At 40.0% G+C, this 144179-nt stretch overlaps 1 protein-coding gene and 1 long non-coding RNA gene across 3 annotated transcripts in view; one reads left to right on the top strand and one right to left on the bottom strand.

Moving 5' to 3' along the window:
- Window positions 1-29263: 29263 nt before the first annotated feature.
- On the top strand, window positions 29264-104236 carry LOC127542890 (uncharacterized). Of its 2 annotated transcripts, none has more exons than XR_007948911.1 (3): window positions 29264-29792; window positions 35302-35369; window positions 96272-104236. It is a non-coding gene; the product is annotated as an uncharacterized LOC127542890 (long non-coding RNA). The 2 variants fall into 2 exon arrangements; XR_007948910.1 differs by lacking the exon at window positions 29264-29792 and adding an exon at window positions 30482-30645.
- A 39174-nt stretch (window positions 104237-143410) lies between these two features.
- LOC127542886 (casein kinase I-like) overlaps window positions 143411-144179 on the bottom strand; it is a 2135-nt gene continuing 1366 nt past the window's right edge. Inside the window, exon 1 of the mRNA XM_051968779.1 lies at window positions 143411-144179. This exon is cut by the window's right edge and continues 1366 nt beyond it. The gene's annotated coding sequence lies outside the window, so the exon portion shown is untranslated.

Raw genomic sequence — 144179 nt, 5'->3', positions numbered from 1 at the left:
GTCAAATAATAAACCATAGGAACAATCAATGATTTCATTAAAGAGAATGACAATAAGACAACATACCAAAATCTATGGGATGCAGCCCAAGCAGTACTCAGAGGAAATTTTGTATCTCTAAAACAGTACATCAATAAAACAGAGAAAGTGCAGATCAATGAATTGGACAGGTAACGTTAAAAAACTAGAAAATAATACATTTTAAATGTCCAATTAAGCACCAAATTGGAAATCCTGAAAATCAAAGGAGGGATTAGCAAAATTCAAGGTAAGAAAACTACTGAACTAATAAAACAAGGAGCTGATTTTATGAAAACAAAACACAATACAACAAGCCATTAATTGATTTGATTTTTAAAAAGAAAACCAAATTAGCAAATTAAACAAATAGCAAAAAATGAAAAGGGTGAGTTCATCAACAATGAAGAAAAAATTAAAACAGTTATTAGGAACAATATTGACCAATTTTTTGTTGATCAAATGGACAATGTAAACTAAATGGATCAATTTTTATAAGAGCATAAATTGCCCAGTTTAATAAAAGAGGAAACAGAACACTTAAGTAATTCCTTAAAAACTGAACATACCACCAATGAATTTCTTAAGAAAAAATTCCCAGGGTCAGATAGATTCACAAGTGTATCTACTAAATGTTTGAAGAACATTTTTAAAAATTGGAAACAAGGGGGCAAGAGCCAAGATGATGGAAAGCAAACATGACTTTCTGTGACCTCCTCTGATCTTCTCTCAAACCAACAGCAGATTAAGTCTCTAAACTGGTTTTGGAGTCAAAGAACCCACAAATATCTGGAGTACAACACATTCCCAGAAGAAGATACCTTGGAAGAACTTTGGAACAGATCTGTTTCAATCGGGCAGGAGGACAGTCTGCTGAGCCCAGACCGTAGCACAGGGAGCCAGAGGCAAGGAGCTGGGGCAGAACGCCAGTGTTGCAGCATTTGTGCACAAGGAATCTTCTGTGAGCCTCTTAGACTACTCTGTCCTGATTGCAAGCAGGTGGTTTGGCAGATTTGCTACAAAACATGGAAGAACATGGGGCTACCACAGTAACCCAGCACCAGAAATCAATCAGCAGAACTGCCCCCAGGGAAAACTAAAGCAGCTGCCACTGTTTTTCATTAAGAGCAGACCAAAAGCCTTTAAAAAATAGGAAAAAAAAACAAAAAGAACTCTCACTATAGACAGCTTTTATGAAGAGACAGAAGAACAGACCTCAAATCCTGAGGTTCTTAAAGGCAAAGCAACTCCAGATGAAGCCCCAAAGAAAGACATGAGCTGGTCACGATTGCACTAGGCTTTCTTGGAAGATTGCATAAAGGATCTTAAAAGAGAGTTAGAAGAAAAATGGGGAAATGAAATGAGATTATTGCAAGAAGGGATGGAAAAAGCATATAATGTCCTACAAAATACATATGAAAAAGATACCAACTCATTGAAAAACAAAATTTGTGAAATGGAAAAAAAATTCAATGAACAAAACAATTCAAATACAAAAGGAGCTAAAAAAGGTAACTGACGAAAATAATACACTAAAAATCAGAATTTAACAAATGGAAGTGAATGACAATAAGACTTTGAGAATCGTCAAACAAAAACAAAAAAAAATGAAAAGATAGAAGAAAATATGAAATACCTCCTAAGAAAAACAACTGACCTGGAAAATATATATAGGAGAGACAATCTAAGGATTATTGGACTACCTGAAAGTAATAAAGGATCAAAGGGCCTGGAATCTGATATCCTGAAAGGCAAAGGAACTTGGATTATTGCCAAGTGTAATGCTTGGACTGGCTTTCTGGAGGTCCCTCAGATGGGCTTTGGGTCTTTAAGTAAAGAAGTGATGAAGGCAGGAGAGTTACCAGAAGGATGATCAAAAATGGAATGTCCCATTGCCAGTCCTTCTTAGCCCTAATATACCGTATTATAATTACATCATTATAGCATCCTGATTATGTGTGAACTAGAGAACCATTACATCACCATACTAAGTACTAAGTATATATGTGAACTTGAGAACCATCACCTCATCAATTCCACTGAGTTAACACTTTATTTCAAGTATACTTGTCCAGAATTCCGGCCCACTACAGCCAGGAATAAGCTATCCAGCTAAAATGAGCATTATCTTTCAGGAAAGAAGATGGACATTCAATGATATAGTTGAATTTTACCTATTTCTAATGAAAAGACCAGAATAAAACAAAAAATTTGATCTCCAAACACAGAGCTCACGAGAAACATAAAAAGGTAAAAAGGAAAGAACTCTTGAGAACTATATTTCTATTTTGGGCACACTTAGAGAATGTGGATATAATTTGATTTTATTTTGATAATACGAAAAAGAAACTAGAGGTGGAAAAAAAGTGTAGTGGAAAAAGAGAAAAAAGGAGGTGAAATAAGGCAAATTACACCTCATGAAGAGGCAAAATAAAACTATTATAATTGAGAGAAAGAAGGGAGAGGGGTGAACATTTTGTGAATCTTACCCTCAAGGGGAAAAGAAAGGGAAAGACTAATAGAAGGGAAACTAGAAGTATTAGGGGAAAGGTGTAAGAAAAAGGAGAAAAACTCTAAAGGAGGAGGGCTATTTGAGGAAGATGGTCATCAAAAGCAAAATACTGGGGAGGAGGGAAGGGAAAGTGTTAGAATTCTTACAAGTCACTGGAATTGATAAAGACAATAACAGTTCTCTACGTCACTAACGTATTTAGTACTTATTAGAGTTCTATAAGCTTCACACCTTTAAGAGAGCATATATAAGCTAGAAGCCTCAACCAGGATTCAGTCTGGGACACTCAGAAGTCAAAAAAGGACAAGCCCACTCTTGGAGGCAGAGACAAATTCATTCCATTTTCCACCCGTGCTGACTGGAGACATTCGGAGGGATCTAGAGGCAGAAGCTGGAAGAGACAAAGGACTAGCATCAAGAGCTCTCAGAACCAAGGGGAGAGAGAGAGAGGCCTCTAAAAAAGCTAACCAGACCCAAGGAAGGAGACAATACTTGAAAGAGAAAATAAAGGATTTGGACTTTAATCCCTGGCTGCATTTAGGGTGATTACTCTGAACTGAAACTAAGGCTGCCTCCAGAAGCCCCCTAAAAAACCTGCTCCCAGAGAACTTTATATTTTAGAGAAGAACATTACAGGAAAGGAAAGAGAAAAGCATAACTTAGGATAAATAAGATGGCAGGAAATACAGAATTAGTTATTCTAACTGAATGTGAATTGGATGAACTCTCCCATAAAACGGAAATGAATAGCAGACTGGGTTAAAAGCCAGAATCCTATAATATGTTGTTTACAAGAAACACATTTACATCATAATGATACATACAGAGCGAAGGTAACGGGTTGGAGCAGAATCTATTATGCTTTAGGTGAAGTTTAAAAAGCAGGGGGAGCCATGTTGATCTCAGATCAAGCAAAACCAAAAACTGATCTAATTAAAAGAGATAAGGAAGGAAAAGAGATAAGGAAGAAAAAGAGATAAGGAAGGAAACTATTTTACTAAAGGGTACTATATATAATGAAGCAATATCAAGACTAAACAAATATGCACCAACTGGCATAGCATCCAAATTCCTAGAGGAGAAATTAAGAGAGATGCAAGAAGAAATAGACATCTAACAAAATGTTAGAAAAGTTAGATATGATAGATCTTTGGAGAAAATTGAATGGAGACAGAAAGGATTTTGCTTTTTTCTCAGCTGTTCATGCAAGGTATACAAAATATATATTAAGGCATAAAAACCTCAAAATCAAATGTAGAAAGGCAGAAATAGTCAATGCGTTTTCAGATCATAGTGCAATAAAAACACATGCAATATAAGACCAGAAGAAAATAGACTAAAAATTAATTGGAAATTAAATAATCCAATCCTAAAGAATGAATGGGTGAAACAACAAATCATACACACAAGCAACAACTTCATCCAAGAGGATGACAATAGTGAGACAACGTGTCAATATTTGTGGGATGCAGCCAAAGCGGTTATAAGGGGAAATTTTATATCTCTAGATGCTTACTTGCATAAAATAGAGAAACAGAAGATCAATGAATTGGGCTTACAACTAAAAAAGCTAGAAAAAAAACGAATTAAAAACCCTCAATTAAATACCAAATTTGAAATTCTGAAAATAAAATGGGAGATTAATAAAATTGAAAATAAGAAAATTATTTAATTAATAAATAAAACTAAGAGTTGGTTTTATGAAAAAACCCCAACAAAATACATAAACATTTAGTTAATTCGATTAGAAAAAGGAAAGAAGAAAATCAAATTGCTAGTTTCAAAAAGGGAGAACTTTCCACTAATGAAGAGGAAATTGGAGCAATAATTAGGAATTATTTTGCCCAACTATATAACAATAAATTTAATAATATAAATGAAATGGAGGATTATCTACCAAAAATATAGATTGCCCGGGTTAACAGAAGAGGAAATAAATTATTTAAATAGAACCATTTTAGAAAAAAAAATAGAGCAAGCTACTAATCAACTCCCTTAGGAAAAAATCTTTGGGGCCAAATGGATTTACATGTGAATTCTACCAAACATTCAAAGAACAATTAATTCCAATACTATATGAAATATTTGAAAAAATAGGGAATGAAGGATTCCTACCAAATTCCTTTTATGACACAGACATGGTACTAATACCTAAACCAGATTAGGTAAAAACAGAGAAAGAAAATTATAGAACAATTTCCCTAATGAATACTGATGCAAAAATATTAAATAAAATATTAGCAATGAGATTATAGAAAGTCATCCCCAGAATAATACACTATTACCAAGAAGGATTTATACCAGGAATGCAGGGCTGGTTCAATATTAGGAAAACTATCAGCATAATCAATTATATCAATAACCAAACTAACAGAAAATATATGACTATCCAATAGATGCAGAAAAAGCATTTCACAAAATCCAACACCCATTCCTATTAAAAACATTAGAGAGTATAGGAATAAATGAACTTTTTGTTAAAATGATCAGTAATATCTACTCAAAACCATCAGCAAGCATCATATGAAATGGAGACAAACCAGAAAGAAAATCAGGGGTGAAACAGGATTGCCCTCTATCACCATTACTATTCAATATTATATTTGAATATTAGCTTTGGCAATAAGAGAAGAAAAAGAGATTAAATTAGAATTAGAATATTTAGAGTAGGTCATGAGGAAACCAAATTATCACTCTTTGCAAATGATATGATGGTATCCTTAGAGAACCCTAGAGAATCAACTAAAAGCCTATTAGAAACAACTCACAACTTAAGCAGTTATAAGATACAAAATAAATCCACATAAATCATCAGCATTTTTATACATCACCAACAACCCAACAGCAAGAGATAAAGAGAAATTCCCTTTAAAATAACTGTCGATAGTATAAAATATTTGGGAATTTATTTGCCAAGAGGAAGTCAGGAACAATAGGAATACAACTACAAAACACTTTCCACACAAATAAAGTCAGATCTGATCATTTGAAAAAACATCAAGTGCTCATGGGTAGGCCAAGCAAATATAATATAAAAGACAATAGCGCCTATATTAATCTACTTATTTAATGTCATACCAATCAAACTTCCAAAAATTATTTTACAGATCTAGAAAAAATAATAACAAAGTTCATCTGGAAGAAAACAAGATCAAGAATTTCAAGGGAATTAATGAAAAAAAATGCTAATGAGGGTGGCCTAGCTGTGCCAGACCTAAAACTATATTATAAAGCGGTGGTCATCAAAACCATTTGGTACTGGCTAAGAAAGAGAGTAGTTTATCAGTGGAATAGGCGAGGATCACAGAACAAAATAGTCAGTAACTATAGCAATCTAGTGTTTGATGAACCCCCAAACCCTAGCTTTTGGGATAAGAATTCACTATTTGACAAAAACTGCTGGGAAAATTGGAAACTAGTATAGAAGAAATCAGGCATTGACCCACCCATAACACCACATACCAAGATAAGATCTAAATGGGTTCGTGATTTAGTCATAAAGACTAATATTATTAGCAAATTAGAAGAACATAGGATAATTTACCTCTCAGATCTGTGGAGAAGGAAGGAATTTGTGTCCAAAGAAGAACTGGAATTCATAATTGAACATCAGATAGATAATTTTGATTATATTAAGTTAAAAAGTTTTTGTACAAACAAAACTAATGCAGACAAGATCAAAAGAGAAACAATAATTTGGGAAATCATTTTTACATTTAAGGGTTCTGATAAAGGCTTCATTTCTAATAGAGAATTGACTCAAATTTATAAGAATTTAAGCCCCTCTCCAATTGATAAATGGTCAAAGGATATGAACAGACAATTTTCAGATGAAGAAATTAAAACAATTTCTAATCATATGAGGTTTCTAATAGGGTTTTAGTTGATTCTCTAGGGTTCTCTAATGATTAGAGATCTCTAGTACATCACTACTGATCAGAGAAATGGAAATTAAGACAACTCTGAGATACTATACACACCTATCAGATTGCCTAAGATGACAGGAAAAGACAAGGACAAATGTTGGAGGGGATGTGGGAAAACTGGGACACTAATTGATGGTTGATGAAACCATTCTGGAGAGCAATTTGGAACTATGTTCAAAAAGTTATCAAACTGTGCATACCATTTGACCCAGCAGTGTTACTAATGGGCTTATATCCCAAAGAGATCTTAAAGAAGGGAAAGGGACCTATATGTGCCAAAATGTTTGTGGCAGCCCTGTTTGTAGTGGCTAGAAACTGGAAAATGAGTGGACGCCCATCAATTAGAGAATGGCTGAACAAATTATGGTATATGAATGCTATGGAATATTATCGTTCTATAAGAAATGACCAGCAGGATGATTTCAGAGAGACCTGGAGAGACTTACATGAACTGATGCTAAGTGAAATGAGCAGAACCATGGCAACAACAAGACTGTATGATGATCAATTCTGATACACGTGGCTCTTTCCAAGAACGAGATGACTAATGACAGAGCCAATGATCTTGTGATGAAAAGAGCCATCTAAACTCAGAGAGAGGGCTGAGGAAACTGAATATGGATCACAACATAACATTCTCATTCTTTTTGTTATTCACTTGCATTTTGTTTTCTTACTCATTTACTTTCTTTTTTATCTGATTTTTCTTATGCAGCAAGAGAATTGTATATGTTTACACATGTTGGATTTAACATATATTGGATTGCTTGCCATCTAGGAAAGGAGGTGTGGGGAAGGAGGAGAAAATTTGAAACACAAGGCTATGCAAGGGTCAATGCTGTCAAATTATCCTGCAAATGTTTTAAAAATAAAAAAGCTTTAAAAATTTAAAAAAAAATTAAAGAAATTATTGGGAAAATAGGTGAAGGAGTCCTACCAAATTCCTTTTATGAAACAAATATGTTATTGTTACTTAAACCAGGAAGAGAGAAAACAACCAAAATAGAAAACTATAATTTCTTTAATGAATATTGATAAAGAATTTTTAAATAAATTAAAAGCAAGGAGATTTCAGCAAAATGTCGTAAGGATCATACACTATGACCAGATGGGATTTATACCAGGAATGTAGCATTGGTTCAGTATTAGGGAAACTATCAACATAACTGACCATATCAATAATAAAACCAACAGAGAAGTCATTATTTCAATAGATGCAGAAAAAGCTTTCACCAAAATATAGCCATTCCAATTAAAAACACTAGAGAACACAGGAATAAATGGAACTTTAAATGAGAAGTAGTATCTATCTAAATCCATCAGCAAACATTTATCTGTAAGGGGGATAAGCTAGTAATTGTCACAAAAAGATCTGGTTTGTGAAGCAAGGATGCCCATTATCACCACAATTATTCAATATTGTACTAGTAAGATAAGGAAAAGAAATTGAGGGAACAAGACAGGCAATGAGGAAATTAAGTTATCATTCTTTGCAGATGGTATGATAGTATACTTGTGAGGATCCTGGAGAATATTAAAAAACTAGTTGAAATGTTAGCCAAATTGCAGGACATAAAATAAACCCTCATAAACCATCAATTTTTCTACATGTTACCGAAAGTGAAATTCTATTTAAAATTACTGCAGAGAAGTGAGACAAAGATGGTGGGGAGAAGTCAGGAAGCTGCCTCGGCTCTCCCCAGTTTCCCTTGGAAGCGACAGTAAATCAAGCCTACAAACGAATTCTGGAGGGATAGAACCCACAAACATTTGGAATGAAACAAGTTCCCAGTTTAAGATGTCTTGGAAGGATCGGAGCAAAGGTCTGTCCCATGCAGATAAACGGGAAGCACGACCCAATGCAGGCTCGGGTGGTGCGGGAAATGCAGCCACAGCTTTGCCCTGCTCCCAATACATAATTCAGGCCATAACAGGGAAGCCATCCAGAATCACAGTATAAGAATCTTACTCTCAGGAGAGGAAGGAACTTCCCTTTCAACAGAACCATTCCTTCATGCTGAAGTACTCACTTTCTGCTGAATCAACCCCCATCTCTGTGCTTCCCCATGCAGGCTCCCAGTCGATGTCAGAGTGTGACCCAGGTGTGTTCCTCTCTCTCCTTCCCCTTCTCCCCCACTGCTCACAGTTAGCTTGACTCCGAACTCAGAGCTCTTGTTTTACATGTCATTCTCAGAATAACTCATTAAGGGGTTGCTTCCCCTGATCTCTCTGGCCCATGGACCTCTCCTTATACATTAAAGGGGTCCCCAGACAAGGATTTACCTACTGACAACTGCACCTAAACCAGGGGAGTAGGGCACTGTGAACCCAGCTGTAGCAAACAAGGGTCAGTAGGAGAATTGCGGGTCTTCCCTGGAGGGACTCCCTTGAGCCAGAGGACTATCATAAAACAAATGGGACAACAAGCAGAGCCAAATCAAATTCCTGAACCTGATTCACAGGAGAACCCTATCAAAATTTAAAGCACATACACATACTTGACAAATGATTCTCAAAAATGGAGAAAGGAAGCACCTTACCAGAATCTTTTCATGAGACAAAGATAATCCTAATACCTAAACCAAGGAAAGATCAAACACAGAAAGAAAACTACAGGTCAATATCATTAACTGTGGTGTTCTTCTTTATAATATAATGGTTCTCTCTGGGAGTAGGTTTCTTGGGGAGGCTTTCTGGAGGCAGCCTTAGTTGAAGTTGAAAGTAATAATCACCTCAAAACGCAGCCAGGTGATAAAAATGCAAACGTTTATTTTCTCCTTCCAAAATAGCCCGATTAGTTGAGGCCTATCTCTCTGCTTGGTTCCAAGAGCTCCCTCCGAATGTCTCCAAATCCAAAGGTTTGTCCTTCAGCCCAGCCAACACAAAGGTGAATCTGTTTTGCCTCTGAGAGAGGTATTGTGGGCTTCCTCTCAGAGTTCTGCTCTCTGACCCCAGTCAATGTTCTGAAGTAACTCACTTGACTGGCTCCCTGAAGCTCTATTTATGCTCCTTCTCGAGAGTGGGATTGTGGGATGCGAGAGTGGGATTATGGGCTTCCTCCCAGAGTGCTCTCTGGCCCTAAGAGCTCCAAGGGAAGTGTGAATTCACAAAGTTACAAAGTTAACTTTGTGAATCTCCCATACTTGTGAACTCCAATGAGTAAAGTTGTGAACACAAGCATTGTTTCTCAGTTCCACTTAGTACCTTGTTTCTTCTGGCCCATAACATCTCCTTGTGGGATCAGATCAATCATACTGAACCATGTTAAATTAGATAATTATTGTCTCTATCAACTCTAATGACTTAACAGTTTGTTAAGATTCCAACAATTAACCATCACTGATTCAAAAACTTCTAACAAAATTCTATCAAAGAGACTGTAGCAATTTATTTTCAAAATCACTCATTATGACAAAATCGTATATTTGTAGTAGAAACGCAAGGTTGGGTCAACATTAGGAAAACAAAAAATATAATGAATCATAATAAAAGACAAAATACCCCAAACTACATGATCATATCCATGAGTGTGAAAAAGCCTCTGACAAAGTAAAACAGTATTTTATGCTAAACCCCTACAAAGTATTGGCATAGAGAGACCATTTACTATCATAAAAAGTATCTGCGGAAAAAAACCCAAGCATCCTATACAATGGGAATACACTAGAACCATTTCCAACAAATAGAGCAGTGAAGTAGAGATGTCTACTCTCCCAAGTATTTTATATACTTCTGGAAATGCTAACAGTAACAAAAAGACTAAAAATAATTAAAGGAATAAATATAATATAATTAATAAAATAGATAAAATATAATAAAAAGGAGATAGAACTATGCCATCAAAATGTGACAATATTATCAAAATTTGGTTATAATTTTAATGTGACATCAGTAGATTTCCAAGGGGACACTTTATCAAATTGGATTTTTTTTTAAATCACAATATTTAGAATGCCATGACAAATGATTGAAAAAAAGTTAGAAAGAAGAGGGAATATCATTTTCAGACCTCAAACTATATTATAAAACAGCAGTCATCAATATTCTGGAATTTTTTTAAAAAGATAGGTCATTGGAACAGATAGACAAGGGGAAATCAGGAATGAGAACTCAATCCAATGTTGGATAAAGTAGAAAACAAATGTTGCTTGGAGGAAAATTCCCTATGTGATTAAAATTGCTGGGGAATTACACTTAGAGCATCACCTTAGAATACAATCCACATTACATTCTAAATGGATACCTAACCTTATATTAAAGATCATAACATAGAGGCAGAGCCAAGATGGCCGAGCAAAAGCAGGGACTCTCTCAAGCTCTTCCCCGAACCCTCCAAATAGCTTTAAATATTGGCTCTAAGAAAATTTTTAGAGCATCAGAACCCAATTTTTTCAGCCAAAGGCTGCTTGGAAGTCTAGGATGTATCTGTGGCCTGAGGGGCATCTGGAGTCAGTGGCGGCATAGCCCAGAAAATCAGAGCAGGTAGGGGGGCCTCTGAATCTGTGTCAGGGGCAGAGATCTCTAGTCCTCCAACCCACAGACTCCAATGCGGGAGTTAAGTTTTGGCACACTGGGGAGTGAGGGGGATCCCAGAGAAGCAAGATCAAACTTGGGGAGCCCCTGAATCCACAGTGACATAGCAGCACCACAGCAGTGACAGTGACCACAATGAGACCAGGGGTCTCAGCCTCCATGTAGAGACAGGGGTGGAACAGCTGGTCAGAAGGAGATGGCAGAGGCCTCTTTACCTGCACCATGGAAGGACTCTGTGCTTTGCCCATATTCAGATCTGAGTAGTGATGCTGGCTCACAGTCCAGGTCCCTGGAAAGATCTCAGAAAACAGTCACACAAACCCCTGAAGCTTGGGACAGTGCACCAGTACACTGAAAACAGAGCCCTACCTTAACCTAGAGTTAAAAGCCCAGTAATAGGCTGGGTAAAGGAGCAGACAACAGGAAAAGATTCTGACCATCAAAAGGTACTATTTGACAAGGAGGATCAAAACACATACCCAGAAGAAGATAACAAAGTCAAACTCCTCCATCCAAAACCTCCAAGAAAATTAAGAATTGATCTAAGACCATGGAAGAGCTCAAAATGGATTTTGAAAATTGAGTAAGAGAGGTAGAGGGAAAATTGGAAAGAAAATTTAGAGTGAGGCAAAAGGAAATACAAAAATCAAATGAGGAGAAGAATGTCTTAAAAAGCAAAACTGGCCAAATGGGAAAGGAAGTACAAAAGCTCACCTTAAAAATTAGAATTGAGTAAATGGATGCTAATGGCTTTATGAGAAATCAAGATGCAACAAAATAAAATCAAGATATGATAAAACCAATGAAAAATAGAAACCAACATAAAAATGTCTCATTGGAAAAACAACTGACCTGGAAAATAGATTCAAGAGAGATAATTTTAAAATTATTGGTCTATCTGAAAGGCATGAACCAAAAAAAAAAAAAAAAAAAACATCCTGGACATTGTTTTTCAAGGAATTATCAAGGAAAACTATCCTGATAGCCTATAGAGAACTCCCAGAAAGCTAGAAACTTCATTAACTTCGATATTCCTCTCTTCCTAACATTAATCGAGGGTGCATTTAAGCTTGAAATCATGAGAAAACATAAAATCCTGGCACAATTTCTGGGGCATTGTGAACTATACATAAGATTGAATCCCTAGAAACTAACAACATGCTTCAGAGAGCTAGAACCTAGAAAACAGAAACCAAGGTTGGTCACAGAACAATACCTTTCATGGTAACATATGGGTTTAAGATATATAAGCAACATGATTTCTCTCAATAAACAGCTCTGTTGAATTATCAGCAACCCCATCTCCTTATTTTCAACTGCCACCAGACTATTTGTGTTGTGCTGGCCACAACAATTTTCTAGAATCAGAGGATAAAGTAGAAATTGAAAGAATCCACTGATGATCTCCTGAAAGAGATCCCAAGATGAAAATTCCCAGGAATATTATAGCCAAATTTCAGAACTCCCACATCAAGAAGAAAATATTGCAAGCATCCAGAAAGAAAAAATTCAAGTATGGTGAATAGTTTGACTATTCAAGTATAGTCAGGCTAACACAAGATTTAGCAGCTTCTATATTAAAGAATCAGAGAGCCTGAAATATGATATTCCACTGTAGAGGGCTGGAATTATGCACTGAGATCGGGTCTGCTGAGCGCTTGAGGCTAACTTCTGATTGGACAATACTCTATGGGAATATGCTTGGAAAATGGTCCTTTCCACTATCCGTACTGGCTCAATGATTGGTGAATAGAGGATTGTAGGAGGGACTAGGGGTTGGAGTAAAGCTAGCCAGGGACACACTCTCGATGGGGTAGAGGAGGGAGAAGGCACTTACAGAGATTCTCTTCCATCCCCTTCACTTATACCCCTAAAGACCAAGAATAAAGACAGACTTTTGCTTATCCTGACTCTAGCTGATTCTGAGATGTCCTGGGTGAGCGTGGTTGTTACATTCCACAGAGCAATAAAGCCAAGATTGCAACCAAAATCACCTACCCAGCAAAACTGACTATAATCCTTCACTATAAAAAGTGGACCTCAATAAAACATTCTTGATGAAAAAACCAGATCTGAATAGACAATCTGATTTTCAAATACAGGACTCAGAAGAAGCATGAAAGGGAAATCATAAGGGACTTAATAAGGGTTATTTGTTTACATTCCCACATGGGAGGATGATATTTGTAACTCTTAACAATTTTCTCATTATTATGGCAGTTAGAAGGACAGAGGGCACAGGTGTGAGTTGAATATGAAGGGAGGATACCTAAAATAATTAAATTAAATTAAGGTGTGAGAGAGAAATGTACTGGGAGAAGTGAAATAGTGTAAATTATCTGCCATAAAAGGGGAAAGAAAAAGCTTGTTTAGTAAAGAGAAAGAGGGGAAGGGGGGAGTGAGTGAACCTTATGCTCATCAGAATTGGCTCAAAGAGGAAATAACATACACACTCAATGTGGGTACACAAATCTCTTTTCCTGAAAGAAAGTAGGAAGAGAAGAGGATATGAGAAAGGGGGAAGGTAACAGAAGAGGTGGGAAGGAATTAGTCAGAAGCAAAATACTTCTGAGGAGATTCAAGATGAAAGGCAAGAGAGAATAGAATAAATAGGGGAGAAATACAATTAGCAATCGTTAATTGTGAAAAGAATTTTGAAGCCAAGTTTTTTCTAATAAAGGCCTCATTTCTCAAATGTATAGGGAACTGAATCAAAATTATATTTAAAAAGAGTGATTCCCCAATTGATAAATGACCAAAAGATATGAACTATGCCCAAAAGGCTATGAAATCATGGATGTTCTTTGACCTAACAATACCACTACTAGACATTAATCCAAAAAGAAATTAAAAGAAAAGGAAAATGACTACATGTGCAAAAATGTTTATAGCAGCTCTTTTCTCGGGGTAAAGAATTGGAAATTGGGGAGAGGCCCATCAACTGGGGAATGGCTGAATAAATTGTGCTATGTGATTATAGTGGAATGTTATTGTTCTATGTGAAATGATAAACGGGAATGTCCTCCATGAGATTAAGCAAAGTGAAATATAACAGTGTACATAATAATAGCAAAGTTGGGGGATGATCAGCTGTGAATGACTCTGCTCTCAACAATACAATGATCCAAAACTTCGCTGAAGAAATTATGATGAAAAAATGTTATCTATGCTCAGAGGAAGAGATGATTGTGTCTGAATATAGAAGGAAGCATATTTTTTAAATTTTATTTTTCTTGAGGGTTTTTTTTTGGCAGGGAGGGGGGACAAAGATCTATGTTTTCTTTTGCAACATGATTTTTATGGCAATGTTTTGTGTAATTTTACATAGGCTTTATCAATTGGGGTGGGAAAGAAGAGACTCTGGAACTCAAAGTTTTAAAATTAAATGTAAAAAAATTGTTTTATATATAACTGAGGAAAACGAAAATATTAAAACATGAAAAATAAAGGTCATAATATAACAAAATTAGAAGAGAAATAGATCATATACTTCTCACAACAATGAGTAGGAGAAGTGATTACAAAAGATTAGATAACATTGATTATTTGAAACTGAAAAGCTTTTGCACAAACAACATTAATCTAAGATAAGAAGGGAAGTAGTCAAATGGGGGAAAAACTTTCTATCCAATTTCTCTAATAACAGTTTGGTAGCCAAGTTATATATGCAATTAATAAATAAGACTAACAGACATTCACAGATAGGTATAACTGGCCAAAAGACGTAAACCAACAATGCTCAAAAGAACTTCAAAGTATTCGCAACAACATGAAAAAATGTTCCAAATCATTAAGAGAAATTAAAATCAAAACACACTGGAGGTTTCACCCTACAAATTGAAAAAGGAAAAAATGCTTCATGTTGGAGGGGTTATGGGAAAAGAGTCTCACTAATATACTGTTGGTGGAACTTTCCATTTTGCAAAGCTATTTGGAATCATGCTAATTAAGTGACTAAAGTGTTTACCCACTTTGCACTTAGGGACTCCATTGCTGGGATCATACCACAAAACACCCATCAATGAGAAAATAAAACAAAATAAACATGCATTCCCAAATATTCACAACACAAGTTTTTCTGATAGCTGATCATTGGAAGCAAAGTAGATGTCCATCAGCTGGGGAATGGCTAACTACCTTAGAGTACATGAATGTAATGGGAGATTCTGGAGCTGTAAGAAATGTGTAGGATAAATCTAAAGGAGCTTGGAAAGGTAGCAGAGACAAGAAAAGAAATCTACACAGTAACTACAACAATTCAAATGGAAAGAACGATTACACACCTAAAACCAAAAGTAAATGTAACAAAAGTCTAAGATCAAACAGGACCCAAAAAAGCAAGAGATGAGAAAGTGCACCCAATCTACCTCTTCCTTTGAGTGAGAGATCTACAGGTGTACACAGTGCACATGTTTTCAGACTTTTTCAGTGCCTCTTGATCATTCCTTCTCTCCTTCATCCCCTTTTTCCTCTCCAAAAAAAAAAAAAAAGTACTATTTGTCATGTGGGATGGCTCTCTGGAGTATATGTGGAAAAGAAGTACAAGAAAATGGTGATGTAACAGACAGAATCTATCAATATAAAAGAAAGCTACACAGAATAAAAATGAGGACCTGGGAAAAAATTTGCTATGTATTAAGTGAATCAAAAAAAGTAATACAGCAACCACACTATCAAAGTAAAAAAAAAAAAAAAAGGTAAAAAAAGATAAGCAGGGCAATTACATCATGCTGAAAGGAACCATAGAAATAAACAAATATCAATAATAAACTGATATGCTCCAAATCTTAACATCCAAATTTACGAAGGAAAAATCAACAGCTACAAGAAAACACAGAAATACAATAATGACAGCACATTTCATCGTCCCTCTCTGTTTACCCAGGGGGAACATCATAACCCTACACATATAGAAAAACAAAAACAAAAACAAACCCAAAAGTAATGAATTGTATGTAAATTTAGAAAATGAAAAAGTAAACACACAATCTTAAAATAAGCACAAAATAGGAGCCATTAGAAACCAGAGCAGAAGTAACTGGAGACAAACAAAAACCTCCTATGGAAACAGTCAGTAAAAGCTCTTTCTTTGCAAAGACAGTGACAACTTCCCACCGCCCTGGACACCAGCAGGCCCCAGGAAATCCCCCATCAGGACGCTCACAATCCAGGGAGACATTGGCTTTGGTACTCCCGCTGCCACAGCACCTTCTACCCCTCCGAGTGCAGGGCTACACTCGGAAAGTCTCCGAAATGGAAGGAATTCTTCCATTTCAAGATGGCTCCCAGGCCAATCCTCCCTTCCCACCAGCTTGCACTTCTCGACCAGCCTGGGTCCCTCCTTCCCCAGCTCCCCTGACCCCAGCCTCAGCTTTTCAGCTTCCTTCTCTCTGTTATTTTCTCCCAAGACCTTGTAAACTCTGAGGCCAGGTACCACCTCCTTTTATTCTTTCCACATCCTCAGCACTTAGCACAGGGCCTGTGGGTGCTTAATGAAACTTATTAGCTGACTGACGGATTGGATTAAAAAGAAAGGAAATCAAAGCAACAAAGTAGCCACGGAGCAAGGAAAAATCGCCAAAAGGAAGGAAAAGAATAGTCAGTTCCAAGTGTACGCTAAGAATGGCCACCACTGAGAATACAGAAGACAAAGGGGAACACTTTCAAAAATGTCAAATACCAAACCCACAGAGACCCAACAGAGAGGTCAAAAACCCCAGCTCAGAAAGAGAACTAGAACTGACCCTAAAGGAAGAGCCAAAACCCTGAGGGTCCTAGGGGCTTAACAGGAGAATTCCATCGACTATTGCAAAGAGCTATTGGGACCTGTCCTGCACAAAGTATTCTCAAAAGTCGAGAAAGCAAGCACTCCACAAGAATTCTTCCATGATCCTAACACCTAACCCATGGCAGGAGCATGTGCAGAAGAACTACCTGTCCACATCCTTCACAAAAACTGATTCCAAAGTGTTAAACACAACACTGTCAGACTTCAGCAACTCACCCAACAAGCCATTCATATTTTATACTAAGCATGCATGGAGGCTTCACATGAAGAAAACGCCCTAAATAGCTAATCATAATCAAAATCAACATTTATTCCCAGCGAATAAAAGAGTTACAAGAAAGGCAGGGTGCAGGAGCAGAAAGGGGGGCAGAGGTAAAAGAAAGCGGAGAGGAAAGTAAGTGGGGAGGGGGAAGGGGGATGGGAGAAGGAACAGAAAAGCAAGAAAGGAAGAAGAAAGGAGAAAGGGGAGGGAGAAGGAGAAAGTGAAAGAAAGGGCAGGGGAGGGGAGGCCAGAGAGAGGAGGAACAGGAGAGAAGGAGGGAGGGGGGAGGGAACGAGCAGGAAGAAGGAAAAGATGGGGGGGGCATGGAGAAGAAAAGGGGGGAAAGGGATGAGGGGTGAGAAAGGAGGAAGAAAAATGGGGGAGAGGGAAAAGGGGACTGAGGGGAGAGGGAAAAGGGGACTGAAGGGCGAGGGAAAGGAATGAGGGGTGAGAAAGGAGGAGGAGGCAGAAATGGGGGAAGGAAGAATGAAGAGGAAAAAGGGGATTGAGGGGGAGAGAAGTGAACAAGGAGTGCGAAAGGTGGAGGAGGAAAAGATAGGGGAGAATGGAGAGGAAAGGGGGGCCTGAGGGGTGAGAAAGGAAGGGAAGGGGAGGGGGGAAATGGAGAGGAAGAGGGAAGAGGAAGAAAAGGGAAGGGGCGAGGAAGCAGAGGAGCAAAGGGGAGAAGGAAGAGGAGAGGAGGAGGAGGAAGGGGAGGAGGTAGATCCCGGAACCCAGGCTCCGGCCCCTAGACTTGTGACTCACCAGGTGCCCATCATCTGGGACAGAGGCGCCCCAGTCCCATCCATCCGTCCCCTTTCTCCCGCCCCTTCTCTGCTCCCACCCTGGAGAGCATGCGCCTGCCCTGGGCGGGGGAGGGGGGGGGTTGACAGCATCTCCTAGGCAACCAGATTACAGAGCAGAGCGGAGAGGGTACAGGAGAGGGAGATGAAGGAACCAAAAGGGGGGGGAGGGATATAAGAAGGGAGCCAGATTAACAGACCCTCAGCCCAGAGACCCCACACTTCTCACTCACCAGAGTCAAAGGATCATGCAGGGGCACCTTCCCCCCCAGAGATCCCCTTTCTCCCGTGTCCGCTCTGTCCCCACCCTGGAGAGCATGCGCCCTGCAGCAGCCTGCCCAGCAGGGACTCATTCATCCACCAATCAGCACCACAAGCACGGCCTAACACCCACCCAGGGTGCGGGGAGGGGGGGGGGGCTTGACAGCATCTCCTAGGCAACCAGATTACAGAGAGGAGACCTTGCCTGGAGAGGGACAGACTGACAACAAGGACCACCCTTGCTGGGTCCAAGGCTGGTATCCCTGGTAGCCATGAAGCCTCGCAGCTGCCCCCTTCAGTAGGAACCACTGGCCTAGCTATCTGACTCATTTTACAGAAGACTGGGCCTCGAGACCCCTCCCCAAACGAGGACCCCTGGGGCTGGCACTGGAGCCTGGTCCTTCCTGCCTCTGCCCTCAGAAAGGAGGGACAGGGGGTGACTGTCGAAGCCCCAAGAGGTGCGACGGTCCACCTGGCACCGGGGGAAGGATTCGCTTTCGTGGGGAGTCCCGTGTGACACGGGCGGCAGAGGCCGAAGGCTGTGGGCACCGAGAAGCTCCGAGGAATCCAGCTGGCGTCCTCAGTGCCCTTGGTGGAGGGGAGGAGGGCTGGGCCTACAAGGGAGAGGGGGATGGTGGAGGCCAGAGCGTTGACTGCGGCCCGGGGGGCGGGGGGGGGTACGGGCAAGATAATGTTTGGAACAGCCGGGAAAAGGCATGCGCCCCTCGGGCCTCCCCACCCTCGGACTTGTGCTACCCTCTCCCCATGCCCCTCTCCTGTGATCCCTGCTCATGCCCTCCACACCCCGGCCAAGCTAGGCCTTCCCGGCCCCTCTGCGTGTAGGCTCCCTCCTTACAAAGCAGAAAAGGCACACAAAAAAGAGGGGTGTCCATGGTCTGCCCAAGGCACCCCGGGACACAAGCCAAGGAGCCCCATGCAGCCAACAATCTCTTCGGCCAGGGCGCAGCAGCAGAAACAAAGCGGGGCTCAGGCCCTCGTGGCCCAGGAGGCGCCGACCCCCGGTTTCCATATGGTCAACGTACAATTGCGGGGGGGGGGGGGGGAGTGACAGAGCATTTAGGATGAAGTCCCCGGTTCTCATTGGTAGAGGAGATCTGGAGACGCTCCAGGGAAGGGGGGCGTGGTCTTCTCGTGGGGGGGCGGGGGGGGGGAAGAGGGGGAATAAACCCCTGCCATCTCTGACGCCAGGAGACCCCAGTGGAGTGGAAACTGAACTTCCCATAACCGTGGTTAATAAAAGGGAGTTACTTAGGCTATTCTTACAAGGAGCAGAATACTTGGCTGAGCCCAGGTGGAGGGCCAAGGGCCCTGTCCACAGACCCTTCCCTTCCCTTTGCCTGGTGCTGCCTCTGGTTCTCCCGGAAAGGGGGGAGCCCCTCAGTTTCCGCATCTGTAAAATAGGGTAGGCAAGAAGGCCAGTACTTCCTACTTGACAGGGTGCTTGTGGGGTTTCCACGTGAGCAAAATCGATCGGGATTTTCACACTTATCTAGATGAACAGACTCATAATTTAGGCTTCTCACGGCGGCCTCTTCTGGCTTCGGAGCCAGAGCCTCACACGCAGCTGGAAAGGATCAATTCTTAGAGAGTTCTCCTGTGTCTGGTAAGGACAGTGACTCAAAGACTGTAGAGCCTGTCCATCACAGAACTCTGGTCCTGACTCCACCCCCTCCACCCCCACCCTCAGTAACGACCCCGGGGATTTGAACCGACCACTTACCAACTGTTCCCAGAGTTCTGAGAACACCCGCGTTGCCGGGCTCTCGTGGGCAGCCACTCAGGCCCCGCACCCGATTGTCTTGTAATCCACCTTCCCCTCCCTTGGCACTTAGGATTTGGGGATAAAACCTCTACCTTTCCTGCATCAGGAGCAGGCCCCTGCCCAAGAACTTCCAGGTGGTGGTCCTCACTGGGATTCAGTGTTTTAAGAAACCCTCTAACTGCTTCGTGCAGTCCCCGAGAGTTTAGAGACCAAGACAGCAAAAATTGCATCAACATGAGAGCAGGGATAAAAAAGACACCTTGACCAACCCCTGGAGCTCCCTAAGGGCCAGTGCTCGGGTTATGATCATCTTCAGTTTTTCCCTCCCTAGGCCTTTCCTCCTGCTGCCTACAGTCTCAAGTGCCCCCTGTTCTTATTAAAAAAAATTATAAAGCTTTTCCTTCTGCCCTGAACCTGCCAAATTCACAACAAACTTGTCTATGCCCCGAGGACTACTTTGGCAACAGCCAAGATCTCCTCTTCTCTTTGCAGTCTGGCTCTCATTTCTATGCCCCTCCTCAAACTGTTCTCTCCCAACCATCCCTGACCTCCCACAGGACAGAGCCAATGGCCTTTCCCTCTCGCAGCTTTCACCAGACAGGTGCTAAGTGCCTCCTGTACGGCCATGGCCAAGTCCTGCTTCAGTCTCTCTCCCGTCCCATCGCCAGTTCCCCAAGGCCAGTCCTCCAGTATGTTCCCTCACATAACACAATAAGGTCTGAACTACTGCCCAGAGTGCCCGATGACAGAACCTTCTGCCCTCATTCGAGCTCTCCTCTGGTCTCTCCTTCCCATCATTTCCAGAAGTAGGGTTACTTAGGCACTCCTTGGGTCACGGCACCGCTCTGCTCCAAGCTGTACAATGGCACCCCACTGCCTACCGAGTGAAGGTCCGAGCTTTGTGCCGGCCTCGGCTCCCCGCAGAACGGGGTCCTTCTCTTCTGGATCTCACACACACAGAGCCCACTCCATGTTCCAATCAGAAACAGTCCCTCTGGGCAGGAAGCTCTCTAGGCCTCCCTTCCGCCTTCACGACTGACTGCCCCTCCCTCCGGACCCTGGAACCATGTGCCATTTGCCACATTTCTATGCATCTTTTAAAGCCCAAGTGGAATTCCCCCTTGTTCAGAAGTCTCTCCCTGGCGGGCCACGGCCAAAGAGCCTTTGCCTCCTGGCATCTCACGGAGGACTTTGTGCCTGTCTCCCAGGCTTATCCTGTGGGGCTGTTGCCCTTCTTTCTGCCTGTCACATCTCCCCAGGAGGCCTGTGAGCTCCCTGAAGAAGGGACCAAAGCCCCTCTCCATCCTTTACCTCTCAGCTTCTCTGGCAAGCCTTAGAATCCTTAATGCATTTAGAAATACAGTAGGGTGCCCACCTCCTACTCCCGCCTCCTCCACTGGCATCTGCCCTGCTGCCCTAGGCTGTCACCAGAGGGAGGGAGGGAGACATGGAAGGCTTTGAAGCCAGAGGGTGACCTCCGCCGAGATGGCCCTGCCCACATGTGGCCCCCAGGTGTTGGGGGATCACTGGATCCCAGGTCTGACGCTGTGAGGGACCCCAGAGGCCAGCCATTGCGGTGCCTTCTTGTCACCGGGGCAAAGAAAGGTCCAGACAGACAGACAGCCAAAGTCCCCTGGGCAGGAAATGCCAGAGCGACGGATTTGGCCTCGAGTCCCGGTTAAAGCCAGACTCGACTCCCATGCGGAAACTTCCAGGAAACGGACATCGGGAAACTGAAGGGAACAAGAGCTTTACCATCATTCTGCGCTGTAAGCAGGCAAGAAAAGGCACCCGTGCGCACACACAGACAGGCCACACACAGTCACACCCAGACACAGTCGCACCACACACACAGCCACACACAGACACAGTCACGCCACACACACATACAGTCACACACACAGACACACACAGCCACACACAGACATACACACATACAGTCACACACACATACAGTCACACACACAGACACACACACATACAGTCACACACACAGACACACACAGCCACACACAGATACACACATACAGTCACACACACACAGACACACACAGTCACACACACATACAGTCACACACACAGACACACACAGCCACACACACATACATACACACAGCCACGCCACACAGTCACACACAGTCACACACACATACAGTCACACACACAGACACACACAGTCACACACACATACAGTCACACACACAGACACACACAGACACACACACATACATACACACAGACACGCCACACAGTCACACACAGACACACACAGACACAGTCACGCCACACACACATACATACACACAGACACGCCACACAGTCACACACAGACACACACAGTCACACACACATACAGTCACACACACAGACACACACAGCCACACACAGACACAGTCACGCCACACACACATACAGTCACACACACAGCCACACACAGACATACACACATACACAGTCACACCAGACACATACAGACAGACACCCCCCCCATAGTCACACCCAGACACACACAATCACAGACACACGCATAGACACACAGTCACACTACACACACAGTCACACACAGACACAGTCACAACACACACACACACACACACACGGTTACAGATGACCCCTTAGGAACCTTCTTTTTGTTCTAATACCCATCATCTCCTGCCTTCTCTTCCTGATATTCCTGCTTTGTAAGGAGCCACGCACCTCCCCCACCCAATAGCGCAGGCAGAATGCTCGTAGACATCCAGAATAAGAGCCCAGTGGGGGCTTGCTCGGACCGCTGTTGGGGCCACCCGGCTCCCCGGGTTGTTCCTCACCGCCCCAGCCAGGGGCCCTGCGAATGCAACCGGATTTTCATTACCGCAGACTAGTCTCCAAGTACGCCTGGGGAAGAAGAGACAGATGAAACGTTTTTGTTTCTCTCTCATTCACTTAGATGAATGCCGTTTGCCTGGCAATAAGTGTTCTTCGGGCTCCGTGTTTTAAATCCGTACTATTGTGAGAGTATTGCGCTCGATTTCTTTCCTTGCGATTTTGGAAAGTAACATATAAGAAATACTACGAGTTTGAGAGAATGTAACCTAGAGGGAAATGCCTTTCGTGGAGGCTGGCTCCTGTTTTGATCTGAAAGCTGTGATTACACCGCTGTCTTTCAAGGTTGTCTTTAATGTACAAAAGGGTATGCTCTGGTTTTGTACACTGGGGAAGATCTGTGAAATCTTTTATTTGGACGGCCAGGCTCTCCCCCTACCTCCATCGCGAAGTAACCTTTCTCCTTTAAGGCTAATGAAATTTCTCTCTACTTCCTAAGCAAAATCCTAGTGGCTATTGTCTACAGCCTCTCCTTCCTCCCCAACCAGGTAATTCCCCTTCCTCACTTCATTTCATTACCGGGTCCACAAGCTTACTCTCCTCCCCAGCTCCTAAACCCCTGCTCATACTAGGAGACTTTAACATAGACACATATGTGTGTATATGCATGAATATACGTATGTACATATATGTGTGTATATTTATGCAGGTATATGCAAGAATATATATGTGTGTATATATATGTATATTTATGTATCTGTATGTATATTTATATGTCCATCTCTCTATATATATCTATATATATACATATATCTATATCTATATATCTCTATCTATCTACACAGTGAAGTTCAAAGCACCAAAAGAGAATACCAGATTGACTATAAATTACAATGTCTACAGCAGTAGCCTCATTTACTATCTGACATTGAATCCTGCAGTATTAAAAAAAAATTAAGCTTAATAATTTTTATAATACTCAGTCAAGACTTTCAGTGTCTTCCTCATTAAACCTCAAAGTGAATTAAGATAATTAGTCAGAAACAATTCGATTTCTTCTCTTTCCAATAGGAACCTGAAGAGTTTTTGAGCCTATTGATTCACTTCAAATTATAGAATTGTTGTTTGAGGAGATAAGACATGGGGCGAGGGGGGAGATGGGAAGTTTTCCCCAATGTTTCTTATACTTGTGAAAAGTATTGAGGAAAAGACATTCAGTGAATACAATTTACTTGGAATAAATGACATAGTGAAAGTGTTGATCCAAAGCCTTGTTTTAAAAAAAGCTAACTTATGGAAATAAATACTTAAAACCTGAGTCTTCATGTTTTATAACCAAGTTCCAGAGAGTCACTTGTCAATATTAAACCAAATCATAACTGCTTTGATGTGCCTTGGAAGTTTGTTTATGTGGTTGGTGTCCTTTTTTTTTTTTCATTCTTTGCTCTCTTTCTTTTAAGACCGGCAGACAAGAGGTGTTTTCTTTTGTTTTGTGTTAGCTTCCACCTCAGTAGCATTCTGATCATTTAGCCTTCAAGGAAGGATGCTGAACTCCTCAAGTAAAATGTATTTGTATGATCCATCTCCCCATCACTAGAACATATGTTTAGGAACGAAATTTAATAGACTGAAAAGTGTATGATATAATTTTTGTTAGAATTCATAAAAAAAAATCAAGTGGTTGGGGCAAGAGGAAGCTGTATGGAAAGAGGCACTTAATATATTCTGCAAGTCGAGATAAAATGTATGGCTAGATAATAAAAATGACGATTCGTCAATATATGCTCATAGCATCTCATAACAAAAGGGGCTGTCGATCAGCCTGTCAAATGAGGCTCCCGAAGTTAGGTGAAATCCCAGAAACATCTTTTGGACAATGCTTTCCTTTTCATGCCTAAAGTGGAGATCCAGGTACCAACCATGCCTCTTAAATGCCAGTAAAGTTTGTAAACTGAAAACAAGAACACAAGCTAAATTGAAATTAGTCAAAGATAGAATCATTCACCTAAGGCTAAGTTACTAAAATATTTTGCCAGGATCCATCATTTTATTTTACTGAATGACTGTTGAATTTAATAGAAATAAAATTTCTCTATTCTACCTTAAAGCAACCAAAAAACCAAACAAACCAAGTTTCAAACTTTGTTGACAAATTATTCTAAATTCTAAAGAAATTTTGAGTTTTCTAATAAATTCAGCATGAGAAAATGACCAATATAAATTACTAGATTGTACAAAAAATTATTTAGGAAAAGATGAGAAAAAATTATGAAAAATCCAGAAATATTCTTATATTGAGTGATCATTCCCTAAATGTTTAACCTTAACCACTATTAATTGATGTAATGTGAACAATTCTCTCTTTGATCTTGATGGCTGACTGGGTTATTAGTTATATGTGTACTGCATTTATATAAATATGTGTATTTTCATCATTGTTGTCTTCCTGAATTTTACAAAAGGAAATAGACATTGTGGGTTAAGGTATTTACATTTTATTTTATAATAACTTTTTATTGACAGAACCCATGCCAGGGTAATTTTTTTACAACATTATCCCTTGCACTCACTTCTGTTCAGATTTTTCCCCTCCCTTCTTCCACCCCCTCCCCTAGATGGCAAGCAGTCCTATATATGTTAAATATGTTGCAGTATATCCTAGATACAATATATGTTTGCAGAACCAGACAGTTCTCTTGTTGCACAGGGAGAATTGGATTTAAAAGGTAAAAAATAATCCGGGAAGAAAAACAAAAATGCAAATAGTTTGCATTCATTTTCCAGTGTTCTTTCTTTGGGTGTAGCTGATTCTGTCCATCATTTATCAGTTGAAACGGAGTTAGGTCTCTTTGTCAAAGAAATCCACTTCCATCAAAATACATGCTCATACAATATCTTTGTCGAAGTGTATAATGATCTCCTGGTTCTGCTTATTTCACTTAGCATCAGTTCAATGTAAGTCTCTCCAAGCCTCTCTGTATTCATCCTGCTGTTCATTTCTTACAGAACAATAATATTCCATAACATTCATATACCACAATTTACCTAGCCATTTTCCAATTGATGGGTATCCATTCATTTTCCAGTTTCTAGCCACTACAAACAGGGCTGCCACAAACATTTTGGCACATACAGGTCCCTTTCCCTTCTTTAGTATTTCTTTGTGATATAATCCCAGAAGTAACACTGCTGGGTCAAAGGATATGCACAGTTTGATAACTTTTTGGACATAATTCTAGATTGCTCTCCAGAATGGTCAGATTCATCCACAACTCCACCAACAATGCATCAGTGTCCCAGTTTTCCCGCATCCCCTCCAACATTCATCATTATTTTTTCCTGTCATCTTAGCCAATCTGACAGGTGTATAGTGGTATCTCAGAGTTGTCTTAATTTGCATTTCTCTAATCAATAGTGATTTGAAGGTACTTACATTTTAAAGCCATTTAATGTTTGTATGAAGCAGTGTTTTATTGTATTGAATCTTGAACTTATTAACTAGGTATTGGTTTTATGTTTTAGTTAAAAGTATGTAGGTTTTTTTCTTCCTTAGTTGTTATGGGCCAGAATTCTGAAACAAGGATTCTTACAAGGTGCTAAGTCAGTGGAATTGATGAGGCAATGGCTGTCTAGTTTAGCGTGGTGATTAATAGTTCTCTAAGTTCAGTATGATTGATTTAATCTTACAACAAATAATGGTTTCCTAGTGATATAATGATTGGTTTATACTCAGTGTAGAGCATGTAAGCTGGGACTCAGAGCCAGAGAAGACAAGAGGACTGGAGGCTGGAGCTCAAGCTTTCTGAACTAAGGAGAGAGATTCATTCCATCTTTATCAGCCTCATGGTGGCTGGCCTGTCTTACACTTCCCTCACTGAGACCAAGGCCAGTCTGAAAGGTTCTCCAGAAAGCTGGCCCGGGCCCCAGGCAAGAAAACTAGATTGTCAAGGAGACAATAAAGAATTTGGACTTTGGACTTTAATACGTGGCAATTCTTGTGGTGATTACTGAATTAAAATGAAGGCTGGTCCAGAGACCTCCAGAAAACCAAATACTTAGTAAATGGTTCACACAATAAATAAACTTAGCAACAATTAGTTAAAAATGATAAAAATGATCAGCCAAATTCCTTGTATTTATTTTTCCAAGATTTATTCCCATAGATAGGTAAGAGGTACATCATAGAAAGAAACCAGCTCAATACTATCTCCAATAATACTGAACCTACTCCTGTATCAGATGAGCTTTGATAGGGATAACAAATGTAACTGGCGATTTTAATAGAGATGATTTAGTCTGAATTCACATTCAGACTCTCTTCACTTCATTCATGGCACATTTGTAGGCATTAGGGAAGGTGCCATTGACAGAGAGTGGCTGAAGATAAGGGATAGAGAGGGTGCAAACTGTTGGAGGAGCTGGAATGGTAGGTCGGGAGAAGGTAGAAGGTTAGCCTTGGCAAGGCTGGGGTGAAGTAGGAGATAATAGCAGAAGGAGACTGTATAATAGGAGATGGGTAAGAGGAGAATGTGGAGCTCATGGAAAATGGCTTCTATTTTTTTTCCTGTAAAATATGAAGCAAGGATTTGTGTGTGTGTGGGGGGGGGTGGTAAGCCATGGTAAGTTTGAGGGGAGCTTCTTTGGAAGAGATACTGTGGAAGGAGGAGAACGAGTTATTAAGGAAGGTGTCAGAGGATCCCCTAACAGCAGTGAGGGCTTGGTTGAAGTTGGGTGACTTAAATTTGTAGCAGACCCAGTCAAAACAATTTCACGATTTTGTCCACCTTCTTTCAGCAACGCTGGATGATGGGAATGATCAGGGTTGATCAGGGATAGGGATTCAAGGAAAGAGGACAGAGTTGAAGTGGCTCACCAAAGAGTCAAGAGGAGCAGATAGTGGCTAGTGCAGGGAAATGGTCTGGGAGAGAACTGAGGAATTAAAGGTCATGCTGTGAAACGAGAGTAAAGTTTTGTAAGAGAAGGCAAAGGGGGAGGTGAAAGATAAGGAGATTTCAGAATTCTTGCACGTGGAGGTGTGCATTTGTGGCCGATGCAAGATTAAGAGTGTGATCATCTTGGTCTATGGCTGAGATGGGGTGGAGGAGGTAGATCTTCAGAAGTGAGAAGGAAGGAACTGAGTGGTTGGGATGTTTAAGAGAAATGTGTGAGTGTGTGTGTGTATACACTTACACATATACATTCATACACACAAATACATAAATATACACACATATATATTCTTGCATATACCTGTAGAAATAGACACACATATATGTACATACGTATATTCATGCATATACACACATATGTGTCTATGTTAAAGTCTCCTAGTATGAGCAGGGGTTTAGGAGCTGGGGAGGAGAGTAAGCTTGTGGACCCGGTAATGAAATGAAGTGAGGAAGGGGAATTACCTGGTTGGGGAGGAAGGAGAGGCTGTAGACAATAGCCACTAGGATTTTGCTTAGGAAGTAGAGAGAAATTTCATTAGCCTTAAAGGAGGAAAGGTTACTTCGCGATGGAGGTAGGGGGAGAGCCTGGCCGTCCAAATAAAAGATTTCACAGATCTTCCCCAGTGTACAAAACCAGAGCATACCCTTTTGTACATTAAAGACAACCTTGAAAGACAGCGGTGTAATCACAGCTTTCAGATCAAAACAGGAGCCAGCCTCCACGAAAGGCATTTCCCTCTAGGTTACATTCTCTCAAACTCGTAGTATTTCTTATATGATACTTTCCAAAATCGCAAGGAAAGAAATCGAGCGCAATACTCTCACAATAGTACGGATTTAAAACACGGAGCCCGAAGAACACTTATTGCCAGGCAAACGGCATTCATCTAAGTGAATGAGAGAGAAACAAAAACGTTTCATCCGTCTCTTCTTCCCCAGGAGTACTTGGAGACTAGTCTGCGGTAATGAAAATCCGGTTGCATTCGCAGGGCCCCTGGCTGGGGCGGTGAGGAACAACCCGGGGAGCCGGGTGGCCCCAACAGCGGTCCGAGCAAGCCCCCACTGGGCTCTTATTCTGGATGTCTACGAGCATTCTGCCTGCGCTATTGGGTGGGGGAGGTGCGTGGCTCCTTACAAAGCAGGAATATCAGGAAGAGAAGGCAGGAGATGATGGGTATTAGAACAAAAAGAGGGTCAGTTACAGAGAAGGGGCGAGTGCTTGCTGGCCCAGGCTCTTAGGCTGCCCTTCTTTATCCGTCTCTATTCGGCTAGGATAAAGAGAAGGGGAAGAGCTTTTCTAAGTCCTCTAGAGCCCTCCAACCCGGCTCGTCTCAGCTTACGACTTCCAGACCTGGCACGGATGGGGGGCGATGCCTCTATGGACCTCTGGAAGCAACGCAACACCTTATCTTCCCGCCTCCCCTGACCGGTCCTTGTAGGGAAGCCCAGGGTACCTGGGCGGGCTGTGGACTGGCCAGGACCGGCTCTCTCCTGCCGTTGACTGGCAGCAGCGGGCGGCCAGGGCATCCCTCGGGCACCCACTGCTGCAGAGAGCGCGCCTGCCACGCCTTCCCCGCGCGCTTTCAGATTCGGGGGGGGGGAAGGGAGGCGGGCCCCGACAATTTCAGTTCAGCTCTCAGTCTGGCGCTGAAGCCGACCGGCCCCGGAAGACTTCGAAAGGGCTCGCGGAGAAGCCCTGCCTGCGGACTTCTCCAGCCCCCTGAGCCTGGGAACAGCCGACCTGCTGCATTTCGGGGGCCGCGGGGCTCCCCAAGCTGCGAGCTCTTCTCACAGAAGAGTCCGTCTCTATGGAGACTCGGCTGCTACAAGTTTGCGGGGCTCCACTGAGTTCTCAGTGGCTGAGCGGGTCTCTCCCTCCCCTCGCACCCCTGCTGCCTACCTCCTGTCCCTCGTCCCTTGCCCCCCCCCCCCCCGCCGTTGCCATAGCGACCACCTGCGGTGGAGGGATTGGCGAATTCGGCGTTCCAGAAGCCGGCGCAGACAAAAGGCAGGATTCTGCTCGGCTCGCAGGCCCGTCCCCGTCGCCATGGTTACCACCACGGAGCTTTGTCTGCCCCGTCTCTGCAGATTTCGGTCCCAAGGCTTTTCCCCGCCCCAGGAAGGAAAGTTCTCGGATTTGCTGTCGAGTCCGGTAGGTCGGACTAATGGCCAGGTAGCTGCCAGCCCCCTCCCACTGCCCAGGTCGTCCGCGTCACCTGCGGAGGCTTTGCTCCTGTTTCAGAGTGGGCAGTTCGGGCCCCTCTTCTCCACCCCTTTGTGGGCCGGGACTCCCCTCTCCGCTTGCTCGGACCGCTGTTGGGGCCACCCGGCTCCCCGGGTTGTTCCTCACCTCCCCGTTCCTCTGCCCTTAGGCTCGAATCTAATTCGGGCCCCACAGGAGGGAAGTAGAGTCCCAGCTGAGGAGGGAGCCCCGACGGGCGGAGGGGGTACCTACGGCCCTAACCCTGGCCTGCCTGCCTGCCTGAGGCAGTGTGTGACTGTCATCCTGGGGACCCAGGGGCCGAAGAGGATGGCGGGAGGGTGCAGCTTCAGCAGAGCTCCTTCGCAGACGGAGCCTCCTTCCCCCTCCCCCAACCTGGAAATGAGGAGAAGTCCTTAGTGGAAATCTTGCCCTTAGCCAGGGGTTCGCGCACTTAGGGGGTACAAGGCCAGGGAGGGGCTAGTCAGGGCTGAAGATGGTGCTCAGGCCAGTCCGGGCTGGGGGCGGTGCTTCTGTCAGTCTGGGCTGGGGGCGGTGCTTCTGTCAGTCCCCGCTGGAGGCGGTGCTCAGGCCTGGGCCTTCCGGGCTGGGGGCGGTGCTTAGGCCAGGCCTGGGCTGGGGCGGTGCCAAGGGTGCCTAGGAGGACTACCTCCCTGGCGAGAGCGCATTTTGCCTTCTCTGCTGCGGCATTTCTAGCCTTGCCCTCGATGCCTGCTGAGGTGTGGGGGTGACACACCCTGGGAAGGACGTGGGAAGGACCCGAGCCCCCAGCGTCGGGATCAAGGTCTCGGCCTTGGCGCCATCGGTCTCTGGGTTAGGCGGTATCTCTCCCCGGGCCCTGCCTGCTGGGAAGGGATGGGCGGGGTGGGACAGCGGGCGGGGGTCTGCGTGTCAGACATTCTGGTCGTGATCGGGGTGGGGGGGGGGGGGGGGGGGGAAATCTGTCGCCACCCAGTTTCCCTGGCAACGTTTCAGCCCGAAATCCTCAGGTGAATCCATTAGCCAATTCTTGCGGGTGAAATGGTCCTTCTGAGCCCAGGGAGCGGAGGGTAGGGGGTAGGGGGGCCGGTAAGGCTGGGGGAGGAGCATGGAGGAGGAGGGGAAAATAAGGGAGAGGAGTGGGGAGCGGGAGAAAGGGGGTGTATTGCAGTAAGCCAGAGTTCGAAAGCCAGGCCTCTGAGATGACGTCACTTGGGCCTGGAGCAGAGAAGGGTCCCAAGCTGGGAGCTGATGGCAGGAGAGAGCTCTGGCTCTGTGGAGAAGGATCAAGCCTGCTGTGGGTTTGGGGGCAAGATAGGAAGGTCTCCTGCCCCAGCCTCGGGTGGGACAGACCAGAGAACTGCGTGAGACTCAAGATGTGATTGGGCCTGTAGTATGTGTGTGTGTGTATGTTGTCTTTGTGTGTGTGTGTGTGGCATGTCTGTGTGTGTATGTATGTGTGTGTGTCTGGGTGTGACTGTGTGTGGTGCGAATGTGTCTGTGTGTGTCTGTGACTGGGTGTGTGTGTCTGTGTGTGGCATGACTGTGTCTGGGTGTGACTGTGTGTGTGTCTGTGTGTATGTATGTGTGTGTGACTGTGTGTGTCTGTGTGTGACTGTGTGGCGTGTCTGTGTGTATGTATGTGTGTGTGGCTGTGTGTGTCTGTGTGTGTGACTGTATGTGTGTGTGACTGTATGTGTGTATGTCTGTGTGTGGCTGTGTGTGTCTGTGTGTGTGACTGTATGTGTGTATGTCTGTGTGTGGCTGTGTGTGTCTGTGTGTGTGACTGTATGTGTGTGTGACTGTGTGTGTCTGTGTGTGACTGTGTGGCGTGTCTGTGTGTATGTATGTGTGTGTGGCGTGACTGTGTCTGTGTGTGTGACTGTATGTGTGTGTGACTGTGTGTGTCTGTGTGTGTGTGACTGTATGTGTGTATGTCTGTGTGTGGCTGTGTGTGTGACTGTGTGTGTCTGTGTGTGTGACTGTATGTGTGTATGTCTGTGTGTGGCTGTGTGTGTGACTGTGTGTGTCTGTGTGTGTGACTGTATGTGTGTATGTCTGTGTGTGGCTGTGTGTGTCTGTGTGTGTGTGACTGTATGTGTGTATGTCTGTGTGTGACTTTGTGGCGTGTCTGTGTGTATGTATGTGTGTGTGACTGTGTGTGTCTGTGTGTGTGTGACTGTATGTGTGTATGTCTGTGTGTGGCTGTGTGTGTGACTGTATGTGTGTATGTCTGTGTGTGACTGTGTGTGTCTGTGTGTGTGTGACTGTATGTGTGTATGTCTGTGTGTGGCTGTGTGTGTCTGTGTGTGTGACTGTATGTGTGTGTGGCGTGACTGTGTCTGTGTGTGGCTGTGTGTGTGGTGCGACTGTGTCTGGGTGTGACTGTGTGTGGCCTGTCTGTGTGTGCGCACGGGTGCCTTTTCTTGCCTGCTTACAGCGCAGAATGATGGTAAAGCTCTTGTTCCCTTCAGTTTCCCGAATGTCCGTTTCCTGGAAGTTTCCGCATGGGAGTCGAGTCTGGCTTTAACCGGGACTCGAGGCCAAATCCGTCGCTCTGGCATTTCCTGCCCAGGGGACTTTGGCTGTCTGTCTGTCTGGACCTTTCTTTGCCCCGGTGACAAGAAGGCACCGCAATGGCTGGCCTCTGGGGTCCCTCACAGCGTCAGACCTGGGATCCAGTGATCCCCCAACACCTGGGGGCCACATGTGGGCAGGGCCATCTCGGCGGAGGTCACCCTCTGGCTTCAAAGCCTTCCATGTCTCCCTCCCTCCCTCTGGTGACAGCCTAGGGCAGCAGGGCAGATGCCAGTGGAGGAGGCGGGAGTAGGAGGTGGGCACCCTACTGTATTTCTAAATGCATTAAGGATTCTAAGGCTTGCCAGAGAAGCTGAGAGGTAAAGGATGGAGAGGGGCTTTGGTCCCTTCTTCAGGGAGCTCACAGGCCTCCTGGGGAGATGTGACAGGCAGAAAGAAGGGCAACAGCCCCACAGGATAAGCCTGGGAGACAGGCACAAAGTCCTCCGTGAGATGCCAGGAGGCAAAGGCTCTTTGGCCGTGGCCCGCCAGGGAGAGACTTCTGAACAAGGGGGAATTCCACTTGGGCTTTAAAAGATGCATAGAAATGTGGCAAATGGCACATGGTTCCAGGGTCCGGAGGGAGGGGCAGTCAGTCGTGAAGGCGGAAGGGAGGCCTAGAGAGCTTCCTGCCCAGAGGGACTGTTTCTGATTGGAACATGGAGTGGGCTCTGTGTGTGTGAGATCCAGAAGAGAAGGACCCCGTTCTGCGGGGAGCCGAGGCCGGGCACAAAGCTCGGACCTTCACTCGGTAGGCAGTGGGGTGCCATTGTACAGCTTGGAGCAGAGCGGTGCCGTGACCCAAGGAGTGCCTAAGTAACCCTACTTCTGGAAATGATGGGAAGGAGAGACCAGAGGAGAGCTCGAATGAGGGCAGAAGGTTCTGTCATCGGGCACTCTGGGCAGTAGTTCAGACCTTATTGTGTTATGTGAGGGAACATACTGGAGGACTGGCCTTGGGGAACTGGCGATGGGACGGGAGAGAGACTGAAGCAGGACTTGGCCATGGCCGTACAGGAGGCACTTAGCACCTGTCTGGTGAAAGCTGCGAGAGGGAAAGGCCATTGGCTCTGTCCTGTGGGAGGTCAGGGATGGTTGGGAGAGAACAGTTTGAGGAGGGGCATAGAAATGAGAGCCAGACTGCAAAGAGAAGAGGAGATCTTGGCTGTTGCCAAAGTAGTCCTCGGGGCATAGACAAGTTTGTTGTGAATTTGGCAGGTTCAGGGCAGAAGGAAAAGCTTTATAATTTTTTTTTTAATAAGAACAGGGGGCACTTGAGACTGTAGGCAGCAGGAGGAAAGGCCTAGGGAGGGAAAAACTGAAGATGATCATAACCCCGAGCACTGGCCCTTAGGGAGCTCCAGGGGTTGGTCAAGGTGTCTTTTTTATCCCTGCTCTCATGTTGATGCAATTTTTGCTGTCTTGGTCTCTAAACTCTCGGGGACTGCACGAAGCAGTTAGAGGGTTTCTTAAAACACTGAATCCCAGTGAGGACCACCACCTGGAAGTTCTTGGGCAGGGGCCTGCTCCTGATGCAGGAAAGGTAGAGGTTTTATCCCCAAATCCTAAGTGCCAAGGGAGGGGAAGGTGGATTACAAGACAATCGGGTGCGGGGCCTGAGTGGCTGCCCACGAGAGCCCGGCAACGCGGGTGTTCTCAGAACTCTGGGAACAGTTGGTAAGTGGTCGGTTCAAATCCCCGGGGTCGTTACTGAGGGTGGGGGTGGAGGGGGTGGAGTCAGGACCAGAGTTCTGTGATGGACAGGCTCTACAGTCTTTGAGTCACTGTCCTTACCAGACACAGGAGAACTCTCTAAGAATTGATCCTTTCCAGCTGCGTGTGAGGCTCTGGCTCCGAAGCCAGAAGAGGCCGCTGTGAGAAGCCTAAATTATGAGTCTGTTCATCTAGATAAGTGTGAAAATCCCGATCGATTTTGCTCACGTGGAAACCCCACAAGCACCCTGTCAAGTAGGAAGTACTGGCCTTCTTGCCTACCCTATTTTACAGATGCGGAAACTGAGGGGCTCCCCCCTTTCCGGGAGAACCAGAGGCAGCACCAGGCAAAGGGAAGGGAAGGGTCTGTGGACAGGGCCCTTGGCCCTCCACCTGGGCTCAGCCAAGTATTCTGCTCCTTGTAAGAATAGCCTAAGTAACTCCCTTTTATTAACCATGGTTATGGGAAGTTCAGTTTCCACTCCACTGGGGTCTCCTGGCGTCAGAGATGGCAGGGGTTTATTCCCCCTCTTCCCCCCCCCCCCGCCCCCCCACGAGAAGACCACGCCCCCCTTCCCTGGAGCGTCTCCAGATCTCCTCTACCAATGAGAACCCGGGGACTTCATCCTAAATGCTCTGTCACTCCCCCGCCCCCCCCCCCCCCCCCCGCAATTGTACGTTGACCATATGGAAACCGGGGATCGGCGCCTCCTGGGCCATGAGGGCCTGAGCCCCGCTTTGTTTCTGCTGCTGCGCCCTGGCCGAAGAGATTGTTGGCTGCATGGGGCTCCTTGGCTTGTGTCCCGGGGTGCCTTGGGCAGACCATGGACACCCCTCTTTTTTGTGTGCCTTTTCTCTCCCTCCACTTTCTTTCTTCCACCCTTCTACTCTTCTTTCTCCCAGCCCATTCCTCCTCCTTCCCCCTTCCCCCCTTTTCTTTCCATTCCTGGGCTTCCTAGAATTCTGAGTTTCATCAAGGCTATGTCCCACATGAAGCTCTGGCTAGATACAGCTAGTAGTTGGATATCTGGGGAGCGGGTCAAGATAGTTTTGCAATCATCTTAAAGCTTCTCTCTCTGAAGGTATATTTAAAGCTCTTATTGGTTCCTGAAGGAACCTTGGAGGTAAGGAATATTGTGTGTTCACCCCATTATTTTCTGTATACTTCCAGATGTTCTTCAAGATAACTTTCTGGAATGGACTTGCATCTAGAGAGTAGTAGCCAGCAAGATGACTGGGGTGAGTGGTCAAAGTTAAAATCTCCATCAATCTGAGACCGTCCCTCTCCCTCCTTTCTCGCTATCTGATCTTGGCCTTGTGCAGCCCTTTCCGTGTCTAAAGAAGCAGTGTGTGGGAATGGACTTTGTGTAGGGAAGATCCAGGTTCCAGTCCCATTGCTGCCCCAATCCATGGCCAACTTTTGTCATGTTCCAGTCTTTTTCTGAAAAATTATTCTATCCTAATTAAATGCTTTAAATGTGAAGGCTCTTATAAGTCTTTAATTATCTTCATGGTAATGTCAATCCTTTTGGAGAAAAATTGTCTGTCACTTTGATGCAGGTCAATTCACAGCCTGAGAAATGTCTAAGACTTTCTGGTACCTTTTTAAAAGAATTCAACATATTATGAAGATGGCATGTTATAGACATGGTCTCCTCATTATGGTCATCAGCATGGGTTGATATTCAATTTGCGTGGGATCACATGACTAAATCTGAGCCTAAAAACACACACCCTGGCACCATGTAAGGTCATGAAAATATGGCCCCTCTTTTATCATCAACATTTTCCTCATCATCCCAGCTAGCACTTCTATTGTACTTACTATGTGCCAGGAACCATGCTAAGCACTTTATGGTTATCATCTCATTTGATCTTCACAACCACTCTGGGAGGTAGGTGCTGTTATTATCCTTATTCTACAGTTGAGGGAATGGTGGCAAATGGCATTAAGTGACTTGGCCAGGGTAACACAGTGAGGAAGTATCTGAGGTCAAATTTGACTGCAGGCCCAGTGCTCTATTTATAGTGCCACCCAGTTGCCACTAACTAGAGAAAGCTGTCAAAAGGGGGATGGCAACTCATGCCTCCATATAGACCATGTGGGTACATGATTGAATAAATCATAAAAATCACAAAAGTTCAATATCTCGCCAAGTGTGCTAATAACAGACCTGTATCTTGGTATTTTCACTTTCATTGAATTCTAGTACGGCTTTCACATAATTCTTAGTTATAAGGACCTAAAATGTCCCATTCAACGCACTTAATCTTTTAAACACAATTGCTTGTCTTGTTCCTCTGATCAGGGCTCTCAATTTCCTTTAAAAAAAAGTTTCACGGATGTCTTTGGTTTTTTAATGATTTTACTGTTTCCTTCTCCCTCTTCCAAAGAGGATCTTAATTTTAGATGATGAAAATTGTCCATTTTACTTCCTGAATCCCTCTATCTCTTGTCTAACCCTGAAATCATCTCTCTCTCTCTCTCTCTCTCTCTCTCTGTGTATAATATATATATATATATATATATATATAATATATATATATATATATATATAATTTCTTCAGCACTCTTCTTTTGTTAATGTCACTCTTTATTACGTGTGTGTGTGTGTGTGTGTGTGTGTGTGTGTAGTACCAATTTGATGCTTACATGGTATGCAGTGTGAAATGTTGTTCTTCATCTAATTGTTTCTGGCAGATCATTTTCCAGTTTTCCCTGTGTTTTTTTTTTTTTTTTTTCTGAAATGTTGAGTTAGTGCTGCAATAGCTATGATCCCTTGGTTTATTTTACATTGTTAATAACTACGCTGATTTGCTTCTGTATATTGTGTTACTAATCAATTCTACTGATCAGCCTCTTTATTTTTGTTGTTATTCTTCAGTCATGTCCAACTCTTTGTGACTCCTTGGGCCCAACCTTCTCATTTTCTGCTGCCTCCTCTCTCTTTTGCCTTTATCCTTTCCCAGCATCAGTGTCTTTTCCAATGAGTTCCATCTTCTCATTATATGGCAAAAAATATTTAAATTTCAGCATCAGTTTTTGAGCTTCCAATGAATAATTTGAATTAATTTCTTTAAGTATGTACTGATTTGACTGGTTGTCTAAGGGACTCTCAAGAATCCCTCATCACCACCACAATTCAAAAATATTGATTCTGCTGTGCTCATCTTTTTTTTTTTTTTCTTTTTTTTTTTTAACAGTCCACTTCTTACAGCCATACATTGTTACTGGAAAATCCATAGTTTTGATGATATAGAACTTTGTTGGCAAGGTGATGTATCTGTTTTTTAGTATGCTGTCCACATTTGCCATAACTGTCCTTTTGAGGAGCAAATACCTTTGAATTCCATGACTGCTATCACTTGCAGTGATCTTTGAACCCAAGAATACAAAATTTGACAGTGCTCCCATTTCTTCTCTATTTGCCAGGAAGCGATAGAACCAGTTGCCAGGATTTTAGTTACTTTTTACTCTTTCTTCTTTTACCCCCATCAAAAGGCTTCTTAATTTTTCTTTACATATCATCTGCATATCTGATATTGCTGATATTTCTCCCCGCAATCTTAATTCCAGCTTTTGATTCATCCATCCTAGAATTTCACAAGGTACTGTGCTTAAATAAATGAGATGATAATATAGAGCCTTGTTATACTGCTTTTCCATTTTTAAACCAATCAGTTATTCCATGTTCGGGTCTAACTTGCTGCTTGGCCCACATGCTCAGGAGACAAGGTGATCTGATACTCCCTTTTCTTTGAGAATTTCTCATATTTTGTTGTGATCCACACAGTCAAGTGACAGGACTTTGGTCTCTAGTTATTTCAAAAACAAATTTATTCTTCTAATAAATCTCAGTTTACATATAGCTGAAGCCTAACTTGCAGAATCTTAAGTATAAGCTTGCTGGCATATGAAATGAGAGCAATTGTTTGGCAATTTGAACATTCCTTGTTAGTGCCCTTCTTTAGCAATGAGACAGGAACTTTTTTTCCAATCCAGTGGTCACTGTTACATTTTCCAAATTTGTTGTCTATTTAATGCAGCATTTTAACTGCTCATCTTTAAGGATTTTAAATAACACAGCTAGAATTCCATTACCTCCATTGTGCTCATTAGCAATGCTTGGCCAGCCTAAGGCCCACTTGACTTAATTCTCCAGGATGTCTGTCTCTAGATCAGTAGATCATTCTTGCCACCTATTCTCAATCTCTTCTGCTTCTGTTAAATTCCTACCATTTTTACATGAAACTTTCCCTTGATTTTTCTAATTTTCTTGGGTTTTTGTTTGTCCCATTCTATAGTTTTCTTCCATTTCTTTGCAATGCTCTTTTAAAGAAAACCTTCTGATTATCTCTTCTCACTATTCTCTGGAATTCTGCATTCAGTTGGGTATATCGTTACCTTTTCCTTTCCTTCTTTCTTCCACTAATTATAAAGTTTCATTCTACCATCAAATTGCTTTCTTGCTCTTTTTCTTTGCAATTTTTTTTTTTTTTTTTTTTTTGCTGCTGCTTCCTGTACAACATTGCAAACAACTCTGTAGTCCTTCAGGCACTCCATCTACCAGATCTAATCCCTTAAATCTATTCATCACCTCTACTTCATATTCATAAGGGATGTTATTTAAGGTCACACCTATGTGGTCTGCTGGTTTTCCCTACTTTCTTCAATTTAAATCTAAATTTTGCAATAAGAAGCTCATTGTGTGCTACATGGTCAGATCCAGGTCTTTGTTTTAACTGACTGTAGTTTCTTTACCTTTGGCTACAAAGTATAAGATCAGTCTGATTTCATTACTGACCATCTAGTGATGTGTACTAGATACACCTTTAGTGTTGTTGGAAAAGAATATTTTGGGAGGGTGGAAGAGAAAGAATTTGGAGCTCAAAGTTTTTAAAACAAATGTTAAAACTTATTTTTACTTGTAACTGGGGAAAAATAAAATACTAAATAAATAGGAAAAAAGAAGAAGAAGAAAAAAAGAATGTTTTTATGACCAGTGAGTTATCTTGACAAAATTCTGTTTCTTATCCAGTAATAAATTGTTTTTAAGATTATGGCTATGCAATATTGTTTGAGGTGAGGTATCGCCAGCCCTAAACCTTCCTTTTCTTTTTCCATTGATTTCCTTGATAATATCTAACTTTTATTCCTCCACATACTATGTTTTCTAGCTTATAAAATTATACTTTGGAAGTTTGATATGACACTGAAAAAAGAAACTTAATTTTGGAAGTATGCTCATTTTTATTATATTTGTTTGGTCTAATTATTTAGAGCTGCCTTTATTTGTGTAAAGAGTATTTTGTAATTGTGTCCATATGTTACTATATGTCTTAACAGGTAGGTTCCCCAATATTTTACTCTATCTGTAGTTATTTTAAATGGAATTTTTCTATCTTTCCCAATAGAGAATTCACAGAAGTGTGAATGATTTATATAGGTTTATTTTATATCTTGCAGCTATGATGATTTTATTTCTTCTTTCTCTTTGCTTTATTACTTCAATTTCTTTTTTGGTGTTTGTTATTACTGCAATAACTAGAACTTCCAATGTTCTATTAAATAATGTGATAATGGGAATCTTTGCTGCATTCAATTTTATTGTATATGCTTTTAGTTTGTTCCTATTAAAATAATACTATCTTGGTTTTAGAGAAATTCTATTTATCATTTTAGAAAAGTTTCATTTATTTCTATGCTTTCTATTGTTTTTGTCAAAAGCTTTTTTTTTTTTTAGCATCCATTGAAGTAATGTTATTTTTGTTACAAATCTAGTCAATTATGATTATGGTTTCCTTATACAGAACTGGCCCTCTATTCCTGGTATAAATTCTGCCTAGATATGGGTATGATCTTTATGATATATTATAGCAATGTCCTTGCAAGTATTTTGTTTCATTTTTTTGTATCAATATTCATTAGGAAAATTGTTCTATAGGTTTTTCCCTCTGTTTTGGCTTTCCCTAGTTAGATATCAAAACCATATTTGTGTCATAGAAAGAATTTGGTAGCGTTCCTTCTTTTTCAATTATTTTCAAATAGTTTATGTGGTATTAGAATTAATTATTTTTTGTTTGGTTGAATTCACTTGTAAATCTCTCTGGTCCTGGGAGCTGTTTTTTCCCCCTTTTGGAGTTCATTTATGACTTGTTCAATTTCTTTTCCTAAGATAGTTCAGTATTCTATTTCCTCTTCTTCCAATATGAACAATTTATTTTTTGTAAATATCCATCAGGACAAAACCAGTGGAACCAAGATTAAAAGGGAAGTACAAAGATGGGGGAAAATATTTTTAAAGCCAGTGTTTCTGATAGTCTAATATATATATATATATATATATATATATATTATATATATATATATATATATATATATAATATATATATATATATATATATATACTAAAATATATAAAGAATTGTATCAAATTTATAAAAATATGTCATTCCTCACTTGATAAATGGTCAAAGGATATGAACAGACAATTTTTAGATGAGGAAATTAAAACCATCTATAGTCATGTGAAAAGATGCGCTAAATCACTATTGATTAGAGAAATGCAAATTAAAACAACTCTGAGGTATCACCTCACAACTCTCAGATGGACTAAAATGACAGGAAAAAATTATAAATGTTAGAGGGCATGTGGGAAAACTGGGACATTAATGCATTGTTGGTGAAATTGTGAAATGATCCAACCATTCTGGAGAGCAATTTGGAGCTGACCAAAGGGCTATAAAACTGTGCATATCCTTTAACCCAGCAGTGCCACTAATGGGTCTGTATCCCAAGAAAATCACAAAGAAAGGAAAAGCACCCACATGTACTAAAATGTTTGGAGCAGTTCTTTTGGTGGTGCCAAAGAACTGGAAAATGAGTAGATGCCTATTAATTGGGGAGTGGCTGAACAAATTGTGGTATATGCAGGCAATAGAATATTATTCTATTAATGATGATGATCAAGCTGATTTTAGAAAGACTTGGAAAGATTTACATGAACTGATGCTGAGCAAAACAAGCAGAACCAAAAACACATTGTATAAAATAATAGCAACAATGTGCAATGATCAGCTATGAAAGATTTGATTCTTCTCAGTGGTTCAGTGATCCAAAGCAATCCTAATAGACTTTGGACAGAAAATGCCATCTGCATCCAGAAAAAGAACTATGGAAACTGAATCTAAATCAACAAATGCTACATTCACTTCTTTTGTTTCTGTTATTTTTTATCTCTCCCATGGCTTTTCCCTTTTGCTCTGATTTTTCTCTCCCAACATGATACATAAATATCCATCAGGTTGTCATATTCATTGACATAAAATTGGGCAAAGTAGCTCCTAATAATTACTTTTTCTTTTTCTTCACTGGTTGTAAGTTCACTTTACTCATGATACTGGTAATTTAGTTTTCTTCTTTCTTTACATCAAGTTAACTAATGGCTTATATATTTTTATAGTGTTGTTTAAAAAACAGATCTTAGTTTTATTTATAAATTTAGTTGGGGAGTCTTGAAGGGGTTGTGTTGTTTTCCCTTTCAACTTTGTTAATCATTCCTTTGATATTCGAGATTTCTATTTGGTGTATTCTGTTGGTTTTCTAGTTGTTTTTAGTTATATTCCCAATTCATTGATATGCTCTTTTTTCCTCTTATTGACACAAATATTTAAAAATAGAAAATTTCCCCTAGGTACTGCTTTAGCTACATTCCGTAAATTTTGATTTGTTTTTTCACAATTGTCATTATCTTTAATGGCAAGTTATTATTGTTTCTATGATTTGTTATTTGATTCCCCTCATTCATTAGGATTGTTATTTAGTTTCTATTTAATTTTAAATATTTGTTTTAGAGATCCTTTATTATTATTTTTATTGTTTATGGTCAGAAAATAATTTATTTTATTTTTCTGCAGTTTGAGAGATTTTTATGCCTAATACATGGTTGCTTTTTGGTAATAATAGGTTTTATTTTCCAACATACATGCAAAGATAGTTGTCAACATTCATTCTTGCAAAAAATTGTGTTTCAAATTATTCTCCTTTCCTACTCTTGTTCCCCTTCTCCTAGACAGCAAATAATCCAATATAGGTTAAATATGTGCAACTCTTCTAAATGGAATTCCATATTTATCATGCTGTGCAGGACAAATCAGATCGAAAGGGGAAAAAATGAGAAAGAAAAAAAATAAGCAAAAAAATGAACAACAAAGGTGAAAATACTGTTCTGTGATCCATATTCAGTCTCCATAGTCCTCTCTCTGGTTGTGGATGGCACTTTCCTACCCAAGTCTATTGGAAATCCATGGCCAGTTTTTTTTTAAAGGTTCCACACACAGCTTTCTGTTTCCAGTTGGGTTTCTACAGAAGTCTGTTCTAACTTTTTTATAATTCAATGGTTAGATTTCTCTAGGGAGTTAATTGAAGTCCCTCACCATTATAAATTTTACTCTCAGTTTTCTTCTATAATTTGTTTATTCCTTTAAGAATTTAAATGCTGTATTATTTGGTGAATATATATTTTCTTCTTTGTGGTTTTTGTTGTTGTTCAGTTATTTCAGTCATGTTGGACTTTAGATACTGGGATGCTTTACTTTTGTTTGTGATAATTTTTAGCAAAATGTCATTTTTCTTTCAAAATCTCTTTCATTTAGGTCTGTTTTGCTTTTGTCTTGTCTGAGATTATGATTGCTACCCCTGCCCTTTTTATTTTGGCTGAAGCATAATCAGATATGCTTCAATCCCTTATTTTAATTCTATGTATATCTTTCTTTTTTGTAAACAACTTGTTGGATTCTAGTTTCTAATTCATTCTGCTATCTGCTTCCATTTTTTATGAGTTCATCCCATTCAAACTCATAATTTAGAATGCTATGTATTTCCTTCCATCCTGTTCTCATACTTTTCCTTTTCTTTTCCTCCTGCCCACTCTTTAAGAATCGATTTTGCTTTTGACAATGTAACCTGCTCTCCTTCTAATCTCTCTCTTCCACCAAAGGAGGGTACAATGTTGCTCTGTACCCAAAAGTGCATATATATAAACTCTTCTTATAATCAGTTAAGCTCACTGGGGAAGTTGGTGTCAACCTTTTCTCTGTCCCTTCCAGGGAAAATACAGTACTCTTAAACATAACCCTTTGTGTGTGAGATAAATTTCTCCATTCTTCTATTCTCTTCACTTCTCTCCCAGTGTATTCCTTTTCTCCCCCTTTCCATTTTTCTTGTGAGATTATCCAAGCATAGGCTGTATGTCCCTTCAAGACCTTTGATGATGATAGATATCCAAGGGATTACATGTATCATTCTCCATGTAAGACATATAAGCAAGTTAATCTTCTTTCAATTTTATAATTTCTCTCATATTTCTCTTTATATACTGCTTTTGAGTCCTGTGTTTTCTATGTCACATTTTCACTTCAGCTCTGCTCTTTTCTTCAAGAATGGTTGAAAGTCCTTTTATTTCATTACAAATTTTTTTTTTACCTTGGAGGGTTATATACTCAGTTTTATTAGGTAGGTTATTATTGGCTATAAGCTTAAGTTTTTTGCCTTCTGGAATATTATTTCAACCTCTTCATTCCTTTAAAGCAGTAGCTATTACATTTTCTGTGATCTTGACTATGGCTTCTTGGTAGCTTGATTCTTTCTTTCTTGCTGCTTGTAATATTTCCTCCATAACCTGAGAGCTCTGCATTTTGGTTATAAAATTCCTGGAAGTTTTCATTAAGTACCTTGTAGACTTTTTCAATTTTTACTTTGTACTCCATTTCTAAAAGATCCAGGCAGTTTTCTTTTATGATTTATTGAAATATGATGTCTAAGCTCTTTATTATTTTTTTGTTTGTCTTTCAGGTTGTCTAATGATTGTTAAATTATTTCTCTTCAATCTGCTTTTCAGCTGTTTTTCCTATATTGTGTTTCATATTTTTCCACATTTATTTAGAATTTTTAAACTTTTAAAATTATTTCTGATCTCTCATGGAATCCTTTATGAACTATCATTTGGCTAATTTTTATTTTCAAGAAACTATTTTTTTTTCAAGTAAGGTTTTAGACCTCTTTTTCCATGCTATTAATTTTTCCCCTATGATTTGATTTTTCAAATCTCTTTTGCTCATTTGAAAAACAAAACAAACCAGAAAACCTTTTCTAGAAATTCTTGTTGGACTTATGTCCCAGTCACATTTTTCCTTTTGGTTTTGCTTATGGATTTATGTATTTATTTTTACTGAGGCAATTGGGGTTAAGTGACTTGTTCAGGGTCACACAGCTAGGAAGTATTAAGTGTCTGAGGTCAAATTTGAACTCATATCCTCTTGACTTCAGGGCTGGTGCTCTATCCACTGTGCCCCCTAGGTTTTAACCCCTTATGAAGTTCTCAAGTAATCATCTTCTGAATTTGTATTTTGAGCTTCCCCATCACCATAGAAGTTCTTTATGGTCAGGTGTCTTTTCTGTTGTTACTCATCTTTCCACTTTCCTTTCTGACTTTGGACTCAATGTTAAGACTTGGCTCTGTGTACTCTGGTGGGATCTAAGGGAAGGGAATGTGTGGCCTGGGCTTCTGTCATCTTCCAGCTTTCTGCTGCTTTCATGGCTCTGAAGAGATCTGGATCTAGATCTGCTCCTTTCCCTCTTGGTCTGAGCTCTGCTGGTTCCTGATCCAGGTTTGACTTTATTGACTTGTCCCTGTTTGGGAGTTATAGCAGACAACTGCTGGACTCAGTCCCTGTTAGCCCATTGGGAGGCTCTCCAGGTTTGGAATGACTGGACTTTAGGGTTAGGCTGGGACTTCTGCCTTGATTATCCTTTTGCAGGCTCATGGTACTGAGGGAAAGTTTACTACTGAATTACCTGTGCTCCAGGAATCAGAACCATGCTGTTATGTCTCAACTCTCTTTCAGACATTTCTGTCTGTCTCACTAAGCTGCTCAGTCCTAGAAAAATGATTCCCTATGACTTTTTCTGACTTCTTCCATCAGAATTCTGACTGGTGTATTTTTTAAATTCTTGTGGAAGAAGAATGCTGGGTGACTCAGGCAAAAATGTTCCCTGTCACTCCATCCTCTTGGCTCTGCCTTCTGTTCATGTACATTTACAAAGTAATTTCTTAATGGTCTTTCTGTTTTTACTTTTCTGTTGTTGTCGCTCCTTGGTTGTGTATTTGCCTGCCCTTCATGTGTTTCTGTTGTCAGGAGTGTTTGAGAAGCAAATATGTCTTTAGGTTTGGTTTTCTATCTAAAAATATTTTTAATTTGCCTGTAGCATTGGACATCTGTGGGGTCCTGATTGGTAAAAGCCATATTATTGGGGTGAAAGCCATTCTTGGAGGGAGGAAACACTGTGCTTAGCAAAGAACCTTGTGAGTGTCTATGAGCTTATTCAGACTGACCATCACGTGGTCTTGTGAGGTCTCTATTGAGCTGTAAGCCATAGCAAGTATATAGCAACCAGAACACAACCTTCACTGTTCCTACCACATAACCTTGAATGTCTGGGCACTCACCCAAGCCCTGGGACCCAGGCCCCAAATTAGAACTACTTGCTGAGCATACTGCAAATCTCCAATGACATTGGAGCTTCTCCTCCTCCTCCCTTTGTTTGATTTCTATAATTACCAAGGAACTTTTTAGAGGTCTTTTTGGAGATCCACTGAATAGTCTGGCCACTGCCCCTAGACACTTTCTATGTAAGTAACTCATTATGATTATTAAACCACTTATATAATTATGATTGAATTCCCTGTCTCTTTCTTTGGTCCAATTAGTTGGGTCCTTGCTTGAGGGTGGGGAGGGAGAGGCTTGGAGTTCCCTTGGTTGGGGAATTCTTGGCCCTACAACATACATCTATTTGTTTATGCTCAGGCTCAGATTTGCAGGGTGGGCCACATCTTGAGCTCCAGTTCTCTTGGGAACCCATTATTCTACTCCCTCTAAGCAAGAACAAGTCCTAGGCAGCTATGTCCATAGATTGCTGAACGTGGAGTCAGGAAGAGGAACAGCCTCAGACACTTTCTTAGCTATATAACTCTGGGCAGATACTTCACCTATTGCCTGCCTCAGTTTCTTCATCTGTAAAATGGGAATAATAGCAGCACCTAACTTCCAGGATCATTCTAAAGATCAATTTAGATTATATTTGTACAAAAGAGCTTAACATAGTTTCTGGGAACACAATCTATGCTTAATGAATCCTTGTTCTATTCCCTTCCTTTCCCCCACTTTTGTATTTTCTGCTGGGTGTAGTCTTGTGTCACTTGAATTTCCTTTCAATTGGAAGATTTTTGTTGTCCCTCAGTACAGTTGTTAAATTTAAATAATATGTGTCTGGAGTTTTCAGCCTTAGGGGTTTTTATTGGGGAGCATGGTAGGAACTGTCTGCAGATTTTGAATGGCACTTTGTTGATTTGTGGCATGTATCTACTGCCTTTAATTATTTTCACTTCAGTCCTGGCACTTATGTCATCAGTGCCTTCTTTCCCAGGCCCCTCTTCTTCTTTGTGGCGAGTGGAGAGCTCCTTCTAGAACTTCCATTTGAAGAAGAAACTCAGGCCAATAATTTCCTCATTTCCCATTGAGCTGTACTCCTTTGGACTTCTCCATCATACTTTTGAGGGATACCTCCCCCTTATCCCTTTCACTTTCCTTTTGTATGTTGTCTTTTTCCATTGTTGTGAGTTCTTCAAAGGGATAAGGTGTTGAAGTTCAGAAAGAACCCCAAGAAGTTGAAGGTCACAGACTGGTGTCATGAAGTGTCTCAAAAGAATTTGCCATCTCCTAGTCAAGGGGCAGCATTTACTGTAATTGTAACGCCAAGCGGGCCAAGTTCCAAAAGGATTTAGCAAAGAACCAGGTGCAAGAAGCCAAAATGTCATGGAAAGGCTAATTTTATGGCCCATGAGTAGATCTGAGAAGTGGTCTTGGGAACTTAGTTATCACTGCCTAGCAGATTATCTGGCAGTCAGCAATGTTTATAGGACTATGGCTATAGTATTTCTAATGCCAGGAGACTTTAGAATCATTGAAAGACAGAATGTTAGAACAAAATCCCTCTAAAATTGGGGTCCTCTTACTGCTCTATTTCCCCTAAAAGCTGCATCTTATCATTCCCCTCTCAAGCAGTCCAGACTCAGATTCATTTGGGACAAAGGGATGAAGATCTTATCTTTTGCAGCTGTTTTAGGCAGACAAGGGGCATAGAACTTGCCCTGCCCAGTAGGTGCCAGACTGAGGAGGGGAGACATGTGTCTTGTAGGTGGCGGCAGCAGCATCCAGGGGTTCCTGAGTGTCAGAATCAGGTATCAGGAGATTTTCAGGGTGACCAAGTAGCTGGAAGTTCATGGCTTGGAGTCCTAAAGAAACAACTTTCACAAGTAGATTAGAAATTCAGGGGCCAAAAATGAGCAAAAGACCAAAAGCACAGTTGGTATGGGGGTTCCTAGGGACAGTGACCAGGAACCCCCCCCCTCCCAGAGGAAGACTGGGGCGGGTAGATGAGGCTATAATGAATATCTCTCATCCAGACAACTTTTCCTAGGGTAAATACCAAAGTGCATTTTCCCCATTTCCCTGCTTTTGTCTCCCCAAAGGCGCAGGGTCAATGGGTGGGACAGTGGCATTATACTCAGTGAAAGGAGTGCTCAAGTAGCCTAGGGTGCAAGCACCATGATGCTTGAAAGGCGTTAAGTACTGGATGACAGGCAGAGTAGAGATGATCAATAATTATGGGTTTGATCTCCTTTAGCCAAACCTCTGAGCCTTTTCAGTCTTACAAGGGAAGGCTTTTCCCCAATTAGTAAAGGAGACAGGGGAAAAAAGCAGTTTGAAGTTCCTGCCAAGGGGCATGTGTGTAAAATCCATCTGCCAGTCCTCCCCCAGGTATGCATGTACCCCTCCTACGGACAGGGGAAGTTTAAAAGTCCTTTTCAAGATTTACTTGGGCACAAACTGGGCAGGCCTGGAAGACTTGTTGAATTGTCTCTCCCAGCTTGGGAGCAGCGAAAATAGTTTCCACAAGGGATTGGAGAGCATTTTCCCCAAGGGAGTAGCTCAGTTTAGGCCAAGGAGAAGTTTTCACCCTCTGGCCTCTGGGATTAGAAGTTGGTCCAAGGGTGTTGGAGACCAGCCAGAAGGGAAAAAAGGTTTACCCCATTCATTAGCAAGGGCTTGTTCCTGGGAGCTGCATGAGAGTGCAGGAATCAGGGCCTGAAAGGTACCATGGTCAGGGGCAAACAGGCAGCAGCATGGGCAGCTGACCCTGCCGGCCTGTTTCCTTGGCCTGAAGTGAATGCCCCTTCTAGTGTTCTTTTTCCAATAGTAAAACTCTGGTTCTGAACCTGGTGGGGAGTTAGAACCGCCAATGTTGGCCCAGGAGGAGCTGGGGGGCTTCCTCAATCAGAAGGGCTGGGGCAGGAGGGTCACCCCAGAGACACTGAGTTTCTTTGAGAAAGAAGCAAGGAGTCTGGGATCAGGTCCCAGGACTGGGTTGAGACCCCTAGGACCTGACCCCAGATTTCATAAAAGGCTCTAGGGAAGGCTAAAGTGGAGGAGAGATCTGTTTAGCTTTCAGGGTCTCAAGAGACTGATAGGCAATGTGGGCCTCTAGACAAAGAAACTCCATAGCCCTGGGAGGTGAGGGGAAGAAGTTAGGGGTTTGTATGGCTGCAGCCTCTGGGGGGGTCAGATCCAGATATCATCCATATTTGGGGTAGCCAGGACCTGTCCAAATATGTTGGAGTCGTCATGGGAGCCATGAGGTGGGACTGACCATGTATACTGGTGGGGGTTTACATTCCCTTGGATTTGTCCCTTTAAAGGCAAAAAGAAATTGCGACTTTATGCAATGGTATACAAAAGAAAGCATCTTTAAGATCTAAAGTAGGAAACCATTGTGTGTCCCCCCGGATACTTGCACTGGGCTCAGGGCTTCCCTGGGGTCTCTGTCAACTCCCCTTCATTGGTAAGCTTGCCAGTTGCCATCATCAGCCTTGAGAACTGAGCCTGTTTAGGATGGAGAGTTCTTTTTTTTTTTTTTTTAAATAACTTTTTATTGACAGAACCCATGCCAAACCATTTGCTCTGGTTGTAGAAATTTGGTAGAAGAGGAAAAGCAGGGACATGATTATAAAAGCATCACAACAGGTCCTTCAGGCTTCAGCAAGAGAGCACACACCTGACAGGATAAGGCATCCTTAGCTCTGATTGACAGCCAGTCGTGCGATAACGATTCCCCCTCACAGACTCGGGAATAATCACGTGGGAAACAAAGAAACAGAGCTGGGAAACTGAGTCAGAAGGCTCCCACCTTGAGCAGAGGCTGAGTTTGTCCCTCCAGCTCTTGCCCAGATAAGATGCACCCCTGTGACAGTTCGGGAAGGCGTTCCTCTGAGGAACTTATGGCATCTCTCTCGAATGGCGGGTTACCGACTTCATGATCGGGCAAAGTCAAAACCCAAAAGAACATCAGTGACCAGCCCAAGAGCTTTTCTCCCTAATACCAAAGTCTGCTCAGCCCAGCTTAGAGCTGGCTACTTCATTGTAAAAGTTGACCAGGACTCAAACCTACAGGAGATTTTGTTGAGCATGTTTTGTATGTTTAAACTTATCCTGTGCCAAGGATCAATCATGGAACAAGCTTGGAGAGATTCCTAGTAAACACATTTCTTTTTTAGAACTCTCCATCCTAAACAGGCTCAGTTCTCAGGACTGATGATGGCAACTGGCAATCTTACCACAGAGGGGAGCTGACAGAGACTTAGAGACTCCAGGGAAGGGCTGAGCTCGCTGTGGCCCACCCCAACTACTCTGTGTGTTCTTGTGGGCTGTGCTGTTTGATTACCCCTCCCTCTCCCCATGAAGGGGAAAAGCTGCAGCAAGCCTCATATGTGGAGGTGAACCGGTCACCTCCTCCCTCTTGTTCCAAACATGGAAATGACTAGTTTGGGCTTTAACATGATGGCAATAACGCCAAATAGCTTAGTTAACAATCTTAGAATTTTCCTGATAGCCAAATAGTCTTAACTGTATTTCCTACTCCTTTAAGTAAGTTTCCCTTTTGTTTTGGGGAGAAAACAAGTCGATTCTTAAAATTGAGATGGAACAGATTTTAAAATGGACTTAACTTGAGTTCATGAGATTCCCTAGATTCTCATTAAATCTTCCAGACAAACTGAACTGCCATTTGGTTATTGTCCAATTCACACAGACCGTTTCTCTTTTGTGCGCCGGGGAGGGGTTCAGATGCCAGTTTTTACTGACAGGGCCCTCAGAAGTCTGATGCTAGATAACTCAAAAGCAGGCAGTTTGTACCGAGAGTTTTTAAAGTAGCAGCAAACTACTTTTCTGTTTTCCTGAATTTCCCAAATCCTTAAATCTTCCAATATCACTATGAGTGCAAGTAGATCTAAGTTAAATATCCTTTTAGTGGGCTTTAATTAGAGCTCCTTTGAAATCGCTTTTGCTCTGATATTTCAAATAGCAAGTTTAGAAATCATTTAGAAATCACATGGTATCCAAAAGCCTCTGGAAAGTTATTAAATAGGAAGCAATTATGCCCAATAAAACAGTCAACCTTCATCTAGCATGTTTTGTGCTAAGGACTTTTGCAGTCATGCGATCTTCACCACAATTATTCTTTCTCTTTCCAAATCAGAAAACTGGCCAGAGATCAAGTAAGTTGCTATAAATCACCTAGCTAACACACATCCACGACTGAAACTGAGGATGGCGGCTAACCCAGTGCGGAGGCTGACTGGCTTTCTCCCTTCACACTGCTGCTGCTGGAGGTACCTGGACCCTTCCCAGGCAGCTGCCACACAACCCGAAGTGGGGGGGGGGAGGGAAAGGGGAAGGCTGGTGCCGGGACCTCCCTTTGACGGTAGGTTCCGGTGCCCATTGCCCCAACTGGGGTATTAGGGCCAGGTTGCATGGGGTCCCCATGGCTATTGCTGCTTCCCCATGTCTACAAGCAGGGTATAATTTGAGTTTCCCTACAGCCCTTTAGCCTTCTCTTTTCTTAATCTGATCCGAAGTGAGAGGAGTTAGCAGACAGAGGGCCTCTGGCTGTATGGCTCTTCATAGCACACCCCGCTCCCCCCCCCATACACCCAGGACTCCCGGAGTGGAGCTTGCTGAGTGATCGGGCTCGTGGAGAGGGTCCCTTAGAGCCTTCTGGGGTGCTTTCCCCAAGGAGCAGAAGGGGACCCTGGACCAGACTGGAGCCAGGGAAGGGTTGTCCAGAAGTTGCTGTTCACCTCACTTTTCCTTTTGCCTTTCTCCCAGAATGGGCTAAATTCCTGCAATTATCACCAATGTTTCAGGAACTCTTTCTTTCTTGGACTCTTCACATGACAAATGACCTGACTCCTCCATCGTTGCTCTCAAACCCCTGAGAATCTGCCAAGATGTCATCTTGGCAGTCACGTAGTCGGAATTAGCCGTTTGTTTCTGCAGCCCCCCGGCTGGCCAGAGCTGAAGTCCGCAGGAAGAGGTTCGGTTTTCAAAGGGGGGCGTCCTAAGCTTTCCCAGCCTCTAACTGCAGCCTCGGGGGCTCTTCTGGCTGCGTTTGAAGCCCTTCAGGAACAGAATGGAGCTCACAGAACAGACGACACGGACACTGCACAGAGACGCAGACTCAGACAAATGAAGGGGAATGTCCTGTGGTACTTCCTCCTCCGGAGTCCCAGGGAGGGTGAAAAGGTGGCAGAGGTTCCCAATCTGGGCGTCCAGGAAAACTTACTGAGTGTGGAGCTCCCCGTGACCCAGATGAGTCTTCTCCCAGTGGTTTGGGGGTCCCAGCTATAGGACTGAGGGAGAACAAACGGGGTGGGGGGGGGAGAGGGGAAGGGGCTTACCTTGACAAGAAGGAAATCAAGCCAGGGGAGGCTGGACTCCCTGTACTGGGCCACCAGATGTTGAGGATGGGAAGGGACCCCAAAAGATGTGGGGTTGCAGATGTGTCAGGAGGTGTCTCAAGGCTCAAAGCCATTTCCAAGTCAAGGGGCAAAGTTTATTGTAATTGTAATGCCAATTGGTGCGGACTGAGTTAAAAAAAATAGCATTTAGCAAAGAACGAGGAGCAAGGAGATAGATTTATAGGACACTTTGCATAGAGTGTACAGATAGGTTTGAGGGGTGGTTTGTTCATTATTGTTCGGGAATCTGGTTATCCCTGCCCAGCAGATGGTCCATCTGACAGTCAGCAGTATGTGTAGGACTATCCTAAGACCAGAAGACTTTAGGACAGATTGTTGGAATAGTAGCACTCTAAGGTCAGGGGACCTCAGGATTTGCTGCTGTATATCCCCTAGAGGCTATACCCTATAGAAGGAGCTGTCTTTCTCTTCCTCTTTTTCATATTCATATTCTCAGGACTTAGCATGGAACCCAGCACTTAGTAGTCACTTGACACATGTGGTGCCTGGTGAGTATAATTTCAAATCTTTTGATATCACTGTGAGAAAAAACAAAACCATTAGGCCCAGTGACCTTTAGGCACATCAGGCCTTAATGTACTAATCAAAGGTAATAGTGGGTAAAAATGTAAATTCTGAAACAGACAAATCTCTGTAGCAAAAAACACAGGTTAGAAGATATGAATTCAGGCAGTGTTATATTTTTAAGGAACTTTTTAAACCTGGAGATGAGCTGTTTAAATACTGGTAATTATATAAACCTCATGTGTCGCAGTAGGATAGAAGTAGCAGCCATAGAATAAGATGGAGCTAAATGCAGAAAAACCACTTTATTGTTGATTACATCTATAATTTCTCCCACACCCATGTAGCATGTAAATTATTTAGGGCACATCCTCTTCATGATCTTTCTGGTCAGTAACAAAATCTTGTTTTGGTCAAAAGCCGTCTCTCTAGAAGATCCTATTGGATCAAGAATTCTTTCTCAAAAATACTCCATGGAGATAATTTGCTTGAGTGAAAGGGAGTCCATTCCATTTGGGCCCAACTCAAAAAGATTAAAAAGCTTTTTGTTTTTATCAGGCCTAAAACAATCCCTCTGAAGATTTACCTATTTTATCTAGTTATGCTGTTTGAGGTGAACCAGACTGACTTTTTCATCTTTCTTCCACAACGACAGCCCTTCACATAATTGAAGACAGTCAAAATTTGGTCCTTCTCAAGTCCTCTTTCAAGTCTAAATATTCCCGCTTCCTCTCACCATTTTCATTGCTGCCTTTGGAACAAGCCCCAGTTTGTCTTTGTTTTCTATAAGATATAATGCACCCTGACCAAGGCAGAGTATATGTCTCTCATTTGGAAAATATGTCTTTCTTAATTAACCTTGTATAGCATTAGCTTTTGGGGCTTCCATTTTGTTTGCAGATAACTAAAACCTCTAGTTCTTTTTTTTTTTTATAGGAACCATTTGTCTATTCATACCATTTGTGTCCATTAAAAAATTCCATTTTGAAAATTAAATTTTATTTATCTTTTTTTTTTGGGGGGGGAGATTGACTTCTGTGAATCAACTTTTTTAAAAATCTTTTTTTGGGGGGAAGGGTAACTGAGTCAATTGGGATTAAGTGACTTGTTAGGAAGTGTTAAGTGTCCAAGGCCAGATTTGAACTCTGGTCCCGCTGACTCCATGACTATCCTCTAGACCATCTAAGTGCCCCTAAGTGTATAACTTTTGATTTATGTATGTATTATATTTCACTGTTTTTTTAAAAAATAGATTTGGCTATCATTCTAGCTCATGGAGTTCGTTTTGTAGCCTGACTCATCAACCTGTAAATTGTCCATCTTAGTTTGGTGTTAGCCACAAAGTATTCCTTCTCTGTCTTTATCTGAATTATTCATAACATTAATGTATAGCACAGGGCCAATGATAGAACTCTGTAACACTCCATTGGAGAGCTCCTTATATTGACATTGACCCATTAATAACTGAGATTTGATTTTAGTTATTCAAACAGTCCTGGTTAGTAAGAGATTTGCCTCGTATGACCTGTTCTTTCACATATGTATATGTTTCATTAAATATTTCCTAATGACATATAAGAAATTTTAACTTTCATTATAAAAAATTTTGAATGATAAATTGTCTCCCCCGTCGCACCCCTTCCCCATTCCTTGAGAAAACAAGCATTATGATATCAATTATACATGTAGAGTTATACAATTCATATTTTTATATTAGCCGTGTTACAAAAGAAAATACATAATACACATATTTAAAAAAACAAGAAAAATTTAAACATTTAAAAAGTATGCTTGAATCTGCATTCAGAGTTCATCATTTCTGTCTTTGGAATTGAACAGCATTTTTCATCATGGTTCCTTTGGAATTGTCTTGGACCATTGTCTTGATTAGAAGAGCTAAGTCTTTCACAGTTGATCTTCCTTACAAAATTGCTGTTGCTGTGTACAATATTCTCCTGGTCCTATTCGCTTTCTTTGTGTTAGTTCATGTAAATTTTTCCAGGTTTTTCTGAAACCTGATGATCATTTCTTATAGTACAGTAATATTCACAACCATATACCACAACTTGTTCAGCTATTCCCCAATTGATGGGCATCTCCTCAATTTCCAATTCTTTGGCCCTACAAAAAACTGCTGCTATAAATGTTTTTGAACAAATAAGTTCTTTTCCTTTTTCTTTGAACTCTTTGGGATACAAACCCTAAATGTGTGCTGGGTCAAAGGATACGCACAATTTTATAGCCTATATAATGCTTTTTGGTGCTACACACACACACACACACACACACACACACACACACACACAGAGGCATATATAGGCCAACTTCCTTAACATTTTTTTATTAATTCACTTTTGTTTTTCTTGAATTTTGTTATTTTTCTAGCTCTATATGATAATTCTTTGGTAGTTTGATGTTGCAGTGAATCAAATTAAATTAACAGATAAATTAGCTTTATTTAATGAGTAAATTAATTTAAGTAGAAATGCCATTTTTATTATATTGGCTCAGCCTATCCATGAACAATTGACTTCTCCAATTGTTTAGATCTGTCTTTATTGTGTGGAAAGTATTTTGTAATTGTGTTCATATTGTCCCTGAGTTTGTCTTGGCAAGTTGACTCCCGTGTTTTTAATATCATGACCTTTATCCTATCCTACTAACTTTTGGTAATCACTGTTGCCATTTCTAGGTTCTGAACAATTATCTATTAAATAATGTTTTCCAGAATTTTGCCAGGAATAGAAATGGAGTCTACTGGGGCTTGGAATTTGCATGTAAGGCCTCCTCTTATACTCCTCCCTTTCCCATTCTTCCCCAAGGGAATGAAAGAGAAAAACAAAACTCTTGAAACAAATATGCAGAGTCAAGCAAAATAGTTTTACAGCCTTTTGTTAAGTATATTCCATCATGATTTTTATAAGTTTTAGTCCAGAAATCTAAGTTCCTTTTCTCATATCCTTGCTGGTTAGAAGCAGCTATGTGGTGCAATGGATAAAGTGCTAAGGCTGGAGTGAAGAAAACCCGAGTTCAAATCCAGCCTTAGACATTTAACAGGCTATATGACCCTGAGCAAGTCACTTCACCTCTGTCTGCCTCAGTTTCCTCTTCAGCATAATGAGTATAACAATACCACCCACCTCCCAGGGTTTTTGTGAGGATTAAATGAGAGAACTTTTATAAATGTTGCATAGTAGTTACGTAATAAATGTTTATTTCCTTCATGTACCATCTGCTTAGCAAGTCAATTTCTAAATGTTTTTCTTTTGTGAAGTCCCAATTTTCAATAGGGAGTTCACTTGTACCTCTCCTAAAATCTATGGTTTCTTGCTTGGGAGTGTGCTATGCTTTTCTAGATTCTTTCTGATGAGACCATTTATTACTATATAAAGCTTCAGAAGTGGGTAAGTAGTTATAGGAAAGTTTTGGTAAATAAATGTTCAATAACTGGTTCTCCTGAAAAACAAAAGTGCATGGGGCCACATTTAAGTTAAATCTGTATTTTTCTTTTTTTTGCTTAGGTATTTGGGGTTAAGTGACTTGCCCAGGGTCACACATCTAGGAAGTGTTAAATATCTTCCACATTAGAACTCAGGTCCTCCAGACTTAAAGGCCAATGCTCTATCCCCTTTGACCCAGCTACCCCTAATCTGCATTTTTAACACTTTCTCCATCACTTTGCCCAATCTAGTCAATCAACAAATCCATCCAGCCCAGTTTGTAGCATTTTGTTGCTGATTTCTGAGGTGTAAATGCTCATGCTGCAAAGTGACCAGCTAGCTCTGTGAAGTCAGTTTGAGTTGGGTCCAGCACACCCTGAGTGGATGTCATTTGACTAGATGACAAGTTGCTGGCCAGTGTTCCATCACATCTCAGTTGTCTGCTCCAAGAAGACATCAGTTTATGTCCCTGTTGTTAATATGAAGTCTACAGATGGTTCAGCAGAGAGTCATTAGACGGAACATCTAGTCTATTCTTATTCTGACCATTGCTGAGAGACATGGCACCTGATAATAGCTTTAGAGTCAAAGCATCCTTCTTTGAGCATAAGCCTGTTTTCTTAATAGATGGCCCAGTTCTGACCTTATTAGTTTAAAAAATTCTGAGGTCCCTTTCCTTCCTTATGTCACATTCTTCTACCCTCTAAATATAGATAAGAATGACTTCTGTCTCTTCATGTCCTTTTCCTTTTTCTATGGCTTCCTTTAAGCCTTTCATTCATTCTTTTTTTTTTCTTTTTGTAAATTTTTTTTCATTTAAAACAAATAAAAAACAAGAAAAGAAAAAAAAAACCTTTCACTGTACACAGCAAAACATGAAAGCACTCAATATAAAATAATTTCCATTTCAAGAAAACCTATATAATAAATATTATACATTATTTTCTTTTATTATCTACTGTGGACATTTTTTTTCTTTCTCTTCCCCCCTAACCCCACCCTAGAGAAAGATACAATTAAATGTGGATATATAAACATATATATATATATATATATATATATATATATATATATATATATATATATATATATATATATAGACATAGATATCTATAAACATGCCCATATTTACGCATATGTACTCATACACACATATGTATGACCATACTGTGGACATTTCCACTAGTCATCTCTTTCTCTGGAGGTTGTTTGTTAGAAACACACTTGACACTAAAATTCGGGTATTAAGGAAACTTTATTAAATAGCAGTTCAGAGGAATTGGATGTTTCTGCCCAGAAACAGTGTCCACTCTTCTTTAGGAAGAGGAGCACTGGGTACCGAAGCAAGATGAGATTTATGCCATTGGTTTGTCGCAGTTCACTCCCTTCAGTTCTGAGTCTTTCTAATTCGTCCATTATATGTTTCCCCTAAATAGTATAAGTATGTCCTCTATTCCTTGTCATGTTCTCTTGAACATGAGCATCTCATGTTCAATTAATGAGGCTCTAATTTTATGCAGGGTGTGTCAGATAATATGCAATAATATTAAGCACAATAAAGAAAAGCCTTCTTCCAGTCATTGATCCTGGCTGATTTAAGCCAGTTTCTAGCCTAGACTTCTTTATCAGACTTTTGTAGCTAAGTTACTCTTCCTGAAAACTCATTGGTGAGTGGTAGTTATTATCTTACATGATCTTGAAGCTTGCAACAGTTTATGGAAACCTAACTTTTTAGTATTTCTCACAAAGAACATTTCTCATATCTCTCATAAAAGAGGAATAGCATCTTCCTTCATATGTCCAAGTCTTTCCAAGTCTGTTTTTTTCTAAATCAACCAGTTCATTTCCTACAGCACAATAGTATTTCAACACAATCACACTCTGAGAAATTGTCTCTTTGAAAGTTTTTTCCCCACAATTTTCTGCATTCCTTCTATTGTTAACTACATTGGTTTTAATTATACAAGAAAATTTTAATTTAAAATAATAAAAATTATCCACTTGACACTTCAACAATGATCTTACTTTATAATATAGTCCCAGGGCTAATACTGCTGAATCTCCTTTCTTTACATTTTTTCTCCCTAGTTTCTTTGAAATTCATGACTTTTTGTTCTTGCCAGTGACCTTTTATTATTTTTTCTATTAGTAAAATACATTTAGTAATTTAATAGGGATGCCATTGAATAAATTGATGAGGTAAATTCTCATTTTTAAGTATATTGATTTTACCTAACCATGTACAATAAATATTACTATAATTATTTAAGTGACTATTTATTAAAAGAAATGTTCCATATTTATGTTCATGTAGCATTTGCGTGTTTTGACAGGTATACTCAGGTATTTTATATTTTTTTGGATAACATAACATATACAGTATTTGAACCATTTTAAATGGTCCCAAGCAATATTGAATAATATTGGTGAATATTATATAGTATAGTTTCCCCATTTTTCTCTTTTAATTATTTCTGTTTTAGCTGAGATCATGATTACTAGTACTGCTTTTTCTAGGTAATAAATTTTACTCCAACCCTTCACCTTTTTGTCATTTTGTTGTGTTTTTGAAAGAAGGATATTGTTGAATTTAGATTTTTCATCTGCTACCCATTTCCCTTTTATGGCTAAATTCATCCCATTCACATTCTAAGCTATAATTACTTGTGCATTTCCCTTCTTCCTATTTTTCCCTCACTACCTTTCTTACCCTATTTACCTTATCCCTCCTCACACCTCTAATTTATTTCTACCAGCTACCTTGTCCTCCTACTCCCTAACCTAACCACCCCTCCAACAATCCCTCCCTTATCCTCTTCCCTAATCCTCTGATTTCTTACACATTTCTGGCCAAATATGTTAACCTATTTCCAATGAGGGTAAGGTTCTAGCACTCCCTGCTGTCCCCATCAATTACTTCTTCTGTATAAATTCTTCATATCATGCCTCATTTGCATGAGATAATTACTCCTTTGTATCTCTCTACATAGTTTTATTTTTTGTATATCATATATAACTCAATCCATCTTTCTTTTAAGCTAAATAATGCTAACAGTGATAAGAGTACTGATCATGTTTTCACATATGAGAAGTAAAGACTTTATTGAGTCCCTTAACATTTCTTTTTAATGATTCACCTTATGATTCTTCTGGAGCTTATATATCATTTTCCATTAAGTTCTACTGTTTTTGTCACAGATACTTGAAGTTCTTTCAGTTTATTAAATGTCCATTTTTAAAATTTAGGATTATAATTAACTTTGCTTTGCAAATGACCTTTGATACCCAGTTCTTTTGCTCTATGAAATATAGTATTCCAAGATCTATGGTCCTTTAATATAGTAATCATTAGGTCTTGTGTAATCCTTACTGTAACTCCATGGTATTTAACTTTTTTTTTCTTGTTGCTTACAACATTTTTTCCTTAGCCTGGAAGCTTTGAAACTTGGCTCTTATATTCCTATAAATTTTCATCCTGGAATCTCTTTCTGGTGGTGATTGATGGATTTTTTTTCTATTTCTGCTTTGCCTTCTTGTTCTAGAATTTCAGGCTATTTTCATTGACAATTTCTTGTGATATTGTATCAAGATTTTTTTTATTATATCCTTCAGATAGTTTGACTATTCTTATATTTCTTGACTATTATCGTCTCTCCTTGATTTGTTCTTTAGATCAGTTGTTTTTCTGGTGTTTCACTTTCTTTTCTAGTTTTTCATTCTTTTGATTTTGCTTTATTATTTCTCGGTGTCTTATACTGTTATTAGCTTCCCCTGGCCCAAGTTTACCTTTCAAATAATTATTTTATTCCTTAAGTTTTTGATTCTGTATTTCCAGTTAGTTGACTTTCTTTTCATAAGCTTCTTATTGTTCTTAGATTGCTCTCTCCCTCCCTAATTTTTCCTCAATTTCTCTTATTTGATTTTAAAAGATCTTTTTAAGTTCTTCTAAGAAATCTTTTTGGGCTTGGGACCATTTGACATTTTTCACTGAAAAGGGAGCATCTTTTTTAGTTCCATTATCTTCCTCTGAATCTAGATCTTCTCTGTCCCCTTAGTAGCTATCTATAGTTGGGTCCTTTCTCCTATTCTTACTCATTTTTGTTTTGTTTTTAGCAGCTGTTATCATAATCAAGTTGTAGTCCCAAGTTGTGGGCATTGATGATGCAGGATTTAGGTTCTTCTTGCTGTTATTTTCTGCATTCTGTCCCGGGTTCTGTCCTATTCACTCTGCTTCACCTCTAAGCCATGACTAAAGCCCCCCCCCCCCACACACACACAAATGCTCTCTCTTTTGGTCCCTCTGGTGACTGCAAACTACAGCTATCCTCTGCCCTTCTATTTTCCTGCAAGTGCCCACAGTCAATAGGGTCTCTGGCCCTCCCACTTTAACCCTAACCCTCTGACTCTATTACCACTCTCATCAGTCATGTGTTAGTTCCTTCTACAGGTGCAGCCCAGTACTGTACAAGACAGCACAGCTGTTCTTAGGGTCTTTCCTACTCAGGTGTCTACCCCCCCGCACTGTCCCTGAGGTGAAAGTTCCTGAGGCTGAGGCTGCCTTCCAGCCCAGTTACCCCCAGGATTTGTTTGTTGATTCCACAAAGTGGGCTTGAAGGTGTTCACACTTCACTCAGAAGGAACATCTACCCCTGGAGGTAGAATCTTTCCTGAGGACTTCTTAGGTTATGTTAGGACCCTAATTCTGTTTATTTCTGCTGCTCTACATTAACTCTGAGGTGATGTTCTTTTTTTCTGTTCTTTTTTTTTTTTGAAGGAAATTTGGAGAGCCTAAAGTTTTCTGATCTGCTTTGCCATTTTCCCAGAATCCTCTTTTTGATTCTTTCTAAGAATATTTCATTTTCTCTCACAGCATAAAGAATAGATGTTGGAGACAGCTAGGTGGCACAATGGATAAAGCACCAGCCCTGAAGTCAGGAGGACCTGAGTTCAAATCTGGTCTCAGACATAACACTTCCTAGCTGTGTGACAGCTGGGCAAGTCACTTAACCCCAATTGCCTCAGGGGGAAAAAAGAATAGAGATTTTTTTTCATCCCTTTCACTATTTTCTATAGCATGAGACTAAGTTGTACTTTGTGTAAATAATAACAACTAACATCCACTTAGCTTTGAGGTATGCAAAGAACTTTACAAATATAGTAATTTGATGATCATAACTACCCTGAGAGGTAGATGCTGTTATTATTCCTATTTTACAGATCAGGAAACCTAGGCAGGCAGATATGTGAAGTGACTTGCCCAGGTTCCATACAGTGTTTTTGAGGCTGAATTTGAACACAGCTATTATGATCATTATATCATATATCTATCTCCTATATATCATATATTAGCCTGTCACATACGCTAAGTGATCTGAATAGCTCTAAATATGTAAGTAATAACAACCTGTGCTTTTGCACAACTTTGATTCTTTCTGACCTTGTGCCAAACATGTGAAGAACCTCCTGGTTCTTCCCTGGACTGGCCGTGACTTTTGGCTGACTGTGGTGGCCTTGCACCAACACCCACTTCTGAAATCTTTGATTGCCGATTCAGATGCTCCCCCAATTTCTGGTCCTTATTTGAAAACTCTTCCACCTGAATCCAATGTTGTTAGATAACCCTGAGGATTTTCCTCACTGTACCTGAGTCCAATTAAGGACTTCCTTCCAACATTTGGTGCTCGTTACCTGTTCCTAACCAATGCTACAATTACGATATAAAAGTTCCCTGCTCCAATCTCATTGTAAGCATAGGTATTCTCTCCCTGAGCTTTTAGACATTGGAGAGTTTCCTCACTTAAGTGAAGTGGCCAGATTTCCGTCTGTGTGGTCATATGGCGTGTGCTGCTTTAATTTTTGGCTTACTTCCTGTATTGCATAGTAAGGAAGTTCACATGCATGTTATCTTTTTTTGTAAATCCTCAGCCTTGGGTCTTTGTTCCAAGCCGTGAGGCCATTAGAGAAGGTTTTCCTGATTCCAGTAGTCTGTTGTTCATAGCATCTAGCTGCCTGGGTGCTATGTGCTTTGTAGGTAGTGATCCACATTGTCCACCTTGAGATCACAAACAAAGGAGCTTAAATGAAGAGATCTAAGACACAGCTTTGAGGGACAGCCCCACGATTATTTAGGGTAACTTGGCTTGAGGTTCCCAAAGAAGACTGATATGGAGGAGACTTGGGAGAGAGTTTTGTCACAAAACCTTGCAGAGAAAAGAGTGCCTAGAAGAGGATGATGACAGAGTCAGAGTTTGCAGAAGGTGCAAGGGGGAGGATTGAGGATTAAGAGATGAAGCCAGAGAGTTAAGAAGAGACTGCATTTTCTTACCACTTAAACTCTTCCTTCTGAACTTTCTTATTGCTGTCAAGGTCACTGCCATCCTCCTAGTCACCCAAGGTGGCAACCTAAAGGTCACCTCTGACTACTCATTCATTTTCATATTCCCCCCAATATCTACTTCAGCATCAAGTCCTTTTGATTTTATCGTCCTAATCTTTCTCTGCCCCTCCTTTGCATCTTGTTACTGCCACCACACATTTCAGGCCCTCATCACCTGATGCTCAGATGTTGGGAACAAAATTCTGAACCCCCACAAGGGTGCAGTAACCTCAAAATGAGTGAATCAGTTTCAACTTTGAATAATGTTCCTGCAGAAGCAGGAAACTCCATATGAGTCTGTACATACAGAAGGGGAAACAAGCTTTTATACCCCAAGGTTAGTCATCTCCCTCCCTTCACAGTTCTGATTGGCCTGAGCACTTCTGTCTTACAACTTTCCCTACCCACCTCTTCTGTGTTGCTCCTAGACATGTTCCCCATCCCTGGTCACACCTCCCTGTTCAAAAACAGCGATGTCCTGCCTTCAGGTATATTGCTTAATATGTATGCAGCTTCGTTAAGCATGCATGCTTGCAGAAAGCTCGTATTTCATCATTGGCCCTGACCAGTTTTAGTCACCTTGAAATGGTGACCCTCTTACTGGAGGTTAGTTGGGGTTAGCCTGTTCCTTGACATACAAAAGGAGCGGTTGCAGGTGACTCAACAGGATGGTTTATTCCTCCTCGTCCTCTTTTGCAGTATTTGTGGAAATCCCATCCCCAGTTTTTCCATTAGACCACCACAATAGTCTGGTCTCTGTGCCTCAGGGTTCTTCCCCACTGTAGTCCATCCTCTATTCAGCAACTACATTAAGTTCCCTAAAGCTCGCCATGATGTGTCCCTTTAAGTAAATCTCAGTGAGTCTGCCCATCAAAAGTCTCTGCAACTCATCTCTTCTCCCACCTTTCCAGCCTTCCCTCACCTTCCTCCTTCCCACAGACTCTGTGATTCTGTGACAGTGGCGCCCTTGTTGTTCCTCACATGCAACACTCCACCTCTGACTCCCTCATGCCTAAGAGGCTCTCTGTCCTCATGGCCCTCTGTCTTCCTCGGCTTCCTTCCGGTCCCAGCAACAACCCTTACTTCTGCAGGAACCCTTCCTTTCCTGATCTCTCTTCATGCTAGGGCTTTTACTCAGTTCATTATGTCCAATTTATCCTGTCTGTAGGGTTATTTGTACTTGGTTGTTGTCTTTCCCATTAGATGCATGCTCCTTGGAATCAATGTCTTTTGGCCGTTTTTAATCCTCAGTGCTTAAATTCATGCCCAGAACATAGGCCCTTAACAAATATTTATTGACTGATAGGGCAAGATTGTAGACAGTCCAGAGACTTTGAAGAGAGTTTGAAGGATTGGTGAAATAACATGGATGACAGAACAATATGCTACCTTGAAAAAGATTGAAAAGAAATTGAATAAGATTCAGGGAAAGATTGCAAATTAGTGAGGGAACGTAGATGACAAGGAGGGGTAATCTGTCAGAGAGAGCAGTATGGAACGAAGCTAGGTGGTATACAATTGATTTCTATCTATCTATGATGGTCTGCCCACAGCACAGATGAGTATGAATAAAAGCACAAAATCAATATTAGATAGGTAATCCAAGCCTGGGGTTTGGGGGTGGGGTGGGGTGGAGAGAGGATCAGTGATAGGATAACAGGATCAAGGGCCCGAGGGATTCAGGAGAAGAGGATTGTGTGGAGTTGAAATTGTTCATCTCGGGGGTCAAGATGGGGAGGGAAGGAATGTGGAGTCTGTGTGGGGCCAACTGTACTAAGGGGTAGAAGGGTCATCAGAGGTCATAGTAAGAAGAAGAATGGATTTGGGGAAATGAGTGCCAACAGACTGTGATCAGAAAAGAGAATTGATGAAGATGGGGGTGGTACAGTTAAGGATGCAGCTAGCACCCCCAACCCTCACACAGATTACTTCCTACATACAGTCCCAAGTCTTTCAGCCCCAGCTTCTCCAGTGGTTTTCCTTTCTACCATTGCAGAACCTGGGAGGGAACCAGGTCTTGGTGTCAAAAGACAGAAGGAGTAGAAAAGGAAAATATTTTTTATATAACTTTTTATTGACAGAACCCATGCCAGGGTAATTTTTTACAGCATTATCCCTTGCATTCACTTCTGTTCCGATTTTTCCCCTCCCTCTCTCCACCCCCTCCCCCAGATGGCAAGCAGTCCTATACATGTTGAATAGGTTACAGTATATCCTAGATACAATATATGTTTGCAGAACCAAACAGTTCTCTTGTTGCACTGGGAGAATTGGATTCAGAAGGTAGAAATAACCCGGGAAGAAAAACAAAAATGCAAACAGTTTACATTCATTTCCAGTGTTCCTTCTTTAGGTGTAGCTGCTTCTGTCCATCATTGATCAAGTGGAACTGAGTTAGGTCTCTTTGTCGAAGAAATCCACTTCCATCAGAATACCTCCTCATATCGTTGTTGAGGTATATAATGATCTCCTGGTTCTGCTCATTTCATTTAGCATCAGTTCATGTAAGTCTCTCCAAGCCTCTCTGTATTCATCCTGCTGGTCATTTCTTACAGAACAATAATATTCCATAACGTTCATATACCACAATTTACTCAACCATTCTCCAGTTGAGAATGTCTTAATTTGCATTTCTCTGATTAATAATGACTTGGAGCATATTTTCACATGGCTAGAAATAGTATCAATTTCTTTGTCTGAGAACTGTCTGTTCATAGAAAAGGAAAACATTTAAGGAGAAAGCAGGTCTGTTACACGTTGAGCACATTTTTCAAAGGACACTAGGTAGGGAGCTGGGAGGCAGAGTATTGTTTGAAGGGAGTGGTAATAAGGAATCAGGCAGAAAGAGATGGAGAATGAGGTTTGAATAATAACCTTCAGAATCAGAGCTCAGATCGCTGGGGTGGAGAGGATACATTTGACCAGTGCCAAACTTATTATTCACATAGGGACTTTCAAAAGACTGTTAATGTCAATAGTGTTATGACCTCAGGGTGGAGTTCCTTCAGGGTCTGGGGCAGTTCAGACTGGGGAGCAAGAACTTGGAGAAGAAAAAAAGAGCACTATTGTCCTTCTCCCTAGCCATACCTGAAAGCTGATGGAAGGGATCCCTCTCATTTCAGTAGTAGGAGACTAGTACTTTTACACAGGAGGCTGAAAACCATTATCAAGAGACTTGAGTGGCTGCGATGAAATGGCTACAATGGTGCCTTCTCACCTCATCATATCAGCAAGAGACTCAAATCTTCTCTTCCAAGGGAGGCTGGAGAAGAGAAAAGAGATATTCAAGGCCTGATGGTAAGGTGCCCTCTTCTCCCCTTTCTACCCCCACCTGATGTCTTTAATTTGGACCTCTGAAAGTCAAGTGGCTTCTGCCACTATTTAACAGAAGAGCTAAGGGCAGTGAGGTGGTGTAGTGGATAAAGACCCAGGCCTGGAGTCAGGAAAACTCATTTTCCTGAGTTCAAATCTAGTCTCAGACATAACACTTCCTAGCTGTGTGACAGCTGGGCAAGTCACTTAACCCCAATTGCCTCAGGGGGAAAAAAGAATAGAGATTTTTTTTCATCCCTTTCACTATTTTCTATAGCATGAGACTAAGTTGTACTTTGTGTAAATAATAACAACTAACATCCACTTAGCTTTGAGGTATGCAAAGAACTTTACAAATATAGTAATTTGATGATCATAACTACCCTGAGAGGTAGATGCTGTTATTATTCCTATTTTACAGATCAGGAAACCTAGGCAGGCAGATATGTGAAGTGACTTGCCCAGGTTCCATACAGTGTTTTTGAGGCTGAATTTGAACACAGCTATTATGATCATTATATCATATATCTATCTCCTATATATCATATATTAGCCTGTCACATACGCTAAGTGATCTGAATAGCTCTAAATATGTAAGTAATAACAACCTGTGCTTTTGCACAACTTTGATTCTTTCTGACCTTGTGCCAAACATGTGAAGAACCTCCTGGTTCTTCCTGGACTGGCCGTGACTTTTGGCTGACTGTGGTGGCCTTGCACCAACACCCACTTCTGAAATCTTTGATTGCCGATTCAGATGCTCCCCCAATTTCTGGTCCTTATTTGAAAACTCTTCCACCTGAATCCAATGTTGTTAGATAACCCTGAGGATTTTCCTCACTGTACCTGAGTCCAATTAAGGACTTCCTTCCAACATTTGGTGCTCGTTACCTGTTCCTAACCAATGCTACAATTACGATATAAAAGTTCCCTGCTCCAATCTCATTGTAAGCATAGGTATTCTCTCCCTGAGCTTTTAGACATTGGAGAGTTTCCTCACTTAAGTGAAGTGGCCAGATTTCCGTCTGTGTGGTCATATGGCGTGTGCTGCTTTAATTTTTGGCTTACTTCCTGTATTGCATAGTAAGGAAGTTCACATGCATGTTATCTTTTTTTGTAAATCCTCAGCCTTGGGTCTTTGTTCCAAGCCGTGAGGCCATTAGAGAAGGTTTTCCTGATTCCAGTAGTCTGTTGTTCATAGCATCTAGCTGCCTGGGTGCTATGTGCTTTGTAGGTAGTGATCCACATTGTCCACCTTGAGATCACAAACAAAGGAGCTTAAATGAAGAGATCTAAGACACAGCTTTGAGGGACAGCCCCACGATTATTTAGGGTAACTTGGCTTGAGGTTCCCAAAGAAGACTGATATGGAGGAGACTTGGGAGAGAGTTTTGTCACAAAACCTTGCAGAGAAAAGAGTGCCTAGAAGAGGATGATGACAGAGTCAGAGTTTGCAGAAGGTGCAAGGGGGAGGATTGAGGATTAAGAGATGAAGCCAGAGAGTTAAGAAGAGACTGCATTTTCTTACCACTTAAACTCTTCCTTCTGAACTTTCTTATTGCTGTCAAGGTCACTGCCATCCTCCTAGTCACCCAAGGTGGCAACCTAAAGGTCACCTCTGACTACTCATTCATTTTCATATTCCCCCCAATATCTACTTCAGCATCAAGTCCTTTTGATTTTATCGTCCTAATCTTTCTCTGCCCCTCCTTTGCATCTTGTTACTGCCACCACACATTTCAGGCCCTCATCACCTGATGCTCAGATGTTGGGAACAAAATTCTGAACCCCCACAAGGGTGCAGTAACCTCAAAATGAGTGAATCAGTTTCAACTTTGAATAATGTTCCTGCAGAAGCAGGAAACTCCATATGAGTCTGTACATACAGAAGGGGAAACAAGCTTTTATACCCCAAGGTTAGTCATCTCCCTCCCTTCACAGTTCTGATTGGCCTGAGCACTTCTGTCTTACAACTTTCCCTACCCACCTCTTCTGTGTTGCTCCTAGACATGTTCCCCATCCCTGGTCACACCTCCCTGTTCAAAAACAGCGATGTCCTGCCTTCAGGTATATTGCTTAATATGTATGCAGCTTCGTTAAGCATGCATGCTTGCAGAAAGCTCGTATTTCATCATTGGCCCTGACCAGTTTTAGTCACCTTGAAATGGTGACCCTCTTACTGGAGGTTAGTTGGGGTTAGCCTGTTCCTTGACATACAAAAGGAGCGGTTGCAGGTGACTCAACAGGATGGTTTATTCCTCCTCGTCCTCTTTTGCAGTATTTGTGGAAATCCCATCCCCAGTTTTTCCATTAGACCACCACAATAGTCTGGTCTCTGTGCCTCAGGGTTCTTCCCCACTGTAGTCCATCCTCTATTCAGCAACTACATTAAGTTCCCTAAAGCTCGCCATGATGTGTCCCTTTAAGTAAATCTCAGTGAGTCTGCCCATCAAAAGTCTCTGCAACTCATCTCTTCTCCCACCTTTCCAGCCTTCCCTCACCTTCCTCCTTCCCACAGACTCTGTGATTCTGTGACAGTGGCGCCCTTGTTGTTCCTCACATGCAACACTCCACCTCTGACTCCCTCATGCCTAAGAGGCTCTCTGTCCTCATGGCCCTCTGTCTTCCTCGGCTTCCTTCCGGTCCCAGCAACAACCCTTACTTCTGCAGGAACCCTTCCTTTCCTGATCTCTCTTCATGCTAGGGCTTTTACTCAGTTCATTATGTCCAATTTATCCTGTCTGTAGGGTTATTTGTACTTGGTTGTTGTCTTTCCCATTAGATGCATGCTCCTTGGAATCAATGTCTTTTGGCCGTTTTTAATCCTCAGTGCTTAAATTCATGCCCAGAACATAGGCCCTTAACAAATATTTATTGACTGATAGGGCAAGATTGTAGACAGTCCAGAGACTTTGAAGAGAGTTTGAAGGATTGGTGAAATAACATGGATGACAGAACAATATGCTACCTTGAAAAAGATTGAAAAGAAATTGAATAAGATTCAGGGAAAGATTGCAAATTAGTGAGGGAACGTAGATGACAAGGAGGGGTAATCTGTCAGAGAGAGCAGTATGGAACGAAGCTAGGTGGTATACAATTGATTTCTATCTATCTATGATGGTCTGCCCACAGCACAGATGAGTATGAATAAAAGCACAAAATCAATATTAGATAGGTAATCCAAGCCTGGGGTTTGGGGGTGGGGTGGGGTGGAGAGAGGATCAGTGATAGGATAACAGGATCAAGGGCCCGAGGGATTCAGGAGAAGAGGATTGTGTGGAGTTGAAATTGTTCATCTCGGGGGTCAAGATGGGGAGGGAAGGAATGTGGAGTCTGTGTGGGGCCAACTGTACTAAGGGGTAGAAGGGTCATCAGAGGTCATAGTAAGAAGAAGAATGGATTTGGGGAAATGAGTGCCAACAGACTGTGATCAGAAAAGAGAATTGATGAAGATGGGGGTGGTACAGTTAAGGATGCAGCTAGCACCCCCAACCCTCACACAGATTACTTCCTACATACAGTCCCAAGTCTTTCAGCCCCAGCTTCTCCAGTGGTTTTCCTTTCTACCATTGCAGAACCTGGGAGGGAACCAGGTCTTGGTGTCAAAAGACAGAAGGAGTAGAAAAGGAAAATATTTTTTATATAACTTTTTATTGACAGAACCCATGCCAGGGTAATTTTTTACAGCATTATCCCTTGCATTCACTTCTGTTCCGATTTTTCCCCTCCCTCTCTCCACCCCCTCCCCCAGATGGCAAGCAGTCCTATACATGTTGAATAGGTTACAGTATATCCTAGATACAATATATGTTTGCAGAACCAAACAGTTCTCTTGTTGCACTGGGAGAATTGGATTCAGAAGGTAGAAATAACCCGGGAAGAAAAACAAAAATGCAAACAGTTTACATTCATTTCCCAGTGTTCCTTCTTTAGGTGTAGCTGCTTCTGTCCATCATTGATCAAGTGGAACTGAGTTAGGTCTCTTTGTCGAAGAAATCCACTTCCATCAGAATACCTCCTCATATCGTTGTTGAGGTATATAATGATCTCCTGGTTCTGCTCATTTCATTTAGCATCAGTTCATGTAAGTCTCTCCAAGCCTCTCTGTATTCATCCTGCTGGTCATTTCTTACAGAACAATAATATTCCATAACGTTCATATACCACAATTTACTCAACCATTCTCCAGTTGAGAATGTCTTAATTTGCATTTCTCTGATTAATAATGACTTGGAGCATATTTTCACATGGCTAGAAATAGTATCAATTTCTTTGTCTGAGAACTGTCTGTTCATAGAAAAGGAAAACATTTAAGGAGAAAGCAGGTCTGTTACACGTTGAGCACATTTTTCAAAGGACACTAGGTAGGGAGCTGGGAGGCAGAGTATTGTTTGAAGGGAGTGGTAATAAGGAATCAGGCAGAAAGAGATGGAGAATGAGGTTTGAATAATAACCTTCAGAATCAGAGCTCAGATCGCTGGGGTGGAGAGGATACATTTGACCAGTGCCAAACTTATTATTCACATAGGGACTTTCAAAAGACTGTTAATGTCAATAGTGTTATGACCTCAGGGTGGAGTTCCTTCAGGGTCTGGGGCAGTTCAGACTGGGGAGCAAGAACTTGGAGAAGAAAAAAAGAGCACTATTGTCCTTCTCCCTAGCCATACCTGAAAGCTGATGGAAGGGATCCCTCTCATTTCAGTAGTAGGAGACTAGTACTTTTACACAGGAGGCTGAAAACCATTATCAAGAGACTTGAGTGGCTGCGATGAAATGGCTACAATGGTGCCTTCTCACCTCATCATATCAGCAAGAGACTCAAATCTTCTCTTCCAAGGGAGGCTGGAGAAGAGAAAAGAGATATTCAAGGCCTGATGGTAAGGTGCCCTCTTCTCCCCTTTCTACCCCCACCTGATGTCTTTAATTTGGACCTCTGAAAGTCAAGTGGCTTCTGCCACTATTTAACAGAAGAGCTAAGGGCAGTGAGGTGGTGTAGTGGATAAAGACCCAGGCCTGGAGTCAGGAAAACTCATTTTCCTGAGTTCAAATCTAGTCTCAGACATAACACTTCCTAGCTGTGTGACAGCTGGGCAAGTCACTTAACCCCAATTGCCTCAGGGGGAAAAAAGAATAGAGATTTTTTTTCATCCCTTTCACTATTTTCTATAGCATGAGACTAAGTTGTACTTTGTGTAAATAATAACAACTAACATCCACTTAGCTTTGAGGTATGCAAAGAACTTTACAAATATAGTAATTTGATGATCATAACTACCCTGAGAGGTAGATGCTGTTATTATTCCTATTTTACAGATCAGGAAACCTAGGCAGGCAGATATGTGAAGTGACTTGCCCAGGTTCCATACAGTGTTTTTGAGGCTGAATTTGAACACAGCTATTATGATCATTATATCATATATCTATCTCCTATATATCATATATTAGCCTGTCACATACGCTAAGTGATCTGAATAGCTCTAAATATGTAAGTAATAACAACCTGTGCTTTTGCACAACTTTGATTCTTTCTGACCTTGTGCCAAACATGTGAAGAACCTCCTGGTTCTTCCCTGGACTGGCCGTGACTTTTGGCTGACTGTGGTGGCCTTGCACCAACACCCACTTCTGAAATCTTTGATTGCCGATTCAGATGCTCCCCCAATTTCTGGTCCTTATTTGAAAACTCTTCCACCTGAATCCAATGTTGTTAGATAACCCTGAGGATTTTCCTCACTGTACCTGAGTCCAATTAAGGACTTCCTTCCAACATTTGGTGCTCGTTACCTGTTCCTAACCAATGCTACAATTACGATATAAAAGTTCCCTGCTCCAATCTCATTGTAAGCATAGGTATTCTCTCCCTGAGCTTTTAGACATTGGAGAGTTTCCTCACTTAAGTGAAGTGGCCAGATTTCCGTCTGTGTGGTCATATGGCGTGTGCTGCTTTAATTTTTGGCTTACTTCCTGTATTGCATAGTAAGGAAGTTCACATGCATGTTATCTTTTTTTGTAAATCCTCAGCCTTGGGTCTTTGTTCCAAGCCGTGAGGCCATTAGAGAAGGTTTTCCTGATTCCAGTAGTCTGTTGTTCATAGCATCTAGCTGCCTGGGTGCTATGTGCTTTGTAGGTAGTGATCCACATTGTCCACCTTGAGATCACAAACAAAGGAGCTTAAATGAAGAGATCTAAGACACAGCTTTGAGGGACAGCCCCACGATTATTTAGGGTAACTTGGCTTGAGGTTCCCAAAGAAGACTGATATGGAGGAGACTTGGGAGAGAGTTTTGTCACAAAACCTTGCAGAGAAAAGAGTGCCTAGAAGAGGATGATGACAGAGTCAGAGTTTGCAGAAGGTGCAAGGGGGAGGATTGAGGATTAAGAGATGAAGCCAGAGAGTTAAGAAGAGACTGCATTTTCTTACCACTTAAACTCTTCCTTCTGAACTTTCTTATTGCTGTCAAGGTCACTGCCATCCTCCTAGTCACCCAAGGTGGCAACCTAAAGGTCACCTCTGACTACTCATTCATTTTCATATTCCCCCCAATATCTACTTCAGCATCAAGTCCTTTTGATTTTATCGTCCTAATCTTTCTCTGCCCCTCCTTTGCATCTTGTTACTGCCACCACACATTTCAGGCCCTCATCACCTGATGCTCAGATGTTGGGAACAAAATTCTGAACCCCCACAAGGGTGCAGTAACCTCAAAATGAGTGAATCAGTTTCAACTTTGAATAATGTTCCTGCAGAAGCAGGAAACTCCATATGAGTCTGTACATACAGAAGGGGAAACAAGCTTTTATACCCCAAGGTTAGTCATCTCCCTCCCTTCACAGTTCTGATTGGCCTGAGCACTTCTGTCTTACAACTTTCCCTACCCACCTCTTCTGTGTTGCTCCTAGACATGTTCCCCATCCCTGGTCACACCTCCCTGTTCAAAAACAGCGATGTCCTGCCTTCAGGTATATTGCTTAATATGTATGCAGCTTCGTTAAGCATGCATGCTTGCAGAAAGCTCGTATTTCATCATTGGCCCTGACCAGTTTTAGTCACCTTGAAATGGTGACCCTCTTACTGGAGGTTAGTTGGGGTTAGCCTGTTCCTTGACATACAAAAGGAGCGGTTGCAGGTGACTCAACAGGATGGTTTATTCCTCCTCGTCCTCTTTTGCAGTATTTGTGGAAATCCCATCCCCAGTTTTTCCATTAGACCACCACAATAGTCTGGTCTCTGTGCCTCAGGGTTCTTCCCCACTGTAGTCCATCCTCTATTCAGCAACTACATTAAGTTCCCTAAAGCTCGCCATGATGTGTCCCTTTAAGTAAATCTCAGTGAGTCTGCCCATCAAAAGTCTCTGCAACTCATCTCTTCTCCCACCTTTCCAGCCTTCCCTCACCTTCCTCCTTCCCACAGACTCTGTGATTCTGTGACAGTGGCGCCCTTGTTGTTCCTCACATGCAACACTCCACCTCTGACTCCCTCATGCCTAAGAGGCTCTCTGTCCTCATGGCCCTCTGTCTTCCTCGGCTTCCTTCCGGTCCCAGCAACAACCCTTACTTCTGCAGGAACCCTTCCTTTCCTGATCTCTCTTCATGCTAGGGCTTTTACTCAGTTCATTATGTCCAATTTATCCTGTCTGTAGGGTTATTTGTACTTGGTTGTTGTCTTTCCCATTAGATGCATGCTCCTTGGAATCAATGTCTTTTGGCCGTTTTTAATCCTCAGTGCTTAAATTCATGCCCAGAACATAGGCCCTTAACAAATATTTATTGACTGATAGGGCAAGATTGTAGACAGTCCAGAGACTTTGAAGAGAGTTTGAAGGATTGGTGAAATAACATGGATGACAGAACAATATGCTACCTTGAAAAAGATTGAAAAGAAATTGAATAAGATTCAGGGAAAGATTGCAAATTAGTGAGGGAACGTAGATGACAAGGAGGGGTAATCTGTCAGAGAGAGCAGTATGGAACGAAGCTAGGTGGTATACAATTGATTTCTATCTATCTATGATGGTCTGCCCACAGCACAGATGAGTATGAATAAAAGCACAAAATCAATATTAGATAGGTAATCCAAGCCTGGGGTTTGGGGGTGGGGTGGGGTGGAGAGAGGATCAGTGATAGGATAACAGGATCAAGGGCCCGAGGGATTCAGGAGAAGAGGATTGTGTGGAGTTGAAATTGTTCATCTCGGGGGTCAAGATGGGGAGGGAAGGAATGTGGAGTCTGTGTGGGGCCAACTGTACTAAGGGGTAGAAGGGTCATCAGAGGTCATAGTAAGAAGAAGAATGGATTTGGGGAAATGAGTGCCAACAGACTGTGATCAGAAAAGAGAATTGATGAAGATGGGGGTGGTACAGTTAAGGATGCAGCTAGCACCCCCAACCCTCACACAGATTACTTCCTACATACAGTCCCAAGTCTTTCAGCCCCAGCTTCTCCAGTGGTTTTCCTTTCTACCATTGCAGAACCTGGGAGGGAACCAGGTCTTGGTGTCAAAAGACAGAAGGAGTAGAAAAGGAAAATATTTTTTATATAACTTTTTATTGACAGAACCCATGCCAGGGTAATTTTTTACAGCATTATCCCTTGCATTCACTTCTGTTCCGATTTTTCCCCTCCCTCTCTCCACCCCCTCCCCCAGATGGCAAGCAGTCCTATACATGTTGAATAGGTTACAGTATATCCTAGATACAATATATGTTTGCAGAACCAAACAGTTCTCTTGTTGCACTGGGAGAATTGGATTCAGAAGGTAGAAATAACCCGGGAAGAAAAACAAAAATGCAAACAGTTTACATTCATTTCCCAGTGTTCCTTCTTTAGGTGTAGCTGCTTCTGTCCATCATTGATCAAGTGGAACTGAGTTAGGTCTCTTTGTCGAAGAAATCCACTTCCATCAGAATACCTCCTCATATCGTTGTTGAGGTATATAATGATCTCCTGGTTCTGCTCATTTCATTTAGCATCAGTTCATGTAAGTCTCTCCAAGCCTCTCTGTATTCATCCTGCTGGTCATTTCTTACAGAACAATAATATTCCATAACGTTCATATACCACAATTTACCCAACCACTCTCCAGTTGAGAATGTCTTAATTTGCATTTCTCTGATTAATAATGACTTGGAGCATATTTTCACATGGCTAGAAATAGTATCAATTTCTTTGTCTGAGAACTGTCTGTTCATAGAAAAGGAAAACATTTAAGGAGAAAGCAGGTCTGTTACACGTTGAGCACATTTTTCAAAGGACACTAGGTAGGGAGCTGGGAGGCAGAGTATTGTTTGAAGGGAGTGGTAATAAGGAATCAGGCAGAAAGAGATGGAGAATGAGGTTTGAATAATAACCTTCAGAATCAGAGCTCAGATCGCTGGGGTGGAGAGGATACATTTGACCAGTGCCAAACTTATTATTCACATAGGGACTTTCAAAAGACTGTTAATGTCAATAGTGTTATGACCTCAGGGTGGAGTTCCTTCAGGGTCTGGGGCAGTTCAGACTGGGGAGCAAGAACTTGGAGAAGAAAAAAAGAGCACTATTTTCCTTCTCCTAGCCATACCTGAAAGCTGATGGAAGGGATCCCTCTCATTTCAGTAGTAGGAGACTAGTACTTTTACACAGGAGGCTGAAAACCATTATCAAGAGACTTGAGTGGCTGCGATGAAATGGCTACAATGGTGCCTTCTCACCTCATCATATCAGCAAGAGACTCAAATCTTCTCTTCCAAGGGAGGCTGGAGAAGAGAAAAGAGATATTCAAGGCCTGATGGTAAGGTGCCCTCTTCTCCCCTTTCTACCCCCACCTGATGTCTTTAATTTGGACCTCTGAAAGTCAAGTGGCTTCTGCCACTATTTAACAGAAGAGCTAAGGGCAGTGAGGTGGTGTAGTGGATAAAGACCCAGGCCTGGAGTCAGGAAAACTCATTTTCCTGAGTTCAAATCTGGCCTCAGACACTTCCTAGCTGTGTGATCCTGGGCAAGTTACTTCAACCTGTTCACCTCAGTTTCCTCATCTGTAAAGTGAGCTGGAGAAGGAAATGGCCAACCACTCCAGTAATTTTGCCGAGAAAACCCCCAAATGGGGTCCCCAAGATCAGACAATAATGACAGGACTAAAAGAGCTCAAGAATAACCCCAACAACATGTGTTGAGGGCCATGGTGCTGCTTGATTATGCTAACCCTTTACCTTTGTACTTTCCAGAGATGAAAGGATGGGCTCTGGGTGTCCTCACTCAGACCTGTGTGCCTCACCCTGTAGTTCATTAAAGCACAGCTCTTGATTCAGTGTATATACTCCTTGGCTCAGTGAAGTTCACTGGCTGAACTCTCAGAACCCTCAGTGCCCCTCTCTGTACAAGTCTTCCTTCTGAAAATGAAAATGCACTAATTATCTATTCAACACCCTGGCAATTTGCCAGGAAATCTTGGTATCAGCAAGGTTCATCACCTGGTTCTATTTTCACTGCTGTTGTCCTCCAGATGGGAAACCTATAAGGTGGCAGATCTGGTCCGCACTGATTATGCCCATTACAAGGCGGCAGACCCTCCGAGAACACAGAGAAACCCCAGAATGAGAGACAGTCCACAGCAGCACAAGTTTGTATCTGTGCAGGTTTCTTACAGTTTATTGTAAGTCTACAGGGGAAGTAGACGTCCAAGAGGGCCTAGTGCCAGAGATAGCTCCTGGTCACGTGTAAGTTTTCCCATGGGATAGAGCTTCTTTTGCTGTTTACATTCATTCCACGTAGTTTACCTTAACTGTGGATTAGTCATAGCTCACATTCTCCCACTCTGCCTCCCCCATACAGAACCTCATGGCTGTAGTTTACTTTGGGAAGCCTCACTGTGCCTTACATCACTCTCAATGAGACCACTTCACTGAACTCCAACCTCATTCTATCTGTTGATGGATTCTGTCAAAGTAATGAGGCCTGGACCCTCCATGCTAACTCTTAAGTTCTGCACTCCATAGGAAAAGGATTTTCCTGGATCCTTACTAGGATGATCCAGAGTCGGCAAGTCAGCTCATGTACTTGGATTGCTCCTTGAGCACATCTCACATCCCATGCGCGTCATGAGAACATCCCTCTTTTCTTCTTTTACTGTACCTGTCTCATCCACCCATTCTATTTTTCAGGTAGCATAGAATTAGCCGAGTCAGGCGCCGAAGGGCCGGTGTTTTTTGTTGTCATCAGCTTGCCTGTATTCTCCTGCAGACTTCTGCAGCAGCTCGCCCGCACGGTCACAGTATGTAACAGATCTTGGCTTCTTGTTTGCGGTATCCCTTAGAGCCACCTGAAATTGATTCCAATTCGTTATCCTGTGTGTACCAATGAGCTCCTTGAGAAATTTCAAGCTTGCCTTGATGTGCCCCAGATAAGAGTAGTTTGGGGCAATTGGGGCAACTACTCCCAAGTCCAAGCCCTTTTGATGGCTACTTTGAAAAAAGACATTACAAATCCTTCACAATCACTTTCTGACCATTTTGAGTGCTTTGTACACAGTAAACACCCAAAATGGCTTTCTCATTCATTCATAAACAAGGCAACCTGGTCAGTGATGTGAAAGATGATTAGTCTTTATTACAGACACATTGTAAATAAGGGTAGACATAAAGAAGACTCTGAGAAGCCACTGGTACAAGATGGAGAGATTGGAGAGATTGGGGAGAATGGGGGTCAAGGGAACAAGGAGCAAGAGGGAAGATAGGCCCGGATCCATGTTATCTGAGCAACAAGGATATAGCCACATCTCAGCAGAGAAGCTTTCTAATGTAGCCTATAGCTTGTGTGTGATGAAGAAGAGCTCTCCATGATTTTGCAAAGGTGGGGTACACTAAATTCTTGCCCCTTTCATTCTACCCTTTCTCTTAAAGAAACTGGCTGAAATTTGAGGGTTTTAGAGAGGCCTCAGTCTCACTCAAGAATATCTTATTGGTTTCCTGTCTCTAATATTTCAGGCAGGGAGGCACCAGAGATTGTCCAACAAGACTCATGTTACCTTTTGCCAGAGATGGAGGGCTTAAGACAAGGGGTGGGGCAGGGATGCCAGGATTGTGTCTTCACAGGAAGCCTTCCATGTACCAGCCTGGGGAGCTAAAAGAGGAGCCCTAAACCAGAGATTTCTTAGACTGCCACAGTCCCAGGCTTATTTAGACAGAGGTTTAGCATTACAAAGGTAAGTGCTATCCATGCATTTCTTTATACTAGCACATTGACTATAAAAATTACTTGGCACTGATTCATACTGAACTAAGCTCATTTGTGCTTTTCTGGGAAATTTATTTTTTATTTTACTTTATTTTTTGGTGAGGCAGTTGGGGTTAAGTGACTTGCCCAAGGTCACACAGCTAAGAAGTATCTGAGACCAGATTTGAACTCAGGTCTTCCTGACTTCAGGGCTGGTGCTCTATCCACTGTGCCCTCTCTGGAGATAAAGTAGACAGAACAGAGCATTCCAGGCATGAGGATAGCCAGGGAGAATATCCACAGCTGAGAAATGGAAGCTCTTGTTCATGGGACAGCCAGGAGGCCAGGGTCACTAGATACAATAGTACATTTTGGGGAGTCAGGTGTTAGAAGAGTGGAAAAGTGTGTGTGTGTGTGTGTGTGTGTGTGTGTGTGTGTGTGTGTGTGTGTGTGTAAGATAGATTTTAAAGGGCTTTGGACACCAAGCAAAGCATTTTATATTTCTTCCTGGAGGTAAGAGGGAACCAAGAGAATTTATTAAGCAGAGGTATGGAGGGTGACGTGATGAGATCTGCATTTTAGCAAAGTCACTTTGGTGTCTGAATGGAGGATGAATTGGACTAAAGAGAGACATGTGGCAGGCTATTACCATAGTCTAGACATGAGGTGATGAGGGGCTGTCCCAGGGTGGGGGCAGTATCAAGGGAAGAGAAGGGGATGTATCCAAGAGATGCTGGAGAGGTGGGATGGACAGGCCTTAGCAACAGCCTGTATCTGGGGGGAGAGAGGTAATGGAGAATCCAGAACAACTTCTAGCTTGTGAGCCTGAGAGAAAAATCTGCCAGTTGATGAGTCTCAAATTGGCATCTCCATATGTAACACCTAGGGTGATGTCTATCAAGTGTTTATACAGTTCCTTAGCCCTGAGGGGCAGGAGAATGGTGTTGCCTTCAGTAATAAGGAAGTTGGTCTGGGGATGGTCAAGGGGAAAGACTTCCATTCTGGAGCTCCATTTCCAATGGCTGTTGGACATCCAGTTGAAGCTGTCGGAAAGTCAGTCAGAGCCAAGGGAACGGCAGAATTAGGGGGAACATGGGTAGGGCTGAGAATCATCAGCATCCAGAATAAAGGAATTTCTGGGGGTTGATGGGCCCTCCTAGTGAAGCAGGTGAAAGGGAGAAAGCAGAGAGCCCAGGACAGAGCCCTGAGGGACCCCTACGGTTGGGGGAGTGATCTGAAGGAGGGTCCGGTAAAGGAGACTGAGAAGGAGCAGTCAGAGAGGGAGGAGCAGGCCCAGGGCAGAAGGCTCCCAGAGACCTAGAGAGAAGAGGGGATCAAGGAGGAGAGAGTGTTGGAGGCTGCAGAGGGATCAAGGAGAAGGAGGACGGAGAAAAGGTCCTTGGCTTTGGCCACTAAGAGATCACTGATGACTTTGGGGAGGGCACTTTTAGTGGCACGGCGAGGTCAGAAGTGCCCCATAAGGGGTGAAGTGGATTGCAATGCTCACTGGACATGATGATGTTAGTCTTATATATGTCTTGAAAGACTCCTCGATCAAGGCTGTGGCTCCCAAGTCTGTAACTTTCCTTTCTTCCTAGCCTCTAGTAGCTAGACTTGATCTTCCCTTTCTATAAGATCAGCCCCTTGAAAGTGGTGGACTGCCTCTGGGACCTCAAATGCCTGTGGCGCCCCCTGGAAGGCTCTTTGTTTCATCTGAAGATATTCTTCCTAACCTTGCTCCAGGCTTCTTCTGGTAACCCATGTGCATAGTGATTGCTAGTCCGTAGATGATGGTAACTGGTTCAATAAGGTGATTGAGAGACTATACCCCAGTTTGGGTTACAATTATCTATCAGTAGTGACAGGGAGACTCATTCCCCAGGCAGGAAATAACCAAAGTAATCTATAAGGTGCCCCAAATTCAACAGCACTTTTACTGAACTCTCGTCCCCTTCAAACAGTTAAGAGAAATAATGGTATCCAGACAAATGTGGAGAAAGCTGTGGAGGAAACTGATGTAGACAGGGTGAAGTATCCATGTCCTAAAGGGAGGCAGTGCAGTCTCAGGCTGGACACTTCAAGCAAGTCACTAATGGAGTGTCCAAAGAGGACAGAGGGAAGGAGTGGAAGCTGATAGGAGTTTGGGAATGCCTCTCTTCCTCATGTGGCTAGCTTCACGGAACCAGTTACAGAAGGTCTGCTCATATATCACAACCTCTTCAAGTTCCCTCCACTTTGTACTGTCTCAGCTCTCTTAGAAGTGAGCTTGTATTGTTCTTGTTGGTTTTCTAGAGGTCTTGGAGCAGCCTTCCTTTCAGCAAATTCATCACCATGAGAATAGCCAGTGTTAAAGTCCAAATCCTTTATTATCTCCTTCACAATCTAGTTTCCTTGCCTGGGGCCCAGCTAGCTTTCTGGAGAGCCTTCTGGAGTCTTGGTTTCAGTGGAGAAGTGAAGGAGGAGAGCCTGCCACCACAGTGGTGTGAGATGAAGTGAATGAATCTGAGTCCGAGGACTTGTGCTTCAGCCTCCAGCCATCACAAAGGTGGACGATGGAATGAATCTGTCTCTCAGTCCCTGCTGGCTGTTATATATTTTATTTAGATTTACATCATCATAGGTGTGAATCTTGTGGAACTATATTAAGTACAAAGTACATGTACTGAACTAGAGAACTATTAATCCCCATGTTAAACTAGATAACCACTGGACTTAACACCTTGTAAGGATCCTTGTTTTAAGGACAAGAGTTCTGGCCCATAACACAGGCTCCCCTAAGTTCCCCCAAGCAGAGAAAATTGATTGCAAACATTCTGCACATCTAACAGACCCCCCATTACACAAGGAGAAAATGGCCTAACAAAAAGGCAGTAGGGTTCCTTGGCCTGCCACTAACTAGAAGCCTTCAAATAACAGCCAGCAGACTTCTTGTTGGGAATGTGGTGGAGGGGATCCATAGTCCAGTGGGCTTGAATGAGATGGATAGATCCTTCCAACTCAGAGATCCTGGTCCCTCTGGGCAACACACATTCCTCATTTTGTTGTTCAGTTGTTTTCAGTTGTGTCTGATTCCTCTTGACCCCATTTAATATTTCCTTGGCAGAGATATTGGAGTGGTTTACATTTCCTCTTCCAGCTCATTTTACAGATGAGGAAACCTGATGTAGACAGGGTGAAGTGATTCACCTGGAGTCACACAGCTGGTGTCTGAGGCTGGGTTTGAACTCAGGAAGATGAGCCTTCTTGACCCTGATACTTAATGCACCACCTTCATCTTCATGTCCCATCTCTGGTAACAGCAGCTAGACTGATCTCTCTTGAGTGTCCATGGGGCTCATTTCATGAACAGCGCCATACTCTGAGAATCTCTTCAATTATCACAAAGTGTCCATGTAGAGGAATATCACAAAGATCATCCCTGTCAAGAGGGCATCCATTTCCTAGTGAAACTTTGGGCAGGACATAATCCCTGACTCTGGCAAGTAACTCTGAGGCTCCTTTTGGTTTTCCCCACTCACAGGATCATTGAGCAGAATCATCTCTGCGAGCAGATCTGTCATGGAGTCTTATGGACCTTAAGCTGAACACGGAACCAAGTACAGTGAGGGCGATGTTGAAGTCTGTCAAGTCAAATTTGAGTGTATGTTTATGATAGACTAGGGAAATGAGAAGGAAAGGCTTGGCTGGCATTTTTCTCTTGGTAAGGGGCAGGAGACCCAAGGAAACAAAGAGTACTTTTTCTACTCAGATCCTCTCCTGAGCCCCACTGCTCTGCCTCTACATCTGATTGAACTGCCTCCTTCCCAGTGGGGGAAAACACTTTTTGGCTGGGGCCATTGGGAGCCAATTCAGTGCAAAAAGGCTGAGGAGGAATCCTGAGATCCATCGCAATAGGGTAGAGGAAAGCTTTGAAAGATGGGGGCTACTCTCTTGGAAGCTATGTTCCAAAGTACTATTCGGTTCTGACATGCTTTGTTCTGTATTGGAAGGTCTTTTCCAGCTAATAATTCTGAGACTCTATTCTACTCCTCCCCACAAGGTGGAGCCAGAAAGACACCTGTGATGGTCTTCCAGCTGCATCTTTCTTGAAAATTCAGTTTTATTTTCAGTTCCAAATTCTTTTTCTTTCCCTCTGCCTTCCCCAGCTATTGAGAAGGAATATTGAGACAGGAAAAAATAGAACATATTTCCACATTAGTTCTGCTCAAAACAAAAGCAAAAAGAAATAAAATATACTTCAGCCTGCTCTCGGAGTTTTTCTGTTCCCTTTCTGTATGTAGATAGCAAGCTGATTGTATCTTGCAAGATGATAAGATTTCTCCATGTGTTTACCGAGGGCATGGTAGAGAAGGCGTGCGTACATGTCTACAAGGAGTGCAGCCAGGTGGGAATTTAGTGCCATGTGAAGCAGTCACTTGCTAAGCAGTGGAGATATAAAGAAAAAGCCCACTCCCCACCCCCAACCAAAAAAAAATCCCTGCTGGCAAGGAGGTCACCACTAATTGGGGGAGCCTACAAGGAAGCGATCACATAAAAGCCAAATATCGGAGTAAATTGGGGAGGGTGCCTCAGAAGGAAGGCTCTAATCTTAAGAACTGTGTCACTTTTGTAGACTTTAAGTGAGAACTAGAAATCTGCTTTCATGGAGTAAAATTAATGATCCTGTTGGGTTTTATAGTTCTCCATCAGTAGAATCTAAAACAATACATTCCTACCATAATCAAGTTCATTTCGGTCTGCTGCCTTTAGGAGTTTCCTTCAGACCCAGCGGGGGAAAAAAGTACCAGCTATAAGAACACACCTTTGTGTGTGAGAGGCAGCTAGTTTGGTAGAGTGGATAGAGCACCAGCCCTGAAGTCAGGAGAAGCTGAGTTCAAATCTGACCTCAGGCACTTAACACTTTCTGGCTGTGTGACCCTGGCCAAGTTACTTCACTCCAATTGCCTCAGCCAAAAAAAGAACCTCTATGTGCGAAAAGCAATCTGGTAAATTCTTTGAATAGAATTTAAAACTGCCTTTTTTCTACCAGATCATATTTGAGCATACATCTTGATACATTCTAGTGAGTGTTTCCTATAATTCTTGTTGTTTGTATAATTGCATAATTGCAATTGGGTTGGTATTGCTATCATTTGGTAGGAAAGGACTGTTTCAAAGACCATGATATCTCTGTTCTTGCTATTTTGCTTAAAGGATGTTTCCAGAAAAGTCCAGGGGGAGGTGGAGGGACTGAGGACAAGCAGAATAGCATGGTGTCATCTTTAGGGAAAACTAGAAATTTGTTAGCTTTTGGGAGTCAAATGCTTTATTCCCACTGGGTTTGTATCATTCCCTATCTATGGGATAGCTCTATTGCAATCTAAAGTAATGGAATATTGCAACTGAGAAGCAACACTTAAATCCAATTCAGTTCATCCCACACCTTCGTTCAAGAGCTAGTGGAGATCTCCACTTCATGGCAAGTGACTGTCTAAAGGAGAAAAACTTAAAAACCTTCAGTGAAAAAGTAGTATAATATAATCTTTGAGAGCTAGCTTCCAGTACATTTCTTGAATTAAAATTCATGGTCTACATATCACCTTGTTTACACCCATAAGGTTGCTATTTCTATCAATTGATAGGACATCTTAAATTTTTAAAAAATCTCGTTAAGTGTCAGACTGCTGAGAAGAGGGGTAATGCCTTTTTTTAAAAAAATAACTTTTTATTGATAGAACCCATGCCAGGGTGATTTTTTACAGCATTATCCCTTGCACTCACTTCTGTTCCGATTTTTCCCCTCCCTCCCTCCACCCCCTCCCCCAGATGGCAAGCAGTCCTTTACATGTTCAATAGGTTACAGTATATCCTGGATACAATATATGTGTGCAGAACCGAACAGTTTTCTTGTTGCACAGGGAGAATTGAATTCAGAAGGTATAAATAATCCGGGAAGAAAAACAAAAATGCAAGCAGTTTATATTCATTTCCCAGTGTTCTTTCTTTGGGTGTAGCTGCTTCTGTCCATCTTTGATCAATTGAAACTGAATTAGCTCTCTTTATCGAAGAGATCCACTTCCATCAGAATACATCCTCAAACAGTATCGTTGTTGAGGTATATAATTATCTCCTGGTTCTGCTCATTTCACTCAGCATCAGTTCATGTAAGTCTTGCCAGTCCTCTCTGTATTCATCCTGCTGGTCGTTCCTTACAGAACAATAATATTCCATAGCATTCATATACCACAATTTACTCAACCATTCTCCAATTGATGGGCATCCATTAATTTTCCAGCTTCTAGCCACTACAAACAGAGCTGCCACAAACATTTTGGCACATACAGGCACCTTTCCCTTTTTTAGTATCGAAGAGGGGTAATTCCTGAAAACTCATCAAATAAAATATAGTGACATCTTTACTGGATGTCTTTTTTCAATATAAGACAATGGAATGGTACAACTAGGAATCAAGATATTTAAATTCATCTCTATTCTTTAAGAATCTTATCTAATAGAGCTCCAGTTCATGTTAGATTTCTATCTCTAAAAGGAATCTTTAAAACTCATGAGGAAAACATAGTCTATCACCAGGATCCCAGCTACGTGACCTATAAAATAATAGTTTCTTTGAAGTAAAAAGCATATATTATCTAATAATCTATATGGTTTAATCAGTTTGACTGGTATTGCTGTCAGTTGATAGACTATTTCACTTGAAGCTAATGAAAGCTTGCCTGCTTGTAGACTACTGTAGACTTCTTAAAAACAGAGCACATAAACTTTTGGTTTTTATTGCTCTCAGTTAATGGGAGAACCCTTTTACTATCTACTATTGGATATACTATTGGATATATACTATTGGCAATATACTATTGGAAGTGGAAAGCGTGACATTTAAATTCTATTCAATTCTTCAAGACTTTTTAGCTAGTGGTCATTGGAAACTTCCAAGTTATTAGATTTTTGTGTATAGGAAGAATCATTAAAAGTGTGGAGGAAAAATAGAGTATAATCTGTAGGAACCTAGGTATATGATCAATAATATGCTGCATTCCTTGAATAAAAAGCATCTTCCACAAACAGTTTACTCCATTTGAATTGAAGGTACTGATGTCAATAACTTAGTTCTGTTTCAGTCTAATGCAATGAAAGCTTTTCTGGTATTCTACAGTGGGCGAGTTGGGGTTACCCCTTATGTAATACCATCAGCTTGAGCACCTACCAGTTGTATTTCCCTTACAGTTAGGTACTACAGATTAGCACCAATGTTTCTTGAGGCATTTCCATTTCATAAAATTACAACACTTCTGAAAATAGATTTTATAGCCTTCTCTACATGAAGATATACAACTTATACATGTTAGAAAGGGGAGATGGAATGAAAGTCTATTAATGTTTGGCCTAGGCTGGCTCTATGTTAAAGATTCCCGTGGGTACAGATTCTTCCTGGGATACCTTCTCCACTCTCCTCCCATTTTGAAAAAATGGGCAATGCTTAATTAACCCAGACACCAAAGGAAAGAAGGCTAAGAGAAGATGACTGGCCCAGAGGGTAATGTTTTCTGTGACCCCAGTGCCAAAATTCAAGAGTTCTTTTAACTGCATCACAGAGAATGGGTCAATAGCAGAGATTTTGGGCTGAGGGGAGAAGGCACTCTATCCCTCAAAACATCCTTCATAGAGAAACTGATTCAGTCTATGTGTAAGTTTACCTTTAGAAATGAGCTTCACTGTTTCCTACATCAAGATCCCTTTTATGTCATAGAACTTCGTTTCTCAGGAAATGAGTTCAGCAACTTACTTAGTTCCCCATAGTCTAAATGAATGAATGTGTCAGTGCAGAGAATACTCGGGAATCTTCCTGAATAGGAGGCCAGGGGCTTTCGCCTGTAAGAATGGTCTGCCTTCAGCCATCTTTCCATGTTTGCTCCTCCTTCAGACCGATACGTTTTTGAAAGTCAGAATAAAGACTTATTGAATCTTGTGAGCAGAAATTACTTGATTCATTGTACCTCTCTCCCCAGCATTTAGGAAACCATTAAGAGCATGGGAAGTCTTTGATAAATACTTAGGGACTGGACTGAATTGGAAAGCAATTATTGCTCTAGTTTGTCCCCACCTGGTCAAAGGAAGAGATGCTCTATAGCCACCAGATGGCAGTGTTAGCTAACCCAATATAATACTCTCTTGTATCCCTGGTCTAAACAATAGCTAACGGTTTTTTTATAACACTAGGTGTCAGACGCTGTGTTAAGCACTTTGACAACTATTATCTTGTTTAACTCTCATTTTATTAGGATGTAGGAATTAGTATCATTCTCATTTTCTGCATGAGGAACCTGAAGCAGACAAAGGTTAAACGGAAGGTCACAGCTTGATCACAGTTCAGAATGGTCTGAGGCTAAATTTGAATTTGGGAAGAGCTTCCTAAACCCAGCTCTAGTAGTCAATCCATCGAGCTGCCTCTAATAAGTTAACAAAGTTAACACATTCATCCTTGGTGGACAAACCTTTTCTGAATGCTCTTACCGAGACTGGTCAGTAGAGCATGGAGCTGGAGCTGGATCAGAAACTATTCAATCCAACCCATTCATTCTGCAAACTCAGGCTTAAAAATATCTTTTCCCTCTATGCTCCTTCATTGGGTGGTCTTATCAATTTGCGTGGATTCAATTGTGGTCTTTATGCAGATGTCTCAGATCTATTTGGCCCTCCCCAACCTGTTTTCTCACCTCCAGTCTAACATCTCCACTTACTTACCCCTTTGCATCTCAAACTGGATATCTCATAGACATACCCCAAAACAAATTCATCAAGGTTCACAACTTTGATTCCTCTTTCTCCCTTACTCTGCATACCTAAACTATTGACACCGATGATTTCTTTCTTCACAATGTCTCTTGTATATATTTCCTCCTTTTCACTTACATTGCCACAATCCTTATTTAAGCCTTTGAATTTTCCCTACTCAATCCAATCCCTCAGGAAATTTGTCCCTGGGGCCTTTCATATTAACTCTGAGCTGGGCCAGGCAGAGTAGTCAGTGTTGATGATGATCCAGGATGGAGAGCCCTTTGTCCAGAAGCATTCCTTCTGGAGACCAAGAAACAACATGTTTTCACACACCAGTCTCCTGCCTTTGATATAGGGGAAAGGCAGCCTTCCAGCCCACCAGATCTCCTGCCCAGTCTGCTGCTTCTCTTGGGAAAATGAAAATCACCATTCTGTTGAGCACCAGACTCCTCCCTTAAGGAGAAGAAAAGTATTTCTTCAGCTCTCAGTACTTGTCCCTTCTCAAAACCTCCTAAGGCCCTAAGAAAACTGTATCCTAAAGCCCTATAGACAATCAAAGCCTATATGAATTCATTCTGCAGTAATAAACTCCCTGTTGCATGATATCTTTCCCTGTCACAATGATTTTGCATCTCTGGCCGTCATCACTGAAACGCTATTCTTTATCTAGTCCCTTAATACCATTCACTTCAATCTAATCTCAGCTATTCTCCCCTACTCCAATCCCACTCTAAAGTGACCCACCCCTTTTGCTGTGCTCTCTGGGATTTTTAAAAATTTAATATTTTTCCCAGTTATATTTAAAATTTTTTTTACATTTATTCTTAAAACTTTTGAGTTCCAGGTTCTTTTCATTATCCCTAATCCCAATTAAGAAACCACATGTACAGTTATGCAAAATATTTCCATAAAACTTGTTTTGTGAAAGAAAGCATAGATCTTCCACTGTAATGGGGGGAGGGGAACTACTTTCAAGAAAAATTAAGTTTGAAAAGAGAGAGAGGAAAGAAGGGGAAGAGAGAGACAGACAGAGAGAGGGAGAGAGGGAAAGAGAGATCTGTATTCAGACATTCAGACACAATTAGTTCCTTCTCTGAGTAGGGATAGGATTTTTCACAATTCCTTCAGAGTTGTCATGGGTCATTGTTTTGCTGAGAATAGCAGTCGTTTACAGCTGGTTATTGCAGAACATTGTTATTACTTTGTATACAGTACATTTCACTTTGCTTGAGTTCATGGAGGACTTCCCAGGTCCCCTCCCGCCCAGCATCTTGCTCATCATTTCCCAAAGAACAATAATATTCCATCACAAGCACCCATAATTTTGTGTGTATAGTATTTGTGCCTAGTGATGATGGTGTTAGGTCAAAGGCTATGTGTGAATTTATGGCCCTGTGGGCATAGATCATATCTTTTGATCATTTATCAATTGGGACATGGCTCTTTTTCTCTTTTTAAAACAAATATTCTCAGTTCCTTCTATGTTTGAGAAATGGTTCTTTGGGATGTTTGCTCCATAAGCAACAAATTTGGTTTCATCTTAAATCTTTTCCTTTCCTATCCATCTTCTGGAACTCACTGAGACCTGTTTACTTCTTGATGACATACCCTGGTCACTCTTTCCATCAATAGCTGCACTTTCACTCCTCCCCCTCAGTTCATTAATTGAGGTAGAGGAGTTGGAATTCTCCTTGCTCCTCTTGACCATTTTCAGATTCTTTCCCTTCCCTTTCCTTCCCTTGAGTGAAGTAATAATTAAAATTCACTTGATCCATCTGATTGAAATTCTGGTAATTACTATGGATGGGCCTCCAGGACATTCCCTTTATGTCCTCAGTGAGTTCAGGACCTGGTTCATAATCTTTCTCTCCAATTCCTTCCCTCACTTCAGCTTACATAGCTATGCTCTTTCAAACATGCTAACCTCAGACCTCCTCAACTTCCTACTTCCCATGACCTTGTCACCTCCACCTCAGCCATATATAAAGATGGTCCTACCTTTGATTTTACTATCACCTACAAGTATATCACCTCTATGTTCATGAACTCTAAAATTCCCCTATCTGATTACAATCTGTTGTCATCCTGCCTTGCAACCCCAAACCCTTTTGCTCTTCCATACCATGACCTCTAAACTCTGAACCTCTTTGTTTCTTCCCAAGCAATCATCTGTGTCCTAATCATACTCTTTTCCCTCTTAATCCTTTGGTGAACCAGTTTTCTCAACTCTATCTGGTCATCTTCCCCTAAATTTTTTGTCCCCTTATCATATCACCAATCTTGCCTTGCCAAACCTCACCTTAAAATCGTTCCACTCCCACATGCAAGTTGCGTGGAACCTGGAGAAAATCACAAAAATCTGCTGATTGGGTCCTTCCCCAAATTTATGCTACATAACCTCAAAAGTATCCTCGTTGCTGCTAGGAAATCCTTTTAAGACATCCTACTTAACACACCAGGAAGCACAGTGCACAGAGCACCAGGCCTGGAATCAAGACTCATCTTCCTGAGTTCAAAACTGGCCTCAGACACTTCCTAGCTATGTGACCCTGAGCTGGAGAAGGAAAAGACAAAGCACTCCAGTATCTGCCAAGAAAATCCCAATTAGGGTCAGAAAGAATCAGACACAGCTGAAGAATGACCAAACATCAAATGAACTCACTATCCCACTCACTTCACTGGCTCTTTCAACCTTTTTTTCTAGCTCCCCTTCCTTCCACCCACACTGGGTCCTATTTCACCGAAAACTTCTCTCTGCTCATTACACATCACCTAGATTCTTCTTCAGTTCTCTCTTTCCCCATTGTCTCACATGAAGAAGAAGCCCTTTTCCTTATCAAGAAGTGATCCCACTCTATTCTGTCAGATTATTCCCTCTATCATCCCCATTATCTCATTTCAATCTCTTCCTGTCTGCTGACTCTTTTCCTGCTGCCTATAAACACGTCCATGTTTCTCCATCCTCAGGAACCCCACCCTTGATCCTTCTATCATCACATGTCTCTCTCTCCTTGAGTACTTGTTAAATTCCTTAAGACCAATCATCTCACCCTCTTCCTAACTCTTTATGGCCTGCCTTCCAACTTCATCATTCAATGAAAACCATTCTTTCCAAAGTTACTAACAATATCTTTAATCAGCAAAGATGTTGCCCTTTCCAAATCCTCATCTTTTTTGACTTCTCTGCATTTTTCGATAGTTTGTTTTTGTGCCACCATTCTCTCCTGGTTTTCCTCCTACCCAATATGGTAGCTCCTCAGTCTCCTTTGCTGGATCTTAATGTCAGGCCTGCTAATGGAGAGAGTCCTTCAGGGTTCTGTCCCAAGTGCCTTTTGCTTCTCTCTCTGTACTACTTCACTTGGTAGCCTCATAAGATAGCATAGACTTATTACTTCTGTGCTGATTCTCAGATCCACTTTTGCAAGCCAAACCCCTCTGTCTTCTCTGTGGGACAATCTCACATCTCTAACTGCCTATTGGATATCATGAATTGGATGTCCTATCTTAATTTCAACATATCTAAAACATGCCATTCTTTTTTTATTAAAACTTTTTCATTTTTAAAAGATATGCATGGATAATTTTTCAACAGTGATTCTTGCAAAACCTTGTGTTCCAATTTCCCTCCTTTTCTCCATTCCCTCCCCTAGATGGAAGTAATCCAGTATATGTTACACATGGTCAAAAATATATGTTAATCTAATATATGTACACATATTTATACAATTATTGTGGTACATAAGAAGAACCAAGTCAAAAAGGAAAAAATGAGAAAGAAAGCACAATGCAAGTGAACAACAGTCCTCTTTCTGGGTGCAAATGGCTCTCTTCACAAGATCATTGGAACTGGTTTGAATCATCTTGTTGTTGTAAAGCGTCACATCCATCATAATTGATCTATAATGTTGTTGTTGCCATTTACACTGATCTCCTGGTTCTGCTCATTTCACTCAGCATCAGTTCATGTAAGTCTCTCCAGGCCTTTCTGAAATCATCCTGTTGGTCATTCCTTATAGAACAATAATATTCCATATTATCCATATACCCCAATTTATTCAGCCATTCTCCAACTGATGGGCAAACACTCAGTTTCCAGCTTCTGGCCACTACAAACAGGGCTGCCACAAACATTCTTGCACATACAGGTCCCTTTCCATTCTTTAGTATTTCTTTGGGGATATAAGCCCAATAGAAACACTGCTGGATCAAAGGGTATGCACAGTTTGATAACTTCTTGAACATAATTCCAGATTGCTCTCCAGAATGGTTGGATCCATTCACAACTCCATCAACAATGCATCATGGTCCCAGTTTTCCCACATCCTCTCCTACATCCATCATTGTCTTTTCCTGTCATCTTAGCCAATCTGACAGGGGTGTAGTAGTGTTCTAATTTGCATTTCTCTGATCAGTAGTGATTTAGAGCACTTTTTCATATGAGTAGAAATGGTTTCAATTTCTTCATCTGAGAATTGTCTGTTCATATCCTTTGACCATTTATCAATTGGAGAATGGCTTGAGTTCTTATAAATTTGAATCAATTGTCTATATATTTTAGAAATGGGGCCTTTATCAGAACCTTTGAATGTAAAAATAAAACATGTCATTCTTTTCCCCAGCTTCTTTCCCATACCTACTTTCCCTTTCCACCAGGCTCAGCCTAGGAGCCATCCTGGACTCCTCACTCTTTCTCACCTCTAATATCCAAGGCTTGTTAATGTCACCTCTGCAGCATATCTTGAATATACCCCCTTTTTCTGTTCTGACGCTGCCCCCACCCTGGTACAGATCCCCATCACTTCAGGCCTAGATTATTGCAATATCAGTCTGTTCTCATTTCAGTCTCTTAAAGTGTTCTTCCTAAAGTATAGGTCCTACCATATCATCTTTCTACTTAGTCAACTCCAGTGGCTTCTTATCCACCTCTAGGATCAAATACAAAATACTCTATTTGGCATTCATAACCCAACTCTCCTGTCTTCCCACTCTTCATATGTTTTCCATCATCAAAAGCCCTGTGCTTTTCCACCCAGTGACACTGATGTCCTCAGTATTGCTCAAAAAAAACCCTGGATCTCCCAAGTCTGGCCATTTTCACGGATTGTTCTTCGGGCCTGGAATGCTGCTCGTTCTCATCTCTGCCTCCTGGCTTCCTTCAGGTACCACCTAAAACCCTCCCTTCCTCATATAGGAAACTTTCTACTGGAAATTCTCTTTTGGTTGCTTCCTATTTATTCTGAATGTAGCTAATTTGCACATAGTTGTTTGTATGCCGTTTCTCCTATTAGTATGTAAGCTCCTTGAGGTGAGGGGTTTTATCTTTTTGCCTTTTTTTGTATTCCCAGTACCTGGTACACAGTAGGCACTTAAAGATTCACTGTCTGACTGACAAAGAATTGCTCTTCTTAAGGCTGGATGCAGGAGCTCAATAGGAAGTAGGTATGAGAAGCATGATGTTCTTAAAGCTCTTGGCCTCAGCCCTGGGCTTTCCTTATGAAGTCTGAGTGATGCTGATGGTAGAGGGGGCTTGAGATTTCTAGCACATGCATTCAAAACAGTGCCCTGTACTGAAGTCTTTTGCCATTCATTCCTCTTCTTGAAAGTTTAGCAGTTTCTGAATAGACTTTGTATGCCTAGGAAAGATTACACCCGGAAGCTGATCATGGTAAGGAAGAGAGGCTTATTTTTTGAATGTGCAGCTTTGAGAAGATTAAAAAGGAGACATCTTATTGAGAGGAGTTAAGGGGATTAGAACAGTTTGGGGAAAGTGATGAATTAAAACCCTAGTTCCTGGAACTTTTTCCACTATGTTTGATCTCATTATGGAACTTTGCCTTATTGGTAATGGAAATCACTTGGGTCAAAGATCTTCAAAGGCAGGATGGATCTTTGTCCCATCATACTCCCACCCTCTCTAATCAGAAGTGATTTGAGTTGTGGAATGTAACAACAATTGTCCCCGGAAGATCTGTGCCCAAAATATGGAATTAAAAAAATATTACATATGGAAATGTTACTTTTGGACAGAGATTTCTGAAAAGACATGATTGAAGGTAGCTTTACTCTGGGTCACTGTACTCTAAAAGTCTTTCACGGCCAACAAGTAGAAGAAAGGGACACTTTTACCCTTGGAGGAAGTGTTTTCCAAATATGCTTGCCTAGTTTTGCTGGCCTCTCAACCAAGCTTATGGACTCTGACCCTTTGAAAGGAAGGTCAGCTCTCCTAGACATAGTAAGATATTTGGGTTCATGTTTCTGTTCATGTTCATAGTTGTAGTTCCCTATCATGTATGACAGTGGCTTGATTAGGCTATGTGGACTGTTTTGAGTTTGGATATATAAAGATCTGAAGGGAGAAAAAGGTGACCTAGTTCTGGGTCAACTGCAGCCCACCCCCTGGTTTTGATGAGGGCAGGGTACTGAAGGAGAGGTGTGGCAAGAATGAATGAGAATTTCCTTGTTCCTCAAGGTGAGAGTTCACAGCAAAGGATATTTGCTAAACTCAAAGGCTGTGATTTAAAAGCTTTTATTGTTTTTTTTTTTAAATTTTATTTTATTTAATAATAACTTTATATTGACAGAATCCATGCCAGGGTAATTTTTTACAACATTATCCCTTGCACTCGCTTATGTTTCGATTTTTACCTTCCCTCCCTCCACCCCCTCCCCAAGATGGCAAGCAGTCCTATATATGTTAGATATGTTGCAGTATATCCTAGATACAATATATGTTTGCAGAACCGAACAGTTCTCTTGTTGTACAGGGAGAATTGGATTCAGAAGGTATAAATAACCCGGGAAGAAAAAGAAAAATGCAGATAGTTCACATTAGTTTCCCAGTGTTCCTTCTTTGGGTGTAGCTGTTTCTGTCCATCATTTATCAGTTAAAACGGAGTTAGGTCTCTTTGTCAAAGAAATCCACTTCCATCAGAATACATCCTCATACAATATCGTTGTCGAAGTGTATAATGATCTCCTGGTTCTACTCATTTCACTTAGCATCAGTTCATGTAAGTCTCGCCAGTCCTCTCTGTATTCATCCTGCTGGTCATTTCTTACAGAACAATAATATTCCATAACCTTCATATACCACAATTTACCCAGCCATTCTCCAATGGATGGGCATCCATTCAATTTCCAGGTTCTACCCACTACAAACAGGGCTGCCACAAACATTTTGGCACATACAGGTCCCTTTCCCTTTTTTAGTATCTCTTTGGGGTATAAGCCCAATAGAAACACTGCTGGATCAAAGGGTATGCACATTTTGATAACTTTTTGGGCCTAATTCCTGATTGCTCTCCAGAATGGCTGGATTCGTTCACAACTCCACCAACAATGCATCAGTGTCCCAGTTTTCCCGCATCCCCTCCAACATTCATCATTATTTTTTCCTGTCATCTTAGCCAATCTGACAGGTGTATAGTGGTATCTCAGAGTTGTCTTAATTTGCATTTCTCTGATCAATAGTGATTTGGAACACTCTTTCATATGAGTGGTAATAGTTTCAATTTCATCCTCTGAAAATTGTCTGTTCATATCCTTTGACCATTTATCAATTGGAGAATGGCTTGGTTTCTTATAAATTAGGGTCAGTTCTCTATATATTTTGGAAATGAGGCCTTTATCAGAACCTTTAACTGTAAAGATGTTTTCCCAGTTTGTTGCTTCCCTATTAATCTTGTTTGCATTCGTTCTGTTTGTACAAAGGCTTTTTAATTTGATATAATCAAAATTTTCTATTTTGTGATCGGTAATGGTCTCTAGTTCATCTTTGGTCACAAATTTCTTTCTCCTCCACAAGTCTGAGAGATAAATTATCCTATGTTCCTCTAATTTATTTATAATCTCGTTCTTTATGCCTAGGTCATGGACCCATTTTGATCTTATCTTGGTATATGGTGTTAAGTGTGGGTCCTTGCCTAATTTCTGAAAGGCTTTTATTGTTAAAGAGACACCAAGAGAAAGACTTCCTTGGTGGGCAATATCATTCTCAAGAGAGAAGTGATTTGCAAAGAGACATTTTCTGATGACCTATTTTATACAGGAGTCTAAGAATTGACATTCTGTATGCAAGACTATCTGAGTTTGAAAGGAGACATTTTATGAAGACTCATGTTCTTGTCTCCAGAGGATGTAAGACCATTTGAGTTTGTATAACTTTTTGTTGGTGATTTTACATAACTTTACAGGGCTGTCTTAGGTCAGTTTTACTCTTATCAGTTTTGTATGGACTGAGAACGATATTTTTTACACTGTAAAGAAAGGCATTTCTTTGTATTTCAAGATGTCAAAACTCTTAGCTCATATACCATACAAAAACAGGCTGTAGTCTAGAGTTGGCCCAAGGGCTGTAGTTTGCTGATCCCTGGTCTAGACAGAAAGGCTAGAATATTGCTGACATCAAGATATCAGGACCCCCCCAAGAGGCAGCAATAAGCTTTGGAACAATTCTAATTCTAATTCTAACCCTTTCAGGTCCAAAGCCAGGCTTCCTATTGAATGAAGTCCAATCAAGTTGCTGCCAGTCAACAAATGGTTTTGAGGATAGACTCTTCATTACCAGTAGCTCTTACTAATTGTCAAAGTGGAAGGCTGGAAGAACCTCTAGAGTGGGAATTGATGTGTCCAGGATGGAAGTGTCTGTGTCAGAGAGACATCACCAACCCTGTCTAGACAGCAAAACCCAGAAAATTTGGGGAACAAACTGATCCACACATTATCTAAAAGTTTCCAAAAGAAGGATCCTTTTGATGCTGTTTGAATGGCCTAGATTCCTGGTGGTTTAGAGGTTAGTGGCTGTAAGAGAGTTATTAAGAATCCCCATTAAATCGGCCACAGGTTTTAGGAGTGAAAGAATTCACTCATTCCCAAATATTAGTTGCAAATGAAAGTTTATTGTTAGGTTGAAATCAGTTTAACCAGAGACTGACTTCTATAGTGGCAGATCTATGGAAAATGGAGTTTTGCACTGAGGATGCAGTTCTCAGTGGACAGAAGGTCCTGACAGCAAAGGGAGCTGCCAAGGTCCATCTGCAAAAGACTTTATATTGGGTGTCTTGCTGAGGGCTGGGACAACTGGAGCAGATCAGAACCAGTGGGGGCTGGGCAGCCCAAGCAAGTCAGAATTGGGGCTGGGACAAGCCCGCATCTCCTACTGGAATTCAAAGAGATGCTTTTTGACCAGGATTTGTAATTGAATCAAAGGCTTTGGCATCCTGGAAAGACAACTTGTCTGGGGAGAATATGCCTCAGCCAGGAGGGGCTGGGAATCTGAAAGGAATCACAGATCAATAGAAAATACAGTTTCTTAAAAGGACCACAACCTGCTTCACTTTCATCTAAAAACAATCATATTGTGTGAACAAATCAGTGATTGCCAAAAAGCAAAAGCATTGGTTTGATTGTTTTATTTTTGTCTCTGTTGAAATCAATTTAATGAAAAAGAGTCTCAAACGTAGAAGTCAATTTAAAATTTTTTCTCTCTAAAAAATCCAAAAATAGAGAGAAACTTCTAAAACTCATTTTCAATTTTGGGCTTCTGTCTTTATCTGATGTGTAAGAACTATGCCCTGCTAAGTATTGCCCTTTTAATTTTTTTTCTCTTCTCTCCAGTATAGAGAAGGAAGCTTTTATCTATAAGAAAATGTACCAGCAAGGAGACCAGCCAAGATGATGGAGTAGGAGGAAACTATTAAACTCAGCTCTGGGCAACACTCTGCCCTTTTCCTGAACTACCTACCTCAATCCCCAGCTGAACCCCAGGGTGTAGGTTCTACATGGCTAACACTGATCCCAATCCCTTGAGAGGGAGAGAGGACCTTGAACTCATCCTCTGTGGCAAAGAAAAGGACTGAAGCATGGTTACCTTGATCCTGCTCAAGGGAGGAAGGAGGACTCTAAGACATCACCTAGGCAGGGAGTAAGCTATCAGTATGGTCCCTCAAATGTCAATCCCTGCATGTTTCAAAGGATCAAAGACTCATTCCCAGATGAGAATCAGGGACTCACATTTTCTAGAAGAGAAGGGATTCAGCCAACACTCAAATAGCAGGACCTCAGCAAAGTCATTTTGATTAATAATAATAATAATAATAATAATAAAAGATGCCAGGAATGCCCAAAACATAAAAGCAAAGCCTCAAAGAAAAATACAGATTTCCCACAAGATCAATGAGAATTCCAAGAAGGAATGATGTAATTTTTTTAAAGAGTGTAAAATAATATTATGAATAAAAGGAGAGTAATGGGGGAAAAGAATTGAAAAAAAAGAGAAGAAACTTATCAAAATTATAGAGAGATTTAGAAAATTAATAATTTAACACAAGAGGTTACTTTATCCAGATAACTAACACTCTGAAAATTAGAATGGACTAAGTAATTCATTAGAAAATAAAGACTTTTAAAAGTCAAAAGATAAGGGCCAGCTAGGTGGGCAGTGGATAGAACAGCAGCCCTGAAGTCAGGAGAACCTGAGTTCAAATCTGGTCTCTAGACACTTAACACTTCCCAGCTGTGTGACCCTGGGAAAGTCACTTAACCCCAATTGCCTCAGCAAAAAAACCAAAACAAAACAAAAACAAAAAAAACAAAACAAAAACAAAAACAAAAAAAGTAAGACATCTATCAAAAAGCACTGAGCTGGAAAACAGATGGAAGAAAAAGAAGTTAGTAGTCACTGGACCACGCCAATGATTGAAAGACCAAATGCCAAGATAAAAAAGAAAGAAATACTATATTTTTAAAATAATGAAAGAAAATTCCCCAGATATATAAAAAGATGGACACTCCAAAATAGAAAGTATCCACTAGTCATCTCCTAAAAACAAATTAAAATAAAAATATTGAATGATATAGCCAAAATCCAGAACTTCCAGGTTAAAAAAAAAGTATTACAAGAAATCAGAGTGAAAGCATTCAAGTATGAAGGAATCACAGGATCACACACAAAAATATGTAGATGTGGAGGGAATGGAAAAAATTCCAAAAGGCAAAAGAATCAATAATAGTTAACTAGGAAAAAAATTAATCTCACAGAGGGAAAAAATGAAACTTCAGTGAAATAAAGGATATTCAAGTGTTCCTGATGAAAATACCAGAGCTGAACAGAAACTTTGAAAAACAAATACAGCAATCAAAAGAAACATAAAAAGGTAAATGGGAATAATCAAAATGGACTTATAAGAATGAGCTTTTTACATTCCAATTAAGAAGATGATACAAGGATCTCCTTAGGACTCTAATATCATAAAGGTTTATAGAGGGAGTCAAATAAGAGGGCCTGAAAGTACTTTTCTTATGTTTTGATTATCTTGAGGAAAAAAAGGGAGGATAAAGAACACACTAAGAGCAAAGGGGGAGTAGAATCTATTATTTCACATAATTAGTGATGTGGCTGATGTAGCATTGGATGTTATTTAGGTACCAGATGATGATAGGCAGCAAAAGTTAGGCTTTGGTTACATGAAGAGTTCATAATGGCCACTTTCTTTGTCAAAAGATAGATTTATTTTAAAAAGGTTACAGACAAAGTGGAGGGATGCAATAGATACCAGGAATGGTAAATATGAAATAGAGTTGGGAGAGCATAGAAAAGGGCTTTAATAATTAATGGTGGAAATGGCAAATTCTCTAATGGAATTTGCCATTTACCAGGAGAAAGAGAGCACCCCATGAGGTTGGGGCTTTCCCTTAGCTAGCTGGCAGAATAAATCCTGAAAGGGCCTTGGCACCCTAAAAGAGTTAGTCATGAGAAGTGTGGTCAGAAAGCATAGTGGAATTAAGAGACAGACCAAGTGGCATGGGGGAAGGGGAATGAGATTGTTGTGATGGACTCAAGGAGATTCTGTGCCAATGGCATGGGCCATAAGCAGATTTATAGGGAACATTTAGCCTCAGGGAATTGATATAACATGGGTTTCTGCCCGGATTACCTCCGAAGAAGGTGAGACCACAGAGCTGAACTGATCTCTATCAGAGCCCTCTTCCTGCCTGCCCGAGGCAACAACTTTTTCAGTGCTTCAGTTTCTATCAACCACATCCACCATTCAGGACCCCCTCAATCAATTAGATTGTCTGTATAACTTGGAAAGGGATAAGGGGATCTGGGCTTATTTGAACACTCCACTTTCATCTCTACCATGGAACACACTTTAAAGAAAAGTGGAACACAGTTTGATATAGAAATACATACAACTGAACAGGGAAACAGGAGAGAACAACAAAATAATGGAAAGGAGTGGGGATAAGAGTAAGGGTAGCAGTGGGAAAGAATTAATCCTAAGGAAAAATAAATGCTCAACTTGGAGAGGAGATAGCAAAAAAGAGGCTAAAGGGAAAGAAATAGGGGAGATCTGTAATAAAGAAGGGACCAGTACCAAAGCATAGAAAAAGTGCAAGAATAGTACAGAGAGTAATACACAATGACCATGATTATGAATGTGAATAAGATGAAGTCAAGTATAAAATGGAAGCAGATGGTCCAACAGATTAGGAAGCACAATCCAGCAATGATGTTTGCAAGAAACATGAGGATAAATTCCTCCAGAAGTAAAGTGTGAGATTGGAGCAAAATACCTTAGCTAAACTAAAACAAACAAAAAACAGTGGTAGTATGATTAAAGACAAGGCAACAGACAAAACAAAATTAATTAAAAGAGACAAACAGGGAAACGACATTTTGTTGAAAACTACTATAGGAGATAGTGTTAATACTCATATATGCACAATGGCATAGCTTCTAAACACTTAAAGGAACAGCTAAACAAAACAGCTAGTTGACAGTGCATGAAGCACTGGACTCAGAGTCAGGAAGACCCAAGTTCAAATCCAGATTCAGACACTAGCTTTGTGGCCTTCGACAAGTCATTTTACTGCTTCAATTTCCTCAACAGTAAAATGAGGATAATACTAGCACCTTCCTCCCAGGGTTATTATGAGGATTAAATGAGATAAGATTTGTAAAGCACTTATCACAGTGCTTGGCACATAGCAGATTCTTAATAAATGCTTGTTCCCTAATCCCTACTCCCTACCACCACATGTAATGCTGGAGAAACTGAGACAGGAGAGAGATTAGAGTTTTTAATATTTTATTAATGGGAGAGTAAGATTGACTGGACAGGACTCTCATCTCAAATGATCCAGTCAGACAGAGATAAAGATATACTGGGGCCAAGGAATCCATGTTGGTCCCAGGGCTGGAGGAGACTGTCATCCCAAAGAATCCAGCCTCCAGCATCCAGCCGCCAGCAATGAATGGAGGAACCCCAACTTCTTAAATACCTTTTCTCTAAACAAAGGAAGGGGTAAGAAGCACAGGAAAACTTCTGTCAGAATAGGGGAGGTCATAAATCCTAAAAACCCAGAGACAGGCTGTATGCATACACAGAAATAGATATCAGTGAGGTATCTTGGAATATTTTAGAGGGATATTGTAAATTCTTGAGGAGAAAAGAGTCAGGAGGTCTACTCTCTTGTTTATTTTGCTAACAATTTATAACCTTAGAGCAAATGGTCCTCAGTCTTAATGGACCAGAAGGGGGAGTTTACTTAGGGGATTGAGACAGAACAGTTAAAGAAACTGAGACAAGGGAAACTAGTACAGGGAAACTGAGTCAGGACAGTTAAAGAGAACTGTGGCATAACACACATAGCCACAATAAATTATTGGGAGAAATAGTAAAATTGCATAAATTGGAGAGTTCAAAATACCCCTTTCATAGTTAGGCAAACCTAATCATAAAAAGAATAACTTGAATCTTAGAAAAATTATGACAGGATAAAGCTCTGGTAACTGGTGAGGTGATAACATGATCATAATGGTTAATGACACAAAGAAATTATGTCATATACATTTATCACAGGAAACAAAGATTTGCAAGGCAGAGTCATAGGTGGTTAAGCCTCATATTTTTGAGGGGAATAACTTTTAAAGTCTCGAGGTGGGGCAGGGAGAGGAGGAACAGGGGCCTGATCTAGGGAGTAAGAGGAGTAGTATAGAGGAGTTGGGGAGAGGCCAGGGAGGAATCAAAGAGGATCAGGCTCCAAACTCATCTAAAGACATGCTAATCAAGGCAGTCCCAGAGGTTGGAGACTTGGATGGATGGATGAACAATGGACTCCAGCTTCACATCATTCTATGCTAACAAGACAATAAGAAAACTGACCTGATCATGATTAATACTAAGAACAAGATGGACTCATTTTTAGCAATTCCTGAGAATAAGCTGATTTAAAGTTCTCATCAATTGGGAATAGAAAGAAATAGAAAATAGAAAAGAATAACATCACAAAAATCAGCTAAGTATTAGGGCATAAAAATCTCACAGAAATGCACAAAAGTACAAATAATAAACAACCTTTCTGAGTACAATGCAGTAAAATCATATTCAATAACAGACTATTATTATTATATATTAAGATTAAAAGATTATATATTAAGATTAAACATTAACTGAAGAACAAATAACAATCCTAAAGAATTAGTTGAAGAAAAAAATCATAAAAATAAAAGCTAGAGAACCAATAAAATAAAAAACCCCAAGTTAAAAACCAAAATCAAAGAGATTAATAAAATTATAAGCAAAAAATGAATGTTAATAAAACTAAGAAATTTTTTTGAAAAATGAATCATTAGCTAATTTGATTAAAAAGATTAGCATTATTAAAAATGAGAATCTACAACAAATGAAGAAATAAAAAATAACATTGGAAACTATTTTGCCCAATAATTCCAATAAATCTAACAAGTTTAGTACTGAGAAAAGTATAGATACAATTAACAACAAAAATTGTATGCTTATATTGATATGGACAAAAATCTTTGTTAAAAATCAATAATAAGCAGCCTTTAACATGTTGAATAGTATATATCTAAAACTAAGATCCAACATCATATATCTATATATGTCTATAATGAAGATACATTGACTCCTTTCCAATACACATGGGTAAGGCAAGAATGCTCACTATCACCATTATGATGCAATATACTAGAAATGCTAGTTATAACAGTTAAGACAAAAACAAAAAAATTGAGGGAATAAAAGTATAGGCAAAGAAAAAACAAAATTAAGATTTTTTTGCAAATAATATGATAATGTAGTTAAAGAACCCTAGAAAATCAATGAAAAATTAATTTGAAATAATAACTTCTGCAAAGCTGCAAGAAATAAAATCAATCCATATCATCATCATTGGTAACATATAGAAATGGACCAGCAGTTCTGTTTGTTAGTAAAAAAAAAAATCATAGCATAAAGAGAAATGCTATATGAAAATGTAAAAAAAAAAAAAAAAAACTTGGGAGTCAAAAATGTATGACTATAATTATAAATCACTTTACAAAATTCAAGATAATTGGAGAAGTATTCATTGCTCATGCATACTTGCAGGGGTCTTCAAACTATGGCCCGGGCCAGATGCGGCAGCTGAGGACATTTATCCCCCTCACCCAGGGCTATGAAGTTTCTTTATTTAAAGGCCCACAAAACAAAATTTTTGTTTTTAACTATAGTCCGGCCCTCCAACAGTCTGAGGGACAGTGAACTGGCCCCCTATTTTAAAAGTTTGAGTATTTATTACATTGAGGACTAATGCAGTAAAATGACTACAAAATAAATTAATATTCAATGCCATACCAAGCAAACTATCAACAGATTACTTTATAGAGCTATAAAAAATACTGAAAATGAGCTGAAGGAACAAATTATAATGAATCTCAAGGGAAGGACAGAGTCAAAATCGAAGCAATGCAGTGAACTACTCTCTTTATACTCCTGTTAAAGATATGAAAAATGCATACAATTGAGTAATAAAGGGAAAGTCCAGAAAAAGTCATAGCAAGTTATTTGTCCAACCCATCTTGGGTTAGGAAGCCAGAAAGGGAACTCTTCAGACATTGGAGACAGGGTTGGAGCACCTTCTGGGAAGCACTATGACAAACAAGGAGAAACTTTGCATTAGGTCAAGAGGAGGTCTCAGACCCATGCCAACGTGCTATGATGGACACAGCTTCCTGACAGCTTTGTGCCCACTCACTAGTCTTGGGTTGCAGATCCAGAGCAGAGTGAAAAGGGAACATGTTCACAGCAGTGGCATTCCTGGGTAAGGAAGTTCTTGTGAATGTGTGAGAGAGGAAGTTCAGAAGCCAAGGGCAACACCAAACAGCAGTGTGGGGCTCAGGCCACAGCTGTGGAGCAGGGCCTCATTTCCATCATCTAGCTCACCTAACATAGGTATAACTGGGGTAGGAATCCTAGATCTAAGGGGAGCCTGCAACTTTGAACTAACAGAATTTTCCAGCTGATTGATGGGGCCTGAGTATGGCAACAGTCTATTATTTTTGCCTAGACCCAAACCCAGAGCAAGAGCTTGCACCAGAAGGGCAGCAATCAGGCTTTGCCTTGGATCAGCTCACTTGGAAAGCACTGAAAGCTTGCAGGTCCCCCACTTGTCCTCAAAATCTGAGAATAACACTACATAATACCCCTAAGAAAGCAACAGGATCAGTCCAGACCTTCCCTCCAGAATGTTGCAGAGCCCAGTCCTAAGACTGAATCCAATGTAAGAAAGTAGGCTGGAAGAATAGACAAACACAAAAAGAACTCACTATAATGACTTATTATTTTGGCAAGAATTTTCACAACATAGACTCAGAAGGGAATGACTCCGAAACACTTATAAGAAAAGCCTCAGAGAAAAACACAGCTTTGCAACAAACTCAATTAGAATTCCTGGAAGAGATAAAGCAAACTTTAAAAAAAGTTAATTTTTAAATAAATGGAATGAGAATGCTTGAAGGGAAAAGTGGGAAAATGAAAGGTATGGAAGAAAGAACTAGAAAGGGCATTAGCAGCAGAGTACAATGGCACAAAACCTTGTGCAAGCAACAAACTCCCCAAAATTAGAATGGGCCAAATAGAAGCCAATAATTCCATGAGGCAACAAGAAATATTAAAATAAAGTCACAAAGCTGGAAAAAAATAGAAGAAAATGTATATTATAGCAAAAACAGCTGACCTGGAAAACAGGTTAAGGGAGGGAATTTTAATTTTCTGAACTATCTGAATATTGTGAGCAAATGAAGGGCCTAGACATCCTATTTCTAGAAATCTTTAAAAATTTCTTAGAGCTTGAGAGCAAAGGAAAAATAGAAAGAATACACCTTCACATCCTGAAAGAAACCCTCAAATGAAAATTCCCAGGAACATTATAGCCAAAATCCAGAGTTTTCAGGTAAAAAAAATGCTGTTAGAAGCCAGAAGGAAAGAATTCAAATACTAAGTCAGGATCACCTATGATTTAGCAGCCACCACTCTAAAGGGATATGATATTTCAAATATCCAGAATACAAATGATTATGGTCAAGAATAACTTGCCCAGAAAAACCGAATATAATGCAAATGGGTGGGAGGAGGTGGACCCTTAATAAGACAGAGGACTTTTAAGCATTCCTAATGAAAAGACCAGAGCTAAAAATTTTGAAGTGCAAACATGAGAAGAGAAATATAAAAAGGCAAATACCAATGAACAATTATAAGGGATAAGATAAACTGCTTATATTCAAATATGGAGAGATGATACATGTGTCCCCTCTGAACTCTATCATCATGTTTCAGAGGAGTCTAATTAGAACTTGAGAGTGGTTCTATTATGTCTTGATAATCTTAAGAAAATAATTGGAAGAATATACTGAGAGAGGGAAGGGCAAGAAGGTTAGGAAAAATTATTCCAAATAATTGGGGTGTGCAAGTAAACATTTATTCACACAAGGAAGAAGAAATGGAGGGCAGAAGACACTTGGACCTCACTTCTGAACTGGTCAGAAGAGGGAAGAACACATACTCACATAGAGTTGAGTACAGAAATGCAAGGAAATAAGAGGGGAAAGGGAGGAGGAATTAGAAGGAGGGAAAGCTATGAAAAAACTTATACGTAAGCAAAACAAATTATAAAGATGGACCAAAAATATTTACAGTGGCTTTTATTGTTGTGACAAAGAATTAAAAGCTGAGAGGATACACAGGCGGGTAGCTAAATAAGTATAAGAATGTGATGGAATACCATGTGTAATGCAAAACCATTTACAAAGGAATATTTACTTCAAAAAGTATAATCAGGAATATACAAATTCACTCCCCTGATCCCAGGAAGCCAACTCAGTTTCTTAGGAGGCAAAAGGGATTAGCTTCATAGCTTAGCTGCAGTCTCAGTCCCAAGTCCAAAAGGTTCAAGTCTCAAGATTTCATGCTGGACTGGCTGGCTGGCTGGATACACTATCCTGCCTGGAGCCCTAGCTCCAAGGTCTTTATGGCAGGAAATCCCAGGTCTCTTGGGGAATCACCTCCAGTACCTGAAACTGAAATGGATGAACAAAATAGGGTAGAGACTCTGAGTTGATTTCTTGGAGCAGGGAATAAAAAAGAGAGAGAAGAGAAAGGAGTTATTCCCAGTTATTCTGGTTCAGGTTGTACTGCTTATACTGTGGGTGACCTGGGGTCTTCTCTACTCTAGACACAGAAGATAAAAGTAGCCAAAAAGAAAGCAACTGAACAGAGTGGTGGAGAGAGCCTGACTGGCTCAGTCTTGCCAATATTAGATGCAGTAGTCAATCAAAGGAGGTTTCCCCATTTATGTGGTTGGGGACCCAGGGCTTCATGTTAAATAAATTGAGCTTGCTCAAAAGGTCTCTTTGGGCCATCTCCATAATAGATCTGGGCAAGCCCACAGGATCTCAGATTATACATTCTCCTCATCTCCTGATTGATAGGTTAAGGACTTGGAATGAGGAATCAGACATATTTTTAGGACAAGGTCAATGTGGAAATTTGCCTTGATTGACTATACAGGTGTGTAATGGGTTTGATTTTGCTTGTGTTCTCAATGTGGGGTGGAGAAGGGTGTGAGAAGGCCAATCTTGATTAATGAAAAGAAAATATCGGGCACAGATGTAACTGTACTACAAAGCACTAATCATCAAGCCATGTTGGTGGGAGTTAGGGTGATCAGTGGGACAGATCAGGTACAAAAGCAAACCAATTTTTGTTAAGTCCAAAAAACCCAGCTACTGAAATAAAGACCTAATATTTGTTGTTTATTTATTTATTTTTAAAAATAACTTTTTATTGATAGAACGCATGCCAGGGTAATTTTTTACAACATTATCCCTTGCACTCACTTCTGTTGCTATTTTTCCCCTCCTTCCCTCCACCCTCTCCCCCAGATGGCAAGCAGTCCTATACATAAGACCTAATATTTGGCAAAAAGATCACAAGGAAAACCAGACAACATTTTGGCAGAAATTATTAGTAAATGATCAACTTATACCACAAGATAAACTCCTAGTAGATAAACCTAAATATAAAAGGTCACGTCATAAATAAATTGGAAGAAAAAAGGAAGAACCTACCTTTCAATTTTATGAACATAAGGGAAGGAAGGAAACAATCATTTATTAAGCACCCACCACATACCAGGCACTAAATCCTTTCCAATTATCTCATTTTACAATGATTTAATCCTCACAACAATCCTGAGATGAAGGTGCTATCATGATCCCTATTTTATAAATGGAAAAATTGAGGCAAACAGAAATGAAGTGGAGTTGTTCAAGATCATATACCTGTTAAGGGTCTGAGTCTTCTGACTCCTGTCCCAGTGTTCTATTCAATTTGCCACCAAAGGAGAGAGAAGACAAACAAGCAAATTTGATTATGTAAAAATGTTTGCATAATCAAATATAACAAATCTAAGATCAGTTAAAAGGGGGGGGATCTCTTTAGCAGGGTTCTCTGATGTCCTATCTTTCGATAAAGATCTCAGATCCAAAATACATGGAGAATTTGTATTAAAAATTATAGCCATAACCCAGTTGACAAATGGTCAAAAGATATAAAAAAGAAATTCTCAAAGGTAAAAGTCTAGCTTTCTAGAGCTATATGATGAAAATGTTCCAAATCACTAATAGTTGGGAAATTGCAAGTTAAAATTACTCTTACAACAGCAGATGGGAGGAAATGATCCCTCCATCTTCAAAAAAGAAAAATGAGAAGTAATGGAGGAACAGTGGGAAAGGACACATTAATTCATTACTGGTGAAACTGTAAATTGGTCTAGCCATTCTGGATATTAATTTGGAATCAGCCAAAAAATTACTAAAGTATGGGGACCCTTTGACCTGGAAATAGCATAATTAGACCGTGAGAAGGCATATGAGGTCATATATGTATAAAATATTTACAGAAGCTTTTGTCAAAGAACTGGAAATTAAGGTGGGGTTCTCATTAATTGGGGAATGGAGGAACAAATTATGATTAGTATAATGTAGTACTATTAGACATGGGGAAGAGTACAGTTTGAGAGAAACCTGATGTAAACAAAAAATAGAAGAAACTCCACTATTGTAAACAAACAATTTTGGAAGACTCAAACAACTCTGATTCCAGAATACTTCTGATGAAGAACTCTCCATCTTATGACAGAGAGGTGATGGACTCATATGGAGGACAAAACATTTATTTTTAGATGTGACTAAGGTGGGAATTTGCTTTGCTTGACTACGTTTGTTTTTATTTATGGGATTTGTGGGGGAGGGGAGTAGAAGAAAGGAAAAATTAAGTACTTAATTGAAAAAAAATTAAAGGAATCTTTTCCTCCCAAGTAAAGCAAGTAAACGCTTGCCTTTGGGTTTGGTTTGCTGGATCCCAGAAAGATTCTTTGAATGATTTGTTAGAATTTAATTTCCTAGTGTGTTAGAAATGAGATTACTTAAAGGAATAAGGAGGCTCTTGAGAAATGAAATTGGAAATGTTTGGTGTGGCAAAAATTGAAACTGTGCCCATACACCTGGAGCATCACTTTCAATCTGCCTGTAGCAAAGTTACATTGTGTAATTTAAGATGCTTGAGCACACTGCTAATTTAGAAAAGACGCATCTTAAAGGGAGAAAAGTAAGTCTAACCACAAAAACACACACAATTTGTGTGAAACACAAATGGAGGTGGTAAAACCTAAGGAGAAAGCCAAATGTTGAAAAAATAAAAAGGAAAATGCAAGCATCTGATTTACTAAGCGTTACAATATTTAACTTAAACCTAGAGGCCCCTAGGTAAGTCAGTGAATGAATGAAGCATTTATGTTTAAAAGCCCTGTGCTAGCACCTGGGTATATACACATATACATATATAATAGAAAAGGCTCTCCAGGAAAGGTTTCAACTTCAAGCCCCAAGGAAAAGTTCCATGATCCTTAAGGTGCAGCAACAAAGCAGACATCCATAACTCTTCTTGGATATCATTTCCATTCATAAAATCCTATTTCTGATGCTAACCCATTGACAGTACTAAGGACCTTGGTGACAAGAGCTTTCTTTTCAGGGTTTTCAGTAGCTGAAGCTGCAGCACCTATAGAATCAGTTGCCAGGATACATCTCCCAGGACAACAGCTGTGAGCACTGAGCCGGAAATGCCGCCACTCCCAAGATTCTTGGGTTCAGGCTCCTGGGTTGTCTCCATTAAAGTCTGAAGGGAGATGTGGTCAGGGGGGTAGTGGTTTGACTTCCCTTGGACATTCTGCTTCCTGTCTCTCCCTCAGAGTGTTTGGCTGTTTCTGATAGGCTAGCTTACCTGCCCTGTAAGCGGTAATTGGTTGGCAGTGGGGGGAAATGGCTGGCCCCTCTTCCCAGGAGCCATTTCCCCAAACAATAGCTGTTTGGAGAGGTATTGCCATTTCCAGGGTTCCTGTGACAAACTGCCATTTTGTCAGAAGGCATCAAGCCTGTGGGTTTAACAGTATCTGATGAAGCCATCTTTATCCTGATCTTCCAAGTACCCCTGTGAATTATGCTACTCTCCTCCCAATGATCACTGCAGCTGACAGGCTTTCAACTGATTAGACATGGTAGAGAGGCAGGGGAAGGATCAGAATCTTCAGGCACACTCCAATGGGACCCCGAAAAGAAGATGGGGCTGTTCAAAGAAAATATTCAGGCACCTTTCAGGGGTGAAAGGCCAGGAAACAGAAGGTTCCCAGAATGTTGGTCCTCCAGGATCAGGGAAACAGACAATCAGTCTGTCCTATAGTGGACCTTCCAGGACTGTTACAAGGAACATCCTGGAAGTGGTACAGAAGTAGTGAACTAAAAGAGTCTAGGAGCTTCTTAGGGGCACAAGCAATTTCAGCAGATTTTTTAGAAACTGGCCTGAAATGACTCCTTGCCTAGTCTCTTAACCAGCTTTCCACCCACACAACAGATGATTTCAGGAAAAGCAGTGAAGTGAGAGACTTCAGCCCAGGTGTAAGAAAAGGACAAGAGCCATTGCAGAGGTTTCCAAGGTGCCCGGGGGCAAAGCAACCAGGCCCATGGTGCTCCTGCCTCTAACCTCTGGCAGGTGGAAGGAAGGGTCAGATGTGATGGTATCCTGGGCCTGGAGCCACTCAAGGACAATGACCCCTTTCAGGGCCATGATTGGTCAGCCCCAGAGCATGACCTTCTGGCTGTGGGAGCACGGGTCAGTCTCATTCCAGGGAATGCTGAAATCCATCTCAAGAGCCACCAAATGATGCTTGGAGGGGTTTGGAGGCCACACTATTATAGGCAGCTTGGAGGTGGATCCCTGGCCCCCTGGGTGCAAGTTACTCTTGTCCTTACCATTTCCCCTTTCCTATGAAAGGGGCCACCACTTTCTGATATGGGACAAATCCAAGGCCCTATCACTAACAGGGGAAGACTCAGTAGGAAATGGTTTAACTTCCTCCAAAGGAGTGACTAACGCTCCTTAATACAAGTATAGGCAGAAGATAGAGGGATTGTGTCTGGTAACCAAGGATTTATGATTTAAAGGTCTTATTCTTCCCACTGTTCTTCTGTTCAACTTGCTCACCTGGCTGGGCCAAAAAGAACAGCAATTCAGCAGTGTTGTTTCTTCTTTAAAGAGCCCTTGCCTAACCCAGAAGTTACTGAAAATAGAATGCTCTGGGGTGCTTGAGCTTGCTCACATGGTTTATTCTGTCCCCATGGCCCTAAGAATCAGCCTCAGCTCCCCTGTAGGCTGTTGGATTAGTCTTGTCATTGTCCATGGACTGATCTGCCAGGAGGAGGAACTTCTAGGACCAGAGATCCTCCATGGTGGCTCTATGGCAAGAAGTTCTGATAGGTGATTACAATGGCAGTTATTGCCCAAGTAGGTGTGGATGCCATGGACACTCATCTGACCACCAAAGGCTGGGCCCTAGGCCCCCCCCAAATCCAGGATTCCATGAGGTGGGTTTGGGGATTGTCTGGACCCCCGGTGGCAAAAATACTTCAGCTTTAATCCAGAACTAGCCACTTGCCTTGGATTTGCCAAGTGACATCAAAGACATTCAGCACATCGTTTGGGCATTCAGATTTTGAAGATAGCCCCTCCTTCCTGCTATGGGCCATTGATGGCATCTCTTAGAAGTCTGGCACCTTCAGCCAGGGCCCCTCCCGAAAGAGGGTCTCTAGCAGCAACCCCAAAGACAGTTGCTATAGCTATGCCCCTGGTGCCCTCTGGAAAAGACTTTATTATTGAAGCATCTGTCTCTTGATTCTGTGCCTCCTGGACCCCTGGAAGACTTCTCACACAAGGGAAAGAAACTCCCCATGGTGTGCTGGGGGGGAACAATTGCCTGAGGCCAGAAGTCACTTCTTGTTGCTTGTCCTTTGTTCTTAAAGTTGACTATGACCTCAGAGGGGTGATGTCATGACATGTGAATGAGTTGGAATTACACCTCAAAAGACAGGTGTTTGCAGCTTCCTGAGTTCTGATGGCCACAGAGCCTCTAGGGGTCAGCTCACCTTTCACCCTTCACATCAAAATTTCCATTTTACCCTGATCCATCCTCCCAAACTTGGATCATCTTCTTATGGCTCCTTGACCAAGTGACAGTGGTACTTGCCAGACCTGGTCAAGCCTGGCCCTTCCAGGGTTAGCCCTCCTCCAGGAAGAAATCTGTCAGGCTGCTCTTGGGCTCCCTTCTTTCATCCTCATAGTCCTCTACCCCTAGGACTCCCCTTGATCACAGAGGATCATCTTGGGATGAACTTATCCCCTCAGCGCTCTTCAACTTCTCTTCCAGACAAAAGTACCTCCAGGAGCAGAGCTAAACTGAAGTGGGCCGCAGCTGCTTTTTGTCCCACTTTAGACCCCATTGACAGATCTGGCAGAAATCAGAGTATATAGTGGGCACCCTCATCTTAGACCCCGCCACTTCCACTGGACCGGGAGAAGTATGGTGCTCCACTGACTTCTGGAAAATCACCAAATCACCAGACTAAAGAGAACTCAAACATTTAGTACTACCAGTTGGGGGTAAGTACCTGTGGGAAGGGGTTTCTGGGTGAGTCTCCCAACACCTGGGTTTCACGTGTTTCTGAGAAGGAACATAATGCTGTGGCTGATGACCTAACCCATGAACCCCTGTCCAGCCCAGGTTCTTTCTTCACTAGGTCCACAAAGAGCATGAACACTCCAAGTGCTCCACAGCATTGTAGCTGCTACCTGGATACAGCATTGACCACTTAACTAAGAATTTTGTCATGAAATGTTCCCTCTGCCCATGCCCATACTGCCAAAGGGACTTTGACATTAACCTTTCACTCCACAGGTGGGACTTCATTGCACCCACTACAAACTTCTCCTCACTCTCCTCTTGCTGGTTATTGCCTGAATTTGGCTACTATAGGACACCATCCAATGTGCAAGCAACCCCGGCAACCTCCTCATGCAAGTATATTCCCATATCTATATGGGAGCCTTGACCTCTGCTCTCGCTCTTTTTCTTATTATCATTCTTAATAGTACTAGCAATTAGAGCAGCTCCAAGGGGCCTGATGGACTGCACGTGTTCTCTGCCTGCTTTATGATGCATGGGATCATGCTTCTGTGATGCGTGACCAAAAGGAGACCTCAGAGCCTCTGCCGAGCTTCATTGATGACTCAAAAAATCCCCATCTTGGACAATCTACACCAGAAGCTTCTGAAACAGCTTTTCTTGCGTTATGAAATGATGTTCTCATTGTTCTGGTCCTCTGCTTAGAGGAGAAATTTTCCAGGACCCCATTGCCAAATTTATATGGCTCCAACACTTCCAAGGTATGGCCTTTAAAGCCCAAGTGTGCCAGCCCATAGGTGATTTCTGGCCCCCAGATACTACACCCTCCCCCACAATCCCCAGAGCGACCATTTCTTGTGGAACAGTTTCCAAAATCTGCACTACAATCTCCAGTGCCACTGTCTGGATAAACACGGCTCACCATGATGAATCTGCCACTCCTGAAAATAAAGTGTTTGAGCCCATTCCTTTATTACTGATCTTATTACTCCTTCAAAAACAAGGGACCTGCCTATGCTAACAGTTCCCAGAACTTTGGAGAGCTCCCAGTACCTGTAGGTACAAGGGAGGTCCAGTTAACACATTAGGCTACCGTTGGGCCTGAAGGCACCCTTCCACTATTGTCCCAGCGCCCTCACAAACTGTCTTCCTAATGATAAAGAATAGAAAAACACTCAGAGGTCCTCTACAACATCGCCATGGTTCCAAGAATCCAGAGTCCTTGTCCCAACTTCAGTGCAGGGTTTGGATTTAAAAGGGAGATAGAACCCAACTCCAGCCCCTAGAGTCCTTGTTTGCCCTTCACCTGAGTGACCAAATGGTTTCTGACCCAGGCCTTTGACTATGTAAAACTTTTCACCTTATTTCTTTCCTGTCCTTTCCCTCTTTGATCCTCCCATCAACTCTTATAGTCCCTATTTCTGTGGTTGCAGTTCCCCTTCTCATCTGAGCCTCCACCCTTCTTGAATCCTCTCCCGATATTCCCCTCACCTGCAGGGACCTGTCTCAAATCCTGAACCTGGTCTGGGGTAAAAAACAAATGGGGCATTGGGAAATAATGGGGGACAACCTGACCCTCAACATGGTGACCTCAATCTGGATCCTGAGACCAAAAGAGAACCCAATCAGAATCAATTAAGCAACTCAACTCCTCCGCAAAACCTATTCCAAATTCTTAGTTCTATAATACTTGCTCTACATTTATTACTTACACCTCAATACCTATTTTCTTTTTAACAATCATCTCACCTGTATTCACCATACTTAACCTAGACCTGTCATTTTACAGTCCCACCCAGTCACCCACAACTCTGCTGTAGAGGAGGAAGAATTGACCTGTGAGAATTCTATTCAGTTTTTCAAAGAAGCCCAATGATATGACCTAGCTTCTAAAGGAATAAATCCAGGACATGGATGCAAACCTGAAAATGCTGGGTTAACACCAATGCACTCTTGATACTGTGGTTATGGACAATCAATCATAGAGCCCAGATTTCCTGTTGACCAATCAAGAGGGGGCATAGGTGAGAACCCCAAAAAGAAGGTGATCACGCCTTCCCTGACTGCTCAAAAAAGGAGTGAAAACACCATAAAAAGAAGGTGGTCATGCCCTCCCTGACATCTCAGGAAGGGAGACGAAAACACTAAAGGAAATAGGAAATCAAAGCAGATTGGCGGGTTTCTGAAGGATCTCACTTGAAACAGGTACACATAAATCCATCAATATGGGAGACATTACACATAATTACATAAAACACATAAGCACAAAGTAATATAACACAGGCTAGTAGTAATGCTACAAATAACATGAATCAACATGAGAATTTATACATGTCTATAAGTCCTAGAAATAGTCCAAAAGAAATCCATTGTCCATTAGTTCATGTGCCAGGAATTCAATAATTCATGCAAGCTTTGAAGTACTACAATAGTCTCGTCAACTATTTTTCATCTCAAGAAATCCAGTGATGCCTGCTAGTTTTTGTTCATCTTGTGTTAGGAAATCCAATGATTCCTGAAGATTTTAAAATTCTTTTAACAATCTCATTGTCAGTCAAGCTCTTTCAGTGTCAGATGTTTCTTAAATCTTCTCCTTTGTTTTGAGGTTTTTCTCTTTTTCTGTTTCTCTCTGATGGACAAGGCCAATACAGCTTGTTGGTACCCATCTGATTCTTTCTCCACTTGTAGAGATGCAAGCAAACCCTCTCCCCCAAGCAATTAGCCTAACTGGTCCCTGCCATTCACCACTTTCTGGGTCTCTCCACATCACCTGGTGATTATCTAAAGATAGTGGAGCTGCTCGCACTGGACACTGCCCTTCCAGTGGGTTATAAAACCTGTCTGCCAGAGCCAGTGCATTTTTATCAAAAATTAAAAAAATAATGGTATAGAGAACTAAACTTGGAAGTTCTCTAGGATTACACGTGGCTCCCCCTTTCTTTTGTTTTTGGAGCAGCGTCTTAATGTCTTTGTTTCTTCTCTCTACAATTGCTTGACCTTGAGGATTAAAGGGTATGCCAGTGGTGTGTAAAATCTGATACTGTGCACAAAAGTGTGCAAAATGTTTGGAGGTATATGCAGGACCATTGTCTGTTTTTATTTCTTGTGGCACACCCATAACTCCCACACCCATGACTCTGGGAGACACAGAAGCCCATTCGCATCAGTTGGAGATTGAGAAACCACGAGTTGGAGTGAGGCCTCTAAGAAAGCTAACTGGGCCCAAGGAAAGAGATAAGACTTGGAAGGAGAAAATAAATGTTTGGATTTTATCAGCTGGCTGCATTTGAAGTGATTATTACTTTGAATGGAAACTAAGGCTGCCTCCAGAAACCTCCCCAAGAAATCCACTCCCAGAGAACCATCATATTATAGAAAAGAAGAGAACACCACACTTAGTTCTTTTATTTTTATGCTGAGGCAATTGGGGTAAATGACTTGCCCAGGGTCACACAGCCAGGAAGTGTTAAGTGTCTGAGACCAGATTTGAACTCAGATCCAGGGCTGGTGCTCCATCCACTGCACCACCTAGCTGGCCCATGTCCTTAGTTCTAATGAAGGAAAGCTTTACTTCTCTTCATGATTCTCTATATTCATCATATTTTTTACAGGACCGTGATATCCCACTATATCCTCTGAGATACTGCATTTAAGAAGTGTTTCTTATGTTCCAAGCATTATGCTAAGCTCTGGAAATACAAAGAAAGGCAACCTTATCCATCCCTATCATTTCCCTCAAGCAAGAGGTGTTTGAAGTATTTGAGTGCTTACCACGTGCCATGAACTTCACAGAACACTGTGAATACATTTATTTGTGTTAAAAAGAATAGCAACCTCTACCCCCAAGAAGCTTATATTCTAATGGGGAAGACACCATATAGAATGTAGCTGGAAATGGAAGGGGGCTAAGATAAGAAGAAGATACCTAGTATGGAAGTAGCTTAGTGAAGATAAATAGATGGCTGCCTCAGATGCCCTCTTTAAATGGAAGTTTTGGGTTCCGTTTAGAGGCACAGGCATGAGGGTATGAGTTTCAGGGCTGAAACTATCATCAAGTATAAAAAGACTCTGACACTCTGAACTGTGGGAGTTCAGCCAGAGGAGTGTAGCAAGTTCCCTCAAATGGAGAAAGAAAACACAAAAGAAAGCTGACAAATGGGAGGGCAGGTGGAAGAAGCCTCTGGAACAAAGATATAAAAAATCAGAATGTCAGGAGTGCTTGCAGGAGTAAAATGGACTTGCTGAAGGCACCAAACAAAGATCCGCACCAATTTTCATCAACTAAGGGAAAAGACCTTTGGAAGCAAAGGCGGCAACTCAAAGGCCACTTTGCTAAAGTTGTGAATTGTTTCTAGTAGTTTTTTGGTTGATTTTCTAGAATTATCTAAGTATTTCATCTGCAGAGTGCTAATTTGGTTTACTCATTACTTATTCTAATTCCTTTAATCTCTTTTTCTTCTCTTATTGCCAAAGCTAGGATTGCTAATACAATCTTGAATAGTAATGGTGATAGTAGGCAACCTTGTTTCACCCCTGATCTTACTGGGAATGGGTCTAGTTTATCACCATTACAGATGATGCTTGCTGATGGTTTTAAATAGATGCTGCTGATCATTTTAAGGAAAAGTGCATTTATTCCTATATTCTCAAGTGTTTTTGTTAGGAATGGGTATTGGATTTTATCAAATGTTTTTTTCTGCATCTATTGAGATAATCATATGTTTTTTGTTAATTTGGTTAATGATATAGTCAGTTATGCTGTTTTCCTAATATTGAACCAGCCCTGCATGCCTGGTATAAATCCTACTTGGTCATAGTGCATTATCCTGGAGAAGACTTTCTATGATCTCTTTGCTAATATTTTATTTAAGATTTTTCTATCAATATTCATTAGGGAGATTAATCTATAATTTTCTTTCTTTGTTTTCATCCTACCTGGTTTAGGTATCAGTACCATGTCAGTGTTATAAAAGGAATTTGGTAGAAGTCCTTCTTTGCCTATTTTTTCAAATAGTTTGTATAATAATAGTCTTTAAATATTTGGTAGAATTCTGGCTCTGGAGATTTTTTTCTGAGAGAGTTGATTAATAGCTTGTTCAATTTCTTTTTCTGAAATAGGACTATTTAAATAATTTTATTTCCTCTTCTGTTAATCTGGGCAATCTATATTTTTGTAGATATTCCTCAATTTCACTTAGATTATCAGATTTGTTGACATATAATTGGGCAAAATCACTCTTAATTATTGCTCTAATTTCCTCTTCGCTGGTGGAAAGTTCTCCTTTTTTATTTTTGAGACTAACAATTTGATTTTCTTCTTTCCTTTTTCTAATCAGATTAACTAAAGGTTTATCTATTTTGTTGGTTTTTTCCATAAAACCAACTCTTAGTTTTATTTATTAATTCAATAGTTTTCTTACTTTCAATTTTATTAATCTCCCCTTTTATTTTAAGAATTTCAAATTTGATATTCAGTTGAAGGTTTTTAATTTGTTCTTTTTCTAGCTTTTTTAGTTGTAAGCCCAGTTCATTGAGCTTCTCTTTCTCTATTTTATGCAAGTAAGCATCTAGAGATACAAAATTTCCCCAAATAACTGCTTTGGCTGTATTCCACAAATTTTGGTATGTTGTCTCTATTATGAAATTATTGATTGTGTCTATGATTTGGTGTTTCACCCACTCATTCTTTAGGATTAGATTATTTAGTTTTCAATTAATTTTTGGTCTATTTTCCCCTGTCTTTTTATTGCATATAATTTTTATTGCATTATAATCTGAGAAAGAAACATTTGCTATTTCTGCCTTTCTGCATTTGATTTTGAGGTTTTTATGCCCTAATACATAGTCAGTTTTTGTATAGGTTCCATGTACTGCTGAGAAAAAAGGTATATTCATTTCTGTCTCCATTCAATTTTCTCCAAAGGTCTATCATCCCTAACTTTTCTGAGATTCTATTTACCTGCCTAACTTCTTTCTTATTTATTTTGTGATTCAATTTATCTAGTTCTGGGAGTGTAAGGTTGAGATCCCCTACTGTATAGTTTTGCTGTCTATTTCTTCTTGCAGTTCTCTTAACTTTTCCTCTAGGGATTTGGATGCTATTCCACTTAGTGCATATATGTTTAGTATTGATATCACTTTATTATCCACTGTGCCTTTAAGCAGGATGTAGTTTCCTTCTGTATGTCTTTTAATTAGATCTATTTTTGCTTTTGCTTGACCTGAGAAGAGGATTGTTACTCCTGCTTTTTTTTTTTTTTTTTACCTTAGCTGAAGTACAATAAATTCTGCTCCAGTCTTTTACCTTTGCTCTGAATGTATCACTCTGTTTTAAATGAGTTTCTTGTAAACATCACATTGTAGTATTCTGGTTTTTAATCCAGTCTGCTATGCACTTTTGTTTTATGGGAGAATTCATTCCATTCACATTTACAGATAGAATTGCTATCTCTGTATTTCCTGCCATCTTCTTTGCTCCTAATTATATTTTTCTCTTCTCTTTCCCTCCTCCCCAATATTTTGTCACTGATTATACCCTCCCTCAAACAACTCTCCCCCTTTAAAGCCCACCCCCTTTTTATACCTTTTTTCTTCTACTTCTCCCTTCTATTTAGCCCCTCCTACTTCCTTATAAGGTGAAACAAGCTTCTCTGTGAAGCTAAATGGGTCTGATAAGCTCTCTGAGTCAAATCTGATGAGAGTAAGATTTGCACAACGCTCATCTCCCTCTCCTCTTTCTCTAAATCGAAAAAGTCTTTTTTGCTTTCTCATGAGATGCAATTTATTCCCATTTTAACTCCATTTTCCTCTTCTTCCAGTAGAATCAGTGTTCATCCTGTAATTTCTTTTTTTTAAATCATCACAATAAAATCAAATTATACTTACACCTTCTAAATATACCCATAACAGAGATTCAGATTTCAAGAATTAAATTTATCATCTTCCCAAATAAGTGAAATTCACCTATTTCATTGAATGTCCATCTTCTTCCCTGGAAGAAAATCCTCAGTTTAGTGGGATAGTTTATTCTTGGCTGAAATTTAAGTTTCTTTGCCTTTCAGAATATCAAATTCCAGGCCCTTCAATCTTTTAAAGTGGAAGCTGCTAGGTCCTGGGAAATCCTGGATTGTGGCTCCTCAATATTTGAATTGTTTCTTTCTGGAAGCTTGCAAAATTTTCTCCTTTATTTGATAATTCTGAAATTTGGCTACAATGTTCCTTGGAGTTTTCATTTGGGGATCTCTTTCAGAGGTGATATTCAGATTGGTTGACTTCTTTCAATGGCTTTTTAACCTTCTGGTTCTATAACATCCAGGAAGTTTTCCTTGATGATTTCCTGAAAGATGATGTCTAGGTTCTTTTTTCCATCATGATTTTCAAGAAGTCCAAAAATTCTTGGATTATCTTTCCTAGATCTGTTTTCTAAGTCAATTGTTTTTCCAATGAGGTATTTTACATTTTCTCCTATTTTTTTTTCATTTTGGGGGGTTTTGTTTAATTCTTGAAGTTTAATTGAGTCATTCACTTCCATTTGTTCAATTCTAATTTTTTAGTGAATTATTTTCTTCAGTTAGCTTTTTTTATCTCCTTTTGCATTTGGCCAATTGAACTTTTATACGAAGTGTTTTGTTCATTGCATTTTTTTTCCATTTCACAAATTCTGTTTTTCAACGAGTTGGAATCTTTTTTTAATATCTATTTTGTAAGGATATTACAAATTTTTCCATTTTGCCAAGTCTATTTGTTGAGGAATTTTCTTCAGATACTTTCTGTTTTTCTTTTTCCATATCCTCTTGCAAAGATCTCATTTCCTTTCCCCATTTTTCTTCTAACTCTCTTTGAAGATCCTTTTTGAGATCTTTCAAGAAAGTCATGTGAAATGGGGACCAGCACATATCTTCCTTGGGGGCTTCATCTGGAGTTGATTTGAATTTAGGAACCTCAGAGTTTGAGGTCTGTTTTTTTCTCTCTCTAAGGTCAGAGTTCTTTTTACTTTTTCATTTTTGTTAAGGGTTGAGATCTGCTCTTAAGGCAAAGGGGGAACAGCCACTTTAGTTTGTCCTGGGGCCAGTGTTTCAGACTGAGTTCTGCTGGTTCTTTTGGGCTTTGTGGCTTTCAATTTCCCCTTTGTATTCATTTTTGGGGGGTTAGTAAATCTGCTAACCACCCATTTGCAACTAAGGACAGAGTAGTCTAAGAGCCTCGAAGTATATTCCCCACTGTGCAGATGTTACAAGGCTATGGCTTCCCCTCCACCCAGCTTCTTACCCCAGGCTCCCAGTTCCTCTGCCTTGCAGACTGTCCCCCTGACTGATTGAAACAGACCTGCTCTGAAGTACTTCCAAGGTATCTTCTTCCAGGAATGTGTTGTGCTCCAAATATTTATGGTTTCTTTGACTCCAAAACCAGTTCAGAGACTTAATCTGCTGTTGGTTTAAGAGAAGGTCAGAGGAGGTCATAGAAAGTCATGTCTGCTCTCCTCCATCTTGGCTCCCTCCCCTTCCTTTACCCTCCCCCCCCTACTTTCCAGTTTTTCCAGCAGTTTTTGTCAAATAGTGAGTTTTCCCCCAAAAGCTTAGATTGTCATGTTTATAAAATACCAGATTACCATAACCATTTGCTACTATATAGTATATACCTAATCTATTTCACTGATCCAACATCTGACAGGACCAAATTTTGATGATTGCCATTGTGTAATACAGTTTGAAGTCTGGTACTGCTAAGCTTCCTTCCTTCAATATTCCTTTTTATTAATTCCCTTGATATGCTTGACCTTTTGTTCTTTCAAATGAATTTTTTTTTTCCTAGCTTTATAAAATAAATCTTTGGTCTGGTTTGATTGGTATGACACCACCATTGCTATGGTTCTGAATAACTGAATTAATTTAAGTGTTATTGTCATTCTCATCATATTTGTTCAGTCTAACTATGATAAGTTAATATTATTCAGAATATTTAGATATGCCTTTTGTAAGAGTTCAAATGTTGGGTTCTTGTTCTTCTTTAAAATATTATAAAAGTTCTCTCTGGGTGCCTTCCCTGGAATCAGGATTTTGTCGGTTCCTGTTCGGGCACCAAAATGTGGTGATCTTCTTCCCAAATGCAGCCAGGTGGCAAAAGTTCAGATCTTTTATTATCTCTGATATAGCCTGGTTAGCTTAGAGGCCTATCTCTCTGCTTGGTTCCAAGAGCTCTTGCCGCTTTGTCCTTTGCTTCTGCCTCTGCTTTCTTCAGCCTCCAGAGCCAGCACCACTCTTCATGTCATTCCGGTGAAATCTCTCTGCACCAGAGTGCTCCTCTCCAACCAGCTGAACTCTCTTCTGCGACCAGCCAGCCAAGTGGAAAATATATTCTCTCTTGCCTCGCCTCAGAGAGAGGGCTTCTGGCGTAATTCAGCTGAAATCTGACCGAGAGCCTCTGTCTGTTTCTTTTATACGAGAGAGAGGAATTGTGGGATATGAGAGAGAGGGATTATGGGTTTCTTCCCAGAGTGCTCTCTGGCCCTAAGAGCTTCACGGGAGGTGTGAATTCACAAAGTTAAAAAGTTTACTTTGTGAATCTCCCATACTTGTGAACTACAATGAGTAAAGGTGCAAACACAAGCATTGTACTAATTAGTTCTACTTAGTACCTTGTTTCAGGTTCTGCCCAAAACATCTTCTTGTAAGATTAGATCAACTCTAATGAGTTAGCAGTTTGTAAGGATTCCAACACCTTTATTTGTGTGAAAAGTATTTTATAATTCTGTTCATATCATTCCTATATGTATCTTACAGGTAAACTCTCAGATATTTTATATTGACTGAAGTTATTTTAAATTGAATTTTCTCTTCCTATCTCTTCCTAATGGATTTTGTTTGGAATATATAGACTATACAGAAATGCAATTTATGTGGCTTTATTTTATATATTGTAACTTTGCTGAAATTCTTAATTGTTTCTTCTTTTATTTTTAAATTTAGTTAATTGTTTCAACTAGTTTTTAGTCAGTTCTCTAAGTATGCCATCATATCATTTGCAAAGATGTTTCTCAATTTGATCTCAAATGATAATTTTGTTGCCTCGTTGTCTATTCATATTCCAGTACAATACTGGAATACAGTACAATAATGGTGGTAAGGCTTTTTTGGGGAAGGCTTCCAGTTTATCCCCATTACAAATAATGGTTGCTCTTGCTTTTAGATAAATACTCCTTAACATTTTAAGAAAGGCTCCATTTATTTCTAAGCTTTCTAGTTCTTTTACAGGGGTAGGGATGGAGGCAAGTCAATCACACAGCTAGTAAACATCAAGTATCTGAGTCCAGATTTGAGCTCAGATACTTCTGATTCCAAGCTGCCCCTTTCTAGTGTTTTTAATGGGAATGGGTATTATATTTTGTCAAAGGCTTTTTCTCCAGCTATTGAGATAATCATATGAGTTTTGTTCTTTTTGCTATTGATATGGTCAGTTATGCTGATAGTTTTCCTAATATTGAACCATCCCTAAAATTTCTGATATAAATCATACTACATGATTTTTTTGATATATTAGTGTAGTCTCTTTGCTAGAATTTTTTAAAAGAAATGTTTTATCAATATTTATAAAAGAAATTGGTTGTTAATTTTGTTTCTTTTTGCTCTACATGGTTTAGGTATGGTTTTTTTTTCATTTCAATAGTATTTCATTTCTCCAATTACATGTAAAGATAGTTTTCAACATTTATTTTGTAAGATTTTGAGTTCCAAATTTTTTTCCTCCTTCCCTTCCTTATCTCTTCCTTCTACAAGACAACAAGCAAACTCATATAGGTTATACATGTACAATCATTTAAAACATATTTCCATATTAGTTATATTCTGAAAGAAAAACCAAAATGAAAGGAGAAAAATCACAAGAAAAAAAAAAGCAAACAAATAAAAAGGTGGAAATAGTATGCTTCAATTCACAGTCTCCATAGTGTTCTATTTCTGGATGTGTATGGTATTTTCTAACCCAAGTCTATTGGAATTGTCTTGAATTACTATATTAATGAAAAAAGTTAAGTCTCTTGTAGCTGATCAGAGCACAGTATTGCTGTTACTGTGTACAATGTTCTCCTGATTCAGCTCTGCTTTACTCATCACCAATTTATGTAAGTATGATTTTCTGAAATCAGCCTGCTCATCATTTCTTATAGAACAATAATATTTCATTGCCTTCATATACCATAACTTATTCAGTGATTTCCCAATTGTTGAGCATCCACTCAATTTTTAATTCTTTGCCACCACAAAAAGAGCTGCTACCAACATTTTTGCACATGTGGATCCTTTCCTCTCCTTTACTATATCTCTGATATACAGACACAATAAAGACACTGCTGGATCAAAGGGTATGCACATTTTGATAGTCCTTTGGGCATAATTCCAAATTGCTCTCCAGAATACTGGATATGTTCACAAATCCACCAACAATGTATCAGTGTCTCAGCTTTTCCACATCTCCTCCAACCTTTGTCATTATCTTTTCCTTTCATCTTAGCTGATCTGAGAGGTATAAAATGGTACCTCAATGTTGTCTTAATTTGCATTTCTCTAATCATTAGTGATTTATAGCATTTTTTCATCTGACTAGAAATGGTTTTAATGTCTTCATCTGAAAACTGTCTGTTTATATCCTTTGACCATTTATCAATTGGGGAATGACTGGTATTCTTATAAATTTAGTCCTCTGTATTTTTGAGAAATGAGGCCTTTATCAGAAACACTGTTAAAAATTGTTTCTCAATTTACTATTTTCCTTCCTATCTTGAATGCATTGCCTTTGTGCAAAAACATTTTAATGTAATGTAATTTAATTGCATTTCATAATGTTCTCTAGTTCTTCTTTGGCCATAAATTCCTCCCTTCTCCAGAGATCTTACAAATAAACTATCCCTTGTTCTCTTAATTTGCTTATAGTATCACCCTATGTTTAAATAATGAATCCATTTTGACCTTCTCTTGGTACAGGGTGTTAGATCTTGGTCTATGCCTAGTTTCTGACATACTATTTTCCAGTTTTCCCAGCAATTTTTTTTTCGAAGAGATAGTTCTTTTCCCAGAAGCTGGAATCTATCAGTTTATCAAACAATAGATTACTATAGTCATTGACTATTATGTCTTGTATATCTAGTCTATTCGGCTGATCCACCATTCTATTTCTTAGTCAGCACCAAATGATTTGATGACTTCTGCTATATAGTATGGTTTTAGGTCTGGTTTAACTAGGCTATTTTCCTGTGTGTGTATTAGTACCCTTGATATTCTTGACCTTTTGTTCTTCCAGATGAATTTTGTTATGATTTTTTTCTAGCTCTATAAAATTATTTTGGCAGTTTGTTATGTAAATGAATAAGTAGATTTAGGTAGAACTATCATTTTTATTATATTAGCTCAGCCTACTCATAAGCAATTGAAGTTTTTCCAGTTATTGAGATCTGACTTTATTTCTGTGAAAAGTGTTTTGTAATTCTGTTCATAAAGTCCCTGAGTTTGTCTTGGCAGGTAGACCCCCGATATTTTGTATTGTCTACAATTGTTTTAAATGGAATATCTTTCTATCTCTTTGCTGCTGGGCTTTGTTGGTCATATATTGAAATGCTGAATGTGGGTTTTTTTTATATCCTGCAATTTTGCCAAATCTGTTAATTGTTTGAAGTAGCCTTTTAGTTGATTCTCGAGGACTCTAAATATATTGTCATGGTTTAGATATTAAAACCATATTTGTATCCCAGGAGAAATTTGGCAGGATTCTTCCTCTACCTATTTTTTTCAAATAGTTTATATAATATTGGCATTAATTGACTCTAGGATAAAATTCGCTTTTACATCTATTTTATCCTGGAAACATTTTCCTTAGAGAGCTCATTAGTAGCTTGTTCCACTTTTTTTTTCTAAATCACTGTGATTTGAGAATTTGATTTTCTCTTTTGTTAATCTGTTAAATGCATGCTGGAAATCATCCATTTCATTTAGATTGTCAGTTCTGCTGGTATATAATTGGGCAAAATAGCTCCTAATATTTACTTTAATCTTCACTGGTAGTACATTTGTCCCTTTAATTTTTGATGCTGGTAATTTGGTTTTCTTCTTTCTTTTTTAAAAAGTCAAATTAACCAATGGTTTGTCTAATTTTTTATAAGCTCAGATCTGAGTTTTACTAGTTCCTTTTTTTAAACTTTCATTTTTATTGGATCTCTTTTGATTTTTAAGATTTGTATATTGGTGCTTAATCGATGATTTCTAGTGTTATTTTTTCTAGTTTTTCTTAGTTGCATTCCCAACTGATTGATCTGCTCCTTCTCTTTTTATCAATGTAAGCATTTAATGATAGAGATTTCCTCCCAATTACTGTTTTGGCTACATGCCACAATACTGGTACGTTATTTCATTGTTGTCTATCTTAATGAAATTATTGAGGGTTTCCATGATGTGTTCTTTGTCTCATTCATTTTTCAGGACTAGTTTAGTTTCCAGTTAATTTTAAATCTATATTTCAAAGGATTTTTATTGAACATAATATTTGTTACATTATGGTTCCAAAAATCCTGCATTTAATAGTTCTGCTTTTCTACATTGTTTGTAAGGTTTCTGTACCTTAGTAAAAGTAATTTTTGTGAAGATAAATACCATATTAAAAAAAAGATATTCTCCTTTCTATTTCCCTTCCATTTTCTCTAGATCTTAACTTTTCCAAAATTTTGTTCATCTTTTTAAAATTCTTTTGTATTTATGTCTAGATGCATATAGTTCTGAGAGGAGTAAACTGAAGTTTCTTATATTATTATTACCTCTTGTAACTCATTTAACTTTTCTTTTATGAATTTGGAAGCTATTCCATTTGGTACATATATTTAGTATTTGTATTACTTCATTGCCTATGGTGTCTTTTAGCAAAATATTTTAATTAGGCCTATTTTTGCTTTAGCATGGCCTGAAATCATAACTGCTACCCATTCCTTTTTTACTTGAACTGAAGCATGATATATTCTGTTTCAATGCCTTATTTTAACTCCACGTGTGTATTTCCGTTTCAAGTATGTTTCTTGTAAGCAATGATTGTTGAATTCTGGTTTCTAATTCATTCTTCTATCTCCTTTCATTTTATGGGTGAGTTCATTCCATTCATATTCACAGTTATGGTTCCTGTATCTTTCCCTCTATCCTATTTTCTGTTTATTCTCTTTTTCCCCCTGTTCCTTCACCAAAGTCTGTTTTGTTTTTGACCACTGCCTCCCTTTAATCCACCCTCTTTCTTACCACATACCCCCTTACTCAGCCCCTTTTGGGTAAGATACATTTTGATACTCAACTGTATGCTCTGCCCTCTTTTTTCTTTCTTTTTTTCAATAGCTTTTTATTTAGAAGTTATATGCATGGGTAATTTTATAACATTGACAATTGCCAAATCTTTTGTTCCAATTTTCCCCCTCCTTCCCCCCACCCCCTCCCCCAGATGACAGGTGGACCAATACATGTTAAATATGTTAAAGTATAAATTAAATATATAATAAGTATACATGTCCAAACAGTTATTTTGCTGTACAAAAAGAATCAGACTCTGAAATAGTGTACAATTAACCTGTGAAGGAAATCAAAAATGCAGGCGGACAAAAATAGAGGGATTGGGAATTCTATGTAATGGTTCATAGTCTCCCAGAGTTCTTTCACTGGGTGTACCTGGTTCTATTCATTATTGAACAAATGGAACTGATTTGGTTGATCTCATTGTTGGAGTTGGCCACGTCCATCAGAATTGATCATCATATAGTATTGTTGTTGAAGTATATAATGATCTCCTGGTCCTGCTCATTTCACTCAGTATCAGTTCATGCAAGTCTCTCCAGGCCTTTCTGAAATTCTCCTTCTGATCATTTCTTACCAATGTTCTGCCCTCTTTGAACCAGTTCAGATGAGTACATTTTAAGTCTGAAACCCTGTAAAATCTCTTTCTTGTAAAGTATGTGAAATAATTTTGCCATTATTCTTTCCTTTTTCTCCTTCTCCCATTGTATCCCTTTTTCTCATCCTTCCTTTTTTTTTAGATCATCCCAACATAACCAGCTCACACTTGTGCCCACTATGTAGACACCTAATGTTTTTAGGAATTACATGTATCATTTTCTCATATAGGGATGTAAAAAGTTTACATTTATTAAGTTTATTGAGATTTTTCTTTCATTTTTACCTTTTATTGTTTCTTTTGAATATTCTGTCTGAAGGTCAACTTTTCTATTCAGCTCTTGCCTTTTTCATTAGGAGTACTTGAAAGTTCTCTGTTTCATGAAATATCCAGTTTTTCTCTCGAAGGATTATACCCTGTTTTGCCTGGTAGGTAATTCTTGGTTATAGTCATAGCTCATTTGCCTTCTTTGTTTTAGTCCTCTACTCCAACATGGAAGCTGATAAATCTTATGTGATCTTAACTATATGTTGGAATCCTTACTAACTGCTAAGTAATTAGAGTTGATCTAATCTTACAAGAAGTTGTTTTGGCCAGAACCTGAAACAAGGTATTAAGTAGAACTAATCAAGACAAGGCTTGTGTTCCCACCTTTACTCAAAGTCCACACCTTAAAGCTCTTTGGGCCAGAGAGCACTATGGGAGAAAACCCATAATCCCATTCTCTCAGAAGGTTCAGATATAAGGCGAGACAGCCATTCCAGAATACATATTTTAGTGATTTCTTTCTGGCTGCTTGCAATATTTTCTCCTTGACCTGGGAGCTCAGGAATCTGACCATAATATTCCTGGGAGTTTTCATTTTGGGATATCTTTCAGGATGTGATTGGTGGAATCTTTCAATTTTATCCTCTGGATATAAGACATTATGGCAATTTCTTGAATAATATCTTCTTAGGATTTTTATTATTATTATTATTATATTATAATTGGTAGCCCAATAATTCTTAAATTGTATTTCCTTGATCTATTTTTGAACTCATTTGTTTTTATAATGAGATATTTCATGTTTTATTCTATTTTTTCATTCTTGTATAGGTGTTTTATTATTTCTCATTGTCTCATTGAATTATTAGCTTCCAGATGTCCAAATCTAGTTTTTAAAGGCTTATTTTCTTTGAAAAGATTTTGTACCTTTTTTCCATTTAGTCAATTCTGGAATTCTTTCCTTTAACAAATTTGTATACCTCCTTTTCCATTTGACCACTTATGCTTTTTTATGTAATAATAGATTTTTATTTTTCAAAATACATGCAAACATAGTTTTCAATATTCACCTTTGCAAAACCTTGTGTTTCAAATTTTTCTTCATCCCTACCTAGCTCCCCCCTTCCCTAGACAGCAAGCAATCCAATGTAGGTTTAACATGTGCAATTCTTCTAAACATATTTCCAGATTTATCATGCTGCACAAGAAAAGTCAGCTTAAAAGGGAACAAATGAGAGAAAAAAAACAAGCAAGCAAACAACAACAAAAAAGGTAAAAATACTATTTTGTGATCCAGTCAGTCCCCACAGTTCTCCATCACAAGACTATTAGAATTGCCTTGAATCACCTCATCGTTGGAAAGAGCCACACCTGTCAGAATTGGTCATCATATAATCTTGTTGCCATGTACAGTGATCTCCTGGTTCTGCTCATTTCACTCAGCATCAGTTCATGTAGGTCTCTCCAGACCTCTCTGAAATCATCCTGCTGATTGTTTCTTACAGAACAATAATATTCCATAACATTTATATCCCATAACTTATTCAGCCATTCCTCAACTGATGGGCATCCACTTGACTACTTCTGCTTTTTAAGGAATTATTCTTTTCAGTCAATTTTTATGCTTCTTTTACCATTGGCCAATTCTGTTTTTAAGGTGCTGTTTTTGTGCCTCTTTTACTAAACTATTAACTTCTCTTTTCCTAATTTTTAAAAAATCTATCTCATTCCTCTCCTCAAATTTTCCTCTACAACTCTGATCTCTTTCTTTACATCTTTTAGAATTCTTGTTGGGCTTGTGTACAAGTAGCATTTTTTCTTTGAGGATTTTGTGGTGGCTCTTTTCACATTGTTGGTCTTTTGAGTTCGTGTCTTGGTCTTCCATGCCACTATAGTAGCTTTTGTTGTGGTGATAGTGGTGTTTGTTCATTTTTTCCAGCCTATTTTTTGACTGAACTTTATGTAAAAGTTAAGCTCTACTTACCTGGAGGTGGGGAGGCACCGTCCAAAGCTTAGGGCCTTTTTATTGTTTTCAGAACTAGTTCTAGGGGTCTGCAAGTTTTCAGTGCTTCCAAGGTGTGTTATCACTGGTCTCCTGATCTATGCTCTTGTGTTACCCAGTAAGGGGTCCTGCTTCCTTGCAATCATAAGCATTTTCATCAGGAGTTTTTTTGAATTGTCTTGGATCGTTGTATTGCTGAGAATAGCTAAGCCATTCACAATTCTTGACTGAACAGTATTTTACTGTGACCAACATTCTCTTAGTTCTGTTCATTTCATTATGTATCAGTTCATATAAGTCTTTCCAGATTTTTTTGACTTTGTCCTGTAATTTCTTATAGCACAATAATATTCTATTACAATCATATACTTTCTTGGATGTCTTTGGGATATAGATCTAACAGTAATATTACTAGATCAAAGGGTATACATAGTTTTATAGCCCTTTTGGCATAGTTCCAAATTTCTCTCCAAAATGGTTGGATCAATTCACAATTTAGGTGGTACCTTTTATAAAAAATGTACTGGGAAAGAGAAACTTGTAGTAAGCAGTTAGCAGTCACCCCCCCTCTCCAACTTTCTTGGAATAGTCCCCAACTTACTTGCTAGCTCAAGAAAAAAAGGGGTTAGGGTTAACTCTGGTTAACCTTTCTCTAGTTGCCAGGAGGACTTAGCCTCTGCTCAGCCCCCTTTCTGCTAGAAAAAGAAATTTAGCATTTTGAAAAATCTTTATGATTATATTATTCTTGTAAGTTATGTGCTACTAAATGATAGTCTTCTCAATCTATCTAGTCACTAAATCTATAGGAAACCTAGACTTAAAATACTGTTAGTTAGCTTAACTTGGGGCTAGCTCTTCCTAAAGAAAGGAACCTAATCCTATAATCAAACTAAAAATAAATCAAAGTCATATAAATCATAGTCATATAAAGTAGCTGATTTCTTCTTCAATTCCCCCAATCTCCCTAAAAAAGGTCTGAGACTGCAAAGTCAAGGCTATTTGTCTAGTTTTCGCTAACAAATCTTTAGAAGTCTCAATAGCGGTGGATGGCAAAGTTCTCCCTCAAGTAAAAGGGATACATTAATCAAGATATCAATTTGGTGGTGCTCTTTGCTATCTAGTCTTACTAGAAGACATTTTGTAGTCTATATGAGGTGCAATATCTCCTATTAGTTTTGGTGATAATGCATTTATCATTATTATTGTTATTAGTATGTGGGCAGGAAGAGGCAGCCATGAGTTAGGGTGCTTAGGTAGACCTGGTGACAAAGCTAACATGTATGGGTCCCAATGAGCAGTTATCTCATACCTAATTATGCAGTCTAGACCTAGCATTATTCATTACCCAGTTATCATATGAAAGGGGTATAAGCAATAGTGCTACGTGTGTTGGCAATGATACAACTTCCCAAAGTGATTGGGTTGTCATACAAATTCAAACATTACTTATAGCTGATGCATTGACAAAAATTATAGGGGCACCCTAAACCTAATCCTAACCCATTGGTGCAGAAGTAATAGATCATGGGAAAAGAAAACAAAGTCCTTTATTGAATTCCACCAGTTCACTGGAAATCCTTGATAAAGATGAAAAAATTCAAAGGTCACTCTGTATTATAGGCTCATGATGTAAAGTTCTTTCAGCCTATTTTGTACATTTCTGGAACAAACCATGTTCTCAGGACAATTCTTTATATATATATATATATATTTTTTATTATAAATTTTTATTCACAGAACATATGCATGGGTAATTTTTTTTTACATTATCCCTTGCACTCACTTCTGTTCCGACTTTTCCCTTCCCTCCCTTCACCCCCTCCCCCAGATGGCAAGCAGTCCTTTACATGTTGAATAGGTTACAGTATATCCTAGATACAATATATGTGTGCAGAACCGAACAGTTCTCTTGTTGCACAGGGAGAATTGGATTCAGAAGGTAAAAATAACCCGGGAAAAAAACAAAAATGCAAATAATTCACATTCATTTCCCAGTGTTCTTTCTTTGGATGTAGCTGCTTCTGTCCATCATTTATCAATTGAAACTGAGTTAGGTCTCTTTGTCAAAGAAATCCACTTCCATCAGAATACATCTTCATACAATATCGTTGTTGAAGTGTATAATGATCTCCTGGTTCTGCTCATTTCACTTAGCATCAGTTCATGTAAGTCTCGCCCGTCCTCTCTGTATTCATCCTGCTGGTCATTTCTTACAGAACAATAATATTCCATAACCTTCATATACCACAATTTACCCAGCCATTCTCCAATTGATGGGCATCCATTCAATTTCCAGTTTCTAGCCACTATGAAAAGGGGCTGCCACAAACATTTTGGCACATACAGGTCCCTTTCCCTTCCTTAGTATCTCTTTGGGGTATAAGCCCAGTCGTAGCACTGCTGGATCAAAGGGTATGCACAGTTTAATAACTTTTGGGGCATAATTCCAGATTGCTCTCCAGAATGGTTGGATTCGTTCACAACTCCACCAACAATGCATCAGTTTCCCAGTTTTCCTGCATCCCCTCCAACATTCATCATTATTTTTTCCTGTCATCTTAGCCAATCTGACAGGTGTGTAGTGGTATCTCAGAGTTGTCTTAATTTGCATTTCTCTGATCAATAGTGATTTGGAACACTCTTTCATATGAGTGGTAATAATTTCAATTTCATCCTCTGGAAATTGTCTGTTCATATCCTTTGACCATTGATCAACTGGAGAATGGCTTGATTTCTTATAAATTAGAGTCAATGCTATATTTTTGGAAATGAGGTCTTTATCAGAACCTTTAACTGTAAAAATGTTTTCCCAGTTTGTTGCTTCCCTTCTAATCTTGTTTGCATTAGTTTTGTTTGTACACAGGCTTTTTAATTTGATGTAATCAAAATTTTCTATTTTGTGATCAATAATGATTTCTAGTTCTTCTTTGGTCACAAATTCCTTCCTCCTTCACAAGTCTGAGAGGTAAACTATCCTATGTTCCTCTAATTTTTTTATAATCTCATTCTTTATGCCTGAATCATGGACCCATTTTGATCTTATCTTGATGTATGGTGTTAAGTGTGGGTCCATGCTTAATTTCTGCCATACTAATTTCCAGTTTTCCCAGCAGTTTTTGTTGAATAATGAATTCTTATCCCAAAAGTTAGGATATTTGGATTTGTCAAACACTAGATTGCTATAATTGACTATTCTGTCTCGTGAACCTAACCTATTTCACTGATCAACTAATCTATTTCTTAGCCAATACCAAATGGTTTTGGTGACTGCTGCTTTATAAGATAGTTTTAGATCAGGTACAGCTAGGCCACCTTCATTTGATTTTTTTTTTCATTAATTCCCTTGAGATTCTCGACTTTTTATTGTTCCATATGAATTTTGTTGTTATTTTTTCTAGATCATTAAAATATTTTCTTGGAAGTCTGATTGGCATAGCACTAAATAAATAGATTAGTTTAGTGAGTATTGTCATCTTTATTATATTCGCTCAGCCTATCCAAGAGCACTTAATATAATTTTTCCAATTATTTAAATCTGACTTTCTTTGTGTGGAAAGTGTTTTGTAATTTTGCTTATATAATTCCTGACTTTCCTTTGGTAGATAGATTCCCAAATATTTTACGCTATCAACAATTATTATGAATAGAATTTCTCTTTGTATCTCTTGCTGTTGGATTTTGTTGGTGATGTATAAAAATGCTGAGGATTTATGTGGATTTATTTTATATCCTGAAACTTTGCTAAAGTTGTGGATTATTTCTAATAGCTTTTTAATAGAATCTCTGGGGTTCTCTAGGTATACCATCATATCATCTGCAAAGAGTGATAGTTTGGTTTCCTCATTGCCTACTCTAATTCCTTTAATATCTTTCTCGACTCTTACTGCTGAGGTTAGCATTTCTAATACAATATTGAATAACAATGGTGGTAGTGGGCAACCTTGCTTCACTCCAGACCTTACTGGGAAAGGTTCCAGTTTTTCCCCCATTGCATATGATGCTTACTGAAGCTTTTAAATATATGCTCCTGACTATTTTAAGGAAAAGTCCATTTATTCCTATGCTCCCAAGTGTTTTTATTAGGAATGGATGTTGGATTTTATCCAATGCTTTTTCTGCATCTATTGTGATGATCATATTGTTTTTGTTAATTTTGGTTATTGATATAGTCAATTATGATAATAGTTTTCCTAATATTGAACCAGCCCTGCTTTCCTGGTATAAATCCTACTTGGTCATAGTGTATTATCTTGGGGATGATTTTCTGTAGTCTTTTTACTAATATTTTATTTAAGATTTTAGCATCCATATTCATTAGGGAGATTGGTCTATAATTTTCTTTCTCTGTTTTCAACCAACCTGGTTTAGATATCAGTACCATGTCTGTGTCATAAAAGGAGTTTGGTAGGACTCCTTCATTCTCTATTTTTTCATATAGTTTATATAGCATTGGGGCTAATTGTTCTTTAAATATTTTGTAGAATTCACATGTAAATCCATCTGGTCCTGGGGATTTTTTTTAGGGATTTGATTAATAGCTTGTTCTATTTCTTTTTCTGAAATGGGACTGTTTAACAATTTACTTCCTCCTCTGTTAATCTGGGCAAGCTATATTTTTGAAGATATTCTTCCATTTCATTTAAGTTATTGAATTTATTGGCATAAAGTTGGGCAAAGTAACTCCTAATTATTATTCTAATTTCCTCTTCATCAATGGTGAGTTCTCTCTTTTCATTTTTAAGACTAACAATTTGATTTTCCTCTTTCCTTTTTTTAATCAGATTTACTAAAAGTTTATATATTTGGTTGGTTTTTTCATAGAACCAACTCTTAGTTTTATTAATTAATTCAAAAGTTTTTTTTTTACTTTCAATTTTATTGATTTCTCCTTTTATTTTTAGAATTTCAAGTTTAGTGTTTTACTGGGGGGGTTTAATTTGTTCCTTTTCTAGTATTTTTAGTTGCAAGCCCAATTCATTGATCTTCTCTTTCTCTATTTTATGCAAAGTAGGCCTCTAGAGATATGAAATTTCCTCTTATTACTGCTTTGGCTGCATCCCATACATTTTGGTACGATGTCTCATTATTATCATTTTCTTGGGTGAAGTTATTATGTCTATGATTTGCTGTTTCACCCAATCATTCTTTAGTATGAGACTATTTAGTTTCCAATTATTTTTTGGTCTACTTTCCCCTGGCTTTTTGTTGAATGTAATTTTCATTGCATCATGGTCTGAAAAGGATGCATTTACTATTTCTGCCTTACTGCATTTGAGTTTGAGGTCTTTTTGTCCTAATATATGGTCAATTTTTGTGTAGGTTCCATGAACTACTGAGAAGAAAGCATACTCCTTTCTGTCTCCATTACATTTTCTCCAGAGATCTATCATATCTAACTTTTCTAGTATTCTATTTACCTCTTTGACTTCTTTCTTATTTATTTTGTGGTTTGATTTATCTAATTCTGAGAGTGCAAGGTTAAGATCTCCCACTATTATAGTTTTGCTGTCTATTTCTTCTTGCAGTTCTCTTAATTTCTCTTTTAAGAATTTAGATGCTACACCACTTGGTGCATATATGTTTAATATAGATACTGCTTCATTATCCATGCTACCCTTTAGCAAGATATAGTGCCCTTCCTTATCTCTTTTAATTAGATCAATTTTTGCTTTAGCTTGATCTGAGATCAGGATGGCTACCTCTGCTTTCTTGACTTCACCTGAAGCATAGTAGATTCTGCTCCAATCTATTTCCTTTACTCTGTATGCCCTGCTTCAAGTGTGTTTCCTATAAACAACATATTGTAGGATCCTGGCTTTTAATCCATGCTGCTAAGCGCTTCCTCTTTGGGGGGGGGGATTTACCCCATTCACATTTATGGTTAAAATGACCAATTCTGTATTACTTGCCATCTTGTTAACCTCTGTTTATGCTTTTCTCCCTTCTTTCCCCCATGCCCCCCTCCCCAGAATAAAACTTGTGAGCACCAAAACTTTCTCACAGCCCTCCTTTTTTAGGATCCTTCCCTTCACCTTAGAGTTCCTCCCCCTATCTTACCCTTTTCCCTTACAGTTTCTGTATTCCCTTCTGCTTAGCTCACTCCTTCCCTTTTCACTTTTTCCTTCTCACTTTTCAATGAGGTGGGAGAAGTTTCACGTAAATCGAATATGTCTGATACTTTGCTCTTTAAGCCAATTCTGAAGGCAGAAAGATACCCGCTATATTCATCCCCCTCCATTCTTTCTCTCAGATATAATAGGTTTCCTTTGTCTCTTCATGAGATGTAGTACCCCCACTTTACACTTTATTTGGAACAATTTCCTTTCCACCTCTAGTTTCTAGAATGTTATGTTCTTTTCTAAATTATAATGTTCTCTGGCAGCAGATTTCTTGGGGGCTTCTGGAGGCAGCCTTAGTTTCAGTTCAGAGTAATAATCACTTCAAATTCAGCCAGCTGTTAAATTCCAAATCCTTTATTCCTTTTAAGTCTTGTCTCCTTCCTGGTGCCTGCTTAGCTTTCTTAGAGGCCTATCTCTCTCCTTGGTTCCTACCACTAGTCCTTTGCCTCTGCCAGCTTCAGCCTCTCCTCCTCCGAACACCTCCAGCCAGCACAAAGATGGAAGTTGGAATGAATCTGACTCCGCCTCTGAGAGTGGGCTTGTGGGCTTCCTGAAGTGCATCCTGGTTGAGGCTCCTAGCTTATATATGCTCTCTAAAAGGTGTGAATTTTGTGGAACTCTTAAGTACTAAGTACATTTAGAGAACTGTTAAGCACCCTGCTGAAAAACCATTGTCTCTATCAATTCCACTGACTTAGCACCTTGTAAGAATCATAATACTCGAACAAATTATACATGTGTTCTTTATATATCTTTATAACAGAAATATAGTTCCCAAGATTTTTTTTTACCTTTTTAGGTTTCTCTTGAGTCCTATATTTGGAGATCAAACAGTTCTGTTTTTTTCATCAAAAATAGATGAAATTCACTTATTTCGTTGAATGACCATCTTCTTCCCTGGAAAAAGATGCTCATTCTGGCTGGGTAAGTTATTCTTGGTTGCATACCAAGTTCCTTAGCCTTTCAGAATATCAGATTCCTGGTCCTTCGACCCTTTAATGTGGATGCTGCCAGATCCTGGGTGATCCTTATTGTGGCTCCTTTATATTTGAATTGATTTTTGTTAGCAGCTTGTAGTATATTTTCTTTGGTCTGATAGTTCTGGAATTTAGCCACAATATTTCTTGGAGTTTTGATTTTAGGATCCCTTTCAGTAGGTGATCAATGAATTCTTTCAATGTCTATTTTACTTTTTGTTTCTATAACTTCTGGGCAGTTCTATTTGATAATTTCCTGGAAAATAGTATCCAGGCTCTTTTTTCATCATATTTTTCAGGAAGTCCAATAATTCTCACATTGTCTCTCCTAGATTTATTTTCCAGGTCTGTTGTTTTCCCAAGAAGGTATTTGACATTTTGTTCCATTGTTTATTTATTTATTTATTTATTTTGGTTTTGCTTGACTGATTCTTGGTGTCTCCTCAAGTCATTCATTTCCATTTGTTCAATTCTGATTTTTAATGAATTATTTTCTTCACTCACTTTTTTATATCTTTTTCTAATTATCCAATTGAGTTTTTAAGTGAGTTGTTTTTTTCTATGGAATTTTTTTCCATTTCACCAATTTCATTTTTTAGAGAGCTATTTTCCTTTTCCAATTCACTAATTCTGTTTTTCAAGGATTTGATTTCTTTATCCACTTTGTCTTTAAATAAGTGGGATGACTTATCCAGACCCTCTTGCCAAGCTTCCCTTTCCTTTTTCCATTTTTCTTCTAGCTCTCTTATGAGAATCTTTTTAAATTTCTTCTATGAGAGTCTTGTGTGTTGAGGACTAGATCATATCTTCCTTTGGGGATTCACTTGGGGACAGTCTGTTTTTAGTGTTCTCAGGGTTTAGAGTCTGCTCTCTATCCATATAGAAGCTGTCAATGGTTAGAGCCCATTTAAATTTTTTACTCATTTTGTCTAAGAATCAAAGAAAACAAACTAACAAAAAAAGCAAATGTAGTCTGCTTTTTTTTGGGGGGGGGGTGCGGTGAGGCACTAGTAGTACAGCAAGGACTGTGCTGCATCTGTGCTCTTAGACTCTGAGACTCTGAGAGTGTGCTGAGACACTGTGGGTGGGTGTGACCCTAGCTTTTCGGGGTTATAGTCTTTACTCCATGTGTTTATAGCTTCTCTGCTGATCTACTGATTTGCTGCCAGGGCAAAGTAGCCACATGGTGGTAAAGTTCTCCCCATATGAATGGCTGAGATCACACCCCATCTGCCTCAGGTTTGCTCAGTGGGAGCTGCCTGCTGTACTCTCACTGCCTGCCTCCAGTCTGTGCCTGGTCTATTGTCCCCCCTCCTTGAGCAAAAACAGGCCTTTTCTGGCAAATTTCGAGGATATCTTCTGTTGGTAATTATTTGTGGGTTTTTTCAGTCAAGCACTAATTCCGAGGCCTTGTCATGAAATAAAGTATTCTGTGAGTAAAGACAAAGCTTAAAAATAGATGTGTGTGTCCTCACTGCCATCTTGGCCAGAAGTCCCTTATGACAATTCTGAAAAGGCTTCTCCCTTCTCAATCTGTTTCTCAGGTTCTAAGAGCATGTAGGAAAACAATACAAACTCAATATAAAATAGAGCTATAACAGTCACCACATTAAGAATGCATAATTCACCTGCAAATTCAGAGAATTTCAATGGTTACCTCATGAGGGCCTGAATTGGAAAATGAATCTCTCTCTTAAAATTATTGGACAGGGCAGCTAGGTGGTGCAGTGGATAGAGCACCAGCCCTGAAGTCAAGAGGATCTGAGTTCAAATCTGGTCTCAGACACTTAACACTAGCTGTGTGATCCTGGACAAGTCGCTTAACCCCAATTGCCTCAGCCAAAAAAAAAAAAAGAAAGAAAAGAAAAGAAAGAAAGAAAAAAGAAAATTCTCAGATAGATGCTTCAAATAGGAAAATAATTTCTTCAAAATTAGCAATGCAATTTTTACATGTAAAATTTTCAATGCACTTTTGAAAATTGTCACACCTCTCACTAAGTCATAATCTCCCATTACCCCCCTTAGGAGGATATTATTGTCTTATTAACATAATGAAAGGATATTGTGGTATGATCTCCAATAAATTAAATATTACAAATTGGTCCTTCTTATTTGTGATTCAAATGGAAATTCAAAAGGATTCCTCACTACAGTAGTACTATACTAGCTTATATTATTTAGTCAAAAGTTGCCAATAGGATTTATTGTATTACAGTGGGAAAATGAGCTATCATTTTTTTACTTCTGATCAATGGAATTTGCTAGGAAGGAGAAAGGCAGAGAGTAGCATTGCTTCCTTTCAATTTCAGCTGTGAGTCATAGGCAGCCAATTAGATGACAGAAAGTCATAGCAAGGCTCAGAATAAACCAGGTAGGAAAATGTCTAAGATTGCCCCTCCAAAACTATGCTCCAGGGATAGATATCCATGGCTAGAGTTCATTGAGCTGCTGACATTTTTCTTTAAAAATGGACTAGTGGCCTTATGAGAAGTCAGACACATATCTGAAATCAAAACTTAGAAATATATAAGATTAAAGTCTCACAAGATTCTGATTTAAATAGCAAATTATCATTAATCATATCTTAGAACAGGGTGTAAATTCATAGAGCGTTCATTAAGAGAGTTTTCATGTATTCAAAATAGTTGTTAGAGGCAAAATTCACCACATATGTGTGTGTGTGTGTGTGTCTTAAATATATGTAAGTAAATACGTGATAGGTTTTTAATCTCCCCCTTTTGTCTGCTCTATAGATAGTTTAAAGGAAGGGGAAGTACATTTGTCTACTTTAGGTGGGCTTCAGAATATTACTTGCCAATATCAAAACCATTATAAGTTCCAGAAAAACTTTAACCCACCAAATAAGTTGAAGGAGCAACTACCAAAGGAAATGATGGATGGCTAAGTTAGACAAGCAACACAGAGACTACATTCTGGAGTTTTACATGACTATAGTGAAGACAGGTTTACACATAGGAAATAGTTGGTTCAAAACTTTAGTCCACATTCATTATTAACTCATTATCTAAAAGATCTCAGATGAAATTAACTTTTTACTTAAAATTTAACACATAAACTTCCTCTTTTAATGGGGAGAAACTATAGCTCCTTAAACAGTAGCACTAGAGTTTTACAACACTGTAAACAAGACTAGTTCTTAGGAACCTCACAAAGATCTACTATGCTTTTCTCCCCAAAGTAAGTAATTTACTATTATTGTTATTATTTTCTTAATTTAAAACAAAATACCTCATTAACTATTAACAGCTTTCAAACCTATTTGTCACATTCTATAATATACATTTATGACCTAACAACATTTTTTAAAAAGAGAAAATTTTGCATGCTGAATACCAAGTATTTAAAACATGAAACATTACTAGTCAGATGACATAATTCAGTGGGATGCATTTTAAAATTATGTTACAGAGAAAATCATTTATCCCTATCTCCTTTAGTGTTTTGTTAATCACATCCAATAGCATTTAAAACCCAGCAGGAATATCTAGTATGGAGTAATTAGGATCAAATAAAAATGTAATAATAGTTCATTTATATAGTATTTACCACATACCAGGTTTTTTCTCTAGTTCTTGTTTACTTGAAAGAATTTCAGAGACCTGTTTTTGGTAGTACTTTAAAATGTTTGGTTTTTGATTTCTCAATTATTAAACTACTTGCTAACTTACATTATAAGGCAGTTTTAAACATCAAAATTGAAATCTTTCCCTTTAGTTGGCTAACTTATTGAATATGTAGTAACTGTGTTTTTAAAAACAATTTTGCTACATAGATTTAGTTCAATTCAAAAGATGCTTACTTTAGTCATATGACATCAATTTAGTCTATTTCAAAGCAACTTTACCCAAGTACAGTTACAGATTCAGATCACAATTCTGGTTGGGGGGGGATTCTCAAACCTCCTATTAAATCATAAGAATTAATGCAAAAGGCACTTCATTATTATTATTTCTCTCAAAGACTGTTATCACATTTACTTTAATAACTCAATAGAGAAGATCTCTCTAACAGCATTTCACAGTATCTCAGAAAAATTTCACATAACAGTATGTATTTAAAAGTATATTTTCCTAAGTAAAAGAGAATTTACATTTCTAATCATATGTCTAATATATCTCCAAATTTCACTATATAAGAAAACTAGAAGTCTAAAAAATATCATGAGTTTTTGGTTGCCGTTTTTGTTTTTAAACATAACACATATTTTCCCAAATTCTTCTCAAGTCAAATTCCATCTATTCAATCAGATTAAATGTTAAGTTATCTTTCTTAGAAGACTTCCATGTCATTATCTTTGATGTGTTATTTACTCCAAAACCCAATAACCAAAGTCAACATTTACACATTACTCATTATACTAAGCACTTTAAAATCATTTAATTCCTCCAACAACCCCGGGAGGCAGATGCTAGCATTATTATTATTATCCCCTTGTATGTACAAAGACTAATCATATTTTCTAATATACACAATAACATTGTAGCTTCAAAATTTTAACCCTAACCCAACTTAATCAATTTTTTATTTATAATTACTAGTGACAATAACTATATCTCACCACCCCCCACCCCCTACCCCCCAGTTATTAGACTACAGGAAAAAGTACAGAAGAAAACAAATGCTTGAAAGCACCTGCCAGCATGGATTAGCACAAAACAGAAAATAAGCAGATTTCCCATTCTCTTAAAGATTTCTACGTGTATAAAGTCCTTTTTTATCTGAAGCAAGGAACCCACTATTCCTAAATTTAGTTCTTTATCATTCACAAAATGAACACAAATAGCATTAAATCAGACTTGAACTTCTAAGTTTTCTCTTGGAGATTTTGAAATTAAAATTTTACCTGTTTCCTCTATTAAGTATATAACATATGACAGTCTTGTGGCTGGGGTCTTGCTGTCTACTGTTTATGTTGAGTTTTAATTATCTTCAAATGTAATTTAGTAACAATGTCAAATTGTTTTGGCCTAATTTGCCAATTGGATTCATCCATTTAAAGGGCACTTTGTATATACATATATACATACATGCATGCATAATATATCCATACATATGTGTCTGTGTATATATATATATAAAAGAGACTATTTAACAAAGTTTTGCTTCCCTATATTCTCTCTTTTTAATTTAAATTTATTTAAAACTAATCCCTAATGGAGAATTCTACTTCTAAACTTTCTGCTAAATCACATAAAAAAATTGTTAAAAGAAAAATGAAATGCTTGTTTTATTTCTTAGTTTTTTTCCCTAAAAACTTTTTATCTATTAAAATTTCTAATAAAAAGGTTTTTTTCCAAAATAAAAAAAAAGACCGTTTCCCTTGATTGGCTTAGTTTAGGGCTAGTTCTTCCTAAAGAAGGGAGCTTAATCCTATAAACAAACTTTAAAATAAATCAAAGTAATAAAAAAATCATTTATTTCTTTTTAAGTTGTTAATGGCTAACTTGTTGATGTGTGTGTGTGTGTGTGTGTGTGTGTGTGTGTGTGTATAAAGGTCTTTGAGATTTCTTCTTGAAATCGTTGGTGCTTTTAGTCTTATCTCCCTCCACACACCTCAATTTCCTTATCACTCTCTTCCTAATTCCTGATTGTGGATTCTTGCAAGCTGGATTTCAAATGGGTCTCAGCTTCTTCCCACGCTAAGCAATTGACCATTTGTCACACTAGGTCTCTATTTCAGGTGATTTTGGGGTGGTCAGAATTGCCCTAGCTGGATGTTGTGCTCTTTCCCTCAATCTGGGTGGAGTGGTGCTGGGGGGAGGGGGATGGCACACACAGACACACACACACAGACACGTGCACACACGCACACAGATGAGAGACAGAGACAGAGAGAGAGAGAGAGAGAGAGAGAGAGAGAGAGAGAGAGAGAGAGAGAGAGAAACTGAGTGAAAGAGAGAGACAGAAATAAACAGAGACAGACAGACAGTGACAGAGAGAAAGAGGGAGAGAAAGAGACAAAGAGAGACAGAGAGAAAAACAAAGACTGAGAGAGAAAAAAAGGGACAAAGAAAATGCCTGAGACAGAGAAACACACACACACACACACACACACACACACGACACACACACACACATACGTACACACACACACACACATAAAGAGGAAGACAGAGAGAGACAAAGAGAGAAAGAGAGAGAAGAGACAGAGACAAAGACAGACAGAAGCAGATACACACACACACACACACACACACACACAGAGAGAGAGAGAGAGAGAGAGAGAGAGAGAGAGAGAGAGAAAGCCCTGCCCCCACTCCCTTTTTTCCTTAGTTCCCTGGCCCAGCACCAGCAGTTCAGTCTGTTTTCTCTGGCACTTCAGAACATTGCCTGGTGTTTTCAGGGTTTTGCTCCTAAAGGCTGTGGCTGATCTGGCTCTTAAGGCCCAAACTTCCACAGTTTGGAGCCAGGGTCTCTGATATTGGGAAGAGGGAGGAAGGAGCAGGGGGAAGACGCTAGCTCAGCCTCCCTGCCAGTAGGTAGCATGGGAGGTAGGGGAAGAGTGCAGAGTGAACCTGGGGTTACTAAGCATCCATTCTTACAGGGGTTTTTTTGGAAGCTTCCTTTGGATTGCAGGTGTTCTAAAACAAAGAAACTGCTTTATTTTGGGGGTGTATAATTTTTGTATGGGAGAGGTCTGAGAGGGTGAGGACTGAGCGTCTGGTATGTCATCTTGTTTGTGTGACCTAGCAGGAGGTTGGAGTCTTTATTTTTTGTCAGCAATGGGAATCTCTAGGAAGTGAAAATAAAACAAAAAAATAGTAAAGGGAAAAAGGGAACCCTGGGGTTGTAAATATTGCCACAGAAAGCTAAGAAAGACACCCTCAAACTAAGAATAGCAAGATAGAGAGGAGCTGACCTGTCTGTAGAACTATTATCTCCTCTTGGAGAAATGCTGCAATATAAATTCAGAGTGCCTTAATTCCTTAGGGAAAACAATCCCCATCTCTTGCCAAAGCACACCGTGAACCCAGAATTTTTCTAGAATTTATAAGTCAAAACGACAATCTGGTGGAAGATCTTATAGTGGTGAGAAGGAATTTGCAGCAGGAAATACTTCTCTCAGAAAATGCTTACTGAAAAGAGACTCTCTAAAGAAACTGCTCCTATATAAACCGATAGGTGAGACTATCTAAGGATTTTGCTAATCCTGAAAATTCTGATTCTAAAGAATATCAATCCTTGTAGATTTGGAAAAATATTTGAAACCAAGGAGCAAACTTTAGGCCTCAGAATCTGTTTTTCCTATTGGTTTTGATAATCAGGAATAATGCTTCCTGGCACATTGTGGCTGCGATTAAAGTGATAGTTCTCCTAGCTTGGTTTCTGAATGTCAAAATATGCATGCGATGTTTTTCCTTAATGTATCCATTTGGATTAAAAACAAATAATTAATGATGGGTTTGTGAGATTATTTTGTTAGTGATGCTTTTAAATTTCTAATATTAGGATTTGGGAAAAAAAGATTATAAAGTAGTTGTATTTGATACCTCAAATAAAATATATTTGTTAACACAGGAAGAGAGAGTTAATCTGATGCTCTAATTGATTTATGAATTAGTTACCAAGCAGAAACCTTGGTTTGGGAGACAATGTTCTTCCTCTGGTTAATAATTGTATTAAGCATATTTTCCTATATTTCTGGCTTAATTTGGCATAGGTAACCAAGTACAGCAGACACTGCAGAAGCTGAAAATCGTATCTGAGGACGTAGTTGGGAAACAGTCGAATTCGTAGGGGATAGTAGGGAACATTTAACGGTATTTCCAGAAAGCACATTGCTTTCTGAAGCACACTAGGGAAGTCTATTCAAAATTAGTCACGTCTTGTCTTTAAGACAAGTTCTGTCAAATTATTTTATTTGCTCTAAACCAAGAATTACCTACAGGAGGGGCCCAACCTTCCCTCTGCTCCCAGTTACCAATGTCTACTTAGGTTTCATCTTCCTTCCTCTTCTTTCCCTCTCCTTCCCCCTCCCTGTCCCTTCTCCACAGCCAAGTACTGTCCAAGGTACTGCTTTTTTCCCAATAACCCAGGTTTGCAGCTTCTCAGTCCAGATTCACCACCCTCTGGACCTTCACTTGTATTCACCACACGTGGCCAATTTGTTTTTTTAAACAGAGTCAATTTTTAGTTTTTAATGAACTTGTAAACAAAACAACTCTCATTTCAACATAAACATGAAATTCCAGATCATATAGATGCTTACACTGATTACATTTATATAAGTAACACATACAGGTTCATAAGATGTTAACAAAACGTCTGTGACAAATAGGCTATTTTTTAAATATCAAGAACATTATAGAGTTAATGCAGAGCACTACAGATAATCTAGTAGTCACTACGATTTTCTTAAGTTTACACTTAGATGATGTTATTTCTAGCACATTAAGCAGGCAGAGTCTTTCATATGCTTAAAAACTGGAATCTTTGGTTGCTACCTTGTCAGCTGCCTTGCACACAGAAGCCAACAGATTTAAGAATGTTTAAGTGTACAACATTTAAACTCCAGGGAGGAAAAAACAAAACTCCACGAGTGTACAATTGTAGCATTTACAATTACCACAACCATGGTTGAAAACTGTTCATGCCATTCTTTTGAAACAAGATCTCAAAGCACAAATTCAGGATTACAATTGGAACAAAAGAAAAGGTAACAGAAAATTGGCATATGCACAATTTATCTCTACCGCTTGTGTGTTAACCATGTAGTTAACGTTTCCCCTTGAAAAACGCAATAGAAAACTGAACATCATGTTTCACTATGCCAGTTAACAATCACAAACACAGCAGCTACAACTCTGAATACTAGGCTAGTGTTAACCACAGCCAGTTTATACTGAAATTAAATTCTTCACACCAAAGAAATG

This window comes from Antechinus flavipes, chromosome X (assembly GCF_016432865.1).
Source record: "Antechinus flavipes isolate AdamAnt ecotype Samford, QLD, Australia chromosome X, AdamAnt_v2, whole genome shotgun sequence".
NCBI classification, from domain to species: domain Eukaryota; kingdom Metazoa; phylum Chordata; class Mammalia; order Dasyuromorphia; family Dasyuridae; genus Antechinus; species Antechinus flavipes.
The sequence above is the reverse complement of the archived record's forward strand: the minus strand, read 5'-3'. Positions and strand labels throughout refer to the sequence as shown.